Source organism: Silurus meridionalis, chromosome 7 (assembly GCF_014805685.1).
Source record: "Silurus meridionalis isolate SWU-2019-XX chromosome 7, ASM1480568v1, whole genome shotgun sequence".
NCBI lineage: Eukaryota > Metazoa > Chordata > Actinopteri > Siluriformes > Siluridae > Silurus > Silurus meridionalis.
The window spans coordinates 14,937,433-15,044,509 of NC_060890.1; the positions used below are offsets into that span (position 1 = coordinate 14,937,433).

Below are 107,077 nucleotides of genomic sequence, written 5' to 3' on the forward strand. Positions count from 1 at the left end.
GTTGTCTCAAGATGATTTTGAATGAGCACTTAAAATCACATTAATACAGTTTAACAGTCACTTTTTGTGTCAAGCATTAAAAAATACATTTGATTTGCTTTGCCTTTGACCAAGACACATCTACTCACAAGTTGTATTAGTCAAATTCAATACACCCCAGGTAAAAACTTCAGGGTGCCATTCATTCATGCAGCTCCTGTCTGTCCTGGCTCCATCATTCACAATGTCTCTGTTGCCTTGTCTAATATTTTATCATGTCAAATAAAAAAAAATTGATTGCTGTCTGATGTTTTCAGCATTAATTGGTCCCAATGTGGCATACTTATGTCCACATTGCTCTCCATCTTGCATGAATGCTGGTACATGATGGGTCACACGAGCATACCTGGCTTACAAAAACACGTTATTTTTCTCTGCATCAATAAACACCCTGATTGCTCAAAAAACTCAAATGACCCAAAATGTGTTTCGAAATGTTGAAGACAGCTAAACCTATGAGATCGGGAGCAGAATTAGTGTGTGATTGTGTGACTCTGCAGATGAATAGCACAGCATAATCATTGCAAAACATATTTATTAACCTTTAAATCCATTGACAGGTAACCAGATCTCTTTTTTATGTTTTATTTAATTACCAAATAATTGATTGTAAGTTAATAGTATGTGATTTTAAGAGTTTTAACTCCCTCCTGGGTGTGCATCGCCAGAATTAATGACCGTTAGATGACATCCTATTTTAATTCAATGCTCATCTTTGTGTTCTCACTGACTTAAGATCTCTAAAACCTTAAAAAAAAAAAACAACAACATATGACAACATTTTAAACTATATAATACTGGTTGAGGGCTAAATCCTTTTTTTGATTTCTCAATAATAATTTAAAAAGGGCAAGCTAATTAATATAACACAAGCTTATATTTGGGTTTTGAATGAATATAAGTCCAGCTTAATGTCTAGTTGTTTCTTTTTTTATTAGACATATATGTATTAAAGGAATTGTGCAGAGATTATGTATAATTATGTTTTCCATGTCATTGTGTTAGGTATTATTCATTCACTTGCTCACAAGTAAATGACTTGAAAAAATAATTTTTTATGTAATTTTGGATCCTTTGCCACAGTTAAAGCTAAATGTAATGTATCTGGGAAAGGACAGATGCCAAACACTTCTTAAAATCATGTAGCTATTCATTAGTAGGTTTGTAAGCTTGAATATTGTGCAATACAACTACAACGATAATAATAATAATCATAATAATGTATTGATCATGTATTTCATTGATTTATCACCATTCTAACCATCAGAGGTTCAAATTAAGTACACTCTGCCCAGTCTTAATATAGCTAATGATTAATTTGTCATAAAATTAAATAATTAAATGAACCCTTTAGGCTGACAGAAGGTGGATGATTAGGTAGAAAAAATATATGATTGGTTCTTAGGAAACTGTATTTTGTGAAGATATATAAATGTTGTGTATTAGTAATGGTTTAGTATATAATGTTAGTACCAATTTATCAGAGTAATCACAAGCATAATTTGTCACATTTAATAAAAACATTTACATTGAATGGCCTTTTTTATTCTCCTCTAGCATGTGAACACACTAGAAATCCTGTATATATCAGCAACGCTTGAATGATATCCAGTCAAACCATCTGTGTTTTCTCTAGAATAAAAAGGTATATCCGCTTACTGTCATTTGCTGGTACACAAAATGAACTGAAACCTCTTTTTCCTGAAGCATGAAGCTTTATCCTGGAGTCCTAGGGACTGAAATTTGATCCAATATTTAGTTTTTTCTCAGTTTAAAAAGAGCCATTGCAACTGCCACAGTCTTATAGGACAATATTGTTAAATAATTGTATCAGCTAATCTTTTTAAAGGAAAAAACTTAAATACACCATAAATTAAATCAAGTACAGAATCAAACTGTGTGTGAGGTGTAGAGAATACGCTTAGATATACTAACACTTCAAAGTACTAAAAGAGATGGCATGAGTAGATGACTTTTAAGTATAAGCTTACTTTCACTTATAGTAATTATATATTTAAAGAACTTAATGAATATAGTAATTATTGCAACTATGATTTATATTACATCAAACTAATGTATTTGGGTTTTATGCACTTAGGCCACAATGCAAAATTGAATCCCCTTTGCTCAAACTCATATTAACTTGATTTTACTGCTCAGTATATTGCCCAATGATTGTCTTTGAAAGTGCCATAAAACAAATGTGAGCTTATAGTTACAAAACTTAACAATTTCTTTCCTTGTTGTCCTTACAATGACAAGACAAAAAAAGGTTCATGCATGGCAGAGAAAGCACTTTCTTTCCCAAAAGTTTAAAATTTACATCATTTTTTAGCTTAATGCGTACTTTTATGCAATTTACCGGTAAGTTGTTATTAACATGTATATGGATAATGCATTAATGATATCCTTTAAAAGTATTTCTCAGAGTTTACAATGTTTACGCTTTGTCTGGAATTAGCCAGAAGAAAGAATAGAACTAGTAGAGCTAAATTATACTTAATACAGTTTTTCAGCATGCCTTCAAAGTATTCTATAGCACACAAATTTTCCCTAGTGTACATTAAACTTTTCACTTTTGCCATTTTAGACCCTGCATGTGAACTTGGTTCATGTGCACTTTTAATGCAGTATTGTTGTTGCTCTGAAACTGTGGCCCTTTCTGAACTTCTAGACTGATGAGTGAATCTTTTGTACAATTAAATGGGTCTTCCTAATGCCTATATGGACACCTACTCTATATTAACCAGAATAATGTTGGAAAGACAATTGAAATTATTGTTAATGTCTCAAAGCACAGATCTTAGTATCTATTGCAGTTGAGGAAAATTTTTCATTTGAGTTCTTTGTCCCTTTTCTTACTGCCTAAGGATTTTATCAAGGCTGGGAAGTAGGTTAGATTTGTGGAGCGTGACCAGATCAGAATAGTTTCTGAACCCCCACAGCATTTCTGGTGAAGGTATCGTTAAGTGTAGCAGTGAGGGGGCATTCTGAAGACGAAGATGAAACATACAGCTGTTGGGTTGGGTGAAAAAGGACACTGCTATATTTTTTGTACACTATAGGACAAATAGAGACATTAGAAGGTCTCTTAGTGTGTTTACTGATGTGCACAGTTCACAGTGTGTTTACTTCCTGGAGACAACTGTATAGTGCATGTGGAGTAAATTGGTATTGGGATTTGATTAGAGGGAATTACAGGGTGTTTGATGTTGCAGTTGTAATTGCCCTATTTATTTTTTATCATGAAACAAACAATAGCTCATAGGCACAAATATAATAGAAGTGTACTTGAGATTTTATAAACTGAAATATACTGTAGGAAAGGTAATATAACTGCTCTCAGTTATTTTGAAATGTATTTTTCATGCATTTGTATATTTGTTTGGCAAGGAAGCATCTTGGTTTATTAGTTATTTACTCACTGTATTTGCTGTCAGTGAATCTCTTAATGATGTGCTATGCCTTTTCCTCAGCCTCTCAATTGAGCAATAATCAAAGACAGTCTAATAGTAGCCAACCAAGATGAATGTGACACCACCTGGTCTTTGTAAACATAAATGAAAAGTGTATGGTCATTAAAAAAGAAAAAGAGACTAAACAAATAGAGCGGCACTAATAAAGCCAACAGAATTCATGTCTCTTATTTCCATTAGCCCCACTGAAATATATTAACCTGTTGTGAGAGAAAACAAGCATTAATGGAATTATCTCTGCCCAAACTTTAGAATGTTATAAATGTAGTATGTTTCCTTATTAACAACTTGTGGAATAAAATATTATAACATTTAAAGCAGGAAGTTGAAATTTAATGTTTAAGTGTAATTTTGTACCCATAGAAACGATTTGTCTAAAACAGATGTTGAAGCACACCTATCTTAGGTGGGGCATAAGTTGTGTTGCTGTCTTACAGTTTCCGGATTTGAACTTGAACTCTGGTGATGTTTTGGATATGCTCTCTTAATATCTGTGTTGGTTTCCTCTGAATTCTCTGTTTTTCCCCACAATGCCACTAAGTATATGTATACATTAAGTATATAAAACACTAGGTGTCTATACCAACATGTCCCTATACTGTAGCTATAAGCATGTATATGTTTAGGAACAATAGAATAGTGGTGATCCCCCTCCCACCTCCCCCCTTTTCACAGTGATGTTTTGCTGTTGACTTTTTTTGTAATAAATATTGTTTTTAATGCATAATAAAATTAGAATAAGTTGTTGTTTGTTATTATTATAATCGGGCCAGTTTTAAATGCCATTGTTACAGACAAATGTGCAAAATATATTTTATTATATTACATACAGATACAGATATTGCATAAATGTACACAAGATCTGGACAGCCAAAAATAACTAAAAGTGGGTTCACTGTGACACTATGTGTAAGTGTTACATTTATATAAATAAATATAATTTTGTTTAATGCTGCACTCTGAATATTTCTATATTCAGTTTGAAATAGACAGCCGGAGACCCAGAAGAGATGGGAGTATGGGAGGCATGAACTTGTTATTATCAAGGGCACTGACACCTTGCCTGTAATAACTATGGATAATGTCTGGAATAGCCTCGAATGGCCAGCCGGATTGTGACTTTGAAATAATTCCCTTTGGGAGATTTTTCTCTAAGGCCCCAAAATTGAATGTCCTGTAAAAACCTTTTTTTTCCATTACACACATGTATGTAATAAGACATTGCTCAGTTTTTTACTTTATCATTCTATTATAAGGCAAAAACTGGGTGCTGGAAGTAGCATGTGAATATGGATTGTCACATATTATATTTAGCAAACTCGTTTGAAAATCTTTTATACTTAGGCCATTTGAAGGAATAATTTTATATGGTAGACTTTATTCCAGACTTGGTGGGTGGTTCAGATTCTTCTTAATTACAGAGACATTTGTTTCCAAGTGCTTACTGGCAAACCTCTAAGTGTGTCCTTACTCTTTCTTTGGACTGGTTGCATGACAACCTGGGGTTTGTTAATTTGCTGCCATGTTATGAGCCATGGCTGACTGCTGGGGCTGTCACCTTGGAAGGACAAACAGAGAGAGAGTAAACAGTTGCAAGATTTATTCAGGCAGCCCTAGACAGTTAATGTCTTAATAATCTTTACTAGAGAGTCTCATATTGAGTATAGTATGAGAAACTTCTCATAATAAATGTTAATTTTATAAGAGGAGTGACATAGCATATGACTAACCACATACAGGATTATAAGTCGCTCCAGAAATAAGGGCATCTGTCACATGCACAAGTGTACACAAGTGTAATTGAAATGTACTATTTTGACATTTATTTACCATTTTTTCCATGTCATTTGTTAAATGTTGTACAGTGTTTATTTTACACAAAAAATGTTTTGAGTCCAGTGACTCTTGTTCCAGTGCTATCTTGTTCCAAAATGAGCAATGTTACATGTTTTTTGGAAGTTAGTAGAATCAATCATATTTTAATTTTCAATGTTTGGAAGATTGTGGCCAGCAAAGTGTACCAAAGCTATTACATGATCCATATACTGTAAATAAGTCATCTGAAGCTGAAGCTAATCTTCTAACTGTGAATCGCTCAGAACAGATATTCACATTCCATAACTGGAGCACCTTGCTTTTAATTTTATTATTTACTAAACATGACAAGTTGTGCCTTTTTGTGTGTTTGCTTTTTGAAAATCTTCAAGAATTATTTAGACTTATGAGGTCTGATGAATACAGATAGTTTTCCAAAAGAAAATACAGTTTAAAAAATGCAGTAGTTCAGAAATGAGGCCTTGGTGCTTTGTCTGATGGAAAGCTTATTGGTTTATTTGTTCCACTCCTTTCTGTTCTTGTGAATTGGTCCTTTGTCTTAGGCACCCAGAAGTGAAGATATATTGCCAATATGTGGCATGAAACCACACCAGGGCACTGTTGATACATGGTGATAGTGGCCACTGCAAACAGATTTTAAATTTCATTCTAAATGTGAACAAGAGGAGTGTTGTTTCATGGTGTGGCTGCAGACAATGATTTTAATGTTTTGTTAGTTTCGTCTTTCTGTGGAAAAAAATTCTCAAAAATATTTCATGGGTTTAATATTGCTTTATCTCTATCTACAACACAAAAACAATAACTAATTATTAATGACTAACCACCTGGCTACAATCAATGAATAGTCAACAAAGTAGGAATGGGCAAATTCAGTAACAAGGAAATGTTCCACTTGACAATTTTCAAAATTCTTGGTTTGGATTAAAAAGGATAAACATGTATCTCTCTAACTGTAATGTGTTTTTATGTTTTTTTCAGCCTTAAAAAAATCCATCTCCTTTTGAGTTTTAAAGAGAGTGTGGTAATGGAAAAAAATATGTCTGTTTGTCTCTCTAATGCTTAAACTACACAAAACACAAAGTCAGACACTACGCAAGTAATTTTCCTGTATTTCAGCATTGGGGCATCAAAAAGCATTAAATCAGTGGTGACTTTAAAGCCAAATGGCAGAAAGCCACATGAAATCCACAAGCCAAGTGTTGACTGTCAAGGCTCACAGAGCAAAGCACAAAGCATGAACAACACCAGAGCACCTCTCACCTGGGCCTGTCATCTGATTCTGTGCTAACCACAAGCCAATTACTGTTGCTTTTGACTAACATTTTGCTATAATCACTTCAATGTTTCATTTTCTGCAGCTTACTAAAGTGAAGACATACAGGGATTATAGTGTATGCAAAAGTATTACGCTGTATAGAATGGCAATAATATACTGTATGTCTTGCACTTAAAATAAATATAGGTTTATATAATACATAGAATTTAGTTTAAACTATGCCATGCATACATTTTTTAAAATAATTTAAACATTTGTATTATTTAGCTTTTTATGCTTACTGTATATTTTGTGTGAATTTGTGCCTTGTCTTATGTATGCTGCTGGAACAGTTTAATTTTCCCTGGAATCAATAAAATGTTATTTTATCCTATCTTATCTTAATTGTATGACCAAGTGATCCTATAATCTTAAAGCTATACACCTACACTGGTGTCTGCTTGTAGAGAAACTTCTGTTTAACATTCTTTCTGAGCTTAACATGAAGGCAGCTATTACAATATATATTATTAGCAACAACTTCAGTGAACAGTACAATCTTAAAAAGTCAATTTCATTTTGGAGTATTTGATTTGTCCATTGTTTGCATTAATAACATTGTGTACTTGATCTAAAACAGACCTCAGAAGTGTCTACAAACGCAGATCCATATTAGATAAAATCCATCAGCATGTTGTCTGTAAACCTGCTTCAATAGAAGGTATAAATCAAAGGATAGAAGGATATAACAATATAACAATGGTATTTATGTTTAAAGAGTGGCTTACAAATTGTACATGTGTGTTTTTAAACAGTCAAGATCTAAGTTTCTTTTTTGTTTAATAATTTTTTTATTTTTTTATTTTTTTACAAATTTTCACTTTTTCAATGTGGTTTTAGAATTTTGCACTCCACTGTGTTTGTGACACAAACCTCAAATCTCATCTCTCTTAACCAAAATTATGTTTTGGTTAAAAGAAAAAACTTTTAAAAAAGTATTTTTAAAAACTTTATTTGTTTCCTATTTAATAAGGGAATCGTGGGGTTAATGACTTCCTGAGTAATTAGTTGTTGCTAAAACTTTGTGGATGCTTTCCTTTCTTGCGCTTCCTTTATCCACCTTGTCTTAACTCAAAGCCCTTGGCTGAAGGTGACCAGCATCAAAGACTAGTGTTGACATCTGAGCTAATGGATTCCAAGAGACAACGTGAATAGAATAATGCTGCCCTTTAAGTATCTTTAGTTTATGTGTGTGAGTACATAACAGTACCCTTTGCATGTGTATTACAATTTAGTAGTATTTAATATTGGCAGCAACAGTTGTATGACTGATAAAAAAATAAAACATTTTATTTGTATATAGCTTTCAATGTAGATCTTGGAAAGGGATCATAATCAATATTAAAGTCTTATAATTATGTTATTGCTCTTATTAGATGACATGAAGTAGTGGAAAGTTCTAGTAGGGGCAACAATGAACAAACTACTTAAATAGATATGCATATTTGTGTAGATTATTAATCTTTTAGCATTTCATAGTTTTATTATCTTCACTGCAAATGAATCTCATGGACAACATCCCTCTTGACTTTTAAATGCAGATAATTTGTCTCCTTTGCCACCTGTGGTTTGATATATTGCAGGTAACTTTGTTCTATGGCCAGTTGCCTGCCTTCTGGAGGCTTTTAAAGCCAAGTACTAAATCACTTATCAACTCACAAACAATGTATTTTTTTGCAAAAGGGAGCACAAGGCTACATTTTATGGCCCTAAACCTTGCTTTGATTATTTTTCCCTTGCTTTTCTGCCTTCAATAAATTTCTACTGCTTCAAGTGAAAATTTATGAGAGAAAAATAATTACTATGCAGTAAATAAAGCCATTACTGAAATGTGATTATGAGTACATTTTTGATATTGTGCTATCATTCATAAGGAACAACAAAGCAAGACTTAAAGTTTCTTAATGTTTAGCTGTTTAGATTCTCATATGCTCACTCCATGAAAAGAAGGCTCCTTTTCAGGAGATAACAAAAGCCTCACTGCATAATTACCCCAGCATAGGTCACCTTGGGCTTTGGAGGAACACGCTAAGGTGGAGACATTAGACATAATAAGGTCCAGAAGCGAAGGACAATTTGGGTAACATTCCCTACACTTATGGATTGATTTTAATAAGTTATTTATTAAACATTTAATAACCTGTAGCTTTCACAAACAAAAGGCTTTTAGTCTGGTCAAAACATATATATATATATATATATATATATATATATATATATATATATATATATATATATATATATATATATACATTAACGCAAATAAATTTTTATCGCACATATTTTATTAATGCACGATTAATGCAGCACGAATATCTGTTTGACCATTTTTATTACAAATATAAATAAATAAATATATGAGGCAAAATTAAAACCTTCAACGCAACACACATTTATTCACAACGTTCTTTCTTAACAGAAATATTAAAAAATTATCTTTACAATTTTAAATCACTAAACATTTGTTTTATTGATTTGCCAAGTCTCAAATTAAGCACCAAAATCCTCATGATGCACACATCCAGCAATGAAAACCATCTGTGTGGAAAAATAGCAAAAGTTGGGTTTGGTGTCCTGTTGATTTAAGTAATTTAAAACACCATAATTACTTTAAAACATTTACAAGAATATTTTGCCTTAATGCTCCATGTTGAGTATAGTTTCACTAATAATAAACATACATTTGCATAAAGCATCCATATTTGTCCATGCCCATGTTGATTAGAGTATTAAAAACTTGAAAAGTATTAAATGAAGGTACCTTCAGAACAGGTAAAAATCTAAGATGCGATTAAATATCAATTGACAGCCCTAATATATATATTATATATATATATATATATATATATATATATATATATATATATATATTATATATATATATATATATTCTTCACAAAAATTACTAAAACATTTAGAGGAGAACTTATCTTGGACATTGATACTGGTCAACACTTTCATATTGTTTCTTATATAATAAGGTACATAATAAGGACGTAGAAGAACTATATTTTAATCACAATCCCTAAAGTATAAGGTGGTACTAAATGCAGAAGGTAGCATTCAGACAAGTCTTTCAGTAACCTCTTTTAAAAAAAGCCGCAAATTACATGGGATCTATTGATAGGCTTTTGTGATTTATTAAAGCATTGTAGGTACTTGATAATACTGATAATAGAATACCATTTGATTCACCCTGCAATGTGGAGAGAGCAAAAGAGATAGAGAGAGAGAGAGAGAGAGAGAGAGAGAGAGAGAGAGAGAGAGAGAGAGAGAGAGAGAGAGAGAGATCAAAAATATTTTTGACTGTCTTGAGGTTTATAAAATTAAGTGTTACAGCTGATTACATGGATCAACACCAACTCGATTTTCAAAATAAAAGAAAAAGGACACATTACTATAGATAGTATAATCTATTTATATACCACATTAATTCTTAAAAAAAAAAGTCTTGTACAATCATTGTATTATTGCACTTTGTTAAACAGAAGAAAGCCCGAAATGTATAGGTCTGCTTCTTTTTTGGCAGAAGTCAATGGTAGTTTTCAAACTGGTTCTTGGAATTCAGTTTCAGCTGTGTGGAAAATAAATTATTAAGTTTGAAGGGTCAAACCTCAGACTCTAGACTAGAGATCCTTCCCCATGTCAGAGGTACACCTGGGGAACTGACCCTGTAAAGGACCCTGCTGCCTGGAACAGGGAGCAGATGGCCATCCTGCAGGTTTACAGGAGCCCTATACCCCCTATACCTACTTTCACTGGGATGACCCATGCAGGGAAAGATGTTGCACAGTTCAGCTGGTCCATATGGCAGTGGGCTCTGGTAGGTTGGAAGGTCAGGGTAGGAGTATTGTCTATGTACAAGACTGGAAGCCCTCCTCATGCCTATAGCATCATGATGTACTGCTTCCCTGTAAGAGGGTAGGTAGGTCGACTGGGAGTGCCTTAACTTCTGATTCTTTCGTGGCTGGTGGCGGTATGAGTGAAGGTAAATGTGTTCCACAGGCAAAGGGTGGTATTTATTTCTTCGTTGTCCATATACCTCTGTGAAAGGAAACAGATCGGGGATGTCCACTCGACAAGAGACTGGGTCAGATGGCCTTTCATTAGGAAACCGCACCCTGCCTGGGCCCCAGGTGGCTTTAAGGAAGGAGGGTCTGCGATGGATTTTTCTCTTTCCTATTAAAGGTATGCCATCTAGCCCAGGATCTGCATATGTATTAATGCAGGAATTACAGGTAATATCTCCTGGTCGATAAGGGCTTTCTAAAGAAGAAGGGTACACATCATGCGCAAAATGGTTTGCTTGGACTTCTGAAAGACTTACATTGTGACCTATGTCATTATGTAATCCTCTAAGATCCACAGACTCTTCCAGACAACTTTGGGATCTTTTTTTCCATCTGGGCCCCACAAAGTTGTGGCAAGGTTCCTGATGCTCAGCGAAGATGTCTGGTGTCTGTAGATCCTTATGTGAGGTGAAACGAGAGGTCCTTTTGACTGGCTTTTGCGAATGTAGATCATATGTTGCTAAATGAGGAGTGCTCATGCTGGACATGGGAAGAAGCCCTTTATACAAGCCACCAGATCGTGAAGGGACAGTGTAGTGAGCTGGAGTGGGGTGTGATATCAGTCTTTGGGTAGATGCATGTGGTGAACTGGCAGTTTCAGGATAATGCTGTGCGAACTGGGGTGCTATAGAGCGTTGCACAAGGGAAGAATGGTTTTCTGTGATGTTAGTAATGTAAGAGAGGTGAGCTGGGAGTGTATCAGTGGTGGTCACCTGTGGAATGCGTGCTGGTAAACTCCCACCTTTTCGACTCCAGTTCTCAATAGTTTTTGTTGCCTTGTCCAAAGAATTCTCCACCTTTGCTGATGAGACAATGTCTTTGGCTGTCTGGAGCATTTTAAGCATGTTAGCCTGGGCATAGTTTGCTGTGATGTCAAGATTCTGCAAGTTTGCTGATTTTTCTATGTCCTCAACACCATTAAAGCAGCTGTAAATCCCCTGAAAAAGAGACATCATTGTATTATGAATTTATTACACATATTTAATATGCACTCATAAATTTAAACCATCATGACTAATTTCATAATTAATTATTAATAAACAAACAAATTAATAAATATAGTAAAAATCATAAAATATATCAAAAAAATATATGCTATGATACTATTTCATGCAAAATGATATTATATAAATATAAGGTTTTCCCTGTCACATGATGTGGGGCTTGAGATGTTTGCAAAGGCAGTTTTTTATTGTTTGTTTCTGTCTTTGTCTGTTTGATTTGTTGATTTTATTTTTTTTGGTTGATCAACTAGTAACAAAAAAATAATTAAAGTTTTCATTAACACTTTGATATCTTTTGATAACCTTATCCAGCTCTGAGAACGTTCGATATTTTCTCTTGTGTGTGTTGTGATAGCTTTTTTCTGATCTCATCCCTTCTACCTTGACTGCTCACAGAAAACTGCTTTGGAGTTTAAACCTATTTGAACCCTTCGTGGCTAAATAAAACTTAACCGAGAAAACATGTTGACAGGTTTGAATCATTAGACAGTAATAGGAAAAATGCAAACAGTTAGAGCATGTCAATAGGGATACAAACATTGAGCTGGCTAATAAAGATATTGACTCAAATGTTTAAATGAGACTTTGTGGTATAGAATTTTATGTCAAAAATAATGTGAAAAATAAGACACATTTATATTTTGTACAAACATTTTACAAACATTTCACCCAGAAAATAAAGGGATAGAATGCTTTGCACTCTATAAAATATATTTATGTTGTCTTTACAAAGTATCATCTAATATTATTTTTTTAAATATTAAAATATAATATTTAAAGTATAATGCCATAAGCAAGAACAAGCTGCTTCCTTTATATGTGATTCAACTGAAGGCTTCTAACAATCTACAAACACACATTAAAATAAACTACAAGACTAAACACACTGTCTGAACACACTGTGATATTTTAGAATGCTAAAACATAAACTAAATGCTTTAGTATTCCTCAACACCTCCAAGTTTGACTTTGCAGCCTTAGTATGAGAAAAGCTAATTGGTTTTATGAAACAGCATGCTGTTGTTTGGCATACACCTACCCTGCTTATGGCCAAGAGGAAGTCTAGACGTTCAGATTTGTGCACACAGTGTCTGATTTTCCAATAAAGCAGATGTTCCCAGGCAAAGACAAGCAGACTCAGACCCATAGCCACTAGAAGCATGTAGAAGACACCTGCCATGTTGTCTATGTCCAGCTTGGAACTCATCACCTCATTCTTCTCATTCTGGCATATTCCTGACAGCCAGACAGTTTCCAGTCTCTGTGTGTCCCCTTCAAGAACATTTAAAGAAAGCTACTAAGTACTGGCAATGAGAACATTGTTCAACAGACAACATGTCAAATATCATGCAACACATATACGTATTTTTTATTTGTAAAATAAATATATTTCATACTCAACTTCTAAAAGGTTTTTATATTTATCTATATGCTATATTTAAAATATATTGAGAGTGTATTTTAAAAATAACAGTAAGTTTAGTTTACTTACATACATACAGTAAGTAAAAATAGTTTGCATAATGTTAAAAGGGATTCAAACGGTCACTGTAATAAACCTTATGAACTCACGGGTCTCTAATGGTATTATAGAGACCCTGAGAGAGGACAGTAATGGCTTCACATTGAGATTGAGGATATTAATTGTGGAACAGATCTGATCCCCTGATGATGATTTACCATCTCCCAGGAACTGGAGGAGAGCCAGGTCTATGGGGCGTTTCCAGCGGGAGTCCTTCTGCAAAGCAATGCCATAGCCTGTTGTAGCAAACACCTTCCCACTGCCAATGGTCACCAGCTTGCAGCCCTCATCCTTGCCAGCCATGTAATTAAGCACTGCAGCATCATATATGAAGGCATCCAGCTTCCTGAAGCAAAGACCATGTGACATTTATCTTACTGATAAGCTCACGATAAAGTAATAATTACATTGGGTTACGTATAATTACATATACTTACATCAAACAAATAATTACTGTCTGTTTATTTGACTTAATAGTGGCCTGTTGAAGGTGTATTCAAGACCAGCTGCTTTGGATTATTCAAAATCACAATAAAGTTCAGAGAAAAACGCACCCTGTTTTGAGACTGTTGAGTGCCTCTTCCACTCCTTTCTGGTTGTATTTGGTCATGTGACTGTGCATGTCTGGATAATTGCTGCGAATGTTTCTCTCAGTGCTGCCATTTGGTACTGTGCCAAAGCGAAATGGGGGGTAATGCTCTTGGGGCTTCTGAAACTGCAGGATAACACAGACTGTGAACTTTGGTTAGATGTCTGATTGTTAGCTGAAAGCAGTGTTAAATTTTCCCATTTTTTATTTTTTCTAATACTTTACTTAGTATTTTCTTTCATAGCTCATCAACAAATTGTTTTGGCAAATATGTGTCAGATATTCCACACTACATTTTAAAGGTGCATGCGTAAGAAGACATTGCATTTGAATGTTTTGGACAATCTGGTAATTTCCTTCCAAAGCCTCTCTAATCCTTCTAAAATAGAATAGGATCAGTCTGCAACATATATGGTTTAAGAACAGATTTTTTAATTCCTCCCTGTTTTATGCTGAAGCATAGTGCATGTGAATTCTGCATACATTACGTAAACTATGTATCACTGCTGTCAGATTTATTAAATATGCATCCTGGGGTTTATTCAGTTTTGTAGATCTGGAGCTCTTGAGAGTTATTATGTAAGCATAAAAAAGATCTTAATGGTGGTAATTTATTTTACTGTAATTAACAACTGGAATTTAATAACTTTTCTAAGCAGAGCACATCTGTTTCTATACATATGTATATATTGCTATGTGTAATTCAGAACATTAAACTGTGATCCTAATTTTTTAGAAAGTGTCTGCTTGTCTTACCTTTTTATCGCTGAGCCCAGACACAGTATCTATATACTGCTCTTGTATCATGAAGGCAGCTAAATTTGCAGTATAACTGGCTAGAAAGATGACAGCAAAAAAGGCCCAAACTAGAACCATAATCTTGCTGGTTGTTCCTTTAGGGTTTTCTATAGGGACAGAGTTATTAAAGACAATTCCCCACAAGAGCCAGACTGACTTCCCAATAGTGAATGTGGGTCCCCCAGGCCCTGTGTGAAGAGATGAAGAAAAAGGAGAAAAAAGAAAATCACTCATGTATTACTTCATGTCATGACTCGTATTCTGTCTAGAACTTATATATATATATATATTTATATATATAAATGGCAATGTGAAAAGAGTGAAAACAGTTTTTAACTTAGTTTATTCTTTCTCAAACTGTTACCACCAAGACTGATACATACAATTGTATAGGATGTCATTAGATGCCGTATAATAAAATTTTCCTTTAATTTGAAGTAGGAGACACAAACTTGTTTCAGCATGACAATGCTTCTCTGCACCATGCAAGCCCCTTGAAAACATGATTTACATGTTTTGAAGTGGAAGATCTTGATTGGCCTGCTATAGAGCTGTGACCTCAACCCTACTGAACACGTATGAGATTAAATGGAATGCCGACTGCACCACAGGCTTCCTCATCCTACAACAGTACTTGACTTTACTAACACCCTTGTGGCTGAATTAGCACAAATCTCCACAACCTCACTGTAAAATCATGTGGAATATCTACAGCAAATGTCCCCAAATTTGTGCTATGGAATATGGAATGGAATGTCCAAAAACAAATACAAATCTTACAGTCAGCACAACCATTTATCTATATATTGTATATATGTGTTGCTCCTCTGCTTTCCTTCATCATCAAAACAGAGGAGAGCTGCTAAGTGTAAAAATAAGTAAAATGAAATGTTCTTTAGAATGGTGCTGACTGAACAAATCAGTGATTATTTATTTATTAGGAAATATTAACAAGTACAATCATCAGCCGAGGGAAAAACAATGATTGTACAACGATGAGGCTCATGTTCTCATGCTGCAAGTAATGAGGTGATGAAACAGAGCCTGGATGATGCTGATAATCAAATTGATAACTCAAGTGACAAGTCATTTCTCATTGTAAATGTACTGCATAATTCTTTACAATTTGACACTAATGTTGTTTTCCACAAGTAGATTGGGCAATAATGTATATGTAGAGGTAGGCTGGGTGTCTTACAGTGGAATTGGAACGAAATTTTTAAATTAATTTTCTCATTATTGAGGTTAACCAAAGTTCACAATGATATAACACATATTTCAGTTAACTTTGTAGTTATATTGAAACTAGAAAGAAATAGCAATATTTTGGCTTTTTTTTCCCCAGACCACAAAACGTATATCCTTTGTCTTTCTTTTATAGTCTGAATAGATTTAATACAATAATGTTACTGATGATGTTAATAAAAACACACACACACTAAATAAAAGCAAATATATTGTGTCTGATTAGAATAAAGAAAGAATTCTTAAAATGTTGTTGGCTGATAAGTGATACATGTATTCTGAAGAGGTTCTGCTTTTTTGATAAGAAAACCCTCCCAGGAATCTTTAAAGTTACTTTAGAGAGTAAAAGAAAAGAACCTTTTAATGATAATGAGAGCATATATCTATTAATTATGCTAGTTTTGTTCTGTCCCTTGTTTTCAACAGAACTTTAAAACTCAAATCATGAAATTATAATAAAAAAACATCACTAACCTTTGGCATTGACTAGACTACGGTTGTATCCAACAGGACTGAAGTACTCAAAGATGAATACTGTTACAGCCACAACAGTCAGGCACATAACAAACATCATAACCCATACTGCTGGACTGTAAGGCTCTGTAAGGAGAGAAACATATTAACCTACATTTCACAACCTCCAAGAGAAAACAGAATGGCATTATTAACCACTGCAATCAGACATGATGAGATATACTACATTATTTCAGGTCTCTGCTGTCCTATTAGAGGATGAATAAGGACTTGATAAATGATTAGCCTTAGAAAACAAGAACAAAACAAAACAAATGGCTGTGCTTTGTTTTTAAAAGACAAATGGGACATGAAATCTGTAAAAAAACTTTTTGCTTCATTTGGGACTTGTCCCAATTTTAGATGAGAACTTTGCTCCAACTGTAGCTGAACAAAACTTCAATTAGCAGAAAATATTTAGTGCTGTCTGTAACTGTTTCAAAAAGTCGGTGTGACTGCCAAAGGGGAGAATGACTGTGAACAAAACTTTCTCACCTAGAAAGGCGGATGGGGAGACAGTGCCATTGCTCCTGGCTACCATGACACTAATCCCCGTCTCCACAAATGGCACAGAAAAGTCAATGATCTCCGAACGCTCTTCATTAATAGTGAGTGAGCCAATAGCCATATCCGCTCGCTTGTAAAAGACCTAAAAAATCATTAGTGAGAAATAGATAAATAATGAGTCCAGCTAATTAATGGAAGGCATAACTACTAACATTGTTTAAATGGTTTATGGTTCATCTAGTTTAGGGGTGTTTTTATGCATGGCTTTATGATTACTACATTACAGCTAAAACAGCACCTAATTATACCCACACAGGATTAATTAGATAAGACACAGCCACTATCTCACATCACAGTGAGAACTAAGTGTGTAACAGCACATATCAGTATGACATATACACTTTATAACATTGCCTAAGGAGAAACCTCAAAGTAAGATGGAAAGACCCTGTCAAACAGTTATGCAGTATTAATAAAGTTCAGTTCATCAATTGCTTTTTCATGGCACAAACATTTAAATACTATGAGTGCTAATTTTAAATGTGGGACATGTGGGGAGGTGCAGGTGATAGAAATGCTGAAAACACCAGCAGCTGTGGAAGACACTTAACTACCGGATCAAGTGACACTACATGCGACAGGAGTTGACAGGATGAATGTTGTTGAGATTGTATTTAAAATTCGGTTCACTCTGTGAACACATTTAATGACACAGGCTGCATCTCACATAATAATTAGACAGACACACACAAGATACGTGTTGAGGAAAGGATGCTCCATTAGAAGTTATTGCCAGTTTTAAATTTAGAACAATGTGTTTAATGCTAATACAATTTAATTATCAGTGTATGTGCGTGTGTGTGTTTTGTGTGTGTGTGTGTGTGTGTGTGTGTGTGTGTGTGTGTGTGTGTGTGTGTGTGAATGCTAGCATCTTTGATACCTCGCCGATCATCCCATTCCAGATGCCTCGGACAAGCTTCCCATGTTTACCATTGGTGACCAAGTAGAGATCATAGGAGAACTTGATTGTGCGTGAGAGCTTCTTGAGAATGTCGATGCAGAAGCCCTTGCAGCATAGTTTTGTGTAAGGCTCTGAATGACCAATAACACTATAAATAGAGGTAAAAAAACATTATTTACATTATTTTAAAAATATTAGAAAACTGAACACAACCCACCAGATACACAACAGTTACTTGTGTCAAACTTTCAGTAAAACTTTAATTAAGAGTACTTTTATGTTAGAAAGTCAATACTATTTAGGGCTTTGCAGAGCTTATAGTTAGTATGCCAATTTAATAAATAATTTTCATGATTTTTAGAGTTGCATAGTATTTGGTAAATTCTCTATTTGTTTTAATGGCAGTATGCATTTGAGCTGGCAAGAAATCCCCAAGTTTGTGTAAAACCTTGAAATAGTGCAGAATGTTTTTCTTAAATATTCGTTGTATTAAACATTAACTACTCTGGTTTAAAATAAAAAAAAATCTATTTTTTTTCAATGTGTTCTCAGAATTTTGGACCTCTTATAGACAGATGGACAGAAAGAAAGAAAAAGAAATATGGACAACAGACAGACAGATAAAAGTAAAGGTTTCATAAAACAATGCACACACACTAATCTGTTTAGACATCAGTCAGATGGAGCTCTGAACAGAGAAGCACTAAGAGCAATGATAGTGCATCACCTCTACTCTTCACCAGACCTCCCACCTGCTGCTATAGCGGAAGAGACAAGGACAGGTGGACGCCAAGCAAAACAAAGGAAAACAAATGAAGTGTTGATGTGAAGATGAAAGTCTCCGTGTGCAAGCAACCCAGGCAGAACATAAACAAGCTTGTCCCCTGCTACCCACTCTCCCCTAGCTGAATGTTGCACTAGAGATTTTGGGTTAAGTGGGCTGTGAATTGTAGCCAGATTCTTTAATCAATGTGAGCTCACACACATACTATAGACATCCGAAGCACTTATGTTGAAGGAGTGAGGTCACTGTAAGCAGTATAAGGAGAAAATTGAGGTCTGAGTTCATTGGTTTCTTTAGTGGGCATGTGCACACATACTTCTTACTTTCTCTGTTTCCAAATAAATTGCTTGGAGATATATCTCTTCTGCCATTATGAGCTTGTTTAACACAGCTAAAGGATCAGCAACAATGTGCTAAAACAGCTAGCACACTTGAGAACAAAAATATTCAGTGCATACAGGCAAAACATTGTTTACTGAATGCGGTTTCAACATTTATACCACAATCAATTGTGGCACATTACAATATCTGAATCTCATTTAATAGTTTAAGAGACTGTTGACTGTGTTTCCGCAGGTAGAAAACAGATGAAATGATATATAATTATGGAATTCACTTTGATATATGGCTAAAGGTGCCAAGACTTTCCAACCAGTAATGTAATTTAATATGGAGATTTGTGACAGCCCAGGGCACTGATTTCATCATTACTGTTATTTATCACCACGCCCCTCTTGGGCATCCCATCTTCCCTGAGGGGTGATTATTCCCTTCACTGATTTATTAACATGTTCTCTCCTCAGCATGCTGTCATAATGAAACTATCCTCTATTCCCTCAGGATACAAGGTGCTCCGCACTCACTATGTGTTTCACTTTACTGCCTCTGCACAATTCATTGATCCACCTTTTATTTGCCATGTGAGCTGGGCAACACCAACACTACTATTTTGATTTCATTCATGCCAGCTTGTTGGGTCCGTATCAGCTTAAAACGCACACCATCATTAAAGCAAAAAATTTATAGAACAAAATACTAAGAAACTATAATTATGTAAATATTTGAAAGATTCCACATTTCCTTCAAGTACAATCGATAATAAAAATTGTTGTATTTGATTAGAAAGAATGCAAAATAGACACATCATTCAGGCTCAGACTTTGGACCCCACTGTCAGCTTAGTTTGAACCTAATGAATATGTGGCATTTAGCTTCAGATATTTTGTTTCATCTGAGATAATACATAACAAGTAAACCATGAGGCAATATAGTTTATATTGTGGTATAAATTCAAATACTTCAGAGAGCCACATCTATAACTATTGAATATTTATTGGTAACCCTGCATTCATAATTAGATTAGATTAGATTAAATTCAACTTTAATATAGATGACAATAGACAATATAGATGTATTTTATAACATGTTAGAAAGCATCCACTGCAGCTGATGATGCACCTGATACATGCATAAAACATTTCAATTATAAAATCATTCAATCATAGTTGGATATACAGTATAAAAACTTAAATTGTCAATTTTTTAACTGCAGTGTATGTTATTTCTATCTCTTCACCTAAAACATCCTGCTTTTTAAATCACCTTGTTTTATACAGCTGCTTTTTGTTTTCAAAGTCACACTGAAAGGCAAACAATACATAATATCACACAACATCAAAAGTGAATGTGACAAATAAAATTTGTGTATGTGACAAATAAAATTAGATTAGATTTGATTTGATTTTGAAAGAAAAAAAGTCCACTGGCTTACACTTCAGTCCTGTTAGCCTGGCGACGACAGGGCACAGTGTTCCTAACACATGTCCCTGTGCTTGGATCAACACTCTCCACGATGACAAAGGGTCTCTCTTCCAGCGTGGCAACTGTCAAGTGACGGTTATCAGACACAGGCTCCAGGAAGCTGCCATAGCGAGGCCAAACTGGGTAGCGCATGTGCAGTATTCCCGCTTCATAACTCCCTACCTGTGAAAACACAAAATGAAAAATAAGTGACTTCACTTTAAAGCTTTGGGATGCCACTGTAAGGGAGAGAAAAGAGATGACTAAAAGGGCACTGAAGTTCTGCAGGTGAGTGGCAGCAGTAATAAGGAAAAGACATCCCATAATTCAATTGAGCGTTTACTCCCCACAGGTAGTGCAGATCAGTTTCATGCTGAATAAATCATTTGCTCTTCAGTATGATACATTCAGGTAGTGCAATTCTGTCAGTCATCCTAATGACAAATAACTAGCAATAAAACATAAAAATTATATTGTGCTCTTTTAATCCAAGATACAGGTTCTTCCCTAAACTGGAAGAAGCATTCCTTTAAAGAAATAACTGTCACTGGAGTCTACAGGATAAAATCCACACAAAGCACACTTCTTTGGCTTTCTGTGTAACAAAACTATTAGGTGACCTTAACTCTCCTGCTGTGAAGCTATGAAAGACCTTCCTAGCCTAAATAAGCATATTTATAAAAAAAAAAAGGAAAAAGACTGAAAGAATTAAATAGTTGCTGAGTTCTAATAAGTACAACAGAAGAGAAAACAATATATGGAAAGTAAACAGTTGGACTGCTCCTTAAAATGCTGTTACACAGCATTTACACAAGCTTTCCATCAAGTACACAGAAATACAGCTCCATGCTTCCCATGATGTTAATGAACTACTGTATGTATTTTTTACTAGCACTAAAAATAAAGTGTGCTTCATGTAGCTATTTAAATAAGAAGTTTAATCAGTTGCTTGTTGTAGCAGATTATCATTTATTCAGACAAGTCAGTTTTACTATATCAGGACTGCTTAAGCAATCATTTTGTTCTATGATTTTTGAGTGAGTGTAATTCTCTCCCCATAAGAACAAGCGTCAAGAGAATTTTCCAAAATCATCTTATCACATACAGCAGGGTGTCTCAGCTCTGTTGGAAGCTTCAAAAGCTGTGCTGGCCTCCAAAAGAATTTTGGTTTTAATAAATTATCTTAGAAAATGTTGAGTTTGATCAAAATTGTTAAATAATATAGACACTCTGGCAAACATTCCATTGCCAATTTACCATTTTCAAATTTTACATAATTTATATGATTGTCTTGAAAAGCCATGCCAATTCCCTGACCCAGTAATAACTGAATTATGTATTACTTCTAATCCTAAATTTGTAGGTTGTCATGACATTCAAACATATTTCATCCCATAATATTATGGCAACAACAACAATGCATGTATGTAGCTTATATGACAGCTTGTATCTGTTTATAAGCCTTTATAAACTTTCCTGCAATATTATCTCAGCTGCCACTAAATACATTATATAAGGTTATGTAGACCTACAATATAATCACGGCTCTAATAAATTCTTAACCATCTGCTATTGTTCTGGTGATCTAAATGCAGAAACAGGAACTGAAATCAGATTGGTGATAGTCCACATCATTGTAATCTATGTTTGTTCATGATTAACAAGGATGATAAGCTTAGGCAAAGGGGATTTATTGAGGTATTATTCACAAAATCAGCAAAGCAAACAAATCCAATATTGTGGCTTTGAGGTGTGGGTAATGAGACAGGCCTGCTGCATGATAACAATGGCTCTGTCTTTTGAACCATTAATAATCACCACTTGGTGGATGGACATTGTAAATATAAGGTACAATGCTATTCTTTTCACACAAGAATAGATTAAGTAGACAGATGTGATTTAACCATGCAGAGTCTTGGTTGTTACTCATAAGGTAACTTTACAGGTGCCGAAGAACAATAAAGTAATGTAATTTTAATTTACATTAATTTGGAAGACAGGTTTTTGATGGAAACAGAATCTGGTCTGTATAGAAGTCTAGTCTGTAATCTGTATAGAAATGTAGATTGTAAAAAAGAAATGTAGAAAAGTAATTTACCTGGTGCTGTGAATGATGAATCTACTCCTGTCACAGTAAATAGTACAATTTATGTTGCTGGAGGATGTTTTTTTTTTTTAATATAAATTCTAAAAGGGCCAATGCACTACTTTGGCATAGACACACTCTCAATGATCAGCACTCCAAATCTCTGAAGAGTAAACAGCTACTGTATTATGTCCAAGAATTTAATGGCAGTATCTAAAACTATCTATTTGTACATATTTATTTAAAGTCATGTGGGTGACATGGTGATTCAGCAGGTAATACAACCTGCCTCAGAGCTTCAGAGTTATTGTATCTGAGGTTCCACTTGGTTCTCCAGTTTTCTTATTCCTTTCAAAAATATACGGAAGGATTGGCTTTTCTAAATTTTGCGAATGAGTGTGAGAAGATGCATGTGCATCAAAGGTACTCTGGATGGGTTCTGAATTTACTGTATTTAATTTTTTTTTTTGTCCTCATGAGACACATAACAATTTAACAAAAAGGCAGCTTCTGTTCATTAACAGGAAATGCTAAAAAGTTCAATCAGTAAGACATAGTTGCCAAATATCCCCAAACACAGTAGATATCTACACTCTCTGGGATGTCTTCTGGCTGGCACTTTAAAATAGTGCAGCATGAGTGACAGAAGTAGCACTAAATTGTTGATAGGAAAACAAGCAATACAGATAGAGCTAAGTTGTAAGGCAGCAGACATGACTCTTTTCTAACCCCATGCTGCTGATCTAGAAAGTATATTTATCTTGTCTTTGTGGTCTGTGTTTAACAATGTGCTCATTCGTATTATTTTATCCTCTCATTCACCTCAAGGAAGCTCTGATTGACCTATTTATATGCACATCTGCTTCTGCAGTCAGGTGGCGTTAGCACACTGCCAGCCACTCTCCACATGTCTCATGTCATCAGAAAGAACCATAGCCCTGGGGTCTGACTAAATGAGGGCAAAAAATTGTTTTAGACAACAAACTGTAATTGCATCATCTGCTGTCACTGACAGTGACAAATGATTTGTGTATAACAATATAAGAATAATTATAGTTATATTCATCTTCTAACAGGTGTAATTTATTGCCCTCAGTGTTAACTCATCTGGAGTTCTGCAGGAATTGCACCTAAACTGTGATATGACCCCATTCACAGGTATGAAATACATGGAATCATAACTAACAATACTTGTCATAGCTACTGGTTGGTTATATGCAGTAGTCAGAGGCAATTTAAATATATAGAATACAAAATGTCTTTTTTCTAAGTTTCAGTTATTTTTCTATGTGTTTGATTTGAAAATAATCTACTGTCTGCTTGACCGAACATATTTTTGGATCGCAGACAGACATCCTGCTGTATAATTTCCTAGATGACCTACTGTGTAAATCACTGCTCCCTTTAATGATGGTACATATGTACAGCAGACAGTTCCTGAGGCAGCAAAACATTCTCTAATGATTTAACATGTTTTGGTTGCATTTTCTTTTTTTTTCAAAATTATAATTATTTTATACAGTTTTCCCCAAACAAAATTCTTTGTACAATTACAAATTTTCATTAATTACACAGTTCTGTGGAACATACATGTGGTTTTAAAACACATGGTTTCTTTCATGGTTCCCTTCTATTAATATAATCATACTTTAATCTTTTCTTATTATTTGTTCAATTCAGAATATATTGTCATTCTTAAAGTTCTTTTTGTCACTTGTTGGAAATTCTTTTTTTTTTGGTTTTGACCAATTTTATTTGAGAGACAATTCATCCACTGAATCTCACCAAGGTCTGACCCATAAAACCTCTAAATGAAAATCAAATTTTTTACCTTACCTTGTCCCAGAGTTTCTCTTGGTCTAAAGCAATGATCACCATGGAGGGATTTGTGAGATAGCCATGAGCATTAAAAGACAAGTCTCGGTGCTCCCATGTAACATTTAGCATATGTCTATAAAAAAACAAAAATTTTTTTTAATACTTTTTTTGCATTAGTCAGACACATCATTACAAGAATTCATTTTCTTCATGTTTGGCAGTCCTGAAACTGATATATCAAGTACAAACAAATTTTTAACAAATGTAGTGAAAATGTATAATAATAAACTTATTAAGTATCTAGCACAAACTATAAAAGAACAATAAATATAAAAATGAAATATTAGAATATGTAAAACTGATGTTTACTTCAGATGCATTAAAGAACATCTGACTTGCCCATTTCATAAATGCCCTTCACAGTTGCTTTGTTCAAATGGACACATTAGAATTTTCTGAAAATATTGCACCAACAGACAAAGGACTTAACCATGCATTAGATTTTACTATTTAATGCTAAATAGATGGATCCCTATCTATTGCTATGAGCAATTAAACCTCAAAAGCCCTATGCTAGAATATAATCAATGAAAAAGTCTTCAGTGTGCCTCTGAAACTCTTGATCACAGACGGTCTGGGGAAGTATTTGAAGCAGGCTTTAATGAGGTCAGCTGTTCCCAGGTGAAAAACTGATTTAACTAGGAAATCTCTGAATCTCATTAGAAAGAAGAAGACTGATCAAAAAACACCTGTGATCTTAAATTTTTGCCTGTAGAATATTTAGAATGAATGGCATTTCCATGTTTACTTACAATAGATCCTTTTTTCTAAGCCTATTTAAACTTCTTGGTATATACAGTATAGTTGCCTACAAAAGATTTTCTAATATAATAAGAAAAAAAGAAGTCAAGAAGAGGGCATAATGATATAGGGCAAAGAAGGACTACAGTTATTATAAGTTTATATATAACATTTCTATATTTGTATCTAACACATTTTTGCATATAAAATACACACACACACACACACACTATATATATATATATATATATATATATATATATATATATATATATATATATATATATATATATATATATATATATATATAAAATATTACTGTAATTTAGTTAAGAGTTCTCCATAACCAGTAGGAACAAAATCCATTTTTGGCAAATGTTTACTTTTAAGGAAATGTTGAAATCTCACCTAAAAAGTAAATGGTGTTCATAGGATTTTGCAGAACTGTTACATTGACTGTGAGCTTCAGGAACAAATCCTCTATGTTTGTGGAAACTGTATACTCCCTGGACCACCACGGCCACTCCTTCCCTCACCCTCTGGCGGAGAGTTTTCCTCCAGTGGTCTGAAATAATGCTAATGACCCCAATCGGAAAACTGTCTGGAGGTGAGGCCTCTGGGTTTCCAACTGCTAGACTGGGGATGACCCAAATGTAGCCTGGTCCTAAGAGCCCCACATCAGATGCCATTCTAAATAGGTACTGAGCCTCATCGTGTGAGCAGTACACCAGATACACCTGAGCATCCATTTGTTGGAGCAGCCGACGTGAGCGGATGTCATTGGCACCCACTGACATCTCGAAGCTCAGCACATCCTGCAGCTCCCAAAGAAAGTAACTGGAGTCAGTGAAGGAGCGGATGTAGTCCACAAAGTTTTCATAGCCTGGATGAAGGCTGGTTACTACTACAAAGCTTCCCCAGTTGTATTCCTCCATCACTTTGAATATAGTATTGATCTGCTGCTCAATGGAAGCTCCCATCTGGAGGAAAGTCGAACCTTCAGCCTGGAAGAAAAGTGTTGAAAAAGACATGCCAATATTTTTTAAGCACTTCTGTTAACTACAATAAACCAATTGTGTGAAAGAGTGGTTACAGTTTAGTCAAAGACTATAAACTATGACATAATTGTTAATATGTGAAAATTGTTTGTTTAGAATATTTCTTTTCTGTCATATTTTTTTATTGAACAACAAATACAATTGGAAATTCAAATTATGCCATAAAGTAATGAACAGCTGAAAATAATGCATGTTCTAAAAATCATTTTCTACTTTGAATTGTTTTTCTATTAACACGAGTAAGGACAAGATAAGCGATGCCCTAAATTGTTATGACAAAATCTGATGTAAAGTATACATTTTTGCTTTAGCTTAAGAAAATGATTTATGAACAATTTAGGAATGAATTAAATGACAGGTTTCATTTAGGCACCTGTTTGCTTTAGAAATTATGCCTCAAAACAGCACAAAGGAAACTAAGTGGATCCCATTGTGGGGAGGCACATTTTAATTTTCTTATAACTATCAACGTGTATCCATGAGTCACTCTGAAAAGTTAACCTTAAGCACTTTTTCTGGTTTGTAGGGGAGTGGATCCTCAATACAAAGATAAATTGCTGGAATATTGATTCAGCTGTACATTTGGCACAATCCACAATCATGATTTATTGTCCAACTTTTAATAATATTTCTTTTCACTCTTGACAATTCAGTTTTAATATCGGTTTAAAGTTTGTGGTGTTATATACAGTAGTCATGAATGTATGTGCAAAATTATTCACAAATTACACAAGTACACATTCTTCTTGCCTTTTAATTCTGTCAAATTAGAAGATGTCTTTGTGCACTATTCTGCAAGGAGCCTTTCCAAGGTGGCTGAAAATACAGGAGGGAGATTGAAATGCCCAATTAAGCTCTGATCTGAGAAAAATGAGTGGAAAGGTCTCATCTTGTCAGGAGTTGGGAGACATTTTCCCAAGACTCCTATCTGACAGGAGCTTGCTCAAACCCATATATGCTGATCCAGTGTCCTTCAGGTAACTTCTATAGCTTGCCTAAAGTAGGCTTTCTATGGGAATGAGAAGGGCTCAAGCTGATGAGAGCTCTGGGACTCTTACATTTCAGTGTAACTTTACTTTATTTTAAGAAGGAGAAAAAGATCACCTAGGTCCACCCCTCTAGGGCCTGACACCCAGATGCATCCAATTAGTTGAATCGAAAGTAATAGGCTTGTTCCTGCATATCTACCATGACGGAGATATTTAAATGGGGATCACTCTGTTTTACTATTCAGGCTCATAAATTAAGCGCTATTAATTCAAAACAGAATATCTTCTTGATGAGTGCATGTCATACATGTGCTCAATTTATTGGTCTTTCAGTTCCTGTTATGAGCATATACTATACACTTTGTATTAGTTGAGAACTTAAAAGGAGAATCTCATTGCAGATGGTTTTTTTCAAGCAACAGGATACTGATAATTGACTGACATTTTATCCTTGGTGAGTATATGACACAATCTTGGGAGTTTTTTTCTTTAATACCTTGAATTAGGATTTGTTGCATTGTATAGCATACATTTCCTATGCAAAAGTAATAATTAACATTTTTTTATTGTTAATTAATTTAACTGAATAAGCTTTCAAGATCCTAATAGTGACACTACATTTAAAAGATATTTGGAGTATAGTAATATTTTTCACACAGTCTTTGCAAGGTACTGTACATTTAAGTGGTATAAATATGTAGAGGTACAGCTATACTGTATGTGGTCTATTTTTGACTCTGTTTTTCTCTTTACTGTTTTACTCCTTTACTATAAAAATAATACAGCCTTTTGTATTAAATGAAGATTTTATGGCAAATAATTACAAAGTTATTGGGAGAAGTGGAAAGAGCATGTAATTGCATATTGAATACAGGAATAGAAAAAGATGCAATAAAAAAGCCAAAACTCATCTGCTGGTATTTAACATGCATAAAAAATGTATAACAAAAGCTCTACTTTTTCTTAGCTTGTTGGAAGGCGAGCAGAATCAGCTTTTTTTTTTTTCAATTAAAACAATTTCCAATACCATCATGATATGAAGGATGTTATGTGTCTTTTTGTTTAATTATCTTGTACTTCATTTATTCTTATCTCTCTTTACATGACATACAAAATATAAAATATAATTTAATTAGCAATAATTAAAGAGCAAACTGTAGTCTTTGTATTCAGCCCTAAACATTTAACACTATCTATCTAGTAATCACTGCAAGAAATTATATGTTGTGTAAGATGTTAATTTGTAAAACACTTTCTTTTCTTTATCAATCATAAAATATGGTGGGACATTGACACGTTCTTGCATGCTTATGAAATTTATAATATATTGATTTTGAGGCCTCACTGATTCTACTGGAAAATAGTACTGCAAATTTAAATATGAATAAATAGGCTTTGATTGAATCCTTTTAAATGTGTGAAGTTGTATTGTAAATAAACAAAGTTTGTACCTGTCTGTAAAAGATTCTGATCTGCTTTACAGGTGCAACTAGGAACACATGATATTTAACATTATTTGACACTTAGTGTGTGTAATGTTGCTAGCTGATTAAACATTTTTGTTCATATCAGTAAAGAGTTCATTTAAATGCAGTCTTTTGCAGTAATATATCTTAACCCAGATTAATCTACTTTAAGGATACACTTTTCTATTCTACTTCAAGAATTAAGCTCACAGAAACAGCACAAGGTTTTCTTCAGTCAGGTCTCAAGCCTTTTAATATGAGCTTCAAATTATTGGAATCCACATTATTATTAAAGGCACTGATGCTATTTTTAGATAAAATTAACATTACAATTGATCACCTCAATTATCTCTATTATTTGAAAGAAATTAATTGTAGGTCTAAAACCCTGTGTCACTTATGGAACATATTGCAGTAGTGGGTTACTTACACATCTCTGAATAATAAACACAAATTTCAATAACATCTAACATTTACAAAAGCAAAAGTTTGCACACCATAATCACCGTGCACCCAGGCATTTATTACCTTTATACAGTATATAAATACCAGATCTATTGTGTAGGCTTACACCAGATATGTCAATTTACCTTTTCAGGAATGACTAAGGCAGATCCTCCATTGATGCCAACTATAGGTATGGACGTCTGGGAAGAAAGAAAGTCTAGAATCTGAGCTATAGCCTCTGAGTCAACATCATCCTCGAACACCACACCATGGAGGCTCTCAGCAGCCATGGTTTGACAGAGGCGTGTAAGCAGTACACTTGGGCTTGTATCATTTACTAACACAGTGATGGGGTTCACATCCAGTGGCAGGTCCAGAAAGTTCTCCCGGCTGAGACGGCCCTTTATTTCAATCTGGTGACCGGAGCTGCTAAACACAACTGCTACATTAACTGTAGGGGGGCCAAAGAAAGGACGAGCCTGGTAGTGTGGCATGAGAGTAAACAACAGGAGGAGCTGGAGAGAGAGACTCAAACACTCCTGATGAATGGCCATTTCAGGCACCTACAGCCTACAAAAACAAAGAAAGCAGAGAAATAAATACATGCAACAAAATACAAGCTAAAATAATTCAATTCCTAAGATTTTTCCTGTACACTCTTTGCATGTGTCCAGTACAAAGTATATTGAGTACACGCTGTGTATTTGTATACAATGTGTGTTTGGTCCTGACTATACCACTGCTTTGCTCTCAGCATGTTGGTTGTGTGTGTATCTAAGTAATTCTGACACACAACAGGTAGTTTTGCAATATAAAGAAGAAATACACTGAGCGCGCTGTCAGGAGGTCACAGCAAACTGTGCTCTGTTAACACTTCCCAGTGTCCACTATTTGACTCGACTAACACACTGAAGGTGCCAGTCTGTGTTGCAGTCACTTAAAGAGAGAAGCACAACATAAAACAGCTTTTATTGTGTGCGTGTGTGTGAAATTCTGTAATATGCTATAGACTTTTATCTTTTCCCAAAAAAATATTAGGACACTGTAATGGCCTTAATGATAAAATGACCAGACAGAGACTCAATATACTTAATATATTATATATAATACTGCATAATATTATGGTATTATTTTTGATAGGTTGCTTATAAAACTAACAATTTAATAACTAATATTATGGCAGGCCATAAATTTGAAATATAACATTTTAAATGAGAGATCTGCTTATACAATAGATAACCTATAATATTAGTGTTCAATACAATGTGTGAACATTTCAATCTGCATGCTGCATTGACCTAGGGACATTTGTGAAAACAAATAAATGTATTGCTTTTTTGTGTTTAAATGAAATTTGTTTGTGTCTGAAAATGGTAATGAGAGTCTACCAGTACTGGATAGACTCCAAAACAGTGACAGGTGTGCTGCTAATGGTGTTGTTTGAAGATTCTTATAAATCACTAATCATTGTCATTGTTAGATTATTTTACCACAGACACCCTGACACTCTGCTTTTCTCCTTCATATATTATCTGATAACAATATATGGTCCCCAGGGTACATGCAAGCATGTAAGCACATATCCTTGAGGATAGATATCCTCATTTCAGCATTTAGGACATCCAATATTTCAAAAGATTGCACAAAGGATAAACAGGATTATGTTTGATGCATGATGTGATAAATACTAGAAATATATATGAAAAACCTTACCAGTGCTCAGGAGATCTGGATAAACTTATAGCTTCATTTCTACAATCAGTATGGGTCCAAATTATGTGATGTCATGAGTGATCTTACTATGGTATCACTTTTCTTAGGAGCAGTGTTACTACTGCTACATTAAACCATCCATTAAAAACTAATTTCAACAAGTATAAGCTGTCATGAAGCTTACATTTGTGATATGGTTGTAATTTTTTCTTTTTTTTTCTTTGTGTTAATACTGCAATCAAGACTGCCATTGTCAAGTCCAAGATAGATCAAGGCTAGCTGAGATCGGGTTAGGATTGATTCTTAATGGAATTGAGACCAAGTCAAGATCAAGAGCAAATAAGTGTCAAAACCTGAGAAAGAAAACCATCAAATAGTTGTGAGGCCAAATCTTTAATTTACTAAGTTGCCATTATCTTTGCATTAGTGCTTCATTGATTTGAGTTTTTAAAATGAAGCAATACCTTCTCAAATTGTGTGCATGTAAAAAGAATAGACAACAAAAACATTATTTTTATAAACTCAGACCAGTCCTATATTTAGAAAAATTAATCCCAGAGACTGTGATCACTATAAGTCAAAGTACAAATTCCAATATATTTGAAATCTATAAAGAATAGAGCCCATAGCCTCTTCTAGACCTGGCATTAACATCATTCTGGGTGACTGGATAACAAGTACGTACAAGTGTGAACTGTGTCAATTGTGATCAGTTAACTCAAACCAAATTCAGAGGTGTTCTGGCACATATATGTCTATAATCACATTTATAGTGTGAATACAAAGGTGCCTTAATGTGTCCTAGACAGCAATGAAAGACAGCCTTTCCCAAACAGAAATGATGTATGAAATCAATCTGATCACAAGTGGTCAGTGGATACATATTCATAATCAATTCATAATTTCTAGTGCTGTGATTGTAATATCGTGTTTTTAAAACAGTTTTTAGAAATAAATAAATGTTGCAATTTTCCTATTAAACTTTTCAATCACATCATCATCATCAATTGAGAAAATTATAAAAGAGCCTAATTTCACAAACATTTATTACACTTGCAAAAACAGTTGGACATTTTTATACATGGTAATATTGCTATAAATAAATATTTCCTAAAGGGTTTATGCATGTCACATAAAGTGCATAATTAAATTATTACAATTAATTAGCATTATTAAACATTGCACACATGATCCATACAAAGCAACATAGTACATAATATCTACAGAGCTCCATATCCCTAGCGTACGAATGAACTATTACTGTGGTATAGAGTATTCAGCTAATACACCTTATTTACTGTAGCAGATACAAAGTACAGTGATATTAAAGCTATATTTAGAACTGCATTCCTGCCCCACACCACATATAAACTTAAATTTAAGCTTAACATTATATCCCTGCATTTAAAATATCAGTTTTTGAGGCGTTCATACCACCAGATTGGGCCATGGCTGATGCTAACTCATTAATTACAAATGACCAAACTGGCCATTATGCACTGTGTGTCCCACAACATGTTGGCCCTGTCTTTTAGAGCTTTGATCAGGTTCCAAAAAAAAAAGGAACTGATTCACACACACAGCACAAAGCTGTGTGCATTACAGAAAGCTGCTGCTTTTTTCAAGTATGAAGCCAAACAGCATTACAGCATAATGAGATGAACCTGATTTAGAAGCGTAAAGGTTATTCCCATCAATCCATGCCAGCATTTTACATGTGCGACCATACACCCATTTAAGCAATCAGAGCAGCTACAACACTCATCTAAATTACAGTGATTGATAAATATCTGTTGCTAATCTGTAGTTCACTCAATAGAATGTTTAGACTCAATGATAAAAAAACAACTCCTTGTTTAATTGGAGATCATAAGAAGTATCCAGTTCGGATGCAACAGATGGCTAGGCAGATAGGATGACATAGTGTCCATCTAAATGAGGCTCAAAGCAAATCAGTGCTTGCCAAGAGGAATCCTAGGTAGGGTATTTATACACCCTCATTTTCATTAAATTATCACATTTTCGTTGGTATACTGATTGAGGAAACATGAATCCTTACTTACGTTGGGGGCAATGCAAAATATTCTACTATATGTATAATTTTTGCATAAGAAAGAACACAAAAGCACAGGGATTGTTAAATAAATAATATATAAAGTTAGGAGATTTTAATAACGTTCAAAGCATCATGACTTATTCCTATCTAACTACAAAAATTGACTTTCCCAATCAATAGACAAAAAGAAACTGGCAGAAAAAACCATGCCCATGATTTTGCTTTGTAAACCGAAATGAGTTTAAAGCCATGCTGAGCTAATATACAGTATGCGTCACATATAATAGAATTCATTGTTTCATTTATCTAGCTGTTCGCTTTTTCTAGGAAATAAGGAGGATGATTAGATTTTTTTTTCCAGTCCCACTTTTATGGTTTATTCTTATGCATATCCTCCCAGCAGTATACTCTCAGAACAATGTACTAAACTGACACCTTCAATGTATATCGTTTGTGCCTTTAATATCTGTATTTAAAATGAAAATGTGGATATAACATACCTAAAGAAATTATTTAAAGTATGTTAATGGGTTGTAAATAGTTTATTAAGTCAAGTCTAAAAGATACAGTACATGAACATTTCTATGTAAAAGTATCAGAAATGTATTTGCCCTTAGTTGTTTTGATTGCTATAGCTATTTGCTTTTTTAATGTCTCAACTTCATCCTGTCATTTGTCTTTACCAACATGTTCACCTGCATTTTGTCACTGATACTTTTCTGAAGTTGTTTTAACTTGTTTTATTTAAATGCTTCTATTACTCAAATGAATGTCTTGCCCGGGGTCTTGGTGCTTTTCTGGGCATATACTTTGCCTATCTCTGTTTTTGAATAATGATTATTCTTTTTTTTACATTGGCTGCAGGGGTTTTGACTCTTATATCAAACCATGACTATGACTTTTGGATTTGGTCATAATGAATAACATGCACCTGTGTCTTGCCTCATCACACAGTGTCTTACAGAAAATTACATACCAAAGGTATAAAAGATAATGCATGAGATATCCCAGGAACATAAAAAAATTGAGTTTAGTAAACTATTTTTCTGAGCCACCGAATGTATAACTATATTCTTATTCTAAAAAATATTTGTATGTATATCAGTACAAGAGACTAACATTGATAACACCACAAAAAATATTATTTATTAATCATATGATTATTATTCAGCCTGCACCTTTGAATTTTTAGATAATTCAAATTAATTATTTTAGATTATTCTAGTTCTAGTGTTGTTGGGAAGTAATTCTGCCAATTAAACAAGACTAAAAAAATGATTTAGGCAAAAATATATAGACATTATAAGAATTTAGAATCAGCTTTACAGGCAAAGTATGCCTGTGCATACAAGGAATTTGTTTCCGGTTTATAAACTTATAGTACATTTATTGTCATTATATTTACATTCAAGAACTGATTTGTTTATTCTTTTTTTTTCAGGTAGAGTATTATTTTTTGCAGTAAGTAGCACTGACTTTAAAATGAGTAAAAGATGTGGTGATTTGTTACTCAATGTACCATTTGTTTATTAATTTGTTTATTTTTCTGCACAGTTTCCCAGAGTAAATCAGTGAAACACCTGCAGCCCTCCTTTGATGGCAGCAATAGCATATAAGCTGTGAATGGTGTTAATATATTCACATTGCAGCATGTTGGATGTGCTGGAGATCTTCTCATGTCCATCATTTGAACTCCTCTGATCCTTTTTCAAACACTTAAATGTGTTTGATCACAGGTCCTCATCAAAATGAGCATCAGAGCTAGACCATTTGTTCCCTTAATGAAACCATCCTAGAATAATAATTAAAAAAACATGAAACAAGTTCTTTTGCCCCTCATGTCTGGTATTAGTGGGGCAGTAGAATGCAATAAATAAATAAATTAATAAAATAATTAATTAATTAAACAAACAAACAAAAAAACCTACATATATTAAAAGGTTATATACAGTATACACTAAATGGTTATAGTGTAGGTAATTTAGTTCCAAAACATAATAATTACATTGTATACAGGTTTAACAAAAGATACTGTCTACTGACTAGCAGCTTTACATAAATATGGAATTAGATTTATATCGCTATAAGAAAGCCAGAAGCAACAGAGCAGAATAACCTTCTGGAAATGAAACTACTTAAACATGCTCTCCTATTACACTCAAATCTACTCACTAAAAAAGGTATAAATTATATTTGCATACTTTCAGCACTTCAACATGTCTGCTCTACAGAGCATAAATACATTTTCACTTCTCTTCTCTGGCGTTGAGCTTCTCCCTTTTACTCTGATTACCACATTAACACCACAGATGTTTGAAGCTGTTGAAAAAAGATCTAGTACAGTGCTGCTGTCAGATGTGAAAACTCAACTTATGTACATGTATAATGCAATTCAGCAAAATGATTCATCACATATTTTAATCCCAGTTGAAAAATACTGGAAATAACATATTTATGACAAACTTTAGATGTGGAATGACAGCTGCTCTAATGACATATGATTCAACATAGTAGCTCCAAACACCTTCATGTGTGTGCATGAACATATAAATAATTAGACCATCATTATTAATCAAACCATAACTCTTTATCAGGACAGCAGTGGTTTGATTGATCATTTAAAAAATAAAAAATCTCAACACATAATACTTTGTGGGTTTTTTTGTAATGTAATTTTATACCTTTAGATAGTAATAGCCCTGCTGTTGATTTGAACATTTCTGTGATATATCACAGGCTAAATTATAATTTTTAGTGTTAGCTCTGACTCCTAGGTGGAATGTAAATTACCTTAGGAGTGATAGGGTACATATACATATATCTAAATGGAGTAAAGTGGACTGAGTGGACATTGCCTTTAATAGCCTCAGGAGACTCCATGGTCCTGAGGTGAAAACAACACCTTTTCTTCCAACTTCTAAAATAATCATATGAGGATAGGTAACCCAAAAGTCTCTATGTTTGACTATATTGACAGTTTCCATAATTATCAAGTGCAAATAAGCAAAATTAGCCAAAAGAAGTTACAAGGCACACAGCAATGGAGTTCTGAGTAATGAGAACAGATGTGGATGGATACTGCAGTAACGAGCCCATATTGGTCTCTCCAGAAATGTTAAAAGACTTTTAAATCACATTAGCCAATATTTTATTTACAATAGAACATAGAGAACATACCAAATGTTTAAACTGAGACATTTTACACTTTTAAGCACAAAATTATTTCAAAATTTCAAATTTGATGCCTGCAACAGGTTTTAAAAAAACTTGGCACGAGGGCATGTTTACCATGGTGTAACTTTTATTTTAAAAACAGTTTAAAGATGTCTGGGCATTGAGGTTATAAGTTTGTGGAGTTTTGATTTTGGAATTTGGTCCCATTCTTGCCTGATATAGGTTTTCAACTGCTGAAGAGTTTGTGGTCGTCTTTGGAGTATTTTTCGCTTAATGATGCGCCAAATGTTCTCTATAGATGAAAAATTTGGATTGCAGGCAGGTCAGTTAAGCACCCGTACTATTCTCCTATGAAGCCATGCTGTTGTAATAACTGCAGTATGTGGTTGTGGTTGCAGCTTGTGTCCTGCTAAAATACACAAGGCTTTCCCTGAAATAGACATCATCTTCAGGGGAGCATTCTATATTTCTCCAGTCTTTCTGAATCTCCTTATGATGTTATGTTCTGTAGATTACAAGATTGGCAAAGCTTTTGCAATTTGACGTTGAGGAACGTTGTTTTTGAAGTATTCCACACTCTTTTTACGCACTCGTTCAAACATTGGAGAGCCTCTGGACATCGTTACTTCTGATAGACTCTGCCTCTCTAAGACGTTCCTTTTACAGCGAATCATGTTACAGACCTGATGTCAATTCACAAAACCTCTGGCTTTTTGAGCCCTTTGTGGCCCCTGTGCCAACTTTTTTGAAACCTGTAGCAGGCTTTACATTTTAAATTAGCTCATTTAGTGCATAAAAGTGTCAGATTTCACAGTTTAAACATTTGTTATGTTCTCTACGTTTTATTGTGAATAAAATATTGGCTCATGTGATTTGAAATACTTTTAGTTTTCATTTTATCCAATTAAAAAAACATCCCAATATTTCTGGAATTCGGTTGTATTATGAGATAAGTGATGCTTATGAACATAAAATGCTATAGTAGCAACACATTAGCATCTCTCTGATTCGATCGGCAACATATTTCTCAATCAATTTAGCCTCTTGTTGCATCCCACATTGCAGTTTGATTCATGTGTTTACAATAAGGATAATGGCAGCTGAAATTAATTACACAATTTGCAGCTCTTGGTAAAGCTTTTTAATGAATTCTTCTATGTATATTACTTGGAGTAACACACAGCAGTATAGTATGCTTGGCAGGTTTTAATTTAAGCTATGCTTATCCCTATTGGGTGGTGATGTGATTTTATGTTGCTGCATATTATTTGCCTGCTTTGCATGGGCTATGAGATATTGCATGCTGTTGGGCTGCAATCATAGTTAAAACTAAAAAGACTGAGATAACATTCCTTTAATATCAAGGTCACAAAAGTCATGTCAAACATAAGCACTTTGTTCTCCTTAACCATTCAGTGAAAGTATACCAACCAGCACACACTCAGTTTGCGTGTTAATTTATAATATCATCTACGCTTATCATGAAACGTGCAGATTATTTACACATTAGCAACTCTGATTATCGAGTGTTCAGTATGCTAGACAGTAAAATAAAAAAAACCATTCATGTATCCACATTTTTTTCTGATCATATGAAAGAGCCTATGAAAACAGCTCCACAAGGTCTGCTTCAAAAACCATAAACATGACATGTTAGTAATTACATTTCTATCTAAATAGAAAAGTCAAGATGGGTTTCAACATTAGTAATGGAGTTGTAATCTTCATTTATTACCTACTTAGCAGTGTGAACATAAGCAGACATTAACTAATGCATTAGACTCCCTATAAACATGTCTGCATGCAAATTAAACTATAAATTGTTGATGCTGTTTTTTTTTTCTCAGATGTAGAGCATGGTCTTACAACTACAAATTAGTGATCAATTGCATGAGCCAAGCCTTAGGAAAAAAGTTAGAAAGGGTTGCACATTTGGTGTTCATGGTTACTTTTATAGCTACGTACATAATAAAAAGTTGTTTTGTTTATAGTTTATTTAAATTTAGTGTAAGATTGGTTAAAACAGGTACATGAAATCCATATATACAACAATGGACAACGATGCATACATAATTTTTCAAGGTTACACAGAGGAGATCAAACACATGTACAATAGCATACAAATTCACAGGCTATTCATAAACTGTATGTAGTCATATGTATTTGTCAAGCTCAAGCTTTAAGATTCCCCTTATAAATATAATAAATCCTAAATTCGTTATCAGATTCATAAACCATGCAGCTTTCTCCACTGTGACCTTGTCTGATTTGATAGACTGCATTTGCAATGAATGCAATGATTATCAAACCTATATTTGGATTATATCTTTAGCACGTCATAATAGTAATAAGAATAATTGCTTTAAAGAAACACATTTTGTGCAATTTTTAACTTTGCTCTCCTTCCTAAATGCATTCCTTAACATAATACAGTTTAGCTGTAACCAATACTTAGTCATATATTAAAGACATGCATATAGTTATACAATATATTTCTGTTCAGCATACATGCTTTACATGTGAAAACTCTGCTTGCACTGAAAGACCTATACCTATAAAAAGTCTGTCAGCATTAACATTGATAGACATTAAAATATTGGATATCAAGTTTCAAAATAAATATTATTGCTAATGTATGTTACAAGCCTGGGTGTATAACATACCATTTATAGAACATCTGCTGTCTGCATTGCATTTCCCTCTTTCTAGGAACACTATTACTACAAGCTGACAGCGAGCAGCACACCTGTTACCACACTATAAGTCCCCCCTACACAGACATCACCTTTGAAATGCAAAAACACAGTCTCTCTGTGCAAACAGCAGGTACAGCAGCGACTCGGGAGCATCAACCAATGCATCCAAAATAGAGATCTGAGTTAAAATCCATGACTCAGACACAGAAAAGGGAATATACAGAAGGAGTGAGTTTGCTTACCTGCACTGGCTGGATGCATCCGCGCCTGACCTCGAGCAGTGCGTACTTTCACTGCAGGTGTCTAGGGTTCCCCTATATTCCTTCCGTCCTTTTTTGTCTCTTTCTCTCTGTCACTCTTTTTTTCTTTTAGCTTTTAGTGAGTTCACTGATGTACAAGCAGAGGACCTTGCAGGGGCAGAGATCCTTGGCATTAAGACAAAAGTTGTGTCTGGTGAAGACAAAAAAAAAAAAGAAAGGAGGAGTTTTGGAGAGATGAGCGTCCCAGTAGAAGCAGAAAGGCAGATGTTGGCAGCTTGACTGCCTCGTGATGGCAGCGAGAGGTATCTAGAGGATTGCAGTTGTGATTTCTGCCTCGGAAAAGATGTGAGTGCAGGTGGAGAGGTGAGCCGAGTTGAGAATGGAGATTCCCTGCCAGGACTGTGTGTGAATGCGGATATGTCTGAGAGAAAAAGCTAAATATTTATAAAGAAAATTTGATTTGCTTTTGCCAAACAGATTTTACGGTCTTGATTTGTATGATTGGTGTTAATTAAATTGCCAAATTTTGCACAAATTTTATGTTTACACTGAATTTCAAAATGTTAAAAAATAATACTAAAATACAGAGACTTCTGAAAGGACAACAACATGAAACAGCTGATAATTGACAAAGATGATGGAAAAAAAAGAGAGATGGTGTGATGTCTGACCTCTTCTATTCCAGCTGCTGCTGTTTTTTCTGAGAAGTAAGGCAGAAGTCCAGAAGTCCAAATTCCAGAAAGTTGGTTACACAGAAATGGATTTAATTATTTAGCTGTGACTTTTCCCTGTAAGCTGCAGCTCCAGTTCCTCAATTCAGATCCAATGAGGCAGTGATGATTGAAAAGCATGAATAAAGAAATAGACGTGGAGTTTTCTGTCCTTGTCCTGCTTCTGTGCTTCAGTTGCATGTCAGAGATGTTCAGGCACTTGCTGCTCTCCATGCGATGCAACAGCTTCTGAGCCCTGATAATCTTGCTGTACAGATTTATCCTCCTCCCCTCCCTCCCATGCTCTCTCCTGACTACCACACACTCTTCCCCCCTCTCTCCATCTCTCTCACTACCTGAGCCCCTCACCATCACTGATTCTATACACATCACTGATTCCCAATTTTCACACCTTCTCTGATTTAGTTTATTACATGCAGTGATATTTTTTTCCACTCACACCTCTCTGATTTATGAAGTTTTGGAATTTGAGCCCCTCTCCTTTTTCCCCTTTCTTTCCTTTTTTCTGTGATGAGTATAAAGGTTTTTCTCCAGGTCTTCCATTTTGTGGATTTTCTCCTTAATCCCTTTTTACCAATCTCACCACATACACGCACACACACATGCAGGCACGCACACACACACACACGCACGCGCGCGCACGCACGCACGCACACACAAACACAAACACGCACACACACACACACGCACGCACACATACACACACACACAAACACACACACACACACACAGACACACAATTAGACATACTACAAACTTTACCATGAAAATATCTAGACATTGCATTGCCACTGCAAAAATCAAATATAAAAGGTATATATAAAAATCCACTATAAATTAAGGGAGTTTGTATAATTGAGAAAATATCATGTGAAAAAAAAGTTTTTTAACATGTCTGTCATGAAATTCAAAAATAACAACGCTTAGTGCTTAAATATCTTGTACTCCTCTGTTACAGCTGAGCTAAGGGATTACTCTTAGTAATGTTGTTCACAATAAGTGTGATCCTCTTTTTTTCTCATTTGAACAGCCCCCATTTCCCTGTTCCAATCTCTATCTTGTATTCAAAGAAAAGCCTTAAAATTGTCTGTAGTGCTTTGTTCGCTGCACGTTTATTTTAACGAAAGCTAAAAATAAGTTGAGATATTTTTGACCAGGCCAGGTGATGACATGCTGACAGGTGCAAGAGCTAATGTCTTGCTTCTTCGAACATGTATTACAATAAAATGCTCCCAGCCTTGCATGAATCACATTCACATGTTACATAAAAGTCCTATTTTGCCTTTATTGCACTAATTTCCAAAAAATATTATTCCATTCTACTCTTCCAGACATATACTCTAATATAGTTTTTTTAAATGATAAGCTAATGAACACTTTATTGGATTTGTGACTGTAATCCTTTATTTAACTAATTAACTAATATAAGCCATGAATCATCAGTTGCATTAGAGAAGCAGCGTGTTTACCACCGTGTCCACATTTTATTTCGTGCCAAACTAAAAGATGCAAAGTTACACAGTTACATGTTTGTCAGCTTAAGAACATTATAATCAATCAAATTGAAAGGAGAACAGTAGGCAATCAATAATGATAATGATAGTGTTTAACTGCTGGGTTACTGGAATATAGCTGGTGGCCATTTCTATATCACATGTAATGACTAATTCAGTGCAGTCCAGCTCACACATAGCACTGCTGTTCATTTGCGTTGAACTATAAGAAATGCATTCATTAATTCATTTATTTGTCTGTAGTACCAGGTTCATGCTGGTTATGGTTGCTGTAGATCTGAAGCCTGTCTTTGGGAACATTGGTTATGATGTAGAAATACACTCTGAATGAAACACCTATTGCTTTAATTATATGTCTTCCTTTTTCTAGTGATGAAATCAGTATGATTTCATATTTGTCCAATTAGCATTCCTCAATACATGTAAAAACTTTGAAAGTTTTAAGCCGGCTTTTATAAATTTTCTTACAATCGGATTCAGTAATAAAATCAAGCACTTTGCTGAAGTTAAATGCACTTAACTTGCATTACAAGTTACAATACATTCACATTAAAATAATGTATATTGCAATGTTTTCCGAACAAGGTATTATGTACATCCAGATGCAATGGCACTATTATGTAAGTCCTGGGTCTTTTGAGTGCACATCTAGTCACATGGAAAGTCTTCGGAAGGAGCTTTGCTGTGGTCTGGTGTTCTCACATGGCTAAGGTTGTGTCTGTCAGTCTGTCAGGTCTCTCAGCAGTAGAGAGCAGCACACCCCAGGCAACAGCTGCCTGACTTAGTACATCAGATGGACTGTAAGAGACAAAGAGAAAAATATTCTGGAAGTATACAAATATTGCAGTGTATTATGACAGATATTTTGCTTCTGTAAATGGTAGCTATTATTAGAAAATGGCTTTGTGGAGAAAAATCAAATTAATTAGGGTTAATCCTGCAGCCAAATTTCCAGGAGTAACATCTGGAAGACTGCTGTTTTTGTTCAATGGGAGCCATAAAAGTTTGCAAATGGATCATTTGGAAACTTGAATAAATTAGGCAACATAAAGCTTAGTAAAGTTTTTAGTTAATTAAACTCAAGATTTACCTTTGAAAAAAATAACTTTTTAAGGGCCATTTTAAGTAATTAAATTAATGTATGTGTTGCATAATAAATAAGTGATTTAGAGAAATATTATAGTATTATAATATCATAGTCAAAGTGCAAATATAATAGTCAACTACATACAATTAAATAGCGTGTAAATAAATGTTTCTGTGTGGAGTGTGGTGAAGTGTGGAGCAAAAATCCACTACACTTTACCACACCTGAACTCTGGTTACTGACAATATGTGTCCCATGTTTGAACCCACCAATAAAAACATTAGTGTGTGGATTAGCTAAGATTAATTTCCATATGCATGAATGCCTGTGTGAATTTGTACATGAGTGGTGTTTTGGATCCCATTTAGCATGTGGCCCTTCCTAGAATAAGTTATAACTAGGTAAAAACACAATTCTTGCTTCCCATAGCTTTATTTTGCTTCCACCTTTATTCTAAACCGATAAGGAGAATTATAATTCCTTCATGGTTATTTAATACAGTTGTGTTGTTAGCTCTGTGACTGCAGACAACTGTCACTGTGTCAACTCTTCTGAGCAAGGCCCTTCATCATCCCTCACTTACTGCCTCAAATCCCCAGCAATAACTTCTTTCAACTCAGAAATTGATTAAAAGATTGAAAAAAAAAAGACATTTTTCCTATCACATGTTGAAAATATACGTCCAAATAAGTCCATCCCAACGGTTACTTTGTGTTCTCTATTTTATGTTCAGGCACAAAATTTATTTAAAGATCTTCTCAATATTATGAGCAAAATGGCTTGAGAGCTTAATACTGGTGCAGAGTATTTGGAAGGTAAAGAGATTAGCTAAGGTGTGAATGCTCTCCTGACTAAACATGGGGCGTTCACAGCTCAGTCTGTGCACAGATTTTTCTTCAATTTCTACATGACACATTCAGGCTCCAAAAATACTTCCTGTATTTCTCTTGATCCTCCACTATGAAATATCTGTACTGAATGTGTTTCTCTACTGCTCCATCTGCTGACTGGTGATACTGGAGCAGACAGAAAACATAGCAATACTTAATTGACTCTCGTACATCACCAGATCTATTGATAGATATTTTATGTAAAAACAATATCTTGAGTCTGTGTACACTCAAATAAATATTGCTATGAGATTTACTCAAGAAATGCAGGACAACAATTTTCAAACATAATGTCTAAGTAAATATGAAAAAGCATTGTTCTAAATACACACACTCTAAAAGTTATCATTATTTGACAGTTACACCTTAAACAGTCCAACAAAATGCAATACTTTACTGGATAAATGCACACCAACCTTCAAAAAGACTAAACTGGTAGAACCCAACATGACTATATAATTGAGTTGCATGCACACACTAAAAAGCATATGCCTGCCTGAGAAACTGTAGGATGAACCAGGAAAATAGAATAGCTTTAGGATTTAAATACAAAATAATTATAATAACCCATCAATACACTCAATATTTGATTGGGTTTATGTGATCCAAGGCCAATAATAGGATATCTAATACTTTAAAAAATGCAGGTTTAATTAAATAGTTAAAACTTTTTTAAATGAGCTACAACTTTTTCTAGGAGCTTAGAGGGAGGATAAAGGGGAAGTTTGATGTTGGCCTGTAGTTACATGGCTAGCTAACATGGTGTTCAGTTTTCTTAATCTAAGAGAATTCATCCATGGAACTTGTCATACTATCAAATTAGCTTGTAGCCATTATAGTCAAACATTTAAAAGGTCTGTATTAATGTACTGGTATGATTGTTATACCAGCGGGCTACATTATTTGTTCTTGATTGTTTTTCTTTCAGGTTGGGCTGCATTATCTAGAGTGCAGTAAAAATCTGACTCTAGGATTTTAGTTGCCTGATCAAGTTCTGTGGTGTCAGATGCTGAAACATTCAAAATGGACAACTCTGGAAGATTTTCAATGAAATGGTGTGCTTGTAGGTGATGTGATTGTACATGTGTGGTGAAGTGAGGGGAGACAAGGTTGGAAGAGCAACCAGGCTACTAAATAATTGCTAATTAATATTTTTTTTCTCTTTGCCAACCTTATCTATTTGCAGTGACTTGGAGTGTGGCTTGGAGCCATTCTTGTCTTCTCCTGCTTATGATTTATAATGATAACTATTACCAATTTGTTACAGGAAGCGTACATTCGAATTTTGTAATCTAGTTTCCATAATGATTATCTTTAAATAGTTTGGCAGTACTGTTAAACTGTGGTGAGTTTGAAAAAGAATTTGGCATGAGGAGACAAATAACGCACAGCACATTCTCTTGTTTAGACAAGGGCAAAGCAGTTATTTGGATCAAAATGACTGAAAATTGACAACTGGACAAGTTTAATGATCATAAAACCCGAGGTGGCCCGCTCAGAAAGCTTTTTTCCCCTCCTGGCCAGATGGCAGTCTGCTAGGCTGATGAGTTTTGGCTCTGTATGCACAGACACACCTGCAGACTGTCTGTCTGTGTTTCTGTTCCCCACACATGGAGGGATGAGGGTTAGGACAAAAGAAAGTGGTCAAAATATATTGCCTTAATAGCACCATTTAAATAACATTGCCTGTGGTGAGAATCTAAAAACATCACTTTGCAAAGAGCCCATTGTGGGTATCAAGTTGCATAGACATCAGGAAGTGAGCCTGTTAATCTTATATAAACCAAAAGTATTTGAAGCCCAAAAAGCCGATGCATGAGCAGTTCCTCATTCTTGTAGCTGCTTAAAACAATACCATCAGTCCACATGTGTAGTTTTAATCTGTTAAATCTAATACAGTCCCTTCTCAATAAAGATTCAAGATTGTATGCAAGCATAAACCTTGGTACATCAATTGTTTGCTTCTGGTTTGGATGTTTTTTTGTCAAGTAATAAAGCTTGTGCTTTTGTCCCTTGCATTCATTAATTTGTCAAGGTTGATTTAAGTGTTTTTAAATAATACATCTGTAAAGTCTCCTATAATCCTGCCTGTCAGTTGTTTCAGATTCTGTGAGTTTAATCTTGTCAATTCATTTCCTGTTACATTAATATTTATATATTTATTTTTTTAAAGGGACATCTCACAGTGCAATCCCACAACTCCAGGCATATGTGTTTTTCATGTGGAATGTATTGTTAAACCCTCACATTGTCTATTATGTTCAAGGACCCTCCATTATTTAGGCATGTCTACATTACCCTGGTTTACTGGTTATTGCTGGAAGTGACTGTCTCATTTTTATTACATATTGTAGATGTCTTCTTGAGCCACCCTTAAAGTCTTTCCCTTGATACACAGCACAGTAATGTAACAAGCATGCCATCTGCTGGCTCTTCAGCTCAAAGCTATCATCTACCATGCTGCTATATTCTTTTAAACATATGATTATATAATTAAGTAAATATGCATAAGAAAATAAACTATTTGTTTTACTGTAATGTCTATCACACAATTTCTGTAAACTCCAATGATCAGCATAAACAAGTTTTAACAAAATGCTTGCAATATATGCATCTGATTACTGTTAGATTGTAATGTTTTTCAAGTATTTCTAGATCCATAATACTTATTTAATATACCAAAATTACTTGTGTTTTGCAACATTACATTTAGTCAGCTTTGCCAGTTGTTCCACTAAAGAGTATGTACAGTATGGTTACCTGTTTTTATCTCACTAGGAAATTAATGTAGTTCTGATACTCGAAAAACAGAGCTGCTCCTGCCAGAACTCACCTTAAAAGCAGGCCATTTCAAGGGAAGGGGATGGATGGCCATAAGGGAGGTTTGTTTAGTTTTTTAAATTGTGATACACAGTACAATACACTGTTTGCATGCTGATAGATAAAAAAAAAAAAAAGATTGTAGTAATTATTATAAAGATTATAAAGAGTAATAAAGATTTAAATTATTTTGAAGTTTAAATTATTCAGAAAATGAGTAAGACTGAATCAAATGGGCCTCGTGGGAGACCTCATGTGCCTTTATTTGCTTGTTTAGTTTTGCTGTAGTGAACTGTATGGGAATAGCTAGAAACAAAGAAATTCACTTCGATACTGTCTTCCTTTCAGCAAATGTAAAATCACAATGATGAATAAAATGTTTAGTGCTAAATTAAAGCACACACACAAACGCGAATACATGTTAAAGTATACACAAATTTTCATAAATATCTGTTGGTATCTTTTTTATCTTTTTTTATATAAAAAGATTAGTTTTTAATCAGCTATCTGTTACACCCAATGAAGTTTACCAAGCTCATAAATGGAGCCAGGATTGATAGAGCAGGAAGAGATCAACAGTATTTGTTAAATTGTGACTAATGATTTGTTGATTAGACCATTAAAGTTTAATATTTTTGCCACTTTGGGCCTGGCCTATTTTTTTATGCCCAGCAGTGTGTACTGTATATAGAGCAATTATGAGCTGCTTTTGGGATCTGGGCATGTTATGAAATCAAGAAGGGCATGATGTAAAAATCTAATGTAATGTTATGAGTACTGAGTTTATTTCAAGAAATCTGGGCTGAGGAATGTGCTGTACTTTCACATCCTAATAAAGTGCACTGTAGGTGTTCTGAAATAGCTTCAACCCAAAGAGAGCACGACAAGCACTCCATGAGATTCAGCCTGACTCAAGACTTGTGGCTCTTCTAGTCAGTGCCTCAGGGGTTCACTTTTTAGAACAATGAAAGGGTGTCGTTTCTAACTGTTATGTTGTTCTGCAATAACATTTACATGGAGCAGCTTTTCTAGCTTTAGATAGTTCTAAATAAATAGGAGGTGGTAGCTCAGTGGTTAAGGCATTGGGCTTTGGATCAGAAGATCACAGGTTCAAATCCCGCTGCCACTGAGCAAAGCCCTAAAACCCTCCCCTGCTCAGTTGTAAGTCGCTCTGGATAAGGGCGTTTGCCAAATGCCGCAAATGTAAATAGTTTAGATAGTTATAGTGTACAATTATTGTGTAGGACTCCTAAAAACATTAAATCTACATTAAATATTTAAGATTTCCTTTTAGAAGTACTGATAGATTTACAGTGTTTTATGACCTGATTAATGCATGAAAAAATGTCGAACAGATAAAATCTGGTTGGTAACGCTTTTATTAAAAAGAAAAAGAACCTAATAGCTAGTTAGGAATTGCTGTTGATCTGCAGTGTATTTGAAATTGTTGTGTTGAATTGGTAACAAAAAGTCATGTTAGCATTAATTAGGTTCTTCGATCTCCCATGTCTTTGGTGTCACTCCATATAAAATATTACAATACTGGTCACTGTTCAGGTGCATAACAATAATTAAGAAAAAGAACAACATTGTATCAAACAACATGACTTAAATACACAATACAAAGAGGTGCTTTTTCTCAACACTGACGTTCTTTCAATGCATGTACCCTGAAGAGAATTAGAATAAGAGTAAGAAACAAGCTGGTATTATCAACTAGGTCCACTGTAAAAAGAGATATTTCAAAACGGGACTTTGTTCACTGCCACTGTGCTTAATCTGAGTCTCAGTAAGACCGCTTACATCCTCAGAGCTATACAGCAGTGCCATTATGTTTTTATCCCATCAATTACAAACAGGATGAATTATTCTGTACATATATGAAGAATATGGTGATGTAATGGCTTGACACTAATTCCTTTTCATGGGTCTGTTCAATCTCTTTGCGCAATCACATTCAGTTATAAATATGACGGACACATCCCAAGTATCTGATGAAAGGATTACGGACTCTTAGCCACCAAAAAGTATCCCTCACTTCAGTAAAACCCTGTTCCCTTTGAGCAGTGAACTGTTTACTGATTTTGTTAGTGAAGACTGTGTAGTCAAGACTACGATATCTTGCACGTGGTCCTCGTACAGCTCTGTGATGGGCTCAGGGGTGGGTAGATGAGTTTGGATTTCTTCGTTCCGTTCCTCTTTGTGCCGCTGCTGGCTATGACGGAGTAGGAGCGCCCATGCATCATGCGGGCGTTGAGGCCGTTGGCCATGGAGAAGGACTTCAGGTGGCTCTTTAAGGCAACAGGAAGAGGGAGTTTGTCCACCAGGTGCACAGGAGTGCAGGAGACGATGGATCGACAGCACAGATCCTGCAGACTCAACACTGCATAGAGAGTGAGAGAGATGGAGAGAGATGATCTAATGATACATTCTCTAGATTTATCAGTGTGTACTGGCAGTCAGTGTCTTCAAAGAGACACTACTTGTCTGCCTGCATACAAAACAATACTTCTGTTTTAGGTGCTTAGTGACAGCTGGAGGTGATATTAGAAAGGAGATTAAAATCTAATATCTTTCAGTGACAATGAAGCTATTAGGGTTGAGTAATGCATTATATTGCAAAGTATCACTGACGGCACAAGAGAAATTGCCTGGGGAGAAAATATGACGTATACACTCGCACACACATGCGCAGATACAGCTCAGATAGAGGGTAATTAAAATATTGTAAAGTGTGCATTGCTTCACTGGTTTCAGGCCACCTTTCTATAAATACCAGAAAATCTGCCAGTTGGGATAAACTTTTTACTCGTTAGTGGGACAACTGTTGTATAAGATTACAAAAAAAACTAAGGACGGCTTGGATTATTAGGATAGATTTTAAAAACCAAAAGCTTATTTGCTGATCATGGCCACAGCCAAAACAGAGCTTTTCCACAAATTAAAGTTAAACTAACCCTAAATTCACATTGTTTATGTTTGCTCTCTAACAGCTTTGTTTGAATCCCAGGCTTTTGGAATTTAACCACTGGGTGTCTCCAAAGTGGCTGTGGAAGTTTTGCATGCTTTTGGTTTATGAAGCATTCTTTGGCTGCATATGTAATTTCTGTGTAAAGTTATGAGGTCATTTACGTAGAACTAAACAGGATTGAAGTGAAAACCAGCTATAAAAATAATAAATAAGTAGATAGATAGATAGATAGATAGATGGATAGATGGATAGATAGATAGATAGATAGATAGATAGATAGATAGATAGATAGATAGATAGATAGATAGATAGATAGATAGATAGATAGATAATTCACTTTCTTAGAAAGATATGCACACCTGCTTATTCATGCAAATAAAAAATCAGCCAATGCGTAAAAGCATGCTGATACAGTTTAAGGGCTTCAGGTAATGATAACATCAAACATCAGAATGAAGTGGTGAAATGAAAAAATTAAAGCTTTAGATTATTGTTCTTGGATGACAGGATTTGTATATATACATTCTGTTGTACATTCTTAGCTCATCCACCTCAAGGTTGGATGTGTTGTGCATTTTGAGATACTTTTGTGTCTCTTGTGTGACAATTTTGTGACAATCCCAGGAGATCACAATGTCTAAAATACTCAAACCAGCCCGTCTGGTACAAACATCCAGGTCACAATTAAAATCACAAAGATGACTGAAGCCCTTGGCTTGTATCTGCTAGATTTTATGCATTACACTACTGCCACATGATTAGCGGTCTAGATAATGGCATAAATGCACGTGTTCCTATTGAAGTGGACAGTGAGCATATATTTAAATCCCTACCTTTACACGCAATGGAATTAAAGCCTAAGCCAGCATGATACTTTAGACTTTAAATAATTAAATAGTTTGGCACTGGCACCTTTGTTAGGTCTCCAGAGTCTCTCCATGCCGTGCCGCATAAGAACTATGCGTGCCAACTCTGTGAAGGACTCTGTGATGTTGAAGTTACACAGAGGGCTGACTTCAAAAAATGTGACACCCAGTCGCTCAGCAAAGGCTTGGGCATTCTCAGTCGTCACCTGACGTTTGTATGCCAAGTGCAGACGGTTCCCCACAAGAATCTTCGGAACTCCTGGCGCATGCTGGGAATGAATTATAATAATAAAAAATTATTTTTTTATTTCATCTAATTAAACAGAGACATGCAGACTTTTACAGTTTTCTGTAGTCCATACAACCATTTACCCACTTATATTTATATTCATATACACCACAGAAATCTAATACATGATTTGCTATCAGAATCTTAAAGACAAATGAGGGCATAAGCATGGGAATATTTTACCTCATCAATCTCTTTAATCCATCTGTCAATTCCGTCAAAGGACCAACGATTTGTAATGTCATATACAAGGATAACACCCTGTAAAAAACAAAAAACAAAAAACAAAAAAACATTAGATTATTAATGGTAGTAGGTCTTATATGGCATAAAAAAAAATACAATATATATTCAATTCTCTATTCTGATTGGTTAGAAGATTGATTATGTTTGATGATGCTAATTTATTTTCTGGAACAACAGCTCTGACGGTGCAAGTACGTTATTGTCTATATAGCAACATTTGAGCCACAGAGACTTTTTGTAACCGAATCTCCACAGCAAGTATCAGATAGTAATAATTAACAGATCAAACATGTTTTGTTATTTGACAAAAGAAAACATAATTGTTGATATGGTGAAATGTAAGGAGATGGTTCTGTCAGGAGAAAAGGCTTCGTGATAACATGAAAAGTTTTGGGGTTTAATTTAAATAGGAAAAAAGGAACAACATGTTTACAAATTTTCCACAACATTCAGTGGAACCCTAAAAAGTGTAAAAGCACAAATTGTCAGTCATGGATAAATACAAATATGTACAGGTATGTATCAGCAAGTGCAATGTTTACTAGCATACAGTATCATTATGTTTCACTCCCTGCTGAATACACAGTCCATAAAAAGAAGTTCCCAGGTGACAGCAGGAAAGCTGAAGGTTATGCAGTAAGCCCAGTTACTTTATTATTCTTTTAATGAGGGATCCAGTAATATTTCTTTATTAGCTCCCACAGAGCACAGATACCCAGATATAATATTGTGCATAAAGCAGCAGACATAGTGCGGTGTCATTTAAGATAACTATTTCCTCTCATTGTGGACGAGACTCTCATGTGTGTTTGGGTCTGACCACGGGAAATGTCACATTAACAGTAGCGACCCACCCCTGTTTAACCACATACCACACAGTTTGAACAGGAACTGCTGATCTCTGGGTGGAGCTTTTCAAAACTCTGGATAAATTTCAACAACTCCTCCAAAATGCACTGCCTAAATCCTCTCTGTCTCTCTTTCAATTCTCAAATGCAAGAGATTTTCTGAGAAACATGCAAGTACCTGTGCTCCTCTGGAGTACGAGCGGAATATGGTGCAGAAACGCCCTTGTCCAGAGGTGTCCCTGCAAAATAAACATCACCACACTCAGTCCAGTATTTTTGTGATAAGGAAAACAATAGCATACACAGGCCAACTTCAGTTTAGATGTTGCTGTCTTGTGCTTTGTAAAATATATGGGTTGTGGTGCATGCTGAGCAGAAGCTCAGGGCTCCCAAGCATCTCATCACCATGGATAGAGAATGTATTATTATTATTATTATTATTATTATTAATATTATTTTAAACTTTCTTCAATTAAGTTATTCATGCATAGATGGAGGATTAAAGAAAATATGCAGGAATGTTAAGAAGACTTATGTATCACTAATGGTAAAATTTCTATACTCAAGACTTCTGGTATACACTTCTGGGCAATAAATATAGGCCAAGCCCAAAATGTCAAGAATATACACCCTTTAATGGTTATAACAACAAATTCCTGTGGTTCTTTCTCTGCTCGATCAAGCCTGGTTTCATTTATGACTATAATATCAGGCCCCTAATGGACTGCATCAGGTGTGGCAGGTAGAAAGAAAAAGTCTGCTGTACAGACAGCAAGTTTTTTTGTGCATTAATTTTACAGCAACCATGTTAATCATGATTTTACCTTTGTGTACAAAAAGACAATGTAAAGTGAATTACTCGGTTTCTATCTTTACAAACAGTTTTCTACATCAAAAAGTAACAAGTACATTGTGAGTCAGAGCTCTCAGGAGGGCATTTGTTTAATTCTTGCTCATTTTCTGTCCTTTGATTTGTTGTCAAAAGCATAATAAGATTCATATTTGAAATCTTAGTGGATTTTTTTTATCCAGGACTGTATTTTTAAAAAATATGTATATATTTTCACCAAAGCTGTAACTTGACTCTACGCCCATCAAGCAGTATGGTAGTGGTTTTGCAGTCAATCCCTGCAGAAGAAAACAACAGAAGTAAATGGTGAAAGTACCAGAATTGTATTCTTAATGTTTGGGTTATGTTTAACATTCAAGATATTTGACAATAACAATATTCACTACATGTCATTATATCCTCTATAATATGAACAATGTGAAGAGCAGGGCTCAGGCTGTTCTGGCTGCAAGACAAATCATAGTCTAATAATATTGCACGCAAATAATATAATCATTTTGTATCTATAGTTGCTTACTGGGACTTGCGTATGGGGAATGTACAGTATGTTAATAGTATAAGATGATAAGAGTAACTAACTTCACTTGTGGGTGTTAAGTAACAATGCAGGAAACTGTAAACTGACAAAATATTTATTTCAATGTTTAACTAATAAAAATGCCATTGCTGACAAATTTCTGACAAATATAAGAAAATTTTAAGTGTGCTGATAAAGGGAAAAAAATCTACTTCAGGATGGTGGTAGTTCAGTGGTTAAGACATTGAACCTTGGATCGAGAGGTCACAAGTTTAAAGCTGCCACTGCTGGCCACTTGAGCAAGGCCCTTAACCCTCCTTCGCTCTGAATAAGGGCGTTAATGCCATAAATGTAAATGTAATGGTAACATCATCACACTATTATTGATTATTTAGCTATACGAGCATGCCAAGTAGTGTTTTATTTTTCACTCTAAGCATAAACTCCAGCATTTTGCTTCCTACATACAGTACATACATTATTATATACATACACATTTTATTCACTGTTCTGCGTTGGGCAACCATGAGTGCTGAGTATCATAAATGTGTGCTTGTTTGTTCCAAACAAACAAGCACACGCACACGCACGCACACACACACACACACACACACACACACACACACACACACACACACACACACACACACACACAGATCACCTGGATTACTTCTGAAGAGCTGAAAGCCAATACTGTGGAGAGATACTTTTTTTCTTTTTCTGAGGCATATCTAAGTGACAAGGTTTGGTTATAGATCTGTCATTGTCTGAAAAGTCTTATCATAAACTCTGCAGGCATTAACATGAGACTGAGATGTGGAAACCAGAAATAATCTGAAGATATGCTTTAAACAGAACATGTCCTCAAACAGAACATTGTGCAATGGCTTTCTTTCAACTGTCTGTTAAACTTTCTAGCATAACACAATCAACGTGTTCCTGTAACCAGTCGAGTCACACTGTAAGGGACTTTAGAAGAATAAAGTGAAGACCTGAACACTTTTTCAATGTGGATTTATGTCCTTAAAAAAATTCAACTGCACTGCTTTTGTTAAATATTCCACCCTAGACTTAATTGAACCCCAGCAGGGTTTTATATATATATATATATATATATATATATATATATATATATATATATATATATATATATGATTTTAACCCATGTGGTTTTTTTTTGTCCAAAAAGCAGGCTTCCTGTTTGTGTAGGCAACCTCTGATTCATCTGACAGATTTTTTTTTCCACAGCAACTTGTTCCTCTCTCTGAGCAATTATTCAGTGCACATCTTTTCTCTTCCTTCACACAAAACAGCAACGAGGCCTGGACAGTTTTCTGACATGATGACACACAGAGAACTGCAAAGAGGCAGTAGGAAAGCTGAAATCTGTAGTAGGTGATGACGTTCTAGACCTCAGGCTCACAGAGCTATCACCGGCACACACTCGCTGGTACAAAAAAACAGACCAAACCACAACACAAATGCCCTTTGTGTTCCCTCCATCTTTGAGGAGACGGATTGTTTTATTAACCAAGCAGCACAAACAAGCCGAAATGATCACTATCTGACCTTAAATGTTAAGTTCCGTTCAAAACATTTAAGAGAAATGTTTGGCTTAATCTTCAGCTGTGGGGTTTCTTTCTCAGCTTTGAATGTTGTAAGCGGAGAAGCTTCATTTGTCGGTGACGCACTGAAGAACAGGCTACGGAGAAAGGCATCTTTCTATAAACATTCATTCTGAGAACACAGTCTTCCAAAGAGGGTCACACAAAAGCGCTTAGACAAACATCTGTATATTCAACGCTTTTATTGCCAGCAAACCTTGGCTGGGTTCACACTCCCACTTGGTTCATCATGTTTAGTGCCTGAGTGCCGAGGAAAGCAGAGTTATGTAAGTGGTTATGACAGTCATAATAATTGTGCCAGACAGAAAAAAAGCCTTCTGCGATCTGGCAGCTCCGCACGGTTATCATCTTACCCATATTAATTCCAATCTGTTAAACTAAATCACAGGGCTACAGTGCTAGTATACTGACTGTCAGGATATCTTGAATATCTTAGAGAGTCTTGTTTTTAGAATAATACTATCTTGGCAACTGCATGTGGAGGTCTAAGGAGGAAAAATTATGCCAAAGATGAGGCACAGTAGATAAATCAACTGTGAAAATTTCAAGGCAAGAAGGAAGAGGATGGCAAATGTTTGATGTACGCATCACTCTCCCACCAGGAATCTAATCTTGGAACCGCTTGGATTCAATATATCCTGTGTCAACAACAAAGTGCAATGGGCTTGTCTGTTTGTAATTGGAAGCCAAAGGTTCCACATAAAGTAAATCCAACCAGCAGTTCTTCTGACATGTAACTGTAATAAATCACCTGTTTCCTTGTTTGCATTCAACACTCACAAAATAACACTGTCGGTGGGATGAACATAAAACAGCTTGGAAAGATATTCTGTGATCTTTGACATGGAACAAACTGGCTGTGATTCCCATTATTTGTTGACACAAGCAACAAAGTCAATCTGTCATTAATCTCCCCATCCTACACATCAGTACAAAAAATCAATCATATGTAAATGAGTCTTCAAATACTCTACTAGCATTTAGACTTTTAATAAGATGATCTATAATAAGACTAAGTGAAATCTAAAGCAGTTTCACAGTCTGCAATAATTTATGATGCAATAGGTCACGCCGACAACACAACAGAAGGCAACAGCACGTCTGAACAATCCTAATGTTTACAAAAGAGCTACAGATGGTTGATGGGTCACATTTTTACAGTATCAAAACATAAGCAGAGTCCTGCCAGGAAAAACTGAACTTAAAAATATATAGTTTTTAAAAGATCAGAAAAGGTCTGTGCTGCCAAGACACTTATAAATGTAATAAACAATCCCTACACTTATTGATCCAAAGTATGCACCTTAGGAGACACTGTTTACAAACAGGTAGGCTTGTAGGTGCCACTATTTCCAACATTTACATAATTTTCCCTCTGGTGTTTCAATCCACACTGGTCCCAGAGGAGCAGCTCTTTTCCAGAGTAGGTCATGTGTTACCAGAGTTCAGCTCCTAATGATAAGTCACTGTCTGGATCTTAATCTATAAATGGTGAGCAAACAAACCAAGTTAATGCATCCTAACACATTCAATTAAAATAAAAGAACATATCCTACCCCACTAGAACACCGATGGCTCACTTTCCTTTACTAATTTTAATGCATGTTCTGTTTTATGCTGTACATTCTGTATCTCTTCTCGATAAATATTACTGTATATGATTGCAAATGCATAGCATATCCCAGATTATCCTATATATCTATCATCTAGATATCATCTGTACATGCACTGTGTATAACATTTGTATATGCTTTTACACAATGTACATCTCAAATTGTAAATGTATATATCCCATATTTCTATACATAGATTGTCTTAAATGCATCGTGCTCTAATTTAATTTTGTGTGTGTATATGTATGTATGTGTATATTCTTAATGCACTTGTTCAACAGCATTTCATGTTCTTGCTTAACACATTTTCACTGCCCAGAACCTTAATATTTATTTGTTGTATATATATTTACATATTTATCTGCACTTCTTAAGTTTGCGCATTACTGCTATTTGCACTTCTGGTAGATACTAAACTGCATTTTGTTGCCGTGTACCTGTACTCTGTTATGACAATAAAGTTCTTTCTTTCTTTCCTTCTTTCCTTCTTTCCTTCTTTCTTTCTTTCTTTCTTCGATCCATCCATCCATCCATTTATCCATTCATCCATCCATCCATCCATCCATCCATCCATCCATCCATCCATCCATCCATTCATCCATCCGTCCATTCATCCATCCATCCATCCATCCATCCATCCATCCATCCATCCATCCATCCATCCATCCGTCCATCCATCCGTGCATCCGTATTGGACTGCTTCCATTAGCTTATGTCAAGCTGCAACCCTTTACACCTTCTTCATATTAAGAGGAACATCTCAACAATATCTGATTTGTGGCATAATGAACAAATTTTAAAACATTACAGGAAACTTTTTTAATGTTTAATGAACTTTAATGTTTTTTCTTTTTTACTTTCTAACAGTACTGTACCTGTAAACTTCTCAATCACGCATATAAACACAGACCTTCTCAAAAAAAAAAAAACAGAAAACACAACACAACACAACACAACACAAAGTACCTCGAGAAAAGGGAATAGGAAGAAAGAAAGGAAGAAAAAAACCCAATACATCTTTGAAGACTTACCCATATTATATCCATAAGGAGATTCTGTAGCCCCGTCCTGCAAACTGGCCAATATCTCGCCCTTGCCCACATCACTGTCTCCCACTAGCAGGAATTTCAACAGGAAATCGTACGCTTTAGCTGGGCTGCTCCTGTGGCTCATCTTCACCGCGCGCTCACTTCCATGGCTCAGTCTGGAGCGGCATCTTTTTTATTTCTTTTTTTTTTAAATATGTATTTATTAAATCTTTACTCGTTCTTGCTTTCCTCTAATCACAATCTCCAGAGCTGAGATTATTTTCACTGGACATTTCGCTTGATTTCCCCCCACACACCCAGAGTACAGCTTGTTCTGATCTTTGTGATGCTGTCGAGGAATTGCGTTATGTCCCTGGGAATAAAGACCCTAATGTGCGACGCTTACATCAGTCTAAATCACTGTTTGCTTTCATTTTTAGTGTGAACAATCTTTCTAACCTAAAACACTAAGATAATGACACTACATAAGCTCATTACAGCATGCGCGTCCAAAACTTGCTATATTTCTCTATCTGCATTGTTTTGGTCTTTTCCCTAATCCGCATCGCTCCATTAAGGTTGATGTGCTGTGATTCCTCTGGAGCTCCTCTCAACAAGGAGGAAAAAAAAGGGAAAAAGGCAGGGTCGTCCCTGGTTACATCCTGATTGGCTGTTCTGTGGAGTTGCTAGGGCAACTCGGTGCTTTTTCAGTAGTTCGAGAACGCGTCCGTCAAGATCCTTATTTATCTGTGCGTCGGGGCGGAGAAGTGGGCGTGGCTACCGGCGGCGAGCCCCGCTGAAGCGCTGACTCGGGCGCAGCGGTGACGTCACCGAATCGATTCAGTTAACAGCGCGCGATCGCGGCGCAGGGCTGATCCCAGGTCGGCGCGCGCTTTTTCCGTTTCGAGCGCAACGTGGTCTGGTTTGTTGTTTTCCGGGGCATCAACAGTGACGTAGGCTCGTGAAGCACAATACCCAGTCACTATTGTTTTCTTTCGTTGCTTTTTCTTTTTTTTTTTTAGATATGGTCTGAAAAAATTCACAAAGTCCCGATCAGCAGTCAGGACTTTGTTGGGGATACTATTCATTATAAAAAAAAAAATAATTCCCTGTTGCACATCTGGATTACGTAATTAATACTCAGCATGTCTGATCAACATTCTATTAATCACATTTACCTTTAGTTGACTTTGACGTATGAAAAACGTCATCATGTACAATCAAACCAACCAACCAACCAACAAACAAACAAGTTGCACTTAACTCGAGGTTAATTATATACAGTGAGGAAAATAAGTATTTGAACACCCTGCTATTTTGCAAGTTCTCCCACTTAGAAATCATGGTGGGGTCTGAAATTGTCATCGTAGGTGCATGTCCACTGTGAGAGACATAATCTAAAAAATAAAAAAAATCCAGAAATCACAATATATGATTTCTAAACTATTTATTTGTATGATACAGCTGCAAATAAGTATTTGAACACCTGTCTATCAGCTAGAATTCTGACCCTCAAAGACCTGTTAGTCTGCCTTTAAAATGTCCACCTCCACTACATTTATTATCCTAAATTAGATGCACCTGTTTGAGGTCGTTAGCTGCATAAAGACACCTGTCCACCCCATACAATCAGTAAGAATCCAACTACTAACATGGCCAAGACCAAAGAGCTGTCCAAAGACACTAGAGACAAAATTGTACACCTCCACAAGGCTGGAAAGGGCTACGGAAATTGCCAAGCAGCTTGGTGAAAAAGGTCCACTGTTGGAGCAATCATTAGAAAATGGAAGAAGCAAAACATGACTGTCAATCTCGCTCGGACTGGGGCTCCATGCAAGATCTCACCTCGTGGGGTCTCAATGATCCTAAGGAAGGTGAGAAATCAGCCCAGAACTACACGGGAGGAGCTGGTCAATGACCTGAAAAGAGCTGGGACCACCGTTTTCAAGGTTACTGTTGGTAATACACTAAGACGTCATGGTTTGAAATCATGCATGGCACGGAAGGTTCCCCTGCTTAAACCAGCACATGTCCAGGCACGTCTTAAGTTTGCCAATGACCATTTGGATGATCCAGAGGAGTCATGGAAGAAAGTCATGTGGTCAGATGAGACCAAAATAGAACTTTTGGCTCATAATTCCACTAAACGTGTTTGGAGGAAGAAGAATGATGAGTACCATCCCTACTGTGAAGCATGGGGGTGGTAGCATCATGCTTTGGGGGTGGTTTTCTTCACATGGGACAGGGCGACTGCACTGTATTAAGGAGAGGATGACTGGGGTCATGTATTGCGAGATTTTGGGGAACAACCTCAAGTTAGAGCATTGAAGATGGGTCGAGGCTGGGTCTTCCACCATGACAATGACCCGAAGCACACAGCCAGGATAACCAAGGAGTGGCACTGTAAGAAGAATATCAAGGTTCTGGCGTGGCCTAGCCAGTCTCCAGACCTAAACCCAATAGAGAATCTTTGGAGGGGGCTCAAACTCAGTGTTTCTCAGCGACAGGCCAGAAACCTGACTGATCTAAAGAAGATCTGTGTGGAGGAGTGGGCCAAAATCCCTCCTGCAGTGTGTGCAAACCTGGTGAAAAACTACAGGAAACGTTTGACCTCTGTAATTGCAAACAAAGGCTACTGTACCAAATATTAACATTGACTTTCTCAGATGTTTAAATACTTATTTGCAGCTGTATCATACAAATAAATAGTTAAAAAATCATATATTGTGATTTCTGGATTTTTTTTTAGATTATGTCTCTCACAGTGGACATGCACCTCGATGACAATTTCAGACCCTCCGTGATTTCTAAGTGGGAGAACTTGCAAAATAGCAGGGTGTTCAAATACTTATTTTCCTCACTGTGTGTATATATATATATATATATATATATATATATATATATATATATATATATAATGTTAATTTTAAATATTTGAATTGAGTTATTGTTATATTCGGTCACGCTGTAAAATTAATGATTGCCCCTATTTCCTGTTAACAATCAAACAAACAGAATCTGGATTATAAATAAAACATTATAAAGCGCCATTGTGCATTACAGTCAATTATTAAACATTGAGCTCACTTCTACACTTGCTGTGTAAATAGAAAGTTTTGCACCTGGACTTGTTTTTATTCTCTCACCTTCATCTCATATCTTTATTTATGTGCCATTCCTAAATTGCACAATATAGATAGCTTTTTCCATGCAGGTTGATGTGATGTTAAGTAAGATGTGTCTAAAGTCTTCTAACACGCTACAATCCGTCAAGCTTCCTGAGATCTCAAAACTCCAGACTTCTAGTAGTTACTAGAATAGCAAAGTCCACTAAAGGTGGTAGAGCATTCTCACCTTTAGCTCCTAAACTTTGGAATAGTCTTTCTGACAGTGTTTGTGGCTCAGACACACTTTCCTAGTTTAAGTGCAGATTAAAGATGTATCTTTTTTAGCAAAGCCTACACATAAAACACATCACACCATAACTTTGTGCTCCAGTACATTTGATCAAATGCACGTTATCAACTTGTGCTGTAATATCATGAACAGCAGCTACGCTAATTCCTCTCCACTGCTTCTCTTTCTCTCCCCATCCCGAGGCATCCTGAGGTTGCTCCAGCCGCAGTCACGTCCCACCTCATGAAGAGTGTGGATTTTAAATAAATCCCTGCAAACATCCCAAACCATCTAGAGATGTACCAGTGCCAATTGGATTCCACTTCATGTGGGTTTGGACATTGGACCTCCTGGAGTGTTTAAAGGCTCTGGCATGGAGAAGATGGTGTTGGATCTGTGATGATCGCAAATGTTAAGCTACTTTATGAGTTGCTCAGTAGCTCCTAGTTTTATAACCACAAATGACTGTAAAATACTGTAGAAAGAACATTACTCATAATTACATTCCAGTGCTCAGGTTAGTTCTCACTCTCCAGTGTTCTGTATTGTTTAAAGATTTATAATCACACTCTTGATATAACCCAAATGAGGATGGGTTCCCCTTTAGAGTCTGGTTCCTCTCAAGGTTTCTTCCTCATAACAATAATGTTTTTTCTTGCCACAGTCGCCAAGGCTGCTAATCAGGGATAAATACACACCATTCACCTTCACTGTTAAATTCTGTAAAGCTGCTTTGAGACAATGTCTGTTGTGAAAAGCGCTATAGAAATAAACTTGACGTCTTAAATTGCGTAATCTTCCAAATAATTTAACTCAGCAGACTCTTAATCCATAATAAAAAAATAAAAAAACAATAAAAAATATATATATTTGATTATATATTGCACTGTAACTAAACATGCGCCGTAAACAGAGCCATTATACATTATATTCTAATCTTTGCAAGTATTTTTTAGGGAAGGCAAAATAGAAATTTACGCAGTTTCGCCATCTAGTGTTCACAAATAAATCATCCCATGAAGAAGAAAGTCAGTACTCTTGATTGATTTATTGCACTGTAAAAAGTCATCGCCTACATGACAACATATTAAGGGAAGCATCATAACCTTGTCATGGTGCATTAGTTTCAGTTGAACATGGATAACATACTGGTAAGAATAAGGAGAAAAGGCTTTAGCAACATCATTCCATAAATACTTCTCTCTTTATGGTTTATTAAAAATCTTAAGTCTCAAAACAACATACTGTAGCATGTGCTGCAGGTTTAACTGTAGCCAGGAAGTGGTAATGTCTGTCCTTCTTTAGCTTCAAAAAAGGTGTAAGAGAGTGTAATTGTGTCCACTCGAGCCATCCTGGGATCTTCATCAAACTCGGGGTCAATGTAAAAGAAAACGGGCATGTCCACCTCTTCTTGAGGGTTTAACCTCTGTTCTTCAAAGCAGAAGCACTGTTTAGTACAAAAACAATCAGTTTAGTTTTAATGAAGGCACAAAGAAGAGGAAATTTGAAACGACACAAAACATACCAGCAGAGGACAGAAAAATAAACCTGGGATAACTTTAAAAACTAACAAGATTGTCAAATTTTTTTAAATCACTTCTGTCTTAAATTCAACCAATCTTCCATCAACATTTTGTTTTCTACATTTGTGTCTGCAGTGAATTCTGGTACTTTAAGTCCAATGTGCTGTTTTGTTGTTGTTGTTTTTTTTATAATACATGTTCTGTAATTTGTGTGGCAAAAGAGTGACATGCAACCAAAGAGCTAAATTGAAGCACTAATCAACAAATCAGAACCAAAATCAGACCAGCACATAATCACCATTTCAAAATAAAATAAATGAATGCATTTTGGGCTTGAGTTTTCTTTTGAATTATAAAAGACAAAACTTTAAAACTATAACCATGTTGATGAAGTGACAGATGGGAAGCAGTATTTCAGCATTTACACTATTACAAACATTATGTTAAGTTCTCTACATCACCTGAATCTTGTTGAAGTACTGCCCTGCTTCAAATGGCACCACGTTGTACGTAGCGATTCCGATCACCGGTTTATCTGTGGGATTCTGAGCCGTGTAAAATGCCAGTGCAGTTTCTCCTGGCACAATCTAAAATAAAAAAATCAAGCACTTGGGTGAATCTACAGCAAAGAGAAGATGACCAGTCGAATTTACTTTACTGTCAAAAAGACCATAAACCTAAAAACAACTGGACTTTTGCATTCATGTTGCATGTTTGAACAACAATTTAAAACACACAATAATTCATCGTCGTACATAGATCTCTGACTGTTGAGGACGAAAGTTCCACTGCAGGCTGGCGTGTGTGTCAGCATTAAAGGTCACTTTAAGAATGCGGTCCTTTACTGGCTTCATTGTTTCCACAACATCTGTATCGTGTCCTGCTGTCGCTGTGCCTCCTAGTCCAGATGCCTGAGGTACAAAAACAAATCATGTGCAATCAAAGCAGGAAAGTAGTCAGAGCACTATTTTGATGTTAGCTGAAAAGGCCCTATAATCAGCAGCATTAAAGTCATAATACATCCAGCACTTACCTGGCAGTACAGTCTGTAGAGTGGCACAGCAGCATACGACATCCCAATCATTCCAACTCCAGCTGCTGCAATATAAGTCAAGATGGTCTTGTTTTTTCGCTTCCATTCCTCCTCCTGTTGCTGCTTCTGCCTGTGAGATTTAACTCCTCGTTTCTGATTGACAAATCGCTGAGGGGTTCTCCTGACACACAGCTGGCTGTAGGAGGTAGAGAGTCCTCTCACATTCAGGTTTTTAACACATTTCTGGGCAGTACACAATGCTTGCTGTATATAGTGCCGTGCGCAGCACTGGCGGAGAGCACAGGATAGTAACATTCCCTTTAAAGATGTACAATAACACCTCTTCAGGACTGTTCTTTCATCAGTCTGTAGCACCTGAAGGACAAAATAGAACAAGTAGAACAAAAAAACCTGCATTATAGAATATCTAGTACTATTACGTCTTGTTACACTTTTATTGAAATAATGCTTGACACACTCTGACCAGGCATAACATTATGAAATTATAACATCATCATGGCATCTGTTAGTGGGTGAGATATTAGGCAGTAAGTGAACACTTTGTCTTCAAAGTTGATGTGTTAGAAGCAAGAAAGATGCAGGATTTGAGTTTCACAAGGGCCAAATTGTGATGGCTAGACGACTGGGTCAGAGCATCTCCAAAACTGCAGCTCTTGTGGGATGTGCCCAGTCTGCAGTGGTCAGTAACTATCAAAAGTGGTCCAAAGAAGGAACAGTGGTGAAAGAGTCATGGGCAACCAAGGCTTATTGATGCACGTGGGGAGAGAAATCTGGTCTTATCCGACAGACGAGCTCCTTTAGCTTAAACTTTTGAAGTTAATGCTGTTAATGCTCCACAGGTCAGGACTGTTTTGGCAGCAAAAGTGATTTGGGACCAACACAATATTAGGCAGGTGGCATAAAGTTGCCTAGTCGTTGTATAACAAATGATCAGAAAATGACCAACGTAGTTAAAACATACTATGCATCAACAGACACTGCCTAAATCGTGTAAATGTGTACAGATATTATATGTACAACTATTTAAATAATATAATGTGCCACAACTGAAATACATGATTTGCAATGTTGGGTTAATCCATGAGTCAGTAGAACTGGGTTTTTCTCTGTTTGTAGTCTGTTTGTTTATTGTAAAAAAAAATCTCAAAAGTCAGAAAAACTTAACTTTTAATTACTTAAACATGTAAGATAACATTTTGCCTATTTGCTAGATTTAATAAAGCTTTCTACTTTAAAACTTGAATCACACACACCAGATCCAAGTTATTTGCAGACTTGCTCTTTTATTTGGAGGAAACCCCTTCATTTTAACTGATCAGTCAAACATGGCAAATTGTTCAACACACCACGGTAACAAACAGTATACTCTCTCTCTTTGTGTGTGTGTGTGTGTGTGTGTGTGTGTGTGTGTGTGTGTGTGTGTGTGTGTGTGTGTGTAAGGACATCTAGCTAACTAGACATCTAGCCAGTCCAACACGTGCATTTTAGTATGCTTTATCATTTCATTTGTTGTAGATAACTTAGTTAATGTGCTTTTATTAATTATTTAACAAACAATAATGCTACATTAAAACATGAGATTCTTACCGACACCAAATAACAGCGCTGAATACAACACTGTCAACCTGCAAGCAGTATCAGGAACATTGGTCCCACTAAATAATTACTCCCCCCGGAAACAAAATGCAGTAGCACTGGTTCCGACCGTCGTCTTCTTCGTCTTCTTGGCATCCACACTGCCCTCTGTTTTCTGACGTGGGAATGCAGCATAGATCCAATCAAGCCTCTGTGGAGACAGAGAGACTGCTCTGCTTTATTCAGTTCACCTCTCCTGCATGTATGTGTAACTCCACGTAGACAGAAACTCAAGCTCTGGCTGTTGGATTTTCTTGCTGCAAACCAAAATGAACAAATCATAAGCATCTATTAAAAATGAATGCATGTCTGCAGCTACTTAATTAGATTTTTATTTAGATCATTACATTTGTTTTGCTGACTGTAATTGCATTAATGGAAAACTGGTAATTACAAACAAACAAACAAACAAACAAACAAAATCCTCTGAAAATAATATGAAAATAAACAATTGGAATGCATAATAAACCCCATTTTATATTTAATTTCTATGTTTGATAGATATGTGTGACCTTATCGTACTCTGTTAAACTTACAGCCTTATGTTTGTTTGTTGCGTTGTTAAAGATGCAGAGATCCATATTATGAGGCGTGGCTGTGAATAGAGAGGTAAAGCACATCATGTGACTGCTGGGTATCAGGGGAGATTAGTGGATAGGTAGGCGCGTGTCTGTAGCTGTCAGTCTAGATTGCTATGTCTCGGTCATCTTGGACCGTCCTGATTTGAACTGTCATTCCCCCCCTACCTGGTGATGAGGTTGCATCTATAATATTTCATTCTCTGTTTTTTAAAGCTGCAATGCCACTGCTGCCAGAGTCAGTGGAGGCAGAGCACTTTGACGGACTATCCCTGCTTTACTGGTAGGTTGGTTTTGTTTGTTTTCAGATGTAGAATGTTTTCAGGTCTGGCAATGCTGTGCATGTTTTTGAGACTAGTTTTTCTCCTGAAATCATGACATGATTTGAATTCTTTTTTTGTTTGGGTTGAGGGTGTGACAGTGAGATACACTGAATGACTGTGAGGGTTAGGTAAGCAGTGCATGTGTAAGTGAAGAGGATTTGCTGTGTTTATGGAGTCCAGGCAGGATTTACGCACACACATACACACATTGTTTGACTCGGAAATCCTACAATAATTCAAAGCAGAATGCAGTCACAAACAGTTTGTACTCATTTCTATATAAGGAACATTATTTTGTCATGGAAATCCATTGTGGTGGAATTTTGCAGGCTTTACTTGTTTAATGCATTCTAGGCATGCATGCAGCGTGGTGCCACAGTGTGTATCCTAATGTGGTATATTTAAATGATCAGTTTTAATGCTTTATCTCCTGCAACACAATCTGTTATAGCAAAGCCATGCTGATTCTGTTGCAGAGATTAAACTACAATGCTTTTGAGTTGCATTTGGATGTGGCAACAGTTCACACTGGGAAAAGTTCAAACACACCAGGTCAGACACAGGTCATCGTAGCGTGGTCTTTATTTCCTGATTTTCCTTCGTTTTTCTTACACATTAGCACATTAAATGCAACAGGAAACAAGTAAAATCCTTTTCTTAATGTATTTTTTATTTGCTTTATTTCTTATATTTGTAAAAACAAAAACAAAAAAAAACAGCATTTAAAGCACTTTCAAGATCTACATTCAATGTTAATGGCCTAGATAACAATAAAGAATTTAAATAATCTTAAATTATTCTGCCTGTTATTGTAGAGATTAAATTCTAGACATAAAATTAGAGGTTCCTTCAATAATGATTAGGTAGTCAATTTGAATGTTAGGATCAATCGCTTAACTCTATTTAAAACTCACTGCTTTTCCTTTTCTATTGTAAAGCTCTATTTGATTAATTTTGCAGCTTTTATTTTAAAATTGCTCAAATGTAATTAGTGGATAACAACATAAAAGGTGTTTTTCAGGACAATCATGGGTCCTCACGGCATCAACCGAGCTGTGCAAAGACTGGAATTCTCTGACTGCCGACAAGGACTAGGTGAGGACAAAAAACAAAACCAGCTTAAAAATGCTTGATTTTACCATCAGTTTATTAGAAAATAAACAAATGTTCCAGTTCTATGATTCACATTGTTTCAATGAAATTACATAGATAGTAGGAATAATTACAAAGAGGGGTTACAGAGGTATGCCACAGGGGCACTATAACTCCCAAACCTTTGCTTTTGTCTGATAGGGGTGAAAATTATTGGAGGTTACAGAGAGCTGAGTGGTGAAGAATTCGGGATTTTTATTAAGCGAGTGTTACCTGGTGGTGTTGCAGCACAGGATGGTATGTTGGACTTTAATTTCACATTACATATCTATAATGAACAATTGAATAATTGATTTGTTAATTCTATTTGTGCCAGGACGACTTAAAGCAGGTGACCTCATATTAGACGTCAACAACATGAATTTAACAGGCGTTACAAATGAGAGGTAAATATTTTAATACACCAACGGTGGTCTATACAATATTGATGAATATTTAGCATCACATTTGAGCAAGAATCTGTTGCTCTTACCCACCTTGTCAAATGCTTCTATAACTATATCCTCATCTCAATTATTCCATTCCATTCAATTCAATTCAATTTTAATTCATTTTTATTTGTATAGCGCTTTTAACAATGGTCATTGTCTCAAAGCAGCTGTACATAGAAAAAAGTGGTAATAATTATTATTTATATATATTTATTCACATATTTATTATTCATATATGTGTAATTGCTGAAAGCAAAATTAAATAATGCATGTATTAATGCTTAAAAAATAAAGGAATGTTGTTTGCTGTGTTTTGTCAGGGCAGTGGAGATTTTGCGCATGGCATCAGCCACAAATCACATGTCTCTTCTCATCGTCCGTGACGAGGAGTCCAGGTATATGCTTTATGTATAGGCTACGCTTCATGTAATTTATTTCATAAATGTATTTTTAACAAGGTGTCTTTATCTTTTAGTCATTGTTATAAATAAAGTTCAGAGATAAATTCTGATGTGGGCAAATAATAAATATTAAAACAAAACACATTCGCTCATTTATATTAATTTTGTTAGATGGTGACAACATGGCCTCTTTATTTTTTTTATAAATCTAAAAATAGTCTTAATACATTAAGTGCATTAAAGACTTATGCTTAATTCAGACCGTTGTACTATTTTCTTTATATTCTCTAAATTTTTTGACTGTATTGTGGAACTATTCCTTAGCACACATCTAAAGCTAGATACTAATCTTGGTTACTGCAATAGAATAATCAATATTTTTTATCAAGGACATCTGTCTAAATCTGCTGATATTCAGTTGGCTTAATTGAGCTGGCATTGTGTTCACTACTGAGACTGTCTGTGGCACAGAGCTAGAGCTGGATGCATGTTGACGTATTAGGGCCACCGGTCAATCAGATGCCACCTGGAATGAATAAGCAAAATAAAAACAATCCCTACACTTTGAAGAGGAACATTACTGTTAATGAAAACCTGCTTATGTGTTTCAGTCTGGGTGCTTTCTTTATTAGAGTGTTTTTTATGTGTTATACATGTACATTTATTCATTCATTCAGACATTCTAGCTTAGAAATTATTTGTTTTCAGCCCAAAAAATGTTTTCCGTTTTGTGTGTGTATATATATATATATATATATATATATATATATATATATATATATATATATATATATATATATATATATATATATTTAAACAATCGATTACAATATTTAATTGCGATTAATCGCATGATTACCGTAATTTCCTTTTAAATGCACCCAAATATAAGCCGCACCCACTGAATTTGACAAAGATTTTTATTTTGAACATAAATACGCCGCACCTGTCTATAAGCAGCAGGTGTCTACACTGAAACTAATGAACTTTACACAGGCTTTAACGAAAGACAGTGTCTGTTACACGGCTTGTATCTAAACAGTAGCCTACCAAGAAAGTCATTGTCCACTGTCTACCTCCTTCCTTTCACAACAATTTCTCTCGGGAGTTTATCTTTTGGCATCGTTGTGCGTTTAAAAAACAGCGGCAGGTCAAACATCAGAGGAAACTCATCCATATTTATGATGTGGTGCGGCCCGATTCACTGGGAGCGCATCTGATTTCATATAAAGAGTTTCATTGGTTCACCTGAACCCGTTCCGCAATTTCATTGGTCTAATGTTATGGGGCTCAGTTTTTTGGCTTGAAGTTTGTGAAACCGGGAAAAACCCAGGAAAAATTCATAAATAAGCCGTTTCGTTGTTTAAGCCGCGGGGTTAAAAGCGTGGGGAAAAATATAGTCCGAAAAATACGGTACTTTTTAAGGCAGTATGGTGCAAATTTTGAGACACAAGTTCCAAGTAGAAGCATTCATAGCTCCTGTGATTTGCATGCTTGAGACCATGTAATTGCTCTATTCAGACATGTTTGACTGCTGTGTATATTCTTAGAGGAGAGTTTGCTGGGCTCATGGAGAAATATGGCTCAAACAGCAATACAAGCTCAGGAACGGGCAGGATTTCTCCTCCTCTTCTGTCTACAGGTATCTTCATTATGTAGAATATTTCTAAATAATTGGCAGACAGATGTCTGTTAACCTCTTTAGCTTTAAAAATAAAACTACTCCTGGAATCTAAGTAGACTAAGTAGACAGCTTGACGTACTACACTAGAGATTTAAGTGACCTTTTCTTTACCTCTGCCACTTTGCCCTTCAAGAAGGCACTTAATCCCTCTGGGCCAAACCTGTGTACTTCCTGCAGTGCATTCTGCAGCAATAGGAAAGAACAAATGCTCTTTTTTTTGCAATTCATAGATGGCTTGAGCTTGTTATTTATTTAGTTGTTGTTTTGGTGAATTTGTTTACATTTGTACGATCTAATAAAAATGTATTTCTATTTTTTAGGTAAACTGACTGACACTGCATCATCGTCATCATCATCCAGATCAACAAGCCCTCAGATCTTGAGCCCTAAAGACTGTAGCATGAACTCAATTACTCCACAGGCTGCTGGTAAGATCTGTACAGGGGAATCATTACAGTTATTGCACTTTTATTATTGCCTTTTATTATTGCCTGATTCATTTGCACTTTAATAAGGTACGTGCTTCTTACTGATTACATGTTTGTTTGTTTTTTACTGAAAAACTGTCCCAAGTATCATTGCATAGACTGCTAAGTTAATAATATTGGCATTTTTGCAAAGCTGTGTTCCTGCAATGACAGATGTTTGTTCTGCACAGGTAATAAATCCTGCAAAATGATTACTTCAGGTCGGAAAAAAAAATAATCCGCTTGTAAGTAATTATATTGGCCACAGTTGTACATTTTTTTTTCTTATCCCCCAGTGACTGCATGATTCAGCTGATATGTGTTGCAAAGGGAACAGGACTAGGCTTGATCATTAAAGGTGGAGCAAACCGTGCAGAAGGGCCAATTGTGTTTATTCAGGAGATCATTCCTGGAGGAGACTGCCAAAGGGTAAAACACAATGCCACTTTCATTTATTTGGTTTATTTATATATATATATATATATATATATATATATATATATATATATATATATATATATATATATATATATATATATATATATATATAAATGTGTTATGTTGTTAATAATAACATAACAATATAATATATGTTTCATGCTAGGATGGAAGACTTAAAGCAGGAGATCAGCTCATATCAATCAATAAAGAGTCCTTAATCGGAGTAACACACGAAGAGGCCAAAAGCATTTTAAGTAGAACAAAGCTCAGGTAAAAGAGAGTTTTGCAATGTTCACATTAATATTTGTTTCTGGAAACTTTATGAAAAACGTATTCAAAGATTCCATCTGATGCCGACACAGACCTGATCCAACAGTGGAGATAGCATTTATCAGGCGAAGGTCTTCCTCTGGGTCCAGCAGTGGTCCACACAGCCCTATTTCCCTGCAACCCCTTACAACTACAGGCACCCAGCTCAGACCACTGGCCCTTGGGGGAGTATCTGTAACTATGCCAGGAGGTCTAATACCCAAAATGAACCTGACCCCTATCTTCGGAAGTGAGACACTGCCTTCTGTCAAACTTACTCAGGCAAGGTTTGGTTATGTGCATTTGACTGAACAAAAAATTCCAGTGAGTTCTTGAATGAAACTGGAAATTCGTTAGCCAGTTATATACAAGGCATATATATATATATATATATATATATATATATATATATATATATGCCTTGTATATAACTGGTTAATTTCCAGTTTCATTCAAGAACTCACTGAATTTTTGTTCAGTTATATATATATATATATATATATATATATATATATATATATATATATATATATATATATATAAATAAAGTAATGCTGTATAGCAAATAATTCATCTTTAAAAATAATGATTTGCCTCACATCAGTAGTCTCAGGCACAATTATCCAAACATGCTTCTGTTTTTGCTGATAATCTACACAATACATTTTTTAATTGTAACTTTTCATTGTTGATGGTAAAGTAATGTTTTACAGATAAAATAATGCCAATGGCAAACTCATAAAATAGTCATCCCAGAAATACATTTAATGAAAAATACCCTGCCTAGGATTGTTAACAGTAATGTGCCTGGTGAAGCAAATGGTGATAGAAAATACAAAACTGCATGATTATTGTGATTATGATTTTATGTTCAGGCCAGGAGACTTCAATGCTGGCTTAAAAAAAAAACCCATACAAATAGGAGATATACCTATACAGAAAAGATTTATGTACAGTACATATATGTGTGTGTGTGTATGTACACTTGTACATAGGTACATAGGTATATAGGTACTTGAAGACCTCTGATTGTTTCTCTCTCGTTCTGCTTAGGTGCGGGAAGTACCAGTGAAGCCAGAGCTTCCTTTAGTCACTACCCCTGACAATGCCTGCACCACAGTGGACAACTCTGGTACTGCAACATTTATATTTAAATAAGAAAATAAATTAGCTTTTTCATATATACAGTATATATATATATATATATATATATATATATATATATATATATATATATATATATATATATATATATATATTTTGCTTTGATGAAACCGCTTGACAAACTAATTACATTCTTTCATTAGATTCACAAGGAAGTCACCTGGAATGCTTTCCATTTCACAGATGCATCTTGTCAAGAGTAAATTTGTGACATATCTTGCCTTTTTAAAGTGCCCTAGACCATCAGTTGTCTCAGAGAAAAGGATGAGTGCATAGTCAATAGCCCTATTAGTGCTATGACAGCTTCTGTAAAAAAATCTATATTATGGCAAGAAACACTCAGTTAATTAAAGAGAAAATTCAGTCCCTATTAAGTTTAATAAATGAAGGTCAGTCAATTAGAAAAATCTCAAGAAATCTCCCGTTCCAGGACAGGAAGACTAAGAGCTACCCATGCTGAATAGGATGAGTTTATTAGAATTACCAGCCTCAGAAACCACAGATTTACTTAAGTGCTACTTGGAGTTTAATAGCAGACGTATTTCAACATCCACTGTTCAGAGGAGACTGCGTGAATCAGGCCTTCATGGTTGAATTGTGGCAAATATCATTACTTCAGAATAACAATAAGCAGGAAAGACTTGTTTGTGCCAAGAAACACAAGGAACGGACATTAGATCAGTGGAAAACTGTCCTTTGATATGATGAGTCCAAATATGAGGTTTTTGGTAATAACTGCCAAGCCAGAGGGTGAACAAGCGGTTCCTGAATGTGTGTTCCACTGTGAAGCATGGAGGAGGAGGTGTGATGGTGTGGAAATGCATTGCTATGCTTTGAGGGCACACTTAACAAGCATAGCTACCACATCATTTTGCAGTGACATGCCATCCCATCTGGTTTGCACTTAATGGGGATCATAATTTGTTTTCCAACAGAAAATGACCCCCAAACACACCTCTTGTTTATGCGAAAGCTAATTGTTCAAGAAGGAGAGTGATAGAGTGCTGCATCAGATGACATAGCATCCACAATCACCTGATATAAATTCAGTTGTAATGGTTTGGACCTGAGAGTGAAGGAAAATCAACAAAGAAGCACTTAACACTTTTGGAATCTCCTTAACATTATTGGAAACCATTCCAGGTGACCACCTCATGAAGCTGACAGAGAATTCCAAACCCGATTGAGAGAAAGCCAAATGTACAAAGCTGTCTTTTGTTTACTACACAATTCCATATGTGTTCTTTCATAGTTGGATGTCTTGAAAATGTGTGTGTGTATATATATATATATATATATATATATATATATATATATATATATATATATATATATATATATATATATATATATATATATATAAAATCTTGTGTATGACCTGGATGACCTTTTCACTAATATATATATATATATATATATATATATATATATATATATATATATATATATATATATATATATATATATATATATATATATATATATATATATATATATATATATATATATATATATATATATATATATATATATATATATATGGATATTTATATATTTTAATACAATATAATTTGTATATTATGATAATCCAGTCAGCAGCTTGTTGCTTCAATATCAGAGGGGTAAAATTGATGTTATTTACAATTTATTTCAGCATAATCCTCCAGGATAAGACAAAAATAAACTAAGGTCAGTTTAGGTCAGGCACAAACTGTCGAGAAACAGTATGACCGAGTTTTTTTTTGACACCACTTTACATGAGGAAGTTGCCATATGGGAGGCTCTGGGGGTTTAGGATTCTTAACAGAATAGAAACATATGTCTAGTCTTATTTATTTCATCCTTCTGCTATGTTTATGGTAATATGGCAGTGCTACATGTGGTCCAGCTAGTTTATTTATTCAGTTATTACCACTTAAAGATGTGCAAATAGAAAGAAAGTTAAAAATTGTTTTTTAATAATACAAATCTAGTTGAAAGTATATGCACAGACAATAATTCTATCAACATTTTTTCCGAATGTATACATAAACTGTATTAGGAGAGTGATTGGGTCACTGTGAGGCATCATTATATGAAAGTTTTTATACTAATACAGAAACAAATATATACCATTAATACTGTATTTTTTTATGGTTATTGTTGTACTTAATAGTGAGCATGATTGCAGTAGTAATGTTGTAATGGTAGTAATGTTTAGTTTTTTCTCAGCATTTCTGAGATAACTGTAGTCACTGAGGTCATCAGTGGCTTTTCTTTTGCAATCTCCTATCCCTATGTGAGAGCTCAGGGTAATAAAAATACATTTATTAAGATTTTCTTGTCATAAAAGACTACAAGGTATATATACTAGTTTTTAAGTCATAGTAAATATGATATGAGCCTGGTTTTATATGTATATGTATATATTTCATAAATGTATATATTTCATGAAAATATTTTCATTTTCAGATTCCACTACTGCCTGTAAGTTCAGCACCATGATCACCGTCACTCAACAGAAGCCTTCTTCACTTCTGTCTAGCTGCAGAGTCAAACTGGAGAAGCTGGAGCAGGTTCATTATTTACTACATGTTAACAGCTGGGTCAAATGTTGGTGAACTAACCAGCAGACAATCACGTTAAATTCTGCTCAGCCTTGCTCTTTATTACACTGAGCCATTACTGTGGTGTATCATGTAGAAACAAATTACTGGCACTGCTGGATGCTATAAAGATGATACATGTCATTAGTACGCTCTTGCTGTGCAGTAATGGGAAAACTTGATAGCAGCTGTTCACCCTGCTCAGTCACACCAGGCCATGACAGTTTTAGTCTGCTAAATTTGCTATATTTCATTTAAGTAGTTTTTTGTATTTTTTTTGTTTTTTAATACTGTGTCTTTGACTAAGACATATAAAAAGTAAATGTTTTAAAAATGACAAGAATGTGAAAAGGGTTAAAAGAAAGGATAGAGAAAATAAAATGAAATTACACTCTGAATCAGTTTTTGTAAGATGACTGTGTTATATCCGCAGGCACTGGGGGTCTTGGGCCTAAAGCTGACGGAGTGTCAGCTCCAGACACTGAGAGAAAGACTCCAAGTTGACCAAGGAGGACCCATGGCCTATGGAGGTGAAAAATTTCAAATTCATTATTAACTTAATGCTGCTGGTTGTTCAAATCATGGTAAATAGGAATATAAAATTTGTTCTTTTGTAATCATTTAAAATGTACATTTTATTTTACAATATGGTTCAAAATAAAACAATAGAAAACACATGTTCCCATTCATTTCGTTTTTTAAATCAGACTTTGAGATGCTGATAAAGGAATTTTTGAAGTTGACAAACAAATCAGGAGTAAGACAGCAAACATCTGGAGTCACTTCTGGTGATCTGACAGACTCATCGTCAAATCCACAGGTAGGATTTGGATACTCCTGACTAGGGCGGGAAATATATAGGATATAATTTTGAAAAAAAAAAGCATGGTGAACATATGTTCTTCTTTGTGTTCTCTGAGGTATCAACATCTGACACTGATGACCTGGATGAGATGAAGAGAATGAGAAAAGATCATATTGAGGCCTTAAGAGAAATAAAGAGACTGCAGGTGACATTTGTTATATCACTTTGTGTAAACATGCAGATAATTTGCCCATTAAAATGAACAGTGGTGTGAATAACATGAAGATACACAACTTATCTATATAACGGTTTAAACAGTGTAAAGACAATTAAGAATGTTATTATAAAATAAATCAGAAAAAGCTCATTTTTTAGACTTAACTGAAGTTTAACCCTGACAGGATAGGGTGGCTGAGTCTGAGAGTTTGTGTCAGGAGATGCAGCAAGAGCTGACTAAAGCCAAGCTGGTGAGTACCTGTCACTTTAAATCAGATCTTTCCATGATTATATTTGCATTGCACAAAAAGCCCCTAGGGGGAGCTCTCTGCAAGCTGCCTTTATGCTCTACATAAATCATGTTCTGTTGAAAATTATCAGCATAATGTGAAGTGGCTAGTGCTGAAGATGCATATGCAAACTTTTAACATATATATGACTAGATGTTGTGCATATACTATACCTCATTCACACTATACTTCTATACTCCATTCTTAGCTTTATGTGTGTGTTAAAGCTGCCCTGGGTTCAGGAGGCATGTACCACGCACTGTATGTGGGAGTTAGAGTGTGTAGGGCACAGTAAAGAATGGAGCTTGTGTGTAGAAATAGTTCTCTTCAGTGAGTCATGAAAAAATGAAATCAACTCCAAGTGGCGTTTTCGGTTCAATCTGTTATATAAATTAAATTCATTAGTCTAGCAGATGTAATTGAATATCATTAACACCAGATGAACTTATTAAAGGATTGTACTGATGTCTTAATATAACACATTGAAAGTAAGATACATTTGAATACGTTTTTCGTGTAATGAAGATAGCTGTATGGGGTTTTACGTATCCCTTTTCATTTTTGCAGCAACTTGGCCTAAAAAGATACCTGAGATTTATCGTCTCTGCCTTGCTCTCATCCTTCTATATTTGTGCTAAGATTTCAGTGCTACATGTGGTCCAGCTAGAATTTTTTTTTTTGTTTCAGTTATTACCAAGATGTAGAAATGTAGAAAAGAAAACAACTGAGCTCCATCACTTAGTCTAGTATCACTAAATCTAGTTACATGCATATATATATATATATATATATATATATATATATATATATATATATATATATATATATATATATATATATATATGAATAGCATGATTGTCATGAGTTACTTAATGATTAATCACAACATAATTGCACATTTCTATCTATTCTAAATGTACCTTAAGTTAATACTTTTAAAGTTTTTAATACTCTAATCAAATATGGATGCTTTTATTATTAGTAAAACCATACTCAACATAGAGCATGATATAACAAATAACAAAATATTCTTGCAAATGTTTTAAAGTGAGTATGGTGTTTTAAAATACGCAAATCATCAGGGCACCAAACTGAACTTTTGCTATGTTTCCATGCGAATGGTTTTAATTGGTGGATGTGTGCATCATGGCGGATTTTGGTGCTTGGCGCTCAGTAAAACAAATGTTTAATGATTAGAAATACTTTTTCAGTGGAGATCTTTTTTTTTTTTTCCAGTGGAAATATTTTTTTATATCTAAGTAAAAAAAAAGGACGTTGTAAATAAATGTGAATTGTGTTGAAGGTTTTAATTCCGCCTCTTTTATTTTTATTATTTTTATTATTTTATTATTTATTTTTTATTTTTAATAAAAATGGTCAAACAGAATAAATATTTGTTTAATTAAAATCAATTTGCTGCGTTAACATGTTATTAACACATTAATTTTGACAGCTCTAATGTGTGTGTGTGTGTGTGTGTGTGTGTACATATATATATATATATATATATATATATATATATATATATATATATATATATATATGTACACACACACACACACACACACACACACAAACACAGATAGATCTGAGATGTGTGACACCCCCCCCCAAACTCCGATAGGTGATTAGGTGATTGGGTCAAAGCAAACCTTCTCCTCACCTTTGTCACACTGAGCACAATGATAGATTTGTGATCCCTACCCCACACTGAGCTCCATTACTTAGAAAGCCAAACACAAATGCAACCAAGAGGGAGCGCTGAAAGCCCAGTCTTGAGGAAGCAAGGATTTATTTTAAAAGCCTGCACTTCTTTCAAACCTGGATCTGCCTCTCTGGATCCGTTCTGCTCTCTTCACCCCCGCCCACGTGCTCTGTGCTATATATGCCATTAGAGTAACAGGTAGGCAGACAGGCTGCCCAGCAGAGGAGCAGCAGGCTTTTAAGCCTTCCCTTTGGAGATGAGTGTGCCATCCACGCATTGCACCAGGGCCACTGAGCACTGAAAAGTGTGTGCGCATGTATGTGTGTGTATGTGGGGTGAGCTGTGACCCACGTGAGAATGGGCATGTAGTTCAGGAATGAGGTGTCTCCATTTGATTCTTTTATTGAGATGTGCAATGCTTCAAATAAACTGTTCCTGGATTTAATATAAATGGAGTATTGCGATCACAAATAAATGTGCTTCATGTTTTAGCTATAAGCATAGCTTAAACATTGTCTGAATGTTTTTCATGCCATAATTTGCTATTCAAAACAGCATACAAAGCATTGAGAACTAGTATTGAACTTTCTGAAGTATAATTAGCCTCTGAATGTTGGTTTGTGTTTTTATTAATCAGGTCTTCCTGTGATGCTATCTTTATGTATTTATTTACCATATAATTGCATAGTATTATCATGTAAAAACAATGTACTGTATTGTGCAAAAATAAATGTGAGAGAGACCTGTGACTGCTAAAAGGAGGGAGCACTGGAGCTCATGGTTTATTTGGCTTGTGAAAAGTTGGCAGCTGCTGCAGAAGTTTGAAGAGATTATTCCTGCTCCTTATAGCACATATCTTGTGCACTGGTGACATGGGATTGATATTGCAGGGAAAACTTGTGGAATGAGCATTGCCTTGTTCACTTGTGGAAATCTGTGGAAATATATGTACAAATAGTCTTGTGATGTTACATTTTTTTCTGTGCACTGCTTAAGAGTCTCATCATTTTAATTAGGTACTGTGGAAAAGTCTTTTTTTATGACTGATTGCAATAAAATAAAGCATTATTTATTTAAATATGTAACTGACTCACACAAGCTACAAATGTGATATGAATCTCTTAAGACATATGCATTTTTCTCTAACAGTAGCATGTGTATTAAATTGGCATAAGTCAGACTTGTAAAATGAAAAAAAAAAAAGAAAGAAAAAAGATTTGACTCATGCCACTAGTGTTACCTGTTTATTACTCACCATTAAGGCACTTCATTGCTTTTTAATTCAACTGGCCTTGTAGCATTCCCCATTTTTATTTTTTTAGTTCTGTTTGAAATATGTTTTTCTGTGCACTTGCATGATTAATACTTTCCTTTCCTTTCCTTTCCTTTCCTTTCCTTTCCTTTCCTTTCCTTTCCTTTCCTTCCTTCCTTCCTTCCTTCCTTCCTTCCTTCCTTCCTTCCTTCCTTCCTTCCTTTCCAACTCACTCCACACCCATTCACTGTAGATGAATTCAACAACATTTCCTCAAACCAAGACCAGAGTTAGAGTCTGCAATCAAAAAGTTAGAATTGTAGCTGATCTAGAGCAGTGCCTGGTCATGCTGAGAGCATGTGGAGAGTCTGAGACAGTGAGGCAGCATGCTGAGTGTGCTTTGTTGGGGGGAGAACCCCTTAGCACCGTACTCAGTGCATTCCCAGCAGCATCGTTCTGACTCTTACTGTTTTGCTACAGGAGGCAAAAGCGGCTGTGGATGAGAGAAGATCTCTGCAGACGCAGGTCCAGCTGGCTGAGGCTGCAAACAAGCAGGCACGGGGCATGGAGATGGACTATGAAGAGGTTATCCACCTCCTGGAGGAAGAGATAGCAGAGATGAAGTCTCAGAGAGCAGAAAAGTCAGACCAACCCAAGGTATAGTCCAGGAAAAAAGCTAGTCTCCCAGCCACTAAAGTAAAGACATTAGCCCACTCCTCTAACGCCCACTTCCCATTCCCTACTCTGATCCAGCTCAAGTTTTCCCTCTCCCCTGTACTATGAAAAAGTAGGTCACTGTTTGCTTTGTATTATTCAGTAACTGGGCTGAAGTGCAGTGAAGGCTTTTAGCGTGGTCTTGCTGAGTGACGTGGGTTGATGAAGAAAAATCTGGTTAACAGCCTCACAGGTCACAGAAGAATCTCATTTATGTTATTGTATTTGTAAAATCGCAGTTTTTCACCAAATGGAAAGTGGAAGTGGAAAAAGCATGACATACTTTTTGTTGTCTGAAGAGCTTTTCTGCTTTCAAGCCTAAAAACACCACAAGTAGTTTTCATCTTTTCCTGTATATATATATATATATATATGCTGTATTTAGATATAAACAAAAACACATCGATATATGGCCAAAACACTGGCTGTTTTGCATCAGTATTGTTAGAATTTGGAATTTTGCTTTAGGCTTTACTAATTGGAAAAGACATGCAGGAAGGGACAAAATTGTTGCCAGGATTTACTGAATCTTAATGCATGTCTTAGAAATTCTAGGTGACACAAGCTAGTTCCCTTACTCTCATAAACTCTTCCTTCAACCACTCCTTTCTTCAAAAGTGTGCTGTATGAAATTATAATATTCTACATGCATTTAAATTTACATGAACATTTATTGCATTTGGCAGAAACCCATATCCAGAGCGACCCCAAACCTACTATTCATATTGATCATGCCTATTGTACCATTACATAGGATGAGTGCTACTTTTGTGAACAGAGCAGCATTTTGCACTGTAATAACAAGATTCAACATAGACCCAGTAATTTCATAACTACACTTAAGGAATGTGACACATTCAGTGAAAGAACTGTGAACAGTGACACATTTTGTTTATGAATGTGACAAGACACAAAAATAAAATAAACAAACAGCAAAGTATATGTACAACATTGTCTGGATTAATTTCTGTGCAATTTATGATGTAAGGTGCAAGTAGAAATGAAAATTCTAAAGGAAATTACATGCAAAAGAAACCAGCATTGGATCACTTTTTTCCAGGGCTGCACAGAAAATTTTGAAGTTGGTTGGAAGTGAATGCTGGTAGATAAATGTTAACATCAATACTGTCTAGTAATACCATCTAGTAATTTCAGTATTTGATTCAGGAGGATCAGGATTTGAAGAAAAGGATTGCTCTGCTCGAGTGTCAATTAAGGAAAAGTGAAGCTACAAAGAAAGGGTTTGAAACTTCCAGTGGCAAACTTCTGCACTTTGTGGAGGTAATGTATAAATGTATAACTGTGTAATCATATTCAACTTTGCCAATTTATTATTTGTCAATTCTGTGTTTTGGTGCCATGGCTATAACCTTATTAACCTAAACTATGATCTTGACATAACATCTCAAACTTGCATTTATTTATTTTTGGTACTTTGCATAATACATTGCACTTAATAATACATTCTCCTTGTTAGGGAAATCCCCTGTTGTTTTCTATTTTTAATTAATTTAAACTAAGTTCATAATAATGGATTTATTTTAATTGATCCATCTACTGTAGCCCTTTACCGTTACTGTTTATTTACTGGAGTTATTATTTAACATCAGAGAAAGTTTTATAATGCATATGACATATATAATGTTAATATTAGACCAGATAAATGTATTAACAAGTATAAATAGATAATAAAAGATAAATAAAAACTATAGGAACTTACACATTAATGGTATACTGTAAATATATTTTTGCCAGGTCATTCAAGATTTTCTAAGAGAAAATCAAGCATCTTTCGGGAGTTATAGGTAAGAGAGTTTATTTTTACCTTTCAGTTTACAGACCAGCTAGAGAAATACAGTATAAGCTCATTTTATTTTATATATATATATATATATATATATATATATATATATATATATATATATATATATATATATATAATTTATATTTTATATATATATATATATATATATATATATATATATATATATATATATATATATATATATATATATATATATATTTTTTTTTTTTATAAACATTAAGAAATTAAATGATTATTTAGGCGCAAGTAAAATTAATGGACATATAATTTACTAGTGTGGAGATGAGGTTATTATTGTCTAAAATGTATTTTCTACATTTATTAAGGATTAGAAACAATACAATGTGCTAAATAAAAACAGAATTAAATGATTTGCATCTTATTAAAACCCATATTTTTCACAATAGAACATAGAAAACATAAACTTCGAAAATGCACTACTGTTTACAATCCCCTCTTTTAACAACAGTACATAGAACTTCCATTGGATATAAGCACATGTTGCTCTAAAACCTGTATATACCTTTTAATGCATTAATGCACTCCCATACCATCAGAGAGGCAGGCTTTTGAGTGCTGATAACAAGCCAGATGGTCCCTCTCCTCTTTAGACCAGAGGATGTGGTGTCTATATTTAAATAAGTTTTCTCATTTCTGTATCATGTTCACATATGGCTTCTTCTTTGCATGATCTGCATTTTTAGCTGGTACAGAAAACTATGTTCAAAGAATGAATTCTGAAGGTTCTGTTGAGTCCATGCAGTGATTTCCCTTACAGACCCTTGCCTATTTTTTAATGCAATGCCCCCTAAAAGCCTAAAGATCATGAGCATCCAAGACCGATTTTTGCCTACTGTATGTCCCTTGTGCACAGAGATTTTTCCAAATTCTCTAAATATTGTGATAATATTAAGTACTGTACATGATGAGCTATTCCAAGCCTTTGCAATTTGGGGAACATTATTCTGAAATTGTTTCTTAATTAGACAAAGTGTTTTGCAGACTGGTGAACCTCTGCCCATCTTTACTTCTGAGAGACTGATGCTCTTTTCATACTCAGTCATGTTACTGACTGTTACTGTTGTCACTTACCCTAATTATTTGCAAAATCTTATTTCAGTTGTTTCTTTTAATAACCACATACTTTTCCAGCCTTTTGATGTCACCATCCCAAAAGTTGTGTTCTGGCCATTAAATAAAAATTGCCTTCCCTAAAATGGTACATTTCCTCATTTCAAACATTTGATATGTTTTTCTATGTTCTATTGTGATTACAATATGTGTTCATGTAATTTGCAAATCATTGCATTGTGTTTTTATTTATATTTTACAGTATCCCAACATTTTTGGAGTTTGTTGTACACAGCTCTAAGTTACACCTTAACAACTTCTTTTATTACTATATGCCACAAGCTTAGCGGCGTGTTTGAACAACCTTCTAAGAGATCATCGCACTGATCAGATGTTTTAATTTGGATTGTGTGGTGTCAAAAGCACTACACAATGCGTGTTACTTACATATCACAAAGTTAACTTACACTGTGTACAAAAACACAATGTAAATTACTTATTTTAAAACTTCATCCTTAAATTCATTAAAAGACAATGTTAATTTTGAATGATTAGTATTATCAGTGGCTACTAAATCGGCATGGCCTCATTGTGAATTTTTTAAGCCCCAATTAGTACAGATACTCACATTCTCTTGCTGTACATATTTTGTTAACCACAGACATTTAATGATCATCCCTACTAAATCAAGTTACTGATGTGTCTATATGTCTACCACACATGTTCAGGAGAATGGGACATGTTTGTAAAAGACAGAATAGGCCTGCAGTTCGTTTTATGAAACTAAATAAAATGTTATTGTATTTGGGAAAAGGAACTATACTGTTGGTTAAAGTTGTCACTATATCCAAATAGGGTCTATAAATGTGTAGGATAATATATATTGTGCAGTAAGTATTACAGAAAACAATCAATTTAAGTCCTGTTTTATTTGCATAGCACATTTAATGACAAGCAGTGTCATAAAGCAGCTTTACAGGAATCTGGATGTAGATTTAGATCCTTAATAAGCAGCCGAGAGGAGACAAACTCCCTGAGACAACATGAGAAGGAAATTTTGAGAGGAACCTATCCTCCTCTGGCTGACACCAGATAGTGTGAAATCTTGAAATAATGAGAATGTGTTTCTGGTCATTTGAAAAGTGAGAAAGTGAATTGTTTGCTGGAAAATATGTGCATCACGCTTCAGGTGCCAAATAATAAGTTTAAAATAGGAAAAGATCGATAAAGTAAAAGTAAATCAATAAATAATTTAAACTGTGTCATATGTACAAGCTTTTCAAAAGGTAAAAGACTATATGCTTGCAATGTATTTAAACAACTATTGGTAAGAAGGACAATATTTCTTTCAGCTTTGTTCCAGTGTCCTGAAAGTGTGGCAATTGTGCAATATTTTTATGTTTCATAACTCTCTATCTGTGTCAGTGGGTCTGAGTACATGAAGCCCATTCCCCACTAACATTTTCTGTGTAAGGTGTCACACTGGACAGTGGGTTGTAGCATTCAAGCCGCCTGGTCTTTGTGCTTTTGTTCCTGTCAGGTCAAAGGGAGGTCATTTTTGTATAGCTTTTATAATGCTATATTGCCTTAGAACACAATACAAAATTTTTTATTTTTTTTTCAATGCCACAATTTGAGGAATAAAAAAAAAAAAAAGAAAAAATGGATAAAGGAAAGACTGAACAGATCACAGCATGTACAGCAAATACACAGATGTAACATATTCCCACCCATTTTCCACCATAATTGATAAATCCACACACTGTATATTGTTTTAGTCACTTCCTATTAGTGAGTATTTCAATTTTGTAAATTTTTATTCTGGTTATAAGCTCTGTGCTTGGCAGTCAGAGCTTTATGTTTGTTACCAACGATTGTGCAGATATAAGATCCCAGTCTCATTCAGCAACCTGGATGTAATTCTAAACAATATTATCGGTCACTGTGTCGAGCTTTACATGTTCTTTATGTGTCCATGTGAGTTTTCTGATAATGCTTTTCAGATAATGCTTTTCCTCACACCCCCCAAATCCCTGCTGGTAAGTGAATTAGCAATGCCAAATTGACCAAAGATGTGAATGAGTGTGTCAGTGTGTGATCATGCCCTACAATTCACAAAGTTTTTTCCTGTCTTGTGCCTAGCATTCCTGGAATAAGCTCCTGATCCACTCAGACCCTGAATGCTGTCCATAATAAAAGATCAGGAGTAGTGCAGTGCTACTTTATACTACCTTAATTCTTATCCAAGAAAACATCCAATGGCCTGCAGCCTGTTAAACATTTTCAATATTTCTAATTTTTTTTTTCATTAGCAGATAAAAATAAACAAGTTTTTAAGATTGAGATTATCTATATAACAAGCACATTTTCTCTGTACACATGACCAATCTAACATGTTTAATTGGAAATAAGTTCATAATTTCTGGATACCAGTGCTGTATTTTTTTATGTTTTGTAGTTCTGAATGTCAGCAAAATCTGGCTACAACATCTCAAACTCTGGCTAAACAAACTGGGAAGAAAGCATCTGTAACGGCCTCCACGCTTGCTCTGGAGGCTCAGGAGCTCATTCGCACAGTGCAAGCCATCATAGAGGTGGACTGTAAGTAGATTTTATAAGAATGTTCAAAGGACCCTAACCCAAAAAAAAAAATAAAAATAAAACATTTAAATAAAACATTTACAGCAGTATATTTATGGTGTGCTTAGGGTATCATAATTTTTTGTGATGATGCAATCTGATTCTGAGGGACTATTATATTTGAGGTTACCATCCAAAATCTTAATTTCCACGTGTAACATGTACTGCAAGTATCTAACGAGAGTTTTTACAAGAATTAAATTTAAAACAAGAAAATATACAAATATATAAAGATATATACATATTGACGAAATTTGTAGACACAAATATATAGTACTTTTATCTGATTAATTTGTTCATTTTTACCCATAATCATACGATATAGCAGATACTGAACATATTGGTCGCATTATCCTTTCACTGTACCACATTAAAGGAATATGTTATAGAATAGAATAAACTAATCAGGAAAAAATCTCATAATCTGGTTTTGGTGTAAAAAGAATTAGGTCAATCCAATAAGGAAGCACAATCTAAGGTGCATTTCCTGGTACAATACGCCCATTGGGTCTGATTTGCCTCAGCGCTGCAGTTGTTGCCTGGATACAAATCTCTGAAAAGGCAATTGTCAGGTTCTTCAAAAGCATTGGATGTCACGCAGCACTCAGCAGGGATCAGGCGCTGTACAAAGAGTCAGACAACAATGTCAAACTGAAACAGAAGGGGGCTTATTAAAGCAAAGCAGCTAGAAATTGCTAACAGAAAAATATCTTAAACCAATCAGTTGGCTGGTTTACTAATTAATAATTTTTTGGTTTAGTTTTCAATGTGGAAATGCATTGTCTTTGGTAAGTTATTTATTTAAGTATAGTATATTGCAGCACTGTTTAGGTTTATAAAGAAGTGTTTATCTGTTGAATTTGTTTATATATTTTTTTATTTATTGAATCATTAACTCATATGTACTGTTAACCTATTAAAGATGAGTTACAGATAGTGTCCACTGAGATTTAGAGCAGAATCGTGAGAAATAAAGACGTTCATTGAACCATAGGATCACTGTTTCTTTCTTTTAGTTTTTAGATCTGCATAAAATAGGACATTACCATGAATAATGGTATCTTAATGTCTATGCAGATGTATTTGGCTTTTCTGAATCATGGTTGCATAGCCCCTGATCCACAAGATCTACCACCACTGATGTTTTTTGGTCCTTGCTTAATCTAACACACCTGATACAGTTAATCATAGATTTCAGGAGCATATAGAAATGATGTGCCAGGTGTGCTGGCATGAAATTCCGCCGAGTGGATGATGTCCAGGAAGAAAGTTGGGCACGTCTAGATGTTGATGGATGAAACAGTAGAGCCCAAACCATAAGCGTTTGCCAAAACAGATGTTTCTCTCTTTTTAAAAAATCATAGACTTTTCTATCTTACTCAGTGACAGTAGTTTTTAGTAGTTTGGTAGTTCTGGTCAGGATCACAACAGATCTTGAGTGTAACACAGACACAGTGAACAAGACACTAGTTCATCTCAGTACACAACACACACACACACACACACACACACACACACACACACACACACACACACACACACTTATTCACACACATAGAGGCAATTTATCATTGGCAATCCACCAACTAGCGAGAGAAGGAAACTGAAAACTAAACCCAGACAGTAAGCTCAGGATAAAACTCTTATAGGCAGTGTAAAATCGTTATAATGTGGATGCATAAATGTTAAATGACATGCATCACCAATGTGTTCTAGAGAATTAAGATATTTTTCCCTATTCTCAAAGTGTAAAAGTAATACAGGTAGTCATCGACTTACGACCAGGATTGGGACCGACAGACCCCGTTTCACCCCACATCGTCACATATCGACGTTGCCTCGGATGGCGTAGACATCCGACGCAGAAGGGAGCCCCTTTGCGTCGCTTTTCAACGTAGATGGCCGTCCTACACACTTAATCACTTATTATTTATATTATATCTACGTTGAAATGCGACGCGAGATTTGCATTGAAGTGTATAGGATGCCCATCTACGTTGAAAAGCGACGCAAAGGGGCTCCCTTCATGTGTCTACGCCATCTGAGGCAACGTCGATATGTGACGATGTGGGGTGAGACTGTGTAGGACAGACCGGTCGTAACACTTTGGTCGTAAGTAGAGTAGGCTATATGTACAGTATTGTGAAATGATGCCGGAAGCTGGTACGCACTGTCGTACGCCGCGGCTAGCATTGTGGTCGTAAGTTGCATAGGTCATAAGTCGACGACTACCTCTATATCATAGGATCATAAATATGTTGCAGATGTGATATAAATACATACATTTTAATTATTATTTTTAGTATGAGCAAACATCATACAACAACATTTACAAAATAAGCATGATTATAACTCTCTCTATCTTGCTTGGTGGCAATACATATTTTATATGTAAACCCAATCATGTGGACACACTGCAATATAGAAACAATTCTGAACTGTCAGCCAAGAACAGGAATTGTAGTTTATTATTGTGTATAGACCCATTGAAACAGGACTGTCAAAGATTAGAAAAAAGTATTTCCTGTTTTTTTTTTAGTCTTCAACTGTCCCATCCAGCCATCAACCGCAAGATTTGATGTGGCGTGCATTCTGAGATGATTTTCTGTTCACCAAAGTTGTAAAGAGTATCTGATTTACTATAGACTATCTGTTAGCTCAGGCCAGTTCGGACATTTTTTTCTGATCTCTCACATCAGTAAAATGTTACAGAATGCTGACCCTATGCTCACAGGATTTTTTTTTTGGTTTTTCTCATTATTCACCATTCACCATCCTGTGGCATGGGAAACTAACAGGAGTTTCTGGAATACTCAAACCAGTACTAAATACTCGTTACCAATACTGAAATCTGGCAGCAGCATTTATGCCATGGCTAAAGAGAAGAGCAATCCCACTTTTTTCTTTTTCTGATATTTGATGTGAATATTGACTTCACATCTATTAGTATGATTTTATGCATTGTGCTGCGGGCTTTTTGGAAAACTGCACGAATGAGCAGATATAAATGTGTTTCTGTTAAAATGGATGGTGAGTGTAGCTCAGACATCAACCTGTTTTGCAGTAAGGAAGTAGATTTTTTTTTTTAAATATGATTTTATTTGCAAAAACCATAAGTGGAAAAATTATTTCTAAGGCAAAAACAGATTTAAAATGTAAACCTGCAATAGCCAAATCATTGAGCAATTTTTTCCCCCAAATCTGGAATATTGTGTCAAATTAAAAGTTGTTTCTCTGTAAATTTAATGACATACAGTCTTCAGATTTTACTTCATACAGTCTTTAGATTCATAATGAAGAAGAAAAGGCAAAAAATTTAGAAAAGAAGGGTAGAAAGATTGATGAAAGAGAGAATGATGAGGCAATAGAAGTGTTGGAGGGGGAGGACAGATAATCAGCCAGGAGCTGAAGGATCAGGTGAAAAGAATGGCGGGGGAGGAAGAGAAAAAAAAGGAAAACGTGTCTCACACGCTGGGCTACATGTGACCTCTTAAAGAATGATGCTCACGTTTCAGCTGAGTGCTGTCCACTGGGAGGGCTGTTGTTTTGAGTTGCACATGGAGTGTCACCGTGCCCTCACCTGCTGAAGCTAAAGAAGAAATGCTTAACTTTAAGAATGATGTTGCATGTGTGGTGCATGTGACAGACTGCAGAATACTCACTGACTCATTTAATGAAGTGTAACAGAGTGTGATGTAGACTGATCACTTGTGCAAATTAGTAAATATGTGGCATACATAAATGCGTTTGAGCTTCAAGACACCGTAATGTCTGTCTCCACTTAGGTTTACCTTATGGCTGGGATGAAGCATATACTGCAAATGGAGACAAATACTACATCAAGTTAGTTGCTTTTAAGATACAGTACATTTTTTATCTACTGTCATTGCTTATTGTTGCTTGCTCCTTGTTGATTTTCAGCATATAATAGATTTTTATTGATCACAATTACATTTGAATGCTTCAAATGAAGGGTGTGATTTGTCAGTGTATATGTGATTTGGTGTCTCTTTTTATTTCCACAGCCATGTGACTCAGACAACATCATGGATCCACCCCGTGATGATCTCCTTGGGTTTGTCTGATCCAGAAGCAAATAAGCTGATGCAGAACTCACCAGAGTCAGAAGGCTAGCACATTATTTGAGGATCTTTTTTTATTAAACAAAAAAAAAACTGAAGCTATTGCATTAAATGCATAATATGTAGATGAAATCTAATACATTCATTTTACCAGTATATAGTTCAAATACACTTTACAGTGGGGTTCCATTATTTTCTGAGCTATATGAAAATGCAGACTGTTCATGCACTGATAATTAGTACAGATCTCTTGAAGGTACTCCTACACCTATTTCCACTTAGTCTATTTTTATGTTTGACGTTTTGTGTTTTAGTCTGGACAGGTGTAATACTCTACATTTCTTAAGTGTTCACATAATTAACAAAGATGACAAGCAAGTTAAACAGATTAGTCAGTGGCATGATCATTTCCTTTTTTTTTTTTTTTTAGAAGTCGCTAAAAAGGTGGAGGTGCATATTGTTACTGTTACATTCAAAACATTTAGCTGCTGTCTTCCAATACCTCACTTATACTGTAGCTCAGAATTGATGCCAGATTGATAGCAAGTGCCAGATCTGTGCAGTGTGCCAGATTTTTTCAATTGTCTTACATGGTCTAGTTATTTCTAATTGAAGCTTTAATATATATATATATATATATATATATATATATATATATATATATATATATATATATATATATATATATATATATATACCCACATGTTTTAAATCATGAACAAACACAAATTCCGCATTTTGATTGTCCAACCTTTTTCCATTTCCCTTGTTATTTCACTCTGATTTTAGCTGTTTTTCAATTTTTTTGTCTTGGACTGTTAATAATTTCTGCTCTTTAAACACTCAATATTAATCTTTGAACTCGTCAGGTCTGTCAACCTAAAGCTGGAACTTTAAGACATAAAGTGTAAGAATAAAGTGAGCTTAGCCAACCTGATAGATATAACAACATATCTACAATGGACAGTATTATTTGATGTTTCTAGGTTGCTCACAAAAAGTGTTCCAAAGGAATAGAACATGGTCCATAATTCACAATGACATGTTAAGCTACTTTCATATTTAATTCTTGTGCAGTCTGATATTCTCAACACAAAAAAGCAATACTTGTCTGCTGTAAACCTATGTGGAAATTATAACTGTTAAGAGGCATAGCACACGTAAACATGCATACAGCTGCATGCGTGGATGTACCCTAAGCCTTATGTTATGATATTTTTTAAAAGTATGTCTCGAAGGTTTGCTTTGCTAAGTGCTGATTGACTTCAAGCTTTTATTATTTAACTCATGCCTAATGAGAGATTTACTGTAGAAACAGATGCAGAGTTTTGATTAGTTATCTTCCCTGTTTTATTCAGGAATATATACTGAATTTGTTGTGAAGGAAATAAAGTATATAAAATAACAGAATTTGATCATTTTCAGTTTACTTTTTTGCACTGAGTGTGCCGGGTCTAGCTATTTCTGAGTTGGAGTGTACAGCACAACTTGATACACAAAATGCTCAGGGCCATGTGTATTGATTTGTTTCCTCTCATTCTCCATGCTGTTAAATATATCTGCTTCCAGGGATTGAAAATCACAGAGATCACACATGCTCTACCATATCTCTAACCCAAATTAAAGATGGTCCTCCAACAAAATAAACAAATTTTAAAATCAAGCATGGCACATAGCTGTGTCTTGTGTGATATATTTTTTTATTTTCAGTTTTTCACTTGGGCTATGAAATAAAACTACCTCCAATAATGATGTTCCAATATTTTACCTAAATGCAACCATGTAAATATCATTTCTATCAAATGTGCTAGAAAATCTGAAAGGATTAAATATTAAAATTATGTTAAAGAAATTGGAATAAAGGTAAATTTTAAGTATGACATCTTACTTGCATAAAACTATTTTACCTGATGCCAATCTAAAACATTTCTCCAAAGTTGTGTATTGGGTTTGGCATTTCTCAAAAACTCAACTCCACCCCATCTATTTATTCAGGGATCAGATATGATTAACTCTACATCTATCTGCTTCTAACCAGTAAGGCAACAACAACAAAAACAAACCCTGTTGTGCTAGTGACGGGCAAAGCTTTCAGCTGGCACATGTTGCGCCATGTGGCTGGTCGTGTTTCAGACAGAGTGGCCTCTCATCACGACCTACTTTCAGTTTATTGCTTTACTAACCCGTTGTCAAGGAAACTTCCAAATAGGAAAATACGTAATGCGCATAATTATGCGTTAAATATGTTTATGCTTTGACGCAGAAAAGTTGGACTACAAACAAAGTTTGCAAAAGAAATCTAAAATGTCTTAATTTTTACTGTTTGTTTGTGACTTGTGCAGAAATAAACCTGCACCAAATCTGAACGCAAGCGCCACTTTTCCCCTTAGCAGCGCGTGAGATTCAACGTGACCAGCAAGGGGCTGTCGCACGAGCCCGCGCGTTCTTATTGGACAAAAGTAGGTCAAGCCGCCCGGATCACGTGACCTGCCGCTCCCAAGCACGCGCCCGGTGCGTGCCAGCGGCTGAGCGGAGGGCGCGTGCTGTTTTTTCCTAAACGTGCGTGCAAAGAAACAGTTGTAAAGACAGAATTTTGCTCTGATCCAAAGTTACATACGTTTACATACAAAACCTACCGAAGCCCAAAATGCTCCCTTTAACTCACATCTTTTTCTTGTGTTTAGTTAATGATAACTAAACACATAAAACACAAGTTTTCTCCTCTCCGATGAACCCTGCTTTACTACATTGCGTTGCATCTAACACATTGAAATCGAGTTTCATTCAAACGCAAGGAGACTATAGCTCAGTTTGCTACTGATGTGTATTTGTGTGCGTCTGTGCGCGCGCGTATAGTTTCCAATGCAGCTGGAAATTCGGTCCAGCCTCCCCAGCTTTGACGTCACGCAGTGTTCACACATGGAAGTGATCATTACAGTCCACTCAACAGTTTAAGGTCGCAGAGCCCAGAGCTCATAGTACATCTATCTATCTATCTATCTATCTATCTATCTATCTATCTATCTATCTATCTATCTATCTATCTATCTATCTATCTATCTATCTATCTATCTATCTATCTATCTATCTATCTACAGTGTCTCCAGTATCTAGCTGTCAGTCGAGTTGATTTCTATCAGTCGTGTTTATTCTCGTCTTCTGCATAGAGGATTGTGCAATTTCTTCTGCTCGTCTCTCGGGTTTTGTTTTGCTTTTCTTTTTTTTCTTTTTTGCCTGCACGGAGTACGGCTGGCATGTCCAGACCTCTGACCATGAACCCCAACTTTCTACCTCCTCCAGCTTACGGAGTGCTCAAATCTCTCCTAGAATATCCAATGAAACTACCACTGCAGCACGAAGAAGGTAAAACATTTCCTTACTTTTGTCCAACCCTTGCTACAAGTCTGTAATCTATATATAAACCTGTCAAGGCGAGATAGTTACATTATTTGACGTGCAGTCGGAAGTTAATGCAGCTCAATGCAAGTTTTCTCATTTATTTTTGGATGCAATTGTTGAACTCCTGCCAAAACCGAGGCAAAGTGCAATTTGTGTTTAGAGTCAGTCCTGGAATATGACCAGCAGCCTGCTAACCTCATTTATAAAAGACCACAAAAATACTCTTATAAGAGCTATATTAACGAGGCTAGCAAAATAAAATGAAATTGTAAAGCAGTGAAACTCAGGTTTACATGTTTCCTTTACATTGCAGTGTATGAAAAGGAAAAGAAGTTGGAGGAAGAGAGGAATGTGCCACAGTCTGCTTTCCTGGGGCCGGTACTTTGGGATAAGACCTTGCCTTATGTTGGCGATAATTTTCAGTTGGAGTACATGGACCTTGATGAGTTTCTGTATGAAAATGGCATCCCATCCAGTCCACCTCAGCATGAGCAAAGCCAGTGTCCTCAGCAGCAGCAGCCGCAACAACAGACCCCCGTCTCTGTTATGGACCTCAGCAACAGAGTCAGCACCTCCATCCACACAAGCATGGTCCCCCAACCCAGCCTCCAGAGCCCCACTAGAACAGGTACAAATGATGTTAAGACAGAAAAGAAGCAATGTTAATGCAGTAAAAGCTGGAAACCATTGCATTTTTTCCTCATATCTTTCTATCCAAACAATCCACTAGTGTAATCCTGAACCACAGACAACAAACACGATACAGACGTTCCCTGTAGTGTAAAACATAACAAGGAAACGGAAAATAGATATGATTAGATAACAGTTTTAGATTCCAAACAAAGCCATAGAAGTGTGAAAAGGAGCTGTGAAGTTTATAAAGCATGCTAAAAACCAGCATTCATCAAAGTAGTTGTATTTTACACACTGTTGTACATTTGTGTAAATATCTTTTTAAACATTCATTGTTTGAGAGTAAAGCATGAGTTTGCACTGAAGAATAAAGTGTCAATTGATAAGAATGGGGTGTAAGAACATATAATTCAAGGGTAAATATATATCATATATATTATGTATTATACACACTAGACAGAGGCAGCTGCAGTGAGCGCCCAAGTGCATGCTGACGTCTATGTCAGTCAGCGTGTGTGAAAACGTGACAGGGCCACTTGCTTCAACACGTGCGAGCTCTAAGCAGACCGCATGTTCTTCCGTTCAAAGACTGAAATCCCTTTCTTCCACTTTAGCAGTTTAACCATTCATTTACATTCATAGAACACAAAATGCAGTCATTTGGGTTTATATGAGGGCTAGTCTAATACCTGATTATTGTTTGAGCTGTGTCACAGTGTTACAAGCCTCCTTTAGTGTTGTTAAGTCTCCTGAAAGTATTTATCGTATATTAGTAAAGTATTTTGATATAAATATAATATAAATTGATCTTTTCTTATTTAAAGATGTTTTCCCAACATTTTTTTCTACGACATAAACAGAACCAGGCTTGGTTTTCTTGGCATCTTGAAACTGTAACTTGTTTTACAGCATGTATTTTTAGCACCAGCATTGATCTAGATAACATTTCTAACAAACTAGCTTCTTAAAGGGTTAAAAACAAAAAACATATCTGCACAATACAGATAATGATATGCTTCACAAGCTATTAAACTCATTTATGCATCATTCTCTTGGCATGTTCTTCCTATTCTCTGTCAAACCCAGCCATAATATACAGTAGTTATTTAGGGTGTGCAGGTAGAGGTGTGTGCATGAGTTACACTAGGCAACTAAAATCTTTTGTTTAAAAAAAAAACTTTTTAAATGTACATGAATTTAAAACTAAATGATTTCTATAAATTATTTTGAAGGTTGTTTGTGTTTGTAAGTAAACCATATCTGTAAGTTTGAAAAATATTGAATATACACAGTTTTTCATTAATAATTTAGGATGCATGAGCCATATGTGCCATTAAAAATAATAAAAACAGCACCAAATTATATTTAAAGGTATTGCTTGACAATAAGATTCTGGAATGTAGCTATCGCTACAGCTGATTCACTCCTGCAGTTTGCTGAATGTGTACTTACTTACTGTGTGTACTGTGTTGCCACTTAGTGGATTAGTGCTGACACTACAAGCTTATCCTGAAATGTATGCAGATTTACTGTAAATACAGATACTTTCTATAGGCTTCTATAGCTATCTACTTTTAATGTGCATATTCATTAGACATACTATTCCTTCCTCAAATTTTATTTAAAATATATACATTTTATATGCAGTGTTGCCTTCATCACGCAACACTCCCAGCCCAGGTGACCCAGAATCTATCCAAGTGCTGGTGAGCTACGAGCCCGACCCAACAGACCTGGCTCTATCGAGTGTCCCAGGCCAGGAAGCATTCGACCCACGCAAGTGCAGGTTCTCTGAAGAAGAGCTCAAACCTAAGCCAGTCATCAAAAAGGCACGCAAGGTTTTCATTCCTGAAGACATTAAGGTAACAGTGCAGCTACAGTACTTATTCAGTGGTGTATGTGTGTGCGTGTGTGTGTGTGGGTGTGTGTGTGTGCGTGTGTGTGCATGTGTGTGTGTGTGTGTGTGTGTGTGTGTGTGTGTGTGTGTGTGTGTGTGTGTTTGTGTTCTTACCCCCCTTCCCACTGACACATCCAATGTGACTTGCATCTTTTGCTAAGAATCTTATGCCCAGTATTTCATTCATTCATCTTTGGGTGGCTGAACCCATGTGATCCTACTTTTCATGGAGCACACTAGTTCTTCTGGGGTTCAGATTAAAGGATTTGCCATTTTAATTTGTCCAAATAAAAGTGGATCCATGCAAGGAGTTGCAGAGTAATATATTGCTCCAAGCTGATTTCACAGACATGACTTCCTAAAAAAAAACAGCATCAGCACACAGATGGATAATTCTTTAATACTCATTGTCTTATTAAAACCTAAACCTAAAAATGGTATTGACTGTATAAGACTGTAAAAAGGACATTACTTATAATCTTATATTTCAGTGCTCATGTTAATTTTTACTCTCCAGTGTTCTGTATTGTTTAAAGACTATAATCACACTTTTGATATCACCCAAATGAGGATGGGTTCCCCTTTGAAGCCTGGTTCCTGTCAAGGTTTCTTCCTCATGACATCTCAGGGAGTTTTTCCTTGCCACAGTCACCATGGCTTATTATCAGGGATAAACACACATAGTTCACCTTAACTGTTAAATTCTGTAATGCTGCTTTGAGACAATGTTCGTTGTGAAAAGCGCTATAGAAATAAACTTGACTTGACTTGACTATTGGATTGTATTTATACACCATGTATTAGAGGCAATTATTTAACTTTACCTTCATGCAATGCAAGTTTATTATTGCCTGCAGTTTGTGTGAACACCTGCATATATCTTCAAAGCATTGGTCCTTGATCTAGAAATGTTATATACAACCAGCATGCAGAATAACAATAAGATCAGTGACTTTTAAAACCTTTGTGACATTAAACAATAATTTCATATCATATGGCAAGAAAGCAGCAGCAAAATACCTGAGATAATATAATTTCCTATCATTTAATTTAGATTAAAAAATATTTGCCAGTCAGAAATTATATTAATGTTTGTGTTATATTAATCAATTTTTATAAAACTACATCAAATGTTCTAGTCATTTAAATGGCCAGTGAGTTTTTCTTTATGATTAACTGATTGATAATTTTTGCAGGATGAAAAATACTGGGCACGGCGCAGAAAGAATAACATGGCTGCCAAGAGGTCACGGGACGCTCGGCGCTTGAAGGAGAACCAGATTGCCATCCGGGCCGGGTTTCCTAGAGAAAGAGAACTCTGCTCTCCGACAGGAAGTGGCTGATTTGCGGAAAGAGCTTGGGCGCTGTAAGAATATTGTAGCAAAGTATGAAGCTCAACATGGCCCTCTGTGAGGCCAACAGGTTTGTGGCATAGGAAGGACGATGTGTAAAGGTGTAAACCCTTTTCAGCAGTTAAACCTGTCCACAATCACCTCTGTCTGTTCTTGGCACTTTAGAATTCTGTGTTAGTGTGAGGTCATGTTTGAGTTGTCAGCCTGCTTTTTTAAAATACAGTTATAAATATTGTAGTGTTTTATTAAAGCATTTATAAAAAAAAAACTAAAACAAAAAAAATAACTTTTATTTGCTTGTCATAGAACTTACATTCTTACAATTTTTTTAATTAATGAAAAACAGTTTGCAGGCTTTACATGTTTACTGTGTCACCCTCTAGTGCTATATCTGGTGAGGAAATTTTTACGTTTAGTTCTGACACTAGCTTTGGTCACTACAATGGCCTACTGTTTTTACAGAGAATAAATAATAGAAAAAATCTATAAAAATTAGTATTTATGAGTATGCTTTTTTAACATGACCATTTTCTAATGAAACTATTTGACTCTATAAGCTGTTACATGAATGTTAAATACCATTATTAGCATCCCAGTTTATTTCTGATTGGGATTTGTGTTGATATAAAGGCATCAAGCCTCTCATCAGCATGTTTGTTGAATGCTTTGACCAGATTATGATCTAGAATTTTAAATATTTGATTTTCTGGCTAAATTTAACATTATGTCTTTGAAAGCCATCTTTTTATTCTCAATAAAAGATTTATGATAAGATGAATTATAACACTATACTTGTGGCAATAATTTTATTGGCTTTTATATTTAACATGAATGGAGATTTGGGACATTTTGTTTATTAAAATATAGGTAAATGACACTGCCAAGTTTTATTAGCACCAGTCATTTGACAGAGAATGGTAATATGTTTGAAACACGATTAATAATAATAATAATAATGATAATAATAATAATAATTAAATAATAACAAATTTATAAGAATATACACTCTGCTTGCCTTTTGAAACCTGTGTGGTCATAATGTAAAGGTGGGGTGATTTTCTGTCTCTGAATTTCAGTCTCTATTCCAGACCAAAAGAAAGAAAATATCTATGAAATGTTATATTGAAGTGAAAATGTTTTAAATGTTTTACAAAGCTTTTTTTTTTGTTTTGTTTTGTTTTTGTACAGTATTTTCCTATGAATCTTTAAAGATGTGTTTTAAAAGGTATTTGACTACATTTGGGGGAAAGCTTTTGGATATTTCAAGTGCTGTATCTTGCTGGAATTCTGCATGGGCATTAGTGGAGTATAATCCAGTCTATTTATCTAATGCATTCTGCATTTACATCCATCTGTTATCTCTTAGTCAAACTGAGTCTATTTTTATGCATTGAATGTGAACAAGGGTTTTTCCCCCTTCTCTTTTGGTCATATTGTTAGGATGAACACAGTCTGCAGTGTTTCTTGCTGGTTAAATGATTTGTTTTGAAAGAGGGTATTATTATGTATTTGCTGTACTGGTGGAAAAAGTGAATGTTGACTGTAAAAGGATCTTATGATATTATATTTAAAGCATGTCTATTTTCAGTAGAATATTTATTGGCTTTAAAGATGAATTTTATTGTCTGTTTATTGTTCAAATTTTTTTTTCTTTATACTGTTTTCTTGGCCAAAATCATGAGCTAAATAAATTCTGAACAAAGCACCTAATGGCCTTATTTTTATTTTCAAAATATGTTATTTTTTAATAGCCATAATATAATTTAAATATTTTTTTATGCTAAATATAAATAAAAACTCAAGCAGCTTTTAACTTGACTTCTGTCAGTATCTGATTAAAAATAATATTATAAGTTAAGTCAAGTCAAGTCAAGTTTATTTCTATAGCGCTTTTCACAACAGACATTGTCTCAAAGCAGCTTTACAGAAATCAACAGTCAAGGTGAATGGTGTGCATTTATCCCACACATAATTATTGTATTAATAAATTCTTATTAAATAAATAAATAATATCAATGCACATTCATTTATTGCAAACAAGGGCAAAAAACATCTCTAGGTTACGTATGTAACCCTAGTTACCTACGCTGCATCGAAAACGCTTTGGGAATGCCTCGCGTTGTTCACGCTCTGAATTATGTGTAAAATCGGGCCAATAGGCAGTCGTGACGTCATTGGCGGGCGATGTCGCGCAAAAAGGTAAGCGAAAAAGGAGAAGGTAAGCGCTGCAGGGATGCAGGGAGTATGGCCCATTGACTCAGCTCTCATTCCCTTAGGGAACTAGGGTTACATACGTAACCTAGAGACATTCCCTTTCAGCAACTCGAAATGCGTCAAAAACACTTTGGGAACAAGTGTCCAAGTACGCCATACTAGTGTATCTGAGCACAACCTAGCCGTAGAGGCTGACATACTCCAGGTGGAATGAGCCTTACTCCAAAAGGAGTGGAAAGACCAGAGGACTCATAACACTGACAAATGGCATCCACAATCCATCTACTGAGCATCTGCTTATTAGCCTTTCCCACGAGAGCCATAGCAGAAGAACAGCTGCTCCGACTTCCTCCACGGACTCGTTCTGTGGAGGTATGTGTCTAGTGCTTGTTCGATTTTGCTTTTCCTGGTTAGGGGCTAGAAATGGAAGCGGGCAGAACGCCTGCAAAATGACAGGTCGTGAGGGAGCCGCAGGCACCTTAGGCACGTACCCCGGTCTAGGGTCACAGGCACTCTGCGTCGTGTCAAGGGCCTCAGCCTCCGGTGCTGTGTAGGAAACGTCACGAGGGGGTGTTTCCCCAGCAACTGCCCCACTAGCGGGGTACAATAAGCCGTGATAGCAGCACATAACATTTTAGGGTTGACGGAGCCAGTCCTGTGGCAAACTGTTCCTGCAGGAACTACAAAACTGAACCAACCGGGCACCATGCTCACACCACATGGTGAACAGATGCCATTTAGCGGCATACAACCTCCTTGTCGAAGAAGCTCTGGAATGAAGAATGGTCTCTGCTACCTAAGTAGAGAGACCAGCTACTTCCATAACTCTGGGCGGGGGTGAACCAGGGTTTCCCCTGCCTATGAGAGGAGATCCCTTCTGGGAGGAATTTCCCAAGGAGGTCCCTCGAGGAGGGACAGCAGGTCCATAACCCATGGTCCGCCCGACCAATGAGTTGCCATCATGAGAAATCCTGGCGAATTCTCTGCAGAACTCCTGGGAGCAGCACGATAGGGGAAAGGGCGTACAGACGTAGCCTCAGCCACGTCTGCATCATGGTGTCTAGCCCCAATGGGGCTGGGTGAGAGAGAGAACCAGAGGGGACAGTGTGAAGTCTCCTGAGTCGCAAACAGATTCAGCTGGGCTCTGTAATATCTCTGCCATATCTGCTTCATCACCTCAGGGTGGAGCCTCCATTTCCCTGACCTCAGCCCTTGCCTCGAAAAGGCATCTGCTCTCCAGTTCAACCGGCCCGGGATGTAAACTGCTCTTAATGAGAGATGTTTACCCTGGGACCATAGGAGGATCTGCCGCGCCAGACTGTACAGGGAGCAAGACCGGAGACCCCCCTGACAGTTGATGGATCCCCTGCAGCTTTGAATGCTTCCCCATACAGGCCCAGGTCCCCTCCATCCCCAGTAGGAAGGAAGGAGCCACTCGGTGAAGGGGGACTGCGCTCTGTGGAAGAGTCTGGCCTCCTGGTGGTGTCGAGGAGTTATGGGCACCATAGGTGTAAACCTCCCTCCCCGAAGCAGGGCGCTCTGATTGTCAGGGCTGCTGCACCACTGCCCATTTGTTCCCGGAGTGGACCACCCTCAGTTTGGCTGACCCCTTTGACTTGGGCTTAGAGCGTCGCCTAGGGCCCTTGGGCCCCCCGGCAGGGTCCGGGTGGCAACCTTTTGCTTTTCGCGCCCGCCGAGCAGCCCTGTGAGAACGGCGGGCAAGTGCTCCTGAACATGTCGGCGATCGCCCTTACCTACAGAGTTGCCTGAACAGGCCAGGAGGGGCCACCAGGGCATTCAGAAGGAAAGCCCTGTCCCTGTATCCGCTTACAGGGTGAGCCACAGAAAACTTTCTGTGTGTAATAGAGCTGACATGGGCCGACCTACGGCTCGAGCCGTAACTTGGTGGCCCTGAGGGTTAGATCACAGCGCGGCATAACTCCTAAATTGTCAGCCCCAGAGCTGAATCCCTTAACCATCTCTCATAACAGGTCAGCCCTCATCCAGCTTTCTGGAAACGCGTTGCTTCCACTTCTCATCAGGCCAGGCTATCTCTAGCTTACCGATGACTCCCTTAAAAGCCAACTAAGCATGCTCCTAAACTAAGAAAACAACACATCGGCAGTCGGAATTCTGCTTGCATGTAAAACTCATGGCTGCACACAAAGCGCTTACCTAAACAGAAATAAGCTAATGTCGTTCCCATCGCTTCCATTTTGTAGCTTTTTGGTTTGCGCGATGTCTCCCGCCAATGGCGTCATGACTGCCTATTGGCCAGATTTTACACATGATTCAGAGCATGAACAACCCGAGGCGTTCCCAAAGCGTTTTCGATGCAGCTCGAGTTCCTGAGAGGGAACCAAGTTTTCACTTTGTGCATCTGTTCTTTTTGAAAGTTTCTGGGTTTGTTGTTTCCACAATAAACCACTAGAGGGCAGCCTTTCTTTAACAATAAAAATGCTCTCGTTCTGCGACATTTATAATTTCAGCTCCTTATATCACTATGATCCCAATCCCCACCTCTGCACTGTTCTCTTCATCATCCTGTCTGCCATCATGTCAGGAGGATCTTTAATGCCCTTAAGCATCAAACAGCTGTGTCCCAAATTGAAGCGGATATCACAATTTTTATTAATTGACAGAACAGACCATTTATTAATAAGAAAATAATGGAAAAAAATGAAGCGGGGAATTGTGTGATACAACACACAACATCGAACTGTTTTATGCAATGTAGGCAGGAATATTTATATTAGTTAATATGGTTGTATTTTATAGTCATTTATACAATCAGGTGGAATTGGTTCTTCAATGGTTCTTTTAAAACCAAAGAGTCAATCTTTCCAAATTGGTGGACTTCTCTGATACAGGGTAAAACTTGCAAATAGCCTCTGCAAACTTTTAGCTGTAAAAATCCTTACCTGCAGGCATGTCTACACATACATAATGGTATGAATAAACTGTAGAATCTCTCTCTCTCTCTCTCTCTCTCTCTCTCTCTTGCTCTCACTCGCTCTTTCTCTAACAAACACACACACACACACACACACACACACACACACACACACACACACACACACACACACACAAATATATTCATGGTAAATCTGTAATATCCTCTTTTGTATTCTACTTTCCTCCCACTTTCTGTTCTCTCCCTTTGTACAGGTTAATGATCTGCCTCTCCTGCTACATCTGCACTATAATGACGTGTGATCGGAGCAGCTGTTGTGCATGTTTATTTGTGTAGCCTTCCTCTGGGTGAAGCCTTGATGACCATTTACCCCACACTAACACAGGTGACATACTGGAGGGATTTCTGTTGCATTTATCAAATAGACACAAGGTTATATAAAGCCATTTGCAAATGCAAAGGGAGCAGATGGGATCTGCTGTTAATCCCATGCTGATCCAGGCCTGCATGTGGATGTGCTTGGAAAAGCAGCATCAGAACCCACCAGTCAGTTTAAACTCACTAACACTGTCTTTCCACCATCACCTTCCTCAGCTGTGTACTTTGTGAACCTGATTCTTAAACGTGATACATCCTTTCAACCTCCGTACTCATCACTGACCTTTTTTACAGATATACATGAATAATGTCTGTTAGTTGAATAAGTCAAAACCAGTACTGATTCATTGAGTGGCTCATTTTATTAATGAATTTAATTCAATACAATCATCTAACTTATTTTGTGCATAATGTATATGCTTTCATATTTTTATATACAATTCAGTTTTATTAATACAGCGTGTGAGAAGTTGGCCATCATAGTAATGACTGCTAAATAAGCAACTTGGAGAAGTGCTAACGGTGGTGTTCAAATCTAAGTGCACATCTGCCATTCAAAATCTGTAAACTAAGTATTCTTTTAGGACACTACACAACTGACATTAGGACACTTAGACATGTCAAATACACATCATCATGTATCATGATATGGTTGAAAAGGTTTATAGACAAACAAAGACAGTGGCACTGTGCAGGTCCTCAGTCACGTCGTGCCTTTAGGATTTTTCTGCTCCAGCCAGTGTTCTCTGATGATCTCTGCGCCCAGATACTTATGCTGACACCATTTTTAGAATCTGTAAGTATTCATATTGTGTGACCTGGATTATAGATGGCACTAGAAAAGAAAAAAATATGTGAAATACTGGTTTGTTATTAAAAATTATTATCACAATGCTGTGCAATTATAAGTAAGTATAGCTTGCTCTAAAATTCAACTCTGTTTCAGAGAATAATGTGTTAAAAGATAGAAATAATAGAAAAAATGAATTGTTAAAAATATTAATATATAATATTTTTTTCAAATATAAAAAAACTGTTAAAAAAACATTTGGTAAATTAGCAATAAGACATTTAATGAAGATGCATATGTGGAGGTAGGTGGGTGAGTGAGAAAAACTTTTAACTCCATTGTATGTGTCACACCTTTTCAAAGATCAGGAGCCTATCCTAGAAATATTGGCTGCAAGACAGATAAATTTCCTGTATGGAACCTCATTGAATTATAGATCAGCACCAATCATGCAGTTTTTCACATCTTTGGGCAATTCTTAGCCAACAGTGCTATTACAGTTATGTTTTGGGAGGAGGCAGGAAACTGATGTTGACACAAGTAGAACAGGCAAAATCCAGGATTAAACTCAGGACATTGTATCTGTGAATCTCCAAACAATCCAGGTTGTGTCCTAACATCAACCATACCTTTTTTTTCCCTTTACATTCTACATGATCAGTTTAATTTAAGTTGTTTATATTAAAGAGAAGCCGAAAGAAAGTGTGACCTTTCTCTGCTCTCTAAATGCTAGCTCTTGTATCTTGGGTTATCTGATTGTTATACCCCCTACCATCCCCCAAAACCATTTCCACTATGCATTTGTTGACAACATTAAAAGCTATTTGAGATATTATCCCAAATTGGTGCTCTGTAAAAATGACACATTATGACACATTACTGTACAAATGTGCTTTTTTTTTTACAAGCTTCAATAACTTGCCTACACTCCGAGACCATTGGAAATCAGAGATCCAGATGTGTACAAAGCAACCGTTTCCAACATTAATGTGTGCTGGTAATTCAAACTGGAAGTGTGTCTTGATTGTGACAGATACTGTTCTGCCTTCAGAGTGATGCAAAAGGAATATTTTTTTTCTGCTTTAATGTTTATTATATACTGGCAGTACTGCGTTGCCATTGTTCCCTTTTGAGAGCCTAGTAAGTGGGAGATAAGATTCCAATGTAATTTGTCAGCTTGTGAGCTATTTGTTTACCCACCATTGCCCTTTGACTCCACTGACCTACAGGATGTTGACCATATTTTTGGCACCATTGTCATTACAAAAATGCTTCAGTAAAAACATGCATTTATGAAACATTCAAATTGATTCAAATATAAGATGTTAGAGTGAAACTCTTACATTTAATTTTTTTGTATTTAACAAAGAAAAAGCATTTAAATGTTATTGAAAGGTTCTATAGTATAACAATAATACAGTACATTGGCATTGATTGAAGTGTAGAGGTGTGAGCCAGCAAATAATTAATGTATAACAATTATATTTATAAACTGTTGTTTATAGTATAGAAGTCATCATACATGGCAAAATAGCATTCAAGTTTAAATAAAACACTATATGACCAAAGGTTTCTATAGATGGGCTTGCCCCTAACTGTTACTTCACACAACCTATTGATAACTGGATCTAAACCTGCTCCAGCATGACAATGCTCCTGTGTACAAAGATTAATAAGGACATGGTTTGCCACAGTTGTTGTGGAAAAAAACTCAACTGACCTGCAAACAAAGCTGCTGAACATCGGCTTCAAGTCAAATGTTCTCGCCTGACATCACCAACCAATGTTCACTTACTGTAAGCTTTTGTGGCTGAATGGTCACAAATTACTTTATAGTCTGTTTTTAACATCTACTGTAAAGCCTTCTGTGAATAGTGAAGGTTCTTAGAGGAGTAAAAAGGGGATTAACCTAATATTAATGACTTTGAAATGTAATGTTTATTAAGCATAAAAGAGTACAATGGTCAGGTGTTCAAATACTTTTAGCAATATACTGTATTTTGACCTTTTTAAATAAAAAAAAGTGTTTAAAACATCTGAAAATTATCCATGTTGTATAATTACCACTTATTATAACAACTATCATATTTAGGCCAAATGAATACATTTTTAAACTAAGCCTTGACAACTGCAATTAGTTTAGGATATTCATGTCCTTTTCAGAAATCTGGTGAAACAGCATGAAACATGAGCAAAAAGAGATGGACCAAAATGTGGATGGAACAGGATGCAGTAGCTAACCCTAGTTTAATTCTTTCCATGTTGCCAACTTTGTTGTGCGATTCAAAATTTCCCAAATTCTGGAGCATATGTCTTGTCAAAGGTGGCACATCAAAATAACAATTGTGATAATCATTCATTCATTCTTTCATTATTATTATTTTTTTAGATATATATTTTATTCATTTATTCATTCACATTATGTGAGACAAAAGAAAGGGAGGTGCCCTAGAGAACCATGTTTTGTATATTACACTAGGCTGACTGTCGCAACTGAATCATATACAATATAAAGTTTTCAAAAGTGCATATGAAAATGATCAAATTAGAATAGACTAGCCTAGAATAGCCTTTATTTGTCACATATACATTACAGCACAGTGAAATTTGTTCTTCGCATATCCCAGCTTGCTTAGAAGCTGGGGTCAGAGCGCAGGGTCAGCCATGATACGGCGCCCCTGGAGCATAGAGGGTTAAGGGCCTTGCTCAAGGGCCCAAGAGTGGAAGCTTGGCGATACCAGGGCTTGAACCCCCGACCTTCCGATCGGTATCCCAGCGCCTTAACCGCTGGAGCTACCACTCCCCCAATTAGTATTTAAAGACAATGATAGTGTTTGTGACCAAAACTTTATAAACCTTTTTAAAAACCACACAAATCCCTATAATATTTGAAGCATCGTGCTCAAAAATTGCTTGCAAAAAAAAAAAGTTATGAAAAAGAAATTGGATCACAAGTAGGAAATATTGTAGTTACACAGAAAATGTAAAAGCATAACGGGGATGTGTGTGTGTGTGTGTGTGAGAGAGAGCGAGAGAGAGAGAGAGAGAGAGAGAGAGAGAGAGAGAGAACAGTGCTGAGAGCTGACGCAACAGTGATGTGATGCAGCTAGAGATAATCTGTCTGCTTCTAATGGCTCTTCCAGGATAATGGCAAGCAAATGCTGTCACAAATCAAATATAATCCATTTTTATTAAGAACACATCTAATGTGTTCTCTGAAAACAGCCACGCGATAACAAGAAACTGAGGCGTGAAAATGAATTTTCATGGATGGTGGATGGTATGTACTAGAAAATAACCCAAAATGAGACACACTGCTTTAGAGCCTAAAAAGTTATGTGCTCTATACTTATTTTGATTTAATGTAAAATTTGTTTGCAGTTTAAAGATTGAAATTAAACTTTTAATGCCTTACCTGTTTAAGCTTGGCTTTGGAGGAATTACTGCCCAGTTAAAAAATAAAAAAACAGAAGTAACCTGCAGGCAATTATACCAGAGTGCTCCTCTTCTCACAGGTATCAGGGGTGGGTGGCACATAGCTGTTGACACTTGTACTGTTGTGCTCGTTATACTGGGCAGATGGTGGAGGGTTTGCCACAGCCTGAACTAGAGGTTGCTGCTGCTGTGGAGCAAGAGGCTCCGGATCATACTCCTTAGTGGGGTCTTTGCCTCGGCAGTCATAGAGGACACAGGAGATGAGGAAGACCAGGAGCAGGATCACGTAGCTGGCAATGAGAATTATGAGGTTTAAAGTGACTGGGTCAATCTCCAGGTAGAACTCCATAAACCCCATGGCAAAGCTTCATTCCTCACGCCGTGCTCTGAGAAAAATGTAGACACCGTAAACCATTGTCTTGCGTCTTTGCTGAAATGTCCCAGAGTGCACCAGCAGGGCCATCCACAAAGGACAGAGTGCATATAGAGCTTTGCAGAGACAAGATTTTAATCCTCCATGCTACTCCTCCATCCTCCAACAGTGAATTCACAAATAGTGATTAAATCCTAATCCATTTAATGACTTTAGCTATCATCTTAATTTTATCAACTGCATGCTGCTGGAGGAAATTTTGAGAAATCACAGACAAATAGAGATAGCATTTTTATTAAAATCATTATTTTGATTTGATTAACAATGATTAAAGCAAGATAACAATGATGCTCACTGACAAATTGACATTTTGGACCCAGTTTTCACATGTTTACATACTCAATTTTGTTGCCAGCCATTTTTTACAATAATTTTTTATTATTATTTACTTATTATATTATTATTATTAATTAAAATAGTTATTTTTTTTAGAGTAAAGTAAATCTATAATGCTATACAATCTTTATAATGACTACTGTAAAATATATCCAAGTTTAATTTCTATAGTATTGTCCCCCTATATATATATATATATATATATATATATATATATATATATATATATATATATATATATATATATATATATATAGTGGGGTCTCAAACTCTCCACTAGAGTGCACTGGCTTGCTGACTGTCTATTTTTTTCCGACATATCTGAGTTTCCAGTGCAGTGCAGCAAGGCCAAGCAGCAGCAACTTAAGAGACTGCTGAAAAGCAGCACCAGTCCCAGGATGGAGATGATGGAACCATGGGAGTTGAAGCTGTAACTGAAATGCCAATTGTCAGGAGCACTGAATGGTTGAGTGCAGCGATAACAGGATTCCTCTGTTCCTCCAGTGGCCACTGTCAACTCCAGATGTTGTTCTAAGATGGAGTTTGTCCTCACGGCCTGCTCAGCACTCATGCTTTTGGCTGTAGAATTACAGATATTTAGAACACTGTGATTAAGCTTCAAGCTTTACTAAGTG

The 107,077-nt window shown here is 35.8% G+C and overlaps 5 protein-coding genes across 6 annotated transcripts; 2 read left to right on the forward strand and 3 right to left on the reverse strand.

Moving 5' to 3' along the window:
• Window positions 1–9,563: 9,563 nt before the first annotated feature.
• On the reverse strand, window positions 9,564–39,971 carry grin2cb (glutamate receptor, ionotropic, N-methyl D-aspartate 2Cb). Of its 2 annotated transcripts, none has more exons than XM_046854910.1 (14): window positions 39,695–39,971; window positions 39,006–39,213; window positions 29,268–29,694; window positions 25,573–26,168; window positions 24,382–24,496; window positions 20,431–20,642; window positions 17,855–18,023; window positions 16,903–17,056; window positions 16,369–16,494; window positions 14,608–14,837; window positions 13,817–13,977; window positions 13,421–13,608; window positions 12,780–13,012; window positions 9,564–11,674 (listed from the first exon to the last, which is right to left on the reverse strand). In XM_046854910.1, exons 3-14 carry the CDS (start codon window positions 29,676–29,678, stop codon window positions 10,274–10,276), a joined length of 3,996 nt encoding a protein of 1,331 aa, XP_046710866.1. In that variant the 5' UTR covers window positions 29,679–29,694; window positions 39,006–39,213; window positions 39,695–39,971; the 3' UTR covers window positions 9,564–10,273. The 2 variants fall into 2 exon arrangements, with proteins under 2 accessions (XP_046710866.1, XP_046710867.1); XM_046854911.1 differs by having other exon boundaries at window positions 39,006–39,444.
• Window positions 39,972–47,426: 7,455 nt separating this feature from the next.
• On the reverse strand, window positions 47,427–57,632 carry rab40b (RAB40B, member RAS oncogene family). The gene is made up of 6 exons (XM_046854031.1): window positions 56,922–57,632; window positions 52,353–52,413; window positions 51,464–51,524; window positions 50,375–50,452; window positions 49,949–50,171; window positions 47,427–48,448 (listed from the first exon to the last, which is right to left on the reverse strand). Exons 1-6 carry the CDS (start codon window positions 57,061–57,063, stop codon window positions 48,177–48,179), a joined length of 837 nt encoding a protein of 278 aa, XP_046709987.1. The 5' UTR covers window positions 57,064–57,632; the 3' UTR covers window positions 47,427–48,176.
• A 3,715-nt stretch (window positions 57,633–61,347) lies between these two features.
• On the reverse strand, window positions 61,348–64,628 carry LOC124388912 (cytochrome c oxidase assembly protein COX11, mitochondrial). The gene is made up of 5 exons (XM_046854032.1): window positions 64,479–64,628; window positions 62,871–63,245; window positions 62,593–62,748; window positions 62,299–62,424; window positions 61,348–61,761 (listed from the first exon to the last, which is right to left on the reverse strand). The coding sequence occupies exons 2-5, from the start codon at window positions 63,183–63,185 to the stop codon at window positions 61,579–61,581; spliced, it is 780 nt and encodes a 259-aa protein (XP_046709988.1). The 5' UTR covers window positions 63,186–63,245; window positions 64,479–64,628; the 3' UTR covers window positions 61,348–61,578.
• Window positions 64,629–65,200: 572 nt separating this feature from the next.
• Window positions 65,201–88,736, forward strand: stxbp4 (syntaxin binding protein 4). Its single transcript, XM_046852901.1, has 22 exons — window positions 65,201–65,387; window positions 66,449–66,522; window positions 66,721–66,816; window positions 66,896–66,965; window positions 67,331–67,405; window positions 68,962–69,053; window positions 69,416–69,532; window positions 69,813–69,991; window positions 70,167–70,273; window positions 70,366–70,594; window positions 71,366–71,444; window positions 73,928–74,031; window positions 74,495–74,591; window positions 74,769–74,881; window positions 74,982–75,071; window positions 75,268–75,333; window positions 78,810–78,986; window positions 80,211–80,324; window positions 80,799–80,848; window positions 84,398–84,540; window positions 88,365–88,422; window positions 88,605–88,736. Exons 1-22 carry the CDS (start codon window positions 65,326–65,328, stop codon window positions 88,711–88,713), a joined length of 2,301 nt encoding a protein of 766 aa, XP_046708857.1. The 5' UTR covers window positions 65,201–65,325; the 3' UTR covers window positions 88,714–88,736.
• A 2,800-nt stretch (window positions 88,737–91,536) lies between these two features.
• hlfb (HLF transcription factor, PAR bZIP family member b) lies at window positions 91,537–97,647 on the forward strand. Its single transcript, XM_046854851.1, has 4 exons — window positions 91,537–92,024; window positions 92,374–92,688; window positions 94,341–94,555; window positions 95,787–97,647. The coding sequence occupies exons 1-4, from the start codon at window positions 91,916–91,918 to the stop codon at window positions 95,931–95,933; spliced, it is 786 nt and encodes a 261-aa protein (XP_046710807.1). The 5' UTR covers window positions 91,537–91,915; the 3' UTR covers window positions 95,934–97,647.
• Window positions 97,648–107,077: the final 9,430 nt, after the last annotated feature.

Bases quoted from the DNA above. Each gene is read 5' to 3' on its own strand.
- stxbp4 (XM_046852901.1), top strand. From the start codon at position 65,326: ATGCCACTGCTGCCAGAGTCAGTGGAGGCAGAGCACTTTGACGGACTA. The intron at 66,817-66,895 runs GTATGTTGGACT...TATTTGTGCCAG, and splicing joins TGGTGTTGCAGCACAGGATG to GACGACTTAAAGCAGGTGAC. The intron at 74,592-74,768 runs GTGAAAAATTTC...TTTTTAAATCAG, and splicing joins AGGACCCATGGCCTATGGAG to ACTTTGAGATGCTGATAAAG.
- rab40b (XM_046854031.1), bottom strand. From the start codon at position 57,063: ATGAGCCACAGGAGCAGCCCAGCTAAAGCGTACGATTTCCTGTTGAAA. The intron at 52,414-56,921 runs GTAAGTCTTCAA...TTTCTTCTGCAG, and splicing joins TCCTTATGGATATAATATGG to GGATTGACTGCAAAACCACT. The intron at 51,525-52,352 runs GTGAAAATATAT...TTTATTTTGCAG, and splicing joins AGAGTCAAGTTACAGCTTTG to GGACACCTCTGGACAAGGGC.
- LOC124388912 (XM_046854032.1), bottom strand. From the start codon at position 63,185: ATGTTACTATCCTGTGCTCTCCGCCAGTGCTGCGCACGGCACTATATA. The intron at 62,749-62,870 runs GTAAGTGCTGGA...TTTGTACCTCAG, and splicing joins TCTACAGACTGTACTGCCAG to GCATCTGGACTAGGAGGCAC. The intron at 61,762-62,298 runs GTGATGTAGAGA...TGTACTAAACAG, and splicing joins AGTACTTCAACAAGATTCAG to TGCTTCTGCTTTGAAGAACA.
- grin2cb (XM_046854910.1), bottom strand. From the start codon at position 29,678: ATGGCCATTCATCAGGAGTGTTTGAGTCTCTCTCTCCAGCTCCTCCTG. The intron at 24,497-25,572 runs GTGAGATTTCAA...GTTTTTTTATAG, and splicing joins GAACACCATTTACTTTTTAG to ACATATGCTAAATGTTACAT. The intron at 14,838-16,368 runs GTTAGTGATGTT...CTCTTCACACAG, and splicing joins TAGTCTAGTCAATGCCAAAG to GGCCTGGGGGACCCACATTC.
- hlfb (XM_046854851.1), top strand. From the start codon at position 91,916: ATGTCCAGACCTCTGACCATGAACCCCAACTTTCTACCTCCTCCAGCT. The intron at 92,689-94,340 runs GTACAAATGATG...TTTTATATGCAG, and splicing joins CCAGAGCCCCACTAGAACAG to TGTTGCCTTCATCACGCAAC. The intron at 94,556-95,786 runs GTAACAGTGCAG...TAATTTTTGCAG, and splicing joins TCATTCCTGAAGACATTAAG to GATGAAAAATACTGGGCACG.